This window comes from Rhododendron vialii, chromosome 9a (genome assembly GCF_030253575.1).
Source record: "Rhododendron vialii isolate Sample 1 chromosome 9a, ASM3025357v1".
Classification (NCBI taxonomy): domain Eukaryota; kingdom Viridiplantae; phylum Streptophyta; class Magnoliopsida; order Ericales; family Ericaceae; genus Rhododendron; species Rhododendron vialii.
The window spans coordinates 29685838-29812991 of NC_080565.1; the positions used below are offsets into that span (position 1 = coordinate 29685838).

The 127154-nt window shown below is 38.3% G+C and overlaps 10 protein-coding genes and 2 non-coding genes across 14 annotated transcripts; 4 read left to right on the forward strand and 8 right to left on the reverse strand.

Annotated features, from left to right (window-relative positions):
• Positions 1 to 1606: 1606 nt before the first annotated feature.
• Positions 1607 to 3628, reverse strand: LOC131299773 (uncharacterized). Its single transcript, XM_058325350.1, has 3 exons — positions 2855 to 3628; positions 2530 to 2805; positions 1607 to 2122 (listed from the first exon to the last, which is right to left on the reverse strand). Exons 1-3 carry the CDS (start codon positions 3626 to 3628, stop codon positions 1607 to 1609), a joined length of 1566 nt encoding a protein of 521 aa, XP_058181333.1.
• A 19816-nt stretch (positions 3629 to 23444) lies between these two features.
• On the forward strand, positions 23445 to 27868 carry LOC131299413 (pentatricopeptide repeat-containing protein At5g48910-like). The gene has a single exon (XM_058324947.1). It carries the CDS (start codon positions 23609 to 23611, stop codon positions 25502 to 25504), a length of 1896 nt encoding a protein of 631 aa, XP_058180930.1. The 5' UTR covers positions 23445 to 23608; the 3' UTR covers positions 25505 to 27868.
• On the reverse strand, positions 27363 to 27439 carry LOC131302223 (small nucleolar RNA R160). Its single transcript, XR_009191685.1, has one exon. It is a non-coding gene; the product is annotated as a small nucleolar RNA R160 (small nucleolar RNA).
• Positions 27791 to 27869, reverse strand: LOC131302224 (small nucleolar RNA R160). Its single transcript, XR_009191686.1, has one exon. It is a non-coding gene; the product is annotated as a small nucleolar RNA R160 (small nucleolar RNA).
• A 3008-nt stretch (positions 27870 to 30877) lies between these two features.
• LOC131299414 (WPP domain-interacting tail-anchored protein 2) lies at positions 30878 to 36559 on the reverse strand. Its single transcript, XM_058324948.1, has 5 exons — positions 36314 to 36559; positions 34450 to 35021; positions 32915 to 34044; positions 32390 to 32584; positions 30878 to 31332 (listed from the first exon to the last, which is right to left on the reverse strand). The coding sequence occupies exons 2-5, from the start codon at positions 34994 to 34996 to the stop codon at positions 31096 to 31098; spliced, it is 2109 nt and encodes a 702-aa protein (XP_058180931.1). The 5' UTR covers positions 34997 to 35021; positions 36314 to 36559; the 3' UTR covers positions 30878 to 31095.
• Positions 36560 to 58295: 21736 nt separating this feature from the next.
• On the forward strand, positions 58296 to 64043 carry LOC131301631 (transcription factor bHLH49). Of its 2 annotated transcripts, none has more exons than XM_058328006.1 (9): positions 58296 to 58604; positions 59215 to 60234; positions 60320 to 60547; positions 60872 to 60937; positions 61401 to 61469; positions 61904 to 61975; positions 62075 to 62272; positions 62911 to 63062; positions 63633 to 64043. In XM_058328006.1, exons 2-8 carry the CDS (start codon positions 59368 to 59370, stop codon positions 63013 to 63015), a joined length of 1605 nt encoding a protein of 534 aa, XP_058183989.1. In that variant the 5' UTR covers positions 58296 to 58604; positions 59215 to 59367; the 3' UTR covers positions 63016 to 63062; positions 63633 to 64043. The 2 variants fall into 2 exon arrangements, with proteins under 2 accessions (XP_058183989.1, XP_058183990.1); XM_058328007.1 differs by having other exon boundaries at positions 58320 to 58627.
• Positions 64044 to 64555: 512 nt separating this feature from the next.
• LOC131301636 (putative pentatricopeptide repeat-containing protein At1g68930) lies at positions 64556 to 70007 on the forward strand. Of its 2 annotated transcripts, none has more exons than XM_058328012.1 (2): positions 64556 to 66963; positions 69790 to 70007. In XM_058328012.1, exon 1 carries the CDS (start codon positions 64672 to 64674, stop codon positions 66901 to 66903), a length of 2232 nt encoding a protein of 743 aa, XP_058183995.1. In that variant the 5' UTR covers positions 64556 to 64671; the 3' UTR covers positions 66904 to 66963; positions 69790 to 70007. The 2 variants fall into 2 exon arrangements, with proteins under 2 accessions (XP_058183995.1, XP_058183994.1); XM_058328011.1 differs by having other exon boundaries at positions 64559 to 67289.
• LOC131301632 (putative U-box domain-containing protein 42) lies at positions 68251 to 73307 on the reverse strand. Its single transcript, XM_058328008.1, has 3 exons — positions 71921 to 73307; positions 71138 to 71447; positions 68251 to 70580 (listed from the first exon to the last, which is right to left on the reverse strand). The coding sequence occupies exons 1-3, from the start codon at positions 72884 to 72886 to the stop codon at positions 68956 to 68958; spliced, it is 2901 nt and encodes a 966-aa protein (XP_058183991.1). The 5' UTR covers positions 72887 to 73307; the 3' UTR covers positions 68251 to 68955.
• Positions 73308 to 75814: 2507 nt separating this feature from the next.
• On the reverse strand, positions 75815 to 77968 carry LOC131301637 (GDSL esterase/lipase At2g03980-like). Its single transcript, XM_058328013.1, has 6 exons — positions 77674 to 77968; positions 77326 to 77465; positions 77052 to 77228; positions 76861 to 76914; positions 76509 to 76752; positions 75815 to 76410 (listed from the first exon to the last, which is right to left on the reverse strand). The coding sequence occupies exons 1-6, from the start codon at positions 77966 to 77968 to the stop codon at positions 76229 to 76231; spliced, it is 1092 nt and encodes a 363-aa protein (XP_058183996.1). The 3' UTR covers positions 75815 to 76228.
• Positions 77969 to 78873: 905 nt separating this feature from the next.
• Positions 78874 to 86918, reverse strand: LOC131301635 (heat shock protein 90-5, chloroplastic). Its single transcript, XM_058328010.1, has 19 exons — positions 86443 to 86918; positions 84855 to 84928; positions 84507 to 84632; positions 84332 to 84425; positions 84132 to 84215; positions 83867 to 84010; positions 83258 to 83374; positions 83024 to 83071; positions 82867 to 82947; positions 82650 to 82754; positions 82341 to 82481; positions 81782 to 81874; positions 81547 to 81624; positions 81216 to 81470; positions 80798 to 80900; positions 80503 to 80677; positions 80319 to 80424; positions 79439 to 79528; positions 78874 to 79326 (listed from the first exon to the last, which is right to left on the reverse strand). Exons 1-19 carry the CDS (start codon positions 86719 to 86721, stop codon positions 79117 to 79119), a joined length of 2403 nt encoding a protein of 800 aa, XP_058183993.1. The 5' UTR covers positions 86722 to 86918; the 3' UTR covers positions 78874 to 79116.
• Positions 86919 to 101983: 15065 nt separating this feature from the next.
• Positions 101984 to 113594, reverse strand: LOC131301633 (DNA-directed RNA polymerase 1B, mitochondrial). Its single transcript, XM_058328009.1, has 19 exons — positions 112549 to 113594; positions 111655 to 111864; positions 111421 to 111554; positions 111239 to 111305; positions 111008 to 111066; positions 110575 to 110692; positions 110320 to 110433; positions 110032 to 110163; positions 109521 to 109937; positions 109011 to 109061; positions 107164 to 107234; positions 106177 to 106261; positions 105814 to 105966; positions 105538 to 105612; positions 104239 to 104328; positions 104091 to 104138; positions 103673 to 103787; positions 103453 to 103556; positions 101984 to 102641 (listed from the first exon to the last, which is right to left on the reverse strand). Exons 1-19 carry the CDS (start codon positions 113287 to 113289, stop codon positions 102531 to 102533), a joined length of 2895 nt encoding a protein of 964 aa, XP_058183992.1. The 5' UTR covers positions 113290 to 113594; the 3' UTR covers positions 101984 to 102530.
• Positions 113595 to 117941: 4347 nt separating this feature from the next.
• On the forward strand, positions 117942 to 119002 carry LOC131299774 (GDSL esterase/lipase At1g71691-like). The gene is made up of 4 exons (XM_058325351.1): positions 117942 to 117959; positions 118090 to 118329; positions 118452 to 118707; positions 118812 to 119002. The coding sequence occupies exons 1-4, from the start codon at positions 117942 to 117944 to the stop codon at positions 119000 to 119002; spliced, it is 705 nt and encodes a 234-aa protein (XP_058181334.1).
• The last annotated feature ends 8152 nt before the right edge of the window (positions 119003 to 127154 follow it).

Consider the following 127154-nt stretch of genomic DNA (forward strand, 5'->3'; position numbering starts at 1 on the left):
AATGAAATTCCGAAAACCAAGATTTTAAGCCCGAAGGTTTGAGAACCAAATAACCACCTAAGTCCTCGGGAAAGATTACCCCGAGACTTGGCCTATCAACTACTCACACATAGCTAAAGCATGGAAGAAAGCATAAAAACGAGACATGACTTTTAACCGATAAAAACGAAAACAAACTTGATATTATAAAAGATCTAGTCCGTAGGAACAACTTTAATAAACGAGAAATTAACAAACGAGAATTACTTACTTGAGTTCTTAAGGAAATAACTTGAAAAACTTAAAAGACCATTAATGGGGGAAAAATAAAAGCTATTAAAGACCTACTTACAAAAGGGAGAGAGGAGACCCCTATTTATACACAATGGGTTTCTCTCTCCTCAAATATCTAAAAACATACTATAAAAGGCAAGTATTCCATAAATGAAAAGCCCAAAAAGCAGCAAATAGCTGGCCGAAGGCTCTCCGTATCGATACAGAATAAGCAAAGTATCGATACCACATCGTTAAGCTGAAAAGGCCAATCTCCCGTAACAATTCCGTATCGATACAGATTATGGCCGTATCGATACGGGAAGCTCTGCTTGGAAAGGTAACAAACGCGTATCGATACGCCTTAAATCCGTATCGATACGGAATGCTTATCTCTGGTTCTTCAAGCCAGCCTCCCAATCTTGACACCCGCCGACCGTTGGCTTGCCCGATGCTCCTCGCCTTCGTTCTTTGGTCACTTTGGCACAAGTTCCACCGAGCGATGATTCTTGAATTAACTTGGGGGTTGACTTTGCAATCAAAATACGCCTTTTAAGGGCGTTTTGCCTGAAACACTCAACAAACTATCTTACGTGCAATATCGTTATAAAAGCTAGATAAATGCAAGTTAAAGCAACATAAAACGAGACTAGCCGCACCAAATATCTACAATATTGGGTGCGCATCAGCTAGCGAAGCCCAATTGCTCCCATTTATGATAGACTGATTTTACTGAAAAACAATTGTCAGAAGCCCATTTCCAACTTAACTCATCCCGTTTTGATTGATCCAACTGCACTGCCTGTAATTTCAGAAGCAAGTCTTCTAATTGTTGATCTTCCCAGGGCCGGAGCCTTCTCTGGAAAAGAATATTCCACCTTCCATCACCACTTGCATCTTTTAATTCACTGATCATCCTTTCTTTTTGAGTAGAGATTAGGAAAAGGCAAGGAAACTCCTCCTTAAGAGTTGAGTCCCCTAGCCAAACTTGATTCCAGAAGGATATCTCTTGGCCAGATTGAACCACCAACCTAAACCCCTCCAGAATAATGGAACCGATGCCCGAGGAGGTATCCCCTACCGAACAAATATCTCTCCACAAGTTTGAGACCTTGCCAGAAAATGGCAAGGAAGGTAACCAGGATCGTTGCTCCAAATTGTACTTGCTTTTGACTACCCTCACCCACAAAGAATCTCGATCATTGTTAAAACGCCACCACCACTTGGCCAGAAGAGCAAGGTTTTGGATCATCAAATTCTTTACCCCTAGCCCTCCGAAATCTTTCTTTTTGGGGATCATATCCCATTTCACCAAGTGGATCTTTCTCTTTTCCATCGTATCACCCCAGAAAAATTATCGCTGGATCTTTTCTATCACCTTTGCAACTGATACCGGCATTTTGAATATGGACAAGAAGTAAATAGGCAGGCTGCTAAGAGAAGAATTCGTGAGAGTGAGTCTACCCCCTGTGGTGTTGAATCTCCTACGCCAGACACTAAGCCTTTTCTCCATTCTTTCCACTACTGGATCCCAAGTTTTGATTCTGTTCGGATTAGCACCCAACGATAAGCCTAAATATTTGATTGGCAAATGGTCAACTTTGCATCCCATAATCCTGGCCAGGGATGTTACAATCTGATGATTCACTTTAATACCACACAAAGAACTTTTGGAAAAGTTTATCTTCAGACCCGACTTGAGTTGGAAGCAGCGAAGAATTCTTTTAATGTTCGCCAACTCCTCCCTATCATTCTTGCAAAAAATAATCGTATCATCAGCAAATTGAAGGTGAGAAACAGCAATCCCGTTAGCCCCATTCGATCCAATTCTTGCTCCAACAATGATGTTCAGCTCCCTCGCTCTTTTTAACTAAATATTGAGACCCTCCACCACCATATTGAAAAGAAAAAGGGATAAAGGGTCCCCTTATCTTAGCCCCTTCTGAGTTTGAAATTCCTTTGATGCCGAGCCATTTATCATCACTGACATATACACCGAAGACAAACATTCCTTAATACAATTACACCATTTCTCCCCGAAGCCCATTTTTACACTTAAATCTAGCACAAAGCCCCAGTTCACACAGTCATAGGCTCTTTCGAAGTCAATTTTCAAAATCAAACCACCTTGAGAGCTGTTTTTCCAGCTATGAATAACTTCATTTGCTATGAGAACCCCATCCAATATTTGTTTCCCTTAATAAAGGCTGCTTGGGATTCACCAATAATAGAGGGCAAATGGCATTTGAGTCTATTAGCTAGAACTTTTGATAACACCTTGTAAACCCATCCCACCATACTAATGGGCCTAAACTCTTTGAAAGATCTAGGGCAATCAACATTTGGAATCAGAGTTACAAAGGTTGAATTAATTCCTCTAGCGAGCCTGCAGTTAGCATGGAATTCAGTAAAGAATTGCAATACCAGATCCTTCATAAAACCCCAGCCTTTTTTTACAAACGAAAAATTGAAACCGTCCGGGCCCGAAGCCTTAAGACTACCACAATCCTTTACTGCTGCAAGGATCTCCCCTTCCTCAAAAAAAATTTCAAGCTAATTGGAGATAGCAGGTGATAGTACCTTAGGTAAATCGCCCCCCCACCACTGCTCTGATCCTTCGCTCTTCTTGAAAATTATTGCTAAAATGCTCAACGGCAGCAGCCTTAATTTCCAACGGTTCTTCTAGTACTCTGCCATTCACCAAAACCGAACCCACCATATTCCTCCGAAACCTATTATTTGCAATGGCTTGAAAATACCTCGTATTTTTGTCACCCAATTTCATCCAATTCAGCCTCGATTTTTGTCTCCACATAGTTTCAGCCAGTCGAGAGATTCTCCAGAAATCAGTTTTAGCCTTACATCGCAAGGCTTTCTCCTCAGTGCTAAGTTCCCTTTCCTCCACTACTAGATCAAATTGGTGCAGCTCAGTTTCCTTCTTCTGTAGCGCTGTATTTATATCCCCAAATTCCTCTTTATTCCACACCTTGAGCTTGTTTCTAATAGCTCTGAATTTCTGCAGAATAATATGACCAGCCCAACCTCCCACCTGAGTATTCTCCCATGTTTCCTTGGCTATAGCTATACACCTCGGATTCGATAGCCAGATATCCATGAATTTAAAAGGTCTAGGTCCCCAATCTCTACCATCATCTATCAGTAAAATGGGACAATGGTCAGAGATGGGCCTATGGAGTCCCCACTGAAGAACTTTGAAGCTATCCAACCATTGTTGGGAGAGTAAAAATATGTCCAGACGACTAAGGATAGCGTGGTCTTGGTAGTTTGTCCAGGTATACTTCCTCCCAATCATTGGAATGTCAAATAGCTCCATAGAGTTACAAAAGGCCACAAAATCCCTCATTCCCCTCTCCATCCGACTGCATCATTTCCTCCCATGGACCACTCTAATTTCATTAAAATCACCCCCCATACACCAAGGCAAATTGGAATTCCTTTTTATACTAAGTAATTCATCCCACACCACGCTTCCCCCCCCCCCCATTTGGAGCGTACTCATTAACCACACAATAGGGAAAAGTATGGTTATTCACACCTTGCAAAACAATAAAGGACCTATGGGAAATGATATTATCAGCCACAAAAAAATTACTATTCCAAATGGACAGAATTCCTCCGGAAGGCCCCAACAGCATTAGCAAAAGCAAACTCAAAATCACTATTACCCCACAACTTCTGAACACCCACTCTATCAACGAATTCCAGTTTAGTTTCTTGAATGAAAATCAAGTCAGGCTTCCTCTTTTTGATTAGTTTGTAAACATATCTCTTTTTTTGTAGAACTCCCTAAACCCTTAATGTTCCAAGAAATTATCTGCATTACACAAAACACAACCAAACTACAACCACCATGAGAGAAACAACAGCTACCCGCGAGCTTCTCTCTCCAGAGAGGCAGAGTACTCCTGGGCCTCAATCTCAATCATTTTACCAAGAACCACATCATCATTAGGATGAAAAATAATACCTAACTGACCTCCAATCGCCATGGTATCTCTGACCTCCTGGAGGACCTCTGAATCGCCTAGGTTGTGCTCTTCTGAAGAGAATGGAGAAATTGATTTCCGCTGCTCCGAATCTGGAACCACCTCCTCACTAATACTCATCAGATTTGCTAGCTGTCAGCGTCTCCTTCTCCTGCACCCAGCGTTGTTAAGGTCCACCATCAAGTTGATACCAGGAAATTGGGATACTCTCACCAAATCAGTAGGAGCTCCAGCACCAAATTCCCCCAAATTTCCTTCGGCTTTACCCCCTGGAGAGTTCTCACCTTGATATTTTCCATTACCATCAGTTGGGGAGGGCTCAATTACCAGAGGAGAGCCCAAATCTTTATCCGGATTAAATGGGACCCCGGGCCCATCACCACATGCAAGGTCCACTGCCCCATCTTGGGCCAAATAAAACTCTTTAGATAGGAAATTGGTATGGGCCTTAAGGCCCACCTTAGACTTACCCATTTCCACTGCTTCCACAGACTCCTCAACTCTAGATTCAAACGCCTCCGAGTTGTCCTAGTTGACTGCACTGACTTGCATTAAATGCACGTCTGCTTCTTCTTGCTTTGAGCCCCCGCCTCCTTCATCAGCTTTCCCAATAAAAGAGTCCCATCCATCCTCACCCACTCGAGTTCTCGGGGTCCCAGCTTTGAGAGCCACGTCACCATTTTCTTCCTTGTCTCTGCTGAAACCAGAGGTCCTGGTATCCCTCATCAGAATTCTTCCTCCACCATCTTTTTCCTTAGGCGGTGAGTATAGGGCTTCAACCTCATCTGGAGAGCTTAAAGATGAAATTTTTTGAAATCTTTACATCGTAACACACACCTTGAACCTCAATTTTAATCCATTTATCAATGGTTGTTATCTCCTCCGTGGCTACCAAAATTTTCCCTTCCGCGAACGAAAGGTCTTTGAGAGTGGATTCGTCTACCATAATGAGCGATCCCCACAGCTCCGCAACCAGTTTAAACGAGGCTGCGTTCCAAACGTTTAAAGGGACTCCCTTACAGCTAAGCCATACAAATCTCTCCAAGCAAGCCGGTTCCCCCCTCCATGGTTTAACACTTACAAACCATAGATCCATCCAGTGTTTCTTCATCATCTCGTCTCTAACCTCCGTGCTCTGGAACGTAATCAGAACAAACCTTCCGCCCATGGATCGAAATTGGGCCACTTTATCAGCCTCCATACTGAAGCTGACATTAAGAGTCATCATGGAGACAACTCTGTGCATCATTGCTACTGCACTCCTATGAAGGCACCCATTACCACTCGGTTTGATTTTAAAAAAATTCTTTTGATCAGGCCCTGCTTTTGATGATTCCCCTTTGAGAGCTTGAGCGAAAGATTTATTTATTCCACCGAGACCACCATAGAACTCAGCCTTACTATCCTCCCTCTGCACCTCATTACCATATCTTTGAATTGGATTCATACCTTGCCAGATTCCTTTCTCCTTCTGTAATGGAGGCCTGAGATGTTTCACCGTAGACTTCAATTCATTGATTCCGAAACTGGCTTCTTTAACAAAAAGCCTCTCATTCTCCACCCAAACTCCATTCATTCTTGATATTACCTTGTTGGCTGCCTCATAGCAACCATACCTGACGAAATCAAATTTGTTGCCTGTACTCTTGCTTCTTTTCAGAGGTATAAATACATCCTTAACTTCCCCAAACTTGTTAAAAGCTTGCTTTAACCACATCTGGTCCTTCTGCTCCGGAATATTATCAACAAATAATGTGACAGTTTCCATCCTCCTCTCCCTGTTTATTTTTGCCCCTCTATGGTTTTGATCACCGGGATCCAACCCCCAGCTTTCCCTCTGAGTTGTTCTCTGTTTGGCCCACTTTCTCTCTCACTCTCTCTCTCTCTCTCTAGCTCTCTCTCGCTCCAATTTTGTCTTGCTTTTTAAAAAAAAAAAAAAAAACATATCTAATCTGGGCGTATCATATATCGCTTTGCATACTGTTTTAACAAACTACAATATTATACGTATGAAGCTCTACATTGTTCAATCAATTGGCCAGGGCTAGCTCAATTGGTCAAGATTAGCTTTTGCATCTCACTAGAAGAGATCAGCAGTTTGCATCTCCCACCTGCGTGTAGATGTTCTTCCCCTTTCTTTTTAGGTTTTTCTCTCTGTCTGATGGACTTATTCTTATATTGGTTGAATTGTTAACCTTGGTTATCTCGTGGACATATGTGTGCCGGGTGATTCATACGTGATGTAAATGATCTCATTATTCATTAACACCATCTCATTTATGTCTTTTTCATTTTTCTAGTTGACGTTGTTTAAAGAAATACAACCACACAAGCTTGAAATAACAAAGTCCTAAGTCACTACGTACACAAATCAATCTAGCAACCATAACCCAAAAAATGCAGAAGGTACGTTAAAAAGACCGCACATTTCATCTTCACGCAATGAAATCATTACAAGGTTTTAATTTATTTGCTTTATTGCATACAAAGCATTGTATAGCAGCCTTCAAGCCATTTTTCCAACATCTATGCCCACAGAGGACACCTTGCGGCTTTTTAATGCTTTACTCTCAAAAATACACCTGCAATAGCCTCTAAGGCAAAGAGCAATCTCAACACGATTGCAAACTATTCTGCATTCTATAGAATTTTTGCATGGAATGTCTGATCCTGCCGATGCCTCTGGAAGTAAGCCTGCAAATTTACATGTCAATTAGTCGTGTGTGAAAAAAAAAAAAAAAACCCGTGCCTTCTGTGATTTCATCGTCTCTAGTAGTAATACATGGCAATGCATTTTGGTAAATAAAAGTCTGTCTCAACTCTCAACATGTGTTTTTTTTTCTTTAACGTAAAATGTTCACATTCTGCCACATCATTAATCATGCATTTAAGTTCATACTATAGACGTATTCTCTGTTTTGTAACTTGTAAGTATATCGTCACTCCAGCACGTCTCGTGTGCATGAGATCTGTTAGGAGTGCAGACAACCTTCAGCAGTGGTTTAGCACGGAGATGTGGGGGCAAAGGCCCCACGGCACAAAGTGGGATAGTTCGGAAAGACAATCTTTTCAAGGACTTGGAGTGTAATTTTTGCTATAGGACCCGACCTATATATATATATATATATATATATATATATATATATATATATATATTACAGTCTGTATGTAATTAGGGTAATCAGTTATTAGAGAAAAATAGAGAGATGCGAGAAAAAACGCAAGTCTCAGAAAGATTGTGAGAAGACTACAACTCTTGATTCAATTTCATAGTGGACTAGTGAGGCTCCTGTGATTTTTTCTCGCGTTGAGGTTTTCCACGTATATCTTGGGTTCTTTCTCTTCTTGTTCATTACGCACTATTTTTCTGTTTACTTGCGATTTTTGTGATCCTAATTTTCAAGATCCGTAGGGGCATTGTGAGTTCAACAAGTAGCTAGTTCGATTCCTAACAAGATCGGAGAGAGAGAGAGAGAGAGAGAGAGAGAGAGAGAGAGGACTGACCAGAGACAGTGAGGAGAAGGATGGCCAAGAAAACCATTTTGGAAGAAACTTTCTCCATGTTTTTTGGAACGTTAATTATGCAGCTATGGGGGAAGATCGAGGAGGAATATGGGGTCTAGATGGGATGTGGTGAATTGGGAGCCTTGGCTATGGGCAGTATATATAGGCAAATGAGACGCTTAATTTGAGTATTAAAATTCTAGCTAGACATGGAAACGAAATCGGAATACTATCAAGTTCTTGCAGATTTATTTGGTAATTAAGAAATACACTGTTCGATTTAAAAATGATTGGAACGTAATTTCTCTCCAGCTAATTAATGGACTTAAATTGCTTTCCTTCTTTGTCTGATTTTTTTCTGTTAGTATTGTTTTATTTAATTTGTAGTGCTACTATGTACACACCCACCAACCACACATTTCTCACTTATGTGGGTCCCATTCACACCCTTCTCACATATGTGTAGGCCACATCCACACCCCTCTCACATATGTTGTGCCCCACATACAAAATTGTGGATGGAGCCTATACATATGTGACAGAGGTGTGGTTGGTGGGTGTATACCTATCATTTTCTGTGTTAGAAATCAGTTTCTTTTTTGAACATTTTTCGTTGCTGTATAGTGGATTTTTTTTGGTTCGATGGAAAAAAATTTACCTTTGAAGTTCAAAACTATTCTTTAGGGTTAAAAAAACAATCAAACTTTTCGTAAAAGGTGCCTTCCTTATTTGTTTTGATTAATATTTCTTAACGTTCTGTGATTCAAATTCCTTATTATCGTTTAACTTAATAAAAATCACTGTAATCCTATGAAGACGCTTTAGGCCTCGTTCATCCTGGTCCGTATTTGCTCTGATATTTTTCCGGTATTATTTACTTGTTGTAATTTCTTGTTTAGCTTTCGAGTGAAAAATACATAACAAGAATCGAACAAAATTCAAAAAAAAAAAAAAAACTACAAAATTTAAGTAGAATGGAGCTAGCTAGTCATGCCTGCAGGATAAATACCTGTCATACGTGGGCATTGATAAAAAATAAGACTAATGGCAATGAGATGTGTGCTAGTTGGCAATTTAGGTAAAAGATAACACTTAGCTTCCCGTGGAGTTTTGTTCCGGTCTGGTTTTTCTCAGATCGGGTGACTGATTTCCACAGGTTTAATGTTATCTTTGATATGGAGCTTTGTCATCCCGAGACGTTAGTGTCTGGGTACTAGCTCTATGTTAGCCGATCCATGTTGACAGTGTGAAGAAATGAGCGATGGCTCGTGCATAGGCGCTAGACACTTGTTTCGTCTTTTAATCTTTTCATGTATTGTGTTTCTGTATCTCTGTTTTTTGGTGAAAATCTGTATTTGCCATATGGCTTGATCTGTATTCGGGATTATTTTGTAGATGCCGTATGGCTTGATTAATGAATATGATATTTCGTTGAAAAAAAAAAGAAGGGAAAAATTCATGTAAAGAGAGAGCTTTTAAGAGAATCTGCTGGAGCAATTACACCTCAATAAAGCATTTATCACACATGCAATTCTTGCCAAATACGGTCTCCATTTGATGATTTTTTTTATGATTTTGCCGGACCCATTATGGGTCCTACAAAAATGATTCAAATCGCAAGTTATTCTTAAATATTATTTTATGGGTTCCTGAAAAAATTAGCTCATTCCGATATCGGTAAGAGTTGTTTCAAAATTTGTAGGAAATTTCTAAATTCATAGAGCTAATACGAATGTTAAAAAAGTCCTTACGAATATTGAATTGAGCTAAATTTTTTTAGGAACCCATAAAAAAACATTTTAAGAATATAACTTGTGATTTGCATCACTTTTGTAGGACCTGTAATGGGCCTTGCAAAATCATAAAAAAAATCATCAATAGGAGTTCAGCAAACAGGGACAAAGGCAAAGGCCAAGGCGGTGAAATGGGCACAAAATGGTGTCATTTTGGAGGAGCGGTAATTTCATGCGGTAGGGGTTTTTTTTTTTTATATCTATAAGGAGAAGTGCTAGCCGTACCGACCAACTTCAAACCGAAATCGTACCGACGGCCGCTCCGGGCTGTCTCCGGCCACCGGACGGCCGATCCGAGCCGTTCAAAAATTCTAAAAAAAAAAACCGAGGGGCCCTACGCGAGAATAAACGGCATCCGATATGTGTAGGGTGGTTAGATCGAGTACCCTAGTTTTCGCGTATACATATATACACGAGTATACACGAAAAATAGGGTACTCGATCTAACCACTCTACATACATCGGATGCCGTTTATTCCCGCGCAAGGCCACTCGGTTTTTTTTTTTAGAATTTTTGAACGGCTCGGATCGGCCGTCCGGTGGCCGGAGACAGCCCGAAACGGCCGTCGGTACGGTTTCGGTTTGAAATTGGTCGGTACGGCTAGGATTTCTGATCTATAAGTATGCTAAATAACATCGTTCATCGACTTCGTTAAGTGATTAATCTCAAAATCTTTACCAAACATGTCCTCGGCCCAAGGGCACCGAGACCCCATTCGTATAAGGGTTTTATTATTCTAGATTCTAATCATTATCTTATTTTTCATCAATCATTACTCACATTTTTTTCTATCTATCTTCAATCATTATCTCTATTTTCAATCATTATTCTATTTCTCTCTACACTCTCATTGCCTACAAATCCAAATCCAAATCTAAAATCCTAAAACGAACGGGGCCTAAATGATTTTTCCTTCTAATTTGAAATTTTGGTTGGTCTATCCAAAATATTCTTATTTTCCAAGAAGCGACAAATTTGGGGAATTTTTCATGTTTCTATATTTATCTTTTTGATCGGCATTTTTCATGTTTCTATTGGGGAATTAATATCTCAATTTGGGGAATTACGAAGGTTCTGGAATATTTCAAATTTATTTTGCATACATTTTTTAACGTTCCATATATAAACGTATATTGTCTATAATGCGGATGTACCGTATATCATTTTTTAAGCTGCTTTAACAAACTACTACAATTTTATATGTATGAATCTCTACATCGTTCAACCACCTGGGCTAACTTAGTTGATCAGTGCTCTTAAATATCACTAGTAGATTAGAAGTTCAAATCTCCCATCTGTATGTTGGTGTTCTTTTCTTACAGAAGCTTTTTCTTACTTTCTTATTTCTTCCTTGGAATACGCTTTGTTGACTTGTTGGGCCTGGTTATCACATGTACTCTCACATGCAATTATGTGTGTCCCGTGTTCATGCTGTTGTAATTCATACGTAATATAAATGATATCTCCTACCAATTGATTTTAAAAAAAACCTACATCGTTCCAAACTATATAGAGAATCGTTAATTCATTAATAACATCATCCTTTATGTCTTTTTCTAGTTGACGCTGTTGAAAGAAATAACTTGCAAACAACCGAATTGAAGGATGGTGCTATGCAGTGGTGTGCGTAACACTCTGAGCCGTCGGATAGTGCATCCGACGGCTCAAATCTTACAACCATAACCCAAAAAGAGCCGATCAAGGTTAAAAAGACCATACATTTCATCATTACGCGGTGAATCATTACAAGGTTTTAATTTAATTTGCTTTATTGCATGCATACAACGCATTATATATGTAGCAGCTAGCCTTCAGGTCATTTTTCCAACATCTACGCCCACAGAGAACACCTTGCGATTTTTCAATGCTTTACTCGCATAACAATCGCAAATGCCATTAAGGCAAAGAGGAATGTCGATACGACTGCACACTTTTATGCACTCCCTAGAATTTTTGCATGGAATGCCTGATGAGATCGCCGATGCCTCTGGAAGTAAGCCTACAAATTTACATATAAATTAGTCGTGCGTAAAAAAACAGTACATTTTATGAATTCATGGTCTCTAGCTAGTTGTGTCAGTGTCTCTAGCTAGTTGTGTCAGTGTGTGTGTGTGTGTGAGAGAGAGAGAGAGAGAGAGAGAGAGAGAGAGAGAGAGAGAGAGAGAGAGAGAGACAGAGAGAGAGAGAGTGACCAGAGACTGTGAGGAGAAGGATGGCCAACAAAATCATTTTGGAAGAAACTTTCTCCATGTGTTTTGGATTTTTTCTTAGATAAGGGAGGAGTAGGAAATTGGGGTTTAATTGGGCTGTGGTAGATGGTGAGCCGTGGCTATGGGCAGTTTATATAAGCAGGCACTGAGATGTTTAATTATCTAGTTATTGCATATTTATCTGGTAAGAAATGCACGTTCGAGTGGAATGTGATGTAATTGCTCTATCTCATATCATCATATGTTATAAAGTCAATGATACCATAAATTGGTATATATCCGCATGGTTTGGCGCTAGATCGCGCATTGGTAACTTCGAGAATTTTGGCCGAGTGGGCATGCGAAATCAACCAATTAATTCAATGACTTGTCATCTAAGAGGTCATGCGTTTGAATCTTACGAAAACCAAACTTTCCAAAACCTTGGGTTTGATAGGATTTTGTCCGGGTTAATTTTAGAACTCCGGAATCAGTTGAGGTGCGCACAAGCTGATATGAACATCCAATTATATTAATAAAGGAAAAAGAAAGATCACGCACTGATTTTGAAAATCACATTAAGATTCTTTGTAATCTTTCATTTACTGTTGTTCCACTTATGTAACCAATACTGAATTCAAGCAATCTAATAGAATACTGTTTTTTAGAGCGAAAAAGATTTTATTAATCTTTGAAGGATTTACAAAGATTAAAAGGATGAGAAAGATTATGGCATCACAATGAGAAGGAAGCATCTCAACAACGTCGACACCCAACCTACTCAACAATCATCTAATAAAATACTTCATCTCCCTAAAAATCCAAAATGAAATGAACTTTTTTTGTTTTTGAAACGGCAAAAATATTATTAGAATAACTCGATAATGGGATCGAGCGAGAAAAGGAGAATGGGGGAAGAAAAACTTCCAACAAGATGTTAAGAAAAAAATAATAATAAAAATTGCACGAGGTCGAATGTAAGTCCCGAATCAGATCAGTTCCGAAGCACATCCAAACTGAATGGACATCATCCAATCACAGTCAAACTTCAGCCTTCCATCCAAAGCACATCGATCCATACTGAATGGACATCTTCCTATCACAATCAAACTTCAGTTTTCCCATTTCAGATAGAGACACCAAATGAATGTTATCCCATAAAGAGTGACACAGTAGCATAAGCCCAAAAAACATCAAACCAAACTCAGATCAGGCTTATACTCCAGCAGCCCCCAAACACATCAAATGCCAGCTTCGGCAGACAGCCAAATGGCTTGAGGACAAAACGTCATAACCATTGCTACTTTAGCATCTCTTAGCCTTCTACTGCAGCGATCTTTAATTGTCAGACAAAAGCTCAATCTTAGAAACTCTTTAGCCCTCCCAAACGTTAGGAGTTGAAAAGAGAAAATTGGAGATGCGCCCCAAGAGAAAAAATCCAGCACTCTCACCTCAAAATGGTCACAGCATCGAACACATAAAACACCAGCTTCCAACCATATTCTTTCCAGTTTTGACCAACATGTAAAACCAGAAATGGTAAACAAACAAGCTTAGGCTCCGTTTCGGAAAGAAAAATAAGTACTTATTTTTTAAGAAGGTAATTTCAAGCTCAAAAATCATGTGCTTACGCAAATTATTTTCCTATCAATATAGATCTTGTTTGATAGATCTAATTGAGATCTTTAATACGATGCAAAAAAAATTGAAAATTTATTTTCCATTTACATTATTTTTTGAATTTGAAAATGTAAAATAAGTAATTATTTTTTAAGAAGGTGTTCTGGAACGGGGTAGTCCACTTATATGGCTCTTAGCCCTCCAGGAGTAGGAGTTGATATGAACAAAGCAAAAATCTCCAGAAATTCATGCATGAGGATTAACTCTTACCCTCCAAGTTGCTTCCATATTCCAGCAAAGACCACCAACCATATATGCAAGACCGAGAAACTTTTGTGTATCCCGAGGATACCAAGCTCTTTGGTATCCCTTCGGTCCGTTTCTCATTTTTTCAGCCATTTTTTTTTATCACATTTTGATGATCGACTCCGTTTATTTTGCAGAGTTTGGTGAGAACCTTATTCATACCAAAAATCGCGTTCATTGGACTTTATTTAATACATGATCAGCACACGTGAATATTGAAGAAAACCAAAACTGGGTCTAAAAACACACTGAATCGGAACCTAGTTTTGGTTTTTTTGCCATTTTCACGTGTTCCAATCATGTATCAAATAAAGGCTGATGAACACAATTTTTGGTATGAATAAGGTTCTTACCGAACTCTACAAAATGAACAGAGCCGATTATCAAAATGTGATTGAAAAATGGCCAAAAATCAAGAAATGGACCGGAGGGATATCAAGCGACTTGGTATCCCCGAAATACACAAAAGTTTCTCGGGCAGGACCAGCATCAGGAAAACATCACCAATGCCAAAAGCAGCAGAAAAGCTCGGCCAGCTTGGACTCTACCCAACACACCAAACAGAGACCAGAAAAAAGAAGGAAAGAAAGAGACCCCAAGCCAAAACCAAAAAGGGCCAGACACCACCCAACCACAAGCCCGAAACCCAACAAGAACCAGCACCCCACCACACAACAAAAACAAAAGGAAAGGGAAAAAACCAAGAGAACCACCAAACCAACCCACAAACCCCAAAACAGAACCACAAAAGACCAGACACACAAGGGACCAGACACAAAATGAAATGTACTTGAATTGCTTTCCTTCTTCTGTGATTTTTTTTTCCGGTTTTATTTGAGTAGTTCATCCTTAATTTTGGAACTAATTTAAGGAAAAGTTTGAATCAGCTAGCTTACTGTTTCGTGTGTTTGAAAGATGGACCCATGACGGTGATTCCCTGTAAAATCCTCGTCACTATTTTATTCCATCACAATGGACGATAATGAATTTATTTATTTATTTTTGATCCGCGATAATGAATTTATTTATTAGCAAGTATAAGTTAATTTGTTAAGATTAATTTGCTAATTCTCTTAAGTTGATTCCTTATCAACTTGCAAGCTGAGTAGCAGATAAATATCGTTGGGTAAGGTGTCAATATAGTTGAAATGTTACCTTTTGTGTTGTTATGCTTTTATTCTTAGCCTTTTTCCTTGTAATCTCCTTTCTCTTTTTCTGTAATGACTAGTGTTTTTCTATAACCGCTCACGCCAACTGACTTGCTTACCCTTAGCCTAACCACGTGGCTCAAACGAAGGGGCCGGGACCCCGCTGTGATCTTACTCATGACAGTGTATTATCAAGGGTAATGGAAACCCGTTTGCATTCTCACCCAATTGATCTCTTAAAAGCTTTCTCTATTTTTCAGAATTTTCTCATCAAAAGTGTTTTCTTTTACCTAATATATATATATACACACTAGCACACATCGATCCCACACATATCTTCTTCTTTTTTGAAGAAGTCATTCATTCATCATTAGCCCATCGGGCAATATCTAAGTCATAATTTTGCTCAATTCCGACATACGAAGGTTGATCTGTCGACGTATCAAGGGTAATTGAAACCCGTTTGCATTCTCAGAACAATTAAAAAAGCACATTTATTCGAAATTATTATTTTGTTTTCTATATTTACCTCTTATAGGATTGTTTTCCAGTACGGCCCATATATCTTTTGAACCTCAGGAAACTGAAGATTTAATTAAGAAAGCTTAATACCCTAATGGTTGCGTATACCCCAATCCTTTAACCAGCACGAAATAAAACTAACTTCTATTATGTCTGGAATAAAACTAGCTCACATTACTTACCAAAAAAAAACTAGCTCGTATTTATGTGGAATTATTTCAAATACTCGGAAAATGGTAGGGTATCACAGCTTCTTTCTTTTTTATCTTTTTCTCCTCACATTCAACCTTTGGTTGGATGTTTGCTTGGGTGCTCTAGCTATACTCTCACATTTTTTATCGGCAAGAAAAATTCATTAATCTTTGAAGAGGAATGCAAAGATTAAACGAATCAATGGCACAACGTCATATGTCACCTGATCTATACCCACAAGACAAATGAAGATAAGACGCTAACCAAAATAGCAAGGACCAAAAGATAAGACAAATGCCGCAACCCAAAAACCCAAACATATCTAGCCTCAAAACCTAATCCAAAAAACACCCCGCAGATACAACCAGACTAAACTGATGCAAGACCCAAAAGTTATTAAAAAGACAGTTTTTTTTCCTCTCTCTCTCTCTCTCTCTCTGAATATGGAGTTTACTAATTAATGTTTCAAGAAGTGGACTATGATCAAATAAATGCACTAATTTTTTTTATTCTCCTTCATAACGTTCAATTGAATCGCATGATGTTCCATAGACGTGGTGGATGATTGATACTCCGCAATGTTTTGAGATTAGAGAATATCTTGCTTCTTGAATCAACACAAAAACGTGCATGCATAGCACGGATTTGTTCCCCGTTCATTAATATCATTCTTTATTTCTTTTTAATTTTCTAGTTGAGGTTGTTTACAAAAATAACTCGCAAAACAACCACACAAGCTCAAAATAACAAAGTTCAAAGGCACTACACGTGCATCGATGTAACAACCATTAACCCCAAAAAAAGGTCTTAATTATTTTTCTTTATTGCATTGTTCCAAAGCATGAGATATTGGCCTTTAGGCCATTTTTTCGACGTCTATGCCCACAAGGAATGCCTTGCGGTTTTTCAACTCTTTACTCGCGTCACAATAGCAGAAGCCTCCACGACAATAAGTGGGATTACGACCACAAAGTTGTATGCAGCTCTCGGCATTGGTGCATGGCTGGTTCGATGTGTGTATCATCGATGCCTTTGGAAGTAAGCCTGCAAATTTACATATACGGATATACGTTACTTGTGTGTCGAAAATTAACAACAATAATACTTGGGTGACCATCATTGATCATATGTTTTGGTGACATATCCCAAAATATGGTACTTAAACATGATCACCATAGCATATTGCTCAATTAGCATTTTATCATGTCTCCAGCAGAAATGGTGTGGCAATGCGTTTTGGTGAATAAAAATCGTCTCAACATGTGCATTGTTTTTAAACATACATATAAAATGGTCATATTCTTCCACATCATTATATCCAATTAAGTTTGTACGTGTGTGTGTGTGTGTGAGAGAGAGAGAGAGAGAGAGAGGACTGACCCGAGACAGCGAGGAGAAGGATGGCCAAGAAAACTATTTTAGAAGAAACTTTCTCCATGTGCATTGGATAGTTTTTTAGACAAGGGAAGAGTATGAAAATGAGGTTTAATTGGCTGTGGTTGAAGGTGAGCCTTGGCTATGGGCAGTATATATAGGCAATGGGATGCTTGATTCTTTAATATTGTTCTAGAAATATATATATATATATACACATACATACATACATACACGGAACAAAATTGAATGATATTTATTTATTGAGCCCAACTATTCGCAAAGAAGATTTGCAGAAAATCACGCAAGGAAAAACGTTTTTGGACCCATTTCGGATCCCACAAAAATCTAGAAAAATATCTATAAATTTTTGAATATTATTTTATGGGGTCTTTTAAAAAATCAGCTCCAACGGACATCGATAAGTATTACTTTTGAATTCATATGAGCGAACTAAACAGTTTCGCCCCTACAAATCTAAAAGTAATACTTACCGACGTCAGTTAGAGCTGATTTTTTATAAGGCCTCATAAAATAATATTCAAAAATTTATGAATATTTTTTTAGATTTTTTTGAGACCCGAAATAGGCCAAAACTCATTTTTCTTTGCGTGATTCCCTGCAAATCTTCCTTGCAATTAGAATTTCTGTTATTTTATACACCTACTTTGAGCAGATCCCGTATCATTAAGTAAATCTAGACTGTCGAGTGTTTTTTTTTTTCTAAACAGTTTCCTAGATCGATCCTCTGTCCAACTTTCTTTTCAGGACAATTTCCTAGATCCCTTTCCTATACTGTACCAAGCCTGTTTCCATATTTGTAGGTCATCAATTAATGATAACTATGGTTAAACTTGGTGGACCTCCAAGTTCGAAAGAATCAATTAAAGTGATGGTAATGGCCATCCTTATTTATTACGTTAAAGGTGAACAAAATAGGACTCAAATTCTTGACACATGTCAATTGAAAAAAAAAAAGGAATATTATCAAGTTAATTATGTACTATTTGGTAAGAAATACACGTATATATGAGACGAATCCTGTTATCAATACCGATAGCTTCACCATCGAAATCATATCGACGGTCGCGCCGGGTCGTCTCCGGCCACTGGACGGCCCATCCGAGCTGTCCAGAAATTCTAAAAAAAATTAACAAGGAGCCTATGCAGAAATCAACGGCATCCGATGTGTGTAGGTGTTAGATCAAACACTCTACACACATCAGATGCCGTTGGTTTCCGCGTAGACCCTTCATTTTTTTTTAGAATTTCTGAACGGCTCAGATCGACGGTCCAGTGACCGGAGACGGCCTGGCGCGGCCGTCGGTGTAACGACCCTGATTTTTGGTAAATAAAAATTTCGTTAAATATTTAAATTTTATTTTAACTACTTGGATTTGCTACTAAAAATTTCTTTTTAATTTTAATAATCCGTCATAATTAGATTTGAGACTTATAAAATTATATCTTTCACGCCGGAACAATCTAGTCATTTTCTAAAAACAAGTATGCTTATAAAAGCACTTGTATATTTTCCTAACGAGTTAGATAAAATCTTTAAATTATATTTCTTGGCTAGAAATCCTACTTGGCAAGTAGAATTAGCATTCAACCGATTAGTTAGTGGAACTGGACCACCGATTCACCTAGTTACATTACCCTAACCCTAATTAGACCTTTTTGACCGTCTTGGAGCCTTATGAAACCCTCCGAACCCTATGGAACCATTAGACTATAGGAGTAATCATTATATTCCTATGTTTAGTCATTTCACTTTACCTAGCATCATTACTACCCTACCTATTGGATAATAAAGGCAAGGAAAAACTTTAACCTTTGGTCCATAAATGTTAGGGAAAATATTATCCCTTGGACAATAGATTCCCATGACTAGTCATATCAAATTATTACCAATATCCCTTTACCCCTTGGTCCATAATTGTTAGGGGAATTTTTGTCCCTTGGTTATTAGACCTTTGACTTGCCAAAATGCATGACAAGACAAGTCATACAAGAATCCCATCATTTTGCTTCCAAAAGAAGCAACCTTAGACTTGCCATAATGAGAACCTAGATTTGACTAGTCATTCAAGCCCATACTTACCTTCTTTAACCAATGGTTAATAAATGCTAGGAGAATTTTTGACCATTGGTTAATAGCAATTAAGTTGCCAATGAAGCCTTGATTTGACAATACAAAATCATGGGCTAAGGAATCTCATCATTTTGCTTCCAAGGAAGCAAGGCTAGCTTTGCCATGCATGCACACCTATGTTCTAGTCTTAAAATCCTAGACTTACTTTCCTAGATTTTCTTGGATGTATATAGATACAAGAGAGAGAGAGAGAGAGAGAGAGAGAGAGAGAGAGAAAGGCCGGATGGAGAGAGTGGGGTGGAGTGTGTGCATGAGTATTGATTACTTACACAAGCAACATTTATAGCCTTAAGCCTATTTTTTTGACTACATGCCAACCCATTTCTAGTCTTTCAAAGTACAAAGTTAGCCAATGATTTCATTCTTTCTTGCAAGCAACCTCCCCATAGACTTGACAAGTCCAAAACCCTTCATGATGACCTAAGATTTGGCCTACAAATGAAAGTGACAAGTCATGGAAGACTTGGCATGCTTTCAAGCTTGATTGGACATGACAATGGAGCAAATCCATGGGAGGAAGGAGAGAAGGGGGGGGCCGGCCATAGAGGAGGAAGGAGAAGCTCAAGTGTTGGCTATAAATAGCACCCCATGCCTTCCATTCAATTCACACCATCACTTCTTGCTCTCACTTCTCTCTAGAAACCATTTCTGTTTTTCCAGGCAGCTTACTGCCCTCCATGAATCTCCATTTTTCTCCTGCTTAAAGTAGTTTTTAGAACCAACTCCCTTCGAGAAAGTTGTAGAGCACTTCGAAACCTTCAAGTTAGACCCAAGAACCATCCCAATCGGTGAAGAAATGACAAAGATATTGGCATCCGAAGTTCAATAAAAATCTCGGATTTCCATTTCCAGACAGCATACTGTCTCTGCCTTTATCACCATTTTTCTCCTACCTAAAGTAGTTTCTAGGATCAACTTCCTTCACGAAAGTCGTAGAGCACTTCGAGAGCTTCAACTTTGACCCAAGAACGATCGTATTCGGCCAAATATTGACCGAGTTACTGCCATCCAAAGTTTGGTCCAGATTTGCAAGTTTCACCGCCCGTAGAAATCTTCCAACTAGCTTATTCGGCCCCGACTAAGTTTCGGATCAAGGTAGATTAATCTCTACTCATTTTTCCTAGTATAACTTTAGTTATTTTGCTTATGATAAGGCAAGTTAAAGTATTAGGAATAAATAGCAAGCTCGTTTTACAAAATCTTGAAATGACATTACGATCATGTAGATTAATCTCTACTCATTTTTCCTAGTATAACTTTAGTTATTTTGCTTATGATAAGGCAAGTTAAAGTATTAGGAATAAATAGCAAGCTCGTTTTACAAAATCTTGAAATGACATTACGATCATGTAGATTTTCTCTACTCACTTCCCTAAGTATACGTAGAACCCTAATCCAATAACTCTACGTATAGTATAAAATCTACGTTAGAGAGTAGCATGTTCTTGATTCAAAGTATCAATATCGTAGATAAGATTATCTATTGTTTGGTTTCAAGTAAATAAGCTTATCGTTTAAAATGCATGATTGTCAATAAGTTTATCTCACTAATGGAGGTAGGAACATGTTGGATAAATGACTTTGTCTTGAATAAACATATGTTGTATTGAATTTCTCAAAAAGTAAGATATAACGATTTTCGAAAGATAAGATTTTAACGCTTGAATTGAAGTATTCATATTTTGATCTTTTCGAGCATGCTTAACAATATAGAATTGGATGATCTTGTTAGATTACAATGAATGATTTATGGTTGCGTATGTGAAAGGTCCTACCGCGGAGTCTATGCATGAGAACGAGACACGAAAATCGAGAAAATAGAAACATGACACCTAGGGTGTGGTTAACAAGAAAAATGTGTTTCGAAGGAGGAAATATTTTTGAAACTACATAATGACCGATTTTGATGGCATTATGTGAGATGTGTGTGTGTGAATGTGTGCCAATGGGAACCCGGGACGGCGGAACCATTGTGAGGATACTCGGGAGACCGGAACGGCGGAACCGAGGTTGGGTGTGTGGCTTGGTTATCCGCGGAGAGGAGCCAATGCAAATGTGTGCCAATGGGAACCCGGGACGGCGGAACCATTGTGAGGATACTCGGGAACCGGGAACGGCGGAACCGAGGTTGGGTGTGTTAAAAACGGATTTTGAAAATGTTAATTTGGTGATGAAAAGTGAAAATAGAGACACGGTCTACGATGAGTTGCGTAGGAGAAACACAGAAAAAAAAAAACAAGGACACCAACGATACTTGAATAGTGAATGTGGATGTGTGATTGTTACTATTCGTCGTATATGATTTACTGTTTGTAAGTTATGAGTTAGTGGGTAGGGTTTACTCTATTGAGCGTTGTAGCTCACGGTGTTGCCTTTTTGGTGACCCTGACATATTATATGGGTGGCGACGCCGGTATAATGTGTCAGATTTCTTAGATGAACAGGATAAGATGTACACCGTGGAAGCTTTTGGAGCAGAGGAGCTTGCTAGGATGGAAGAGCAAGCAGAGTAGTATTAGGAACCCTAGTTTCCTTCCTTGTTGAATAAATGTACCTTTTCCTTATGATGTATTTATGATGTAATAATGAGCCAGACTCTCTTTATTATATAATAAATGCCTCATTTAACGTACCCAAAATTGGGGGCGTTACAGTCGGTACCTATAGGTTTTCTAATACGAGACTGTTAAACCTCCTGGGACGTAATTGCCCCAGCCACTGGGCTTAAATTCCTGTCCTTTGTCTGTTTCTTTTGTTATTGTTTTATCTGACTAGTTTAGTTTATCCCAGTGGAAATAAATATAGGGGAAAAGAACGAGTTTGCTAGGTAGCTTAGCCTAAATTCACACATAAAAACACTCACTCACTCGGTGCCCCAAATTTGGACCGGCAGTTGTTTTTTGTTTCCTCTGTATTAATTGGTTATCAGTTGCCGGTCGTATAGTTGTATGACTTGCTCTGTAATTGGATTATCTGTAGATATCATAAGGCAGATATATATTAATGAACTAATTTGGTCTTCCGATTGACAAAAAGAAAAAACTCAGTGCCCCAATTATAGTTGGGCCAGTAGGTTTGGGTGTGTAAGTTAGAGTGTGAATGTAGCATTGTTTTTTTTTTTTGAAAGGCGTGAATGTAGCATTGTTAGTGGAGTAAGACTTTTTCATGTGAAGGCGATTCCATGTAAGGATGTGGAGCTCACTATTTTATCCCATCACAAGGGGTACTACATGGTCTAATATATTAGCACTTGATTATAAGTTAATTTAACATGTTTATTTACTTTTAAAAAATACTCTAAAACATTGATAAATGTTGGTTGATAGCAATTGTACATAATACTAACTTATTTAACCTTGTAAGCTTATTTGACCAAAAATATTAAGATTATTTTAACACTCGATTCGCATTTTTTATTTGCTTATTTGGAGTTACAAGAAAAAAAAATTATTTAATTCGAGATTACTACTTTAGCTTATTTGACCAAATTGTATGATTACTACTTATTTAATCAAACAACTTGGACTTTTCGCTAATGGATGGTGGCATTTGGTCCCCAAAGATTAGTCAATATGTGCGTAAATTGACCCAAACACCCATCGTAGATAAAAAAAAAAAATTTAAAAAGACAGTTTGAACTTTTTAAAAAACAATTTTCTTTTTTTCTTTTTTAAAAAAAAAAAAAGACAATACAATAACCATAAAATATTTTTCAAATTTTAAATTATCAAAATTCCATTTTCTCTAGCAGGCATATTATATTGTCATTGACGCCTCTACATTTAAAAATCCCAATGGGCATTCTGTTACATTTTCAGTTATTGAATCATACGAAAATCCTCACTTGTCTTGCGATTTTTGACCTGATCCAATGATCAAAGCACCACCACCTCTACCCCTAGATTTAGGTAGAGATGAATTTTTTTTTTTTTGAGAGATGCTAGATACACTACCATCCATTCACTACATCATCCACTACATCTTTTGTGGAGCTCATTCTGGGTTCCAAAAAAATACAGAAAAATGTCCATAAATTTTAGAATAATATTTTATGGGGTCCTGTAAAAAATCAGCTCAAACGGATATCGGTAATCATTATTTCTTGATTTGTAGGGGCGAAACTGTACAGCGTTCAACTGTACAGTTTCGCCCTTACGAATCAAGAAATAATGCTTACCCATATCCATTAGAGCTGATTTTTTACAGGACCCCATAATATATTAGTTTAAAATTTATGAACATTTTTCTGTATTTTTTTGGGACCCGAGGTGAGCCTTACAAAAAATGTAGTGTAGTGGTTGAAGATAGTGTACCTAGACTTATTGATTATTTTTTTTTCTATCTTTCGTTAAACGTAATCTATGCTATCTTAGGAGATTGTGGGAGGAAAATGGGACTTACGAAAATTGAATCTTGTCCAGGCGCATAGGGGCATAAGGTTTTGCCACTGAGGCAACCAACCACTTGCAGGTGGAGAGAATTTGAGTGTGGTAAAAACTCCCAAATGCTCCATTTCCATTGCCCCCTTCTTCATCAAATACTCCAATGACGCCACCAACAATTGCAATTTCCCACTCTCCACCACCAATAACAAACCCACAAAAGAAACCAACTCCACCCACAGCCACCACCCTCTCCCTCTTACAACTCTGCAACCACCTCCATGAAGCCAACCAAGTGCATGCCCTCATGATCAAAACCTCCCAAATCTCCGACACTTACTCCGCCAGCCGCCTAGCCGAATTCTACGCCGTTTCAGACAACGGCAACCTTAAGTATGCCGAAACCGTGACCAACTCCATTCAAGTGCCTTACCGTTACGCTTGGAACACCCTCATTAGGGGAAACTTGAAAAAGAAAAACACCCACAAAGCCATCTCATTATATGACCAAATGATGCGAAAATCCGTCGAACCGGACAGGTTTACTTTTACATTGGTACTGAAAGCGTGCACTTTGTTGGGGTTGAGAGAGAGTGTGAAGCAATTCCATTGCCAAATCATCAAGCGTGGGGTTGAAAACAGTGTGTCTATTCGGAACAAGTTGATTCATGTTTATGCTGCGAATGGGTCTATGGTTGATGCACGTAAGGTGTTTGATAAAAGTACTGAGTTGGACATTGTCACGTGGAATAGCTTGCTTGAAGGGTATGCTGGTAATGGAGACAGTGGATTGGTGCGTCAGGTGTTTGATGAAATGCCGCAAAGGGATGTTGTATCTTGGAATACCTTTATTGCTTATAATGTCCGGGTGAGTAAGTTTAGTGAAGCAATTGAGGTATTCCAGCGGATGCAAGAGGAAGGGGAACAACCTGATGGGGTGACATTGGTAAGTATGTTAACCGCGATTGCCCATTTGGGTGCACTTGCGCAAGGGAAATGGGTTCATGCTTATATTAGGAAGCATGGAATCGAGCTAGACGAGAACCTTGGATCCGCGCTTGTGAATATGTACTCCAAGTGTGGATGCTTGGACCGAGCGATGGAGGCATTCGATGAAACCAACAGGAAGAGTATAGATACATGGAATGCCATGATTGGTGGTCTAGCTTCTAATGGCCGGAGTCTGGAAGCAATTGATCTCTTCTCTAGTATGGAGAATTCGAGAACTCAACCTGATGTTATAACCTTCTCTTGCATTTTAAATGCATGCAGCCATGGGGGATTGGTAGAGGAAGGACTCGCGTATTTTGGAAAGATGAAAACCGTTTATGGGATTGAACCAGATGTAGCACATTATGGTTGCATGATTGATCTTTTGGGTCGAGCAGGTTTGTTTGATAAGGTGGAAGAAACCATGAAATCCATGCCTATGGAACCTGATGCTATTATGTGGAAATCATTGTTGAGTGCTTGTAAAATCCACAATAACTTTGATTTGGGTGAAAAGGCCGGTCTCGAACTCATCAAACTAGCCCCAGACGACCACGCGAGCTATATTTTGTTGTCGAACATTTATGCATTGGCTAATAAGTGGGATGGAGTTCATAAGCTACGGAAAAACATGATCAAGAAAGGAATAAAGAAACCACCCGGATGTAGTTCTATCGAAGTCGATGGACTCGTTCATGAGTTTATTGTTGGCGACACAAAGCATTGCAAAAGTACAGAAATCTATGACATGGTGGAGGAGATGGAGGCCAAATTGAAGGTTGTTGGGTATGAACCAGACACTAAGCACGTTTTGCTGGATATTGAGGAGGAGGAAGTGAAGCAAACTTCATTGGGTCACCACAGTGAAAAACTGGCAGTTGCCTTCGGCTTTATCAGCACAAAGCCTGGAACAACCATCAGAGTGTTTAATAACATAAGGATGTGTGGCGATTGCCATTCTACAATGAAGTTGCTGTCAATGGCTTATAGCCGTGATATGGTTATTCGGGATTCAAACCGATTCCACCATTTTAGAGGAGGATCGTGTTCTTGTATGGATTACTGGTAGTCTTTCTTTAGGCTTCCTATTTCATCTTCTTGATATCCCCGTTAGCCAAATGTAACATAACAAAAGGTTGTCTAAAACAGTAAATTTGAGTGGAAGGAATACCATGTTGCAATGTGCACTGTGTCAGCAAGGAACTCCCATTGCAATGTCCGTTGTAAACATGAATTCCCAAATCACCCTTACTATTAATGTTGAGAAGTACGATAGACAATCAATTCAAGAATGACTACCACTACATGAACATGCACGTAGCATCACAATTGAAATAGGACATCTTCAGAATAAGGATAAAAGTAAGAGAAGAAATGCAAACTTCTTTATATACAAGTCAGAAGGTTTACCAAAACCAGTTACAAGGATGCTATATCATGTTTATGAGCAGAGTCAATGACTACTATTATCTCGGTTGACAAATCCACTACCATATTTTTGGATGGTGCACCAGACACAAGCAGTCCCATCTCTCAACTCTGACAGTCCACTGGCGGTTTCTGATGTTTTTTAGTGCCCGTGCCTTGAACACTGGACACATGTTTGTGGTTGTTTGTTTGTGGTCAATCCTGCATTTGCAGATGGCATTTACAGAAAAAGGAAGCATCCATGGAAACATGTTCACAGTGAGGGGGGCAAACAGTTGGCTGCACCCTCGCTTATACTCCAGGCAATGCAGCAACATAGTCATGCCTACCCAAGAGAAATGCTGTTAAGCCATTTCTTAGTTCATGAGAAGCAGAGAGAGGCCAAATGAGGAGAGACCTCAAACATAGCCTTCTCTGTAATTTTGAAGTTCAAGCACAATTCTGTATCTAGCTATGTGAGAGAACAAAGCTCCTCCAGGCATATTGGTAACTCTCGGGGGAGAAAATAACTTCTCAGAATATCTACAGAGTTACAGATACTCAATACGCATGATTCCACCAGTAGGCACTCAATGCTGGCAACCTAGCATTCCTTCAATAGTTTGAGATAACTATCTTAGCCTAAAAAATAAGCAACAGCCACATGACCAAAAAAAGGAACTACTAAGAACTTGTCTCATAAGCAATAAACAGGAAAAAAAAAAAAAAAACAATAGCCACATGACCAAAATAGAACTACTAATAACTTGTCTTAGAAGCAATAAACAGGATATTACATGAATAGGATTCCAACTTTAGGTATTCTGATTCGCAAGTTGAATTTAGGTCATCTACATCAATGATAGTACGACTTGAACATGAAAATTAAGAAGAGAATGAAGCCAAATGTTCTTTCTTCAGTTCTCAAGAAGCATTTGGCATAGATTGGCCAAGCAACAACGAGTTAAGAAAGTTATTGCTATTGCACCATGCTCGTAAAGCCTGAAACAAGTATATTAACAACAGACTATGTATTTTGGTGCACAAAATTCTCATTCCTTTCTCTCATATAGATGAAGACTGACCACTAAGAACCCCTATCAGTAGCTTAAATGCTGCACCATGAACATGAGTCATGCGCGAGTAAAGGACTCCCTGTAAACAGCTTTATGGTTGTTACATGAAAACCATCAATGGACCAGAATGCTAAACAGCAGTCTCATATAGCAACTAATCTATCTCCCCCAAAAGATTAGGAATGAACAAGAGTTAAACAAACTAGAACGATAATATATGTGCTTCACCCATTCAGGTTCTGCACATGTGAACTGCCATCATACATTCTGCGCATTGTACCACAACGACTAAGATGTCACATTTTGTATGCTATATCAGGGTTTAAGACTACATAATTTGTTGTAACCAGAGGATCGTCTCTATCCTACGCACCATGAAAGAGACTCAGAACTCGTGAACCAACAAATTCAAATGTGCTTAGTTACACGCTTAATAAGTAGCAAAGCAATCAGAGAACTTTGAAGACCATTAACATGATTCCACATTGGAGTTCAGATCAATAAAACTTCATCATTTTGCTTTGCTTTTCCTAGGCAACCCGTGAGCAACTTTCAAGTAGCAAGCAAGTTTCATTCCAACAATCAAATCCGTAGTAGTCCAAGAAAGTCAGAAAGAAGAGAATTGCAAAGAGTCCCAAGAGTCATAGATAAGCAACAACAAAGGAGCAACGCTTTAGAACAACAATTAACCAACAAGCCAAAGGATTCCACTGACCAGGAAATCAAAAAACCCAACATTAAGAGAAAACAGAAAAACAAGAAGAAAAGCCTATGCTTCAAAATCAGAACTGGGATTTTACCAACTCGCAACAAAATCATAAAAACACTAGTCAATCAGTTATTACTATATAGTAGTAATACAACTAAAGCAAAGCAATCAGAGAACTTTGAAGACCATTGATATATGTTCTCCGCATCAAACTTCGGAGTAAAGAACTTCATCATTTTGCTTTGCTTTTTTCCAAAGCATGCCCTTCCACTATCCCAAACGCAATAGAACACCACGAATTAAGAAGATAAAAAAAGGGCAAAATTAGTGACACCGCATTTTTTACTCCAGGCGGCCACCAACACTTGTGTCTATGGAGTAAAAAAATGCAGTATCAGTAGCAATTGCTCATATAAAAAATTAAAAACAAAAAAGTGGTTCTATACCAAAAATTGGAAGATAAAAGATATCAAATCTGAAGTAGTATATGTTTTTGGCAAAACTGGACTGAACAAAAAAAGTGTGATTCGATGCACAGGTGAAAAAGGGTTGCGCCAAAACAGGAGTGTTAGTTTAGCACCGAAAATACCCTTTACTCGATGTTTCCCTGCGGCTATGGACTTGAAGCTGCAAGGGGCTATGGGGTGCGCATAATTTTGCGAAACTATTTCAAAAACTCAAACGTGTATAATAAACAAATAAAAGATAATCGAGAATTCGGAATTCGAATACACTCTGAGGAGAAAGATTAAAGCTTTCAGTCTTGAAGTGGTATCAGAGAGTACTGAAACTACTTCTCTCTGCTCTGCCTTTCTCATGGCGGCTTCTCTTTCTTTCAGTTTATTTGTACCTTTGTAGGGTTTCATGCGGGAAGATTACGTTTGTTAGGGTTTTGGTTTGGGCGTGTATCGAGGTGGGTGAAAAACATTTCGACGTCGTATTGGTGGGAGCAACTCAGGATGGGCTTTTCAAACTGGGCTTTCCTTGTGGTCGGCCTTGTTATGTACGCTTTGGGCTTCTTCTGATGTCTCGACTAATTTATTTTTTATTTAGAAGTAGAAGAGTACAAGTATTACAACCACGCCAAAATAGAAACAAGCCCACACGAGATGAAAATAACACTCACACATAGATGAGTAGATTCAAGCCCACTAGTAGGCCCATTCGAGCATCTCCAACGATCGGCCATCCCTCCTAGTAACAAATCTTTCCTTGGGAGATCTGAACCATAAACTTAGTTGGATAGAAATAGGATTACTGATTAGAATTATGACAAAATTTTCTCCATTGACTGCAATGAAAGGTCCCCAAACATTGGCTCCCATGTCATTTTTCAGCCCTCCAACGCCATGCCAAACCTCTGGCCAAAAATGGCCTTGGTCATTTGTGCCACATAGACTTCCCCTCCTATCTTAAACAACCAAATCCCCCTCCCATTTGATCAACTACCAAATCATGGATACCGATTCTTGATTTCTAAGAAAAGAGTATCAGAGATATTGTCTTTGTCTCCCATGGGAGCCCATGCCTCCGCCCATGGAGATGTTGGATTTGTTAAAAAAAAATTCAGATTTGCATTAACTTGCCCATTGTTTTGTGTGTTGTTTATCCAACAAATGAATTATTTATTTATAGAGTTTTAAAAATTAGGTAGGGAAGGATAGATAAATAAAATTTAGGTACGGACATGAGGTAGATAAAAAAGTAGGTAGAAGAGGTAGATAAAAAAGTACTCCAGTACAACCAACAATATTAGGTTGGGAAAGGTAGATAAAAAAAATTAGGTAGAACCCTAAAACCGTGGTTAGAAGGTGGTTAAACAATAGAAAATAGTTAAAGTATATAAAAAATTATTTGATATTTCAAAAGTTAGCTAAAAAAAAAGGTTGTTGGAAGGTTTTTGAGGAAGGGTGCCAAATTTTTGCTCCCCCACCACTGGAGCAGTTTGGCCAAAAGTGTGCCAAAACCATTGGAGCAGTTTGGCCAAATGTGTGTGCCAAAACCATTGTAGCATGCCAAATTTGGCTTTGGACCTATCTTTGGAGATGCTCTTAGGTCCCGTTTTGATAACAGTGATAGATGGGTGGGATTCATAAGGAGATGGGATTAGGATTGGGATTGATAATGAGAAGGGATTAGTAATGAGTATGTTTGTTTGATATAAGATTGGATTGGATGATGAGATTATTAATATCATATTTGTTTGAGATGGGATTAGATTGATAGAAGGAATTGGTAATGAGAATGTGTTGGGATTGGTAATACCATCTCCCCCAGGGTCCTAAAACCCACCTTACTAGTCCCAAGGGACTAATAGTCCTAACCCATTTTGGGTTACCAAACAAAGAATTGGTAGTCCCTTGGGATTGGTAGTCCAATCCTAAGGTCTAATAAGTTTATCAAACGGGGCCTTATAGTAAAGATGACACTCACTAGATTCGAAATTCTGACTTTATAGTGAGATGCAAGAATCATAAGCAGCTAAGTTAGTCTCAGTTGATTCACCTCGGCCAATCTCTAGGAACTGAACATATTGAACTTCGCAAGCCTGAAAGTGTTCAAACTATGGTTCGAAAACAGGTGAAATCCATCCACACTTTTATTGGATATTTTGAAAAATCAATCAAGCTTGTTTTGGAGCCGAAGTAGGTAATCAAACATTCTTTCGATTTATTTTTATTTTTTTGATCCGATTCTTTCGATTTTGGTATTCAAAATTTCCAGCAAAGAAAAAGAAACGAAAAAACAAAAAAGACTTGTTCTTTTTCATTAACCTGTTGTTAAGTTCCTTACCATAAAAAATAAAAATAAAAAAACCTGTTGTTAAGTTAGAAGCTTGTGTCCACAAGCAAATTGAGTTTTTCCCCTTTTTTGACTCTTTTGTGCACAAGCTTGGCTGGTTTCACCACCCAATTCTTTCAGACCAATATATGAAGCCAGAAGCTCGTCATTTACTAAACTTGACAGTTAACAAAATATAAGCCCCAATCACTCTTTTAAAGTAGAGGTCATCATTTCTTCTCCAGAGGGCAATCTTTGGATCTTAGATTTCAAGACGGTTTTGAGCGGATAAAAAAGAAAGCAAAGGAAAAATAGACGAAAATTAGCTTCGCGAAATCCAAGATTCAACTATGGCCTCTACTGTTTTATATCCCAAATAAACATCCACGCATTTGACTAAAAACCTCACTAAAATAAGGTAAATCCCGAGCTCTCAAAAGCTAAGACCGAACTAGATCATCTGATATAGGTAAACACGTTTTTTGATATCAACACATAAATAAATGATAAAATGTCCTTACAATTATTCACAATGTGCCTAATTTTTGCTTAGTTACAATCCTGAAAGAACACAACTCAAATTGTGGGCAAGATAAGGGACTTATCAAGGCCACACCAACCAATCTGAAAGTGGTTCAAACTTCAAACAATTTACGCCCAACTTGTGCACTGAAATCAAGCGTACTGCTAAGTATCAACACCAGAAAGAATGAATTTCTTGTTAAATATGTACGATGCTAGCGACGAAAGCAATAAAACAATGATTGCCAAATAAACTAAAAATCGGTTAGTGACATTGGGCTCCCTTGCCTCTAACTCACTCTCAGGCTCAAGCTTCAGAACCGCGTCAGTGGCACCATTTGTTGTACCGGAAGATCCCACTTCAGACTCGTATACTGGTGCATCTTTCGGGGATTCATGCGCCTGATCATTTAGAAATTCAGTAAGGAATATTGAACATAAATCACCAAAAGTAGAAAATTCACCAAAATTGTGATTCGCAAGTGTCAGAGATGCTTGTATCAAAATTCTAAATCTTTCCAGGCATACTAACATCCATATATTTATGTTCTATCAAGATTCAAGAATACAGGTACATATACATCTTAACTCCAACATAAATCTTTCTCAACCGAAAAGTGAAATGAATGGATAGAACCTTTGCTGCCGACACCAATTAAAACATCAAAAGAAACAATGAGGCATTTTTTTGTTGGAGTTTTGTCTCACATTGGTTAATTATCTTCTCCAAAACTAGTATATGAGCCTAGGCGGCCTCTCTACTCATTGCCAATTCGTTTTGAGTTGGATGCTTTAACATGGTATCAGAGCTAGGCTTTCGGAGGCTTTTGGACAAGATTCTATGTTGTTGATGGTTGGTTCCCCTTCGGTTGTCATTGATAGTTGATTGTTGTCGTATGTGATGAATCATTAGTTTACCTCTCCACGTGCGGGTGGGGGGGTCACACGTGGGGGGGAGTGTTGGAGTTTGTCCCACATTGGTTAATTATCTCCTCTAAAACTAGTATATGAGCCTGAGCGGACTCTTCAGTCATTGCCAATTGGTTTTGAGTTGGATGCTTTAACATTTTTTTCACGTAATTAAGAGGGAGGAAACAATGGGTTGCAGAGACTTCAACAGCAAATAGAACAATATTCTATCGTATCATCTACAATTTGCTGGAACTATGGTAGTTAGTAAAACGGACATCATCAAGCTTGAGCCCAGGGCCAGGGCCTCTCAGAGTGCAACTCAAAACAAACCAGTTCCAATTTAACTACTTTAGAATGATGCTTATCTTTGTATACTGATATCAGGTAGTTGCCTAATGCCCAACTCACGGAGAATATTGATGGACGTGACTTGCGAGGCCCTCAGTGGCACACAAAAAAAAAATATTGAAATGCATTTGCCCCACTTTCCGTTTCTATTTTTACATGCCACAAAACATAAGGAGAACTCGGTCATATGGCACCTAACCTCAAAATTTCTAGAAGATGATTCCCTCACTGCCTCAGAAGCTTCTCCGCAAGAACCATTAGTTGCACCGGTCTTTGAAGAAAGACACGATACATCATCACCGATCCCCTCTTCATGTAAACTGTCAGAAGTACTCCTTTCTGATTTCTTCAACTTAGCCACCAGAATTCTATTCGCGTCTGCTAAAGAAGACAACTGCACCAAACATAAACCAACAAAACTATTAGTCTGTTAAGGTGCACTTGTTTTAGTTGATATAAAATCAAGTACTAAAAGTTATAGGAACCTTTCAGTAACAACTGCATTGGAGGGAGAGGACAGAAAATGGGCAAGTAAAAGCTACATATGGCATGGAAATTAAGGCCTTGTTTGGATCTGGGATATGAGGAGGGATTCGGTAATCGAAAAGAAAGCGAACTAAAGATAGAAAAAATTGGAATAGTTTGACATTCTTTCCCATCCATTTTCAATTTCGTCCACAAAATTCAAGATCCAAACACAGCCTACGGATCGCAAAGTAAGTACCTGCTTCTGAATGCGCTCCCTTTCCATGGCTAGTTGCACCACCATGTCCATAATAACATTCGTCTTAACATTAATATCTTTTGCACTCGCTACTTTAATATCACTAGCTTGCTCCAAAGCCGTCTCCAACCTTTCTATTTCCGTTCTCATAAATGTTACTTCTTTGGTCAGTTCAATGTTGTTTTCCGATAATATGATACACTGCTCCTCGGCATTTTCAGTCTTAACTTCGGCTTTGGAGACCTTGGATTTCAGTTCCTCAATCAAAATCTCCATATCCCAAATAGCGGAATACAACATGTTCTGCTGCTCCTGACTTGCTTCAGATGATGCTTTGGTGTGCTGTTGCTGGATTTCCAATTCCCTCAACTGTTTCTCAACTAAACTCAGCTTCTTTGCGTTTGATTGATTAGTGCTTCTATGAAAACTCAGGTCTTCATTAAGTTCCATGTTTGTTTCTGTCAATTGTGTTATCTTGGCCTCTGCACTTTCTGCCCTACTTTCCAAAATATCAATAGACTCAATGATGCTTTCCATATGTCTAAGCTGTTCTTCTTTTTCTTCATTGGATTTATTTGCACTTTTAATCCGGGAATCAGATTCTTTCAGCTTTTCTTCGAGCAACTTTACTTTTTCCCTTAAAGCCCCTACTTCAAAATTGTCTGTAATAAGCTCTCCAATTCTCATTTCAAGCTCTCTCATTGCATTTTCTCTGCCTTTTAGCTGTTCCATGCAATCTAGAAGTTTCCATTTCGCCTCATCTTCTTGTTTCATTGAACCATTTTGATTGAACTGATTTATTTGAAGACGACCAACCATTTCCTTTGATATACCCATTAGGACCTCAGATGTGTTTTCTGCCTCTAGAAACCTTCCCCAAACAACCTCTGCTGCTTCCTCCATGCAGAAAGCTACTTGTTCCGTTAAATGCAACTTTAGTTTCAGATCTTCTTCATTTTGTTTGAATTCAGATAACTTCTTCTCAAGATATAGCTCCCTTCCAAGAGATTTCTCCAGCATTCTCAAAATATGCCTTTTTTGTTCCACTGTATCAGTATGTAGCTTTGGTTGCTCATCCATGCTTGAGAATCCACCATTTCCTGATAAACCTGTACCCTCGTCATATTTCCCTGTTAACATGCATGTGTCAGGAAACCGACCACCACAATATTATAATCCTACCATCGTCTCTACTTTTTATGTACAAAATCTTCGTTCACCAAATTTGATAAATAAAAAAACTTGTTTCTTCTTTAATTTGATACTGTTATGGTATATTGATTGGCACTCACCTTGTGGGGTTCTCTATCAAATTTAAATTTCATCAAAACTCTGTGAATGTTTGAGATACCCCAAGGAAGAATAAACAGGTCGATTGGCCTGGGTTTGGCTCTTGGATTTGTGGAGGGAAAATGAAAGAAAAAAGTGGGAGAAGCATTGCCAATTTCTTCACTATCTTTTTCCCTTCCTTTTGTCTTCCCTCCTCAAATCCAAGATGGAAGTACATCCTTATTAAACATGATACTATTACTTACAATCATTATGTTTAAAAGCGAACAAGGTTCTCTGCAACTTGACTGACTGCATACTGATTTCTAAGACTTGCTCTTGTGACTGCTTCAACAATTCTTCTGAATCGTTCAACTTGTCTTCCATTACAATGAACTCTTCCCTCATGTAACAAAATGCATCTACCTTCTCACGGGTATCAACAACCACTCTGTGGAGCGCAACCATGAAATCGTCCAGCACTTCCACCTCAGAATCCAAAAAACCAGATAGGAAATCAAACACCAGGGCTTTCTCTATAAGATTTACAGAGGAATGGCCATTGCTCAAGGACATTGCTTCAAGGTCATTCTCGCATGCCAAAACATGCATCAAGAGTTTGTCCAAATTAACCAACTTTTCAGAAGAATATGCCAAGTCCAAGTCCACTCTAGTCAAAACTTCAATGGCATATTTGTCAAAACTTTCTGTTTCTCCCATGTCCTTGGAATCAAAAGTAACACCTTCGTGTGCATGTATTTCTCCCAACTCTGCGTAACTGGCATCTGCATTCTGAGCAGCATATTCGTCCATTCCTATTAATCTTCCAACAAGTAACCTGCCAACAGAGAAGCAAAATCAAAAAGAAAATTAGTATCTAATTACTCGATCTGATATTCTTAGTTTGATTAGATTGGATGGACCAAGTCCCAAGGCATTCTTTAGGGTTGGCCTTAAACTATCTTGTCAAATAGTGCTCACACTCAGTTCAATACAACAAAGTTAACCACATGAAGGCATTCATGCAATAAAGATTCCAAGAACCTAGTTTGGACCAATCCCAGATAGGGAAATATGAAGGGACAGGATTGATGGAATGGATAAAAAAAATCAAGAAATTATAAATGAGAATACAAGTGACCTTCAAAATGGGAAAAAAATTCTCATCTTTTTCCGGGTGTAGTGTAATGCTGCAAAATAACTAGAATAACATTTAAACCAAAACTGGACACTAAGCTCCCTGAACACAGTCTCTCCGTACTGGAACAAGAATATTCTGGTTCATATTTCATACTATCAAACGTGATTGTGATTCTATATGCAATACGAACTATGAAGCAAGTTAAGCAACCTATATTCCACTAAACTAATTAAAATTTCAAAATTTTTACTACTTCAGAAACATTAACTGTACTATAACTTCATTATAGTCCCAAATTATTCGTCTTCTTCTTCTCGAATTAATATTTCTCTCCCCCATTTAACCCTGGAACCATAGTGCAAAATATCATTGCAGATTGAACTCTAAAGTTCCATAGCTTGATAGCTTCATTAAGAGAAATTGACAGTCATTTCATCTTCTCATTAACCAGTTACCAATATCAATCACATTTAATTCCAGCATTAACTCATTCAACTTTTAACCCAAACATGGCCCAACAATTCGGGACCGGCCTTGATTTTTCAAGGGCCGAAAGCAACAATTAAAGACGGGCCTTTTTTTGTTGTACTTTCTTTTTTATCGGTTTTTTTGTTGTACTATTATAAGGTATAAGGGGTATCAAAGTTGAGTGGACCCTAAAATTCGTAAATTTTGTAGAGCCTAAGGCGGTTGCACCTCGAACTTCAGCTCAGGGGCCGGCTCTGAACAATTATACAAGCACCCAAGTCTTTTCCACATACTAACAAGAGAGCTTGAAAGCAAGAAGAACACGAAGAGACAACTACTGAACTAAACCAAATTCATGAAGTCAAATTTCAATTCACAATCACAAACCAAGAGTATATCTCTTCATAACAGCCCAAAGGGTATCAAAATTCAGATACAAGCGACACAATTAAGGAAACAAACATAACAGAGAAAAATTTCCGCGAAAATCTTCCATATTTGAAGAAAGAAAATTGTGGTACCTTGGCCTTGAGAAACCCTTTCTGGGTCGGCTTCAATTGTCAACGCTATCGAGAAGTAATTATTGAGTAGAATGAGTATTGTGCTGAACTGGGTTTCGTTCTGTTTCCCGTTCAACCGATGACAGGGTGGCTGACGTTTGGTGGTCTGGCGATCAGAGAGAGAGGGGACGTGTCTAACTTGAGCCGCGTGGGTATGGTACGCTCCCCGGGTGGTCCAAACTTTTACAACAAAAAAAAAAAAGAAAAGAAGAAGAAGTGATTTTCTGCTTTTCTTTTTTTACTTTTGTTTGAGGTTGCTTTATTTTGGCTCCTCCCCACTCATCTTTAGGATAGAAATTGAAAGACGAATGATCTTTTCGTTATTTTATAATTCAGGGTGTCTTGGCCGTATATGGACATTTTGAGTAATTTCAGTAACCAATTTAATTATTTATTGACAAGAGTCTATTTTAAATTGGAGAAAAATTAAGCATAATTTTATACTAATCCTAATGGAGTTCATAGTACCGTAAAAAAGGTTTCTAATGTAAGACTATAGAGAAAACAACCGCATAAGATTAAAGTATTAACCTTTGAGTCCTTGAAATTTAGATAGTAAAAGAGATAATTCATACTCCGTACTAATAAAACGAGATAAGATTGTTCAGGTATTTATATTATACACAGTTACAAATTAGCTGTATATCTCTCATAACTTGATTTTGTTAAGAATAATGGCGAGATAACTCAAGTGTTTATTTTAAATTTGAAAAAACAGGAAACAAAATTTTAACAAGGGGAGCCGGCATGGGGGACACGTTTGGTGACGCGCACATTAGCCATCAGCAGAATCCCAAGTCAATAATTGAAGACGAAGAAACCGAAAAAACACAACGTGACGACAAGAGCGTAAAGTCCAAGCGGATGGAGAACTCATCTACTGTTCAATTACTCCTATTTTAGTATGGAGTGTTGCTACAGGTACCGAAATTGGGGGACCGAAATCGGACCGACGGCCGCCGGCGGGCCGTCTCCGGCCACCGGACGGCCGATCCGAGCCGTCCAAAAATTCTAAAAAAAAAAACCGAGGGGCCCCACGCGGGAATCAACGTCATCCGAGGTGTGTAGGGTGCTTGATCGGAGCACCCCTTTTCGTGTGTATATGTAAAATTTACATATACACACGAAAAGGGGTGCTCCGATCAAGCACCCTACACACCTCGGATGACGTTGATTCCCGCGTGGGGCCCCTCGGTTTTTTTTTTTAGAATTTTTGGACGGCTCGGATCGGCCGTCCGGTGGCCGGAGACGGCCCGCCGGCGGCCGTCGGTCCGATTTCGGTCCCCCAATTTCGGTACCTGTAGCATTTTTGTTTAGTATGAACTACTACTCCTACTTCGAAGAGGAGTAGTTGGGGGACCTGTTTTTCCTCTTCAAAAAATACTATAAAAGTGCACATATTAACCCGTCAATCCGTCACACTACACCACCATTTGTAAAACACCTCATTGTAGTTTACGTCGGGACTGAAGCTAAGATTGGTATTAGGAGTATTTTCGAGAATCGAACATGTCCCGTGTTTAACTAACTCTGAGTTTCTACGACTATAACAAGGATCCTTGCTATTGGTACTGACCAAGGGGTACCGACGGAAACACGGGGCTTACTTCGGATCCCGTAAGGATGATACGAGCTGTTCAGTAATTTACAAAAAAAAAATCTAGTTGGCTCTAGAAAAATTAGCTCAATTCGATATGTATGAGTGTTCGATTCAATCTTCTTCTTTTTTATTCAAATTTCGAATTCTGAAATCTGAATGAAAAAATAGAAGATTGGATCGAGCATATACGCACATCGGATTGAGTTGATTTTTCACTTGCTCACTCGATTTTCTTTTTAAATTATTAAATAGCTCGGATTGTCCGTACAAGGTCTGGAATGGGCCCATGTGCCAGTTGGTACAGGGGTGGTCGGTCCCCTTAGCTTTACATAGTTGAGGCCCACTTTTGGTCTCTAAAACAGTCTGTTTGTTTTAGAAACTTTTTTTCTTTTTATCTTTTTTTTTTGCTTTTGTTAAAAAAACTGGAGTACCTTTTTGGCTTTGCTTTGGACGGACGAATTGAAAATTAGGAGTAACTAAAGTAAATCATTTCTAATAAAGACAATTAAAAAAAACAGATTTTACGAGTTCTTTTTGGCAATTTTTTCTTTAATGTACGTTTTTAAAAAGATAATTATAGTTATGTTTGTTTTATTTTTCACTTCGGGTAGATGATGTGGAACACATCACTAGCAGGCATGGATATATCAATGAAAACCCTGCTACAGGTTGAGTCACATTAGGGCTTGCTGTGACCTCATATAGGTTCTATTTTGGACTTCAAAACATTATTCGCACTATTCATTTTGTTCTCAAATCTAGGTACCTACCGAATTGGAGGATAGTGTTTTGCAGTAGTGTGTTGTGCACCTCCGAACTGTTGGATGCACGATTCGACGACTCGGATGTGCGCAGCACGCACCTCACTGCACGGCACCAATTCGAAGTCCGTACCTATATGAACCAAGTATGTTTATTTCAAAGCTTATTCTTAAATCACGCTAACCGTTACTCTTGTAGTCAAAATAAACATGTTTCGTTCATATTGCTACCGATGTCTGATCCATCTTAAAGACTTTACCTACTCAACAGGTTGAAAACACTGGAAAGCCTAAATCATGTTTTTGGGCTTGCGATTGGGCCTGTATAAAGGTTACAGCCTTCACTCTTTTTTTTGGTGTGCAGAAATTATATGAAAGGAAATCTTTCCTCTTTGATTTTGCTAAGGTTTCGGAGCGATCAGACAAAGCACAAGAGTAACTGAGCGTTCCCAAACCAGTTGAAAGAGAAGTTCGGTAACTTCATGGTAAGAGCCGATCGAGAGGCAATCAATCACCCAGTTGGAAAACAGAGCCAGGCGTTGCTTTCGGAAAACCTGTGGAATCTAAGTTCCTCGTGGTTTTTTTTTTTTTAAGATTTCATATTCGAAACTTCTGAAGTGCTATCAACTTCTTTGAGAACAGTTTATCCATGCATAGCTTTACTCCGGTTTTAATTAGGCTCCCTGCTAGTGACGGTGGAATTGAAGTCTCATAATTAGTCAAGGTGCTCATATGCTAGCCGGGACATCTGAATTATAGAGAATGAAAAGTAGTTCCCAAAAACGTGCTAAATTGGACTTCCAAAATCAAGATTCTAATGGGAACACAAAACAATCGAGTCCGGATCCCCTGTCCGACTTTCCCTATTCAATCCGTCTGTCCCACCCCTTTCGGCCGTTGATCTCGTAAATCAACAATTGAAATGGGTCGAGCACTTTTTTCTCAAAACGACATCGTTTTGGAGCAAAACAAGCTCGGCCCATCTCAGCCGTTGATTTACGAGATCAACGGCTGAGAGGAATGGGACAGGCGGGTCGGACAGGGGATCTCAAGGCAAAACAATCTAACTCAAAAGTTTTGTCTCCGACAAAATGGGAGAGTTGTCACCCACCCTATCCCCAAAGCTTTTTTCATAGGCCTATAGCAACTGATAAATCAACAAACTTGAGAGTGATTGATGGAGAAATTTTTCAGTGCCGAGTGGTTACCACGTGGTGCTCGCTCGGTACATTCGGATAGTTCATTTCGATTTTAGACGGCTCGAATTTGGAGAGAGAAAAATGAGAAAGAAAGAGGAGAGAGTGCATGGGTAAGAAGAGAGAGAGTGTTTAAATCTAGGCCGTCTAATACATTTTTGGACGGTTCACATGTGCCCGTTCGGGCACCACGTCAGTCAGGTAACGTGATACCCACCTGACACTGGAAAACTTCTCGTGATTGATGAGCCTTCTTCAATGACCGAAATTATGGCTTAAAAAGGAAAACTTATTCAATATACCGAAAGTATACTCTAATGACTATATCCTCTCACATAACACGTGGGACTCATACAAGCGCAACATAAAAGCCCCACATGTTAATACGAGAGGAGGGAATATACTCTCGGAAGACTGACTAATTACCACCCCCCCCCCCCCACCGGGAAAGGCATGGAAATTATGGAAATCGCCATAAAGTAGAGCTTACTTCTTATACCATGGACGCTCATAAGCAGCCAAGCCATGTCCCCATCTCAAAATTGATCGATCACAGCCTCTCTTTTTTCCTTTTTTTCTTTTTTTGAAGAATTCTGAATGACCAGAATAGCTGTGAATCATATGGGCTAATCATCGAAATGGGAAAGCGACACCATCATAGAAGCCTAATCCACATATGCGCATCTAGGATTGGTATTATGGTACGGTACATTTGTCCATTTGCGATCCGAACAATTCCAACTTTTATTAGGGCCGCAACCAAGAACGTTTTTTTGTGTACATGATCGATCAAACATAAGTTGGCCACATGATCTAATAAGATTTGTCTTTAAGAAACGGACAATTTCTCTTCTATAGGGGTAATATTGTTGTCTACGAAAGGAGTTTTCATCATTCGGTCGTAGAGAATTAGAGATCATGTTAATAGCACAATTGATCGTTCCTCCGGGGAGGTGTTGTGCCCATTCGGGCCGTCCGTTCGGCAATTTCCTATCAAAGCGCACATTCACATGTATCCCTATTTATTAAGTTGTAATTTTTTTTTCCTTATTATTTTAGAGTGTCCGTTTAGGGATGTGAAATGGAATCAATGTGTCTTTGTATTGAGTAGATGAGTATTTGACGCAATTCAAGGGTTTCGAAATTTACAGCGGAATTCGCACTTGTTCACAAAACTGCTTGAGCAACTGTCAGGCTCTTTTTCCTACAGATCTTACCAGACAGAAAAGTGCTCGAGCTAGCGTCTTTCAAAGTGCTCTAGCAACTCGGGCGATTTATAGCTGCTCAAAAATAATTATCTGTTAGGTTTTGGACATGACCCAAGCACACCACAGCCGCTCAAAACACCTTTGAAGCTTAGAAAACATTAAAAAGGGGTTCCTTGGTTTGATTCTTGGAGTACGAATGAGATCTACGGATCATTGAGTAACGAATACAACTCCAAGAATTTAGTACCTAAATCTTAGATTCAACTATTTGAGTCATCGTCCGGTGGATCAGAGACGGATCTAGGTGTGGTCGTATGGGGCCACGGCCCCCGCGTTGTTTCGGGTTTTAAAAAAAAATTAATATTAATACTAGTTTTTTTTTTTTTTTTGTTAAGAACACCTAGATATTGTATTTTGTATTGAGTGTTATTTAGGCATTTAAATTCTTTAAAAATGTTTTTATTTTAGGGCCCAAAACCCAATTTCTCTCTCTGCGCCATGGTCTTCCATAAGTTTTTCCTTCAATTATTTATCTCATTCCTCTTTTTATCTCTCTCCACTTACTACCCAAAAAATCTCTCTCAAAATCTAAACCAAACAACCCAACTATAAAGAAAGATTTCTGAATCTTGAAATTTCGAAATCTTGTCCATAGTTTGACCCCCGCATTTACGAAATTCTGGTTCCGTCCTTGCGGTAGATTTCTGGAAGGATATTGGAAGGACTTGTTGATTCAAGACAGTGGCAATCAAATATTTAATATGGCCTCAGGTCAATTGTTGAGGAGTGTACTATTGAGTAATAAGAGAGGTCGTTTTGTAGTCTGACCACAATTTTTGTAGTGATTATTGATTCATTCCCGTAATTTTTACCTAATTATTAGGAGTTTTTCACGTATATCTTGGCGTTCATTGTTTGGTTGCTTTTCTTTCGTTCGATTTGGTTTATTTATCAGTTGATGCGTGATCAATTTAAAAAATCAAACATAACAAATCTATAAACCTAAGCGATCTAGAACGGAATTAACATGGCCTTTGAGAGCAGAGGAGGTTAAAGAGGCGGTATTCCAAATGGACCCGGCAAAATCACCGGGGCCAGATGGATTCACTGCATCTTTCTTTCAAAATTATTGGGATGTTCTGGCGAGGGATATTATTGACGCAGTCAGAAGTTTTATGTTTTCAGGTAGACTCCTGAGGGGCATTAATCATACTCATTTAGTCTTAATCCCTAAGGTTAAGTGTCCAATGTCCATGGGGCAGCTCCGCCCTATTAGTTTATGCAATATTGTGTATAAAGTGGTGGCAAAGGTGTTAACTAATCGCTTGAGTGAGTGTCTTCCGCACATTATTTCGGGAAATCAAAGTGCCCTTGTGGCAGGGAGGATTATCTCGGATAATGTGTTGATTGGGCAAGAGGTGATTCATCATTTGAAGTCAAAGAGAAAGGGAAAGCAGTGTGGAATGGCGATCAAGTTAGATATGAGCAAGGCTTATGATAGGGTGGAATGGAGTTTTGTTAACGCTATAATGCGAAGGTTGGGTTTTAATGAGAGATGGATTGGATGGATTATGGAATGCATCACCACTCCATCGTATTCAGTTTTAATTAATGGATCAAGCCACGGGTATGTTCTCCCATCGAGAGGTATTCGGCAGGGAGACCCTCTTTCCCCGTATCTGTTTGTACTTTGTGAGGAGGGCTTATCTGCTATGCTTCATGAGGGTGAAAGAAGGGGATTAATTCATGGGATTAGAGTCTGCAGGGGGGCTCCATCTGTAAGCCACTTATTTTTCGCGGATGACACACTAATCTTTGCTAGGGCTGATGGTGCGGAAACTGCTACTATTAAGGGTATTCTGAATTCGTATGGTCGGGCGTCGGGTCAGTTGATCAATTACTCTAAATCAGCAATGTTCTTTAGTACAAACACACCGCATCAGATTCGGGATAATCTATGTCATGTTATGGAGGTCAGGAGAGATGCTACATTGGGAAATTATTTGGGGCTACCGGCTCATATAGGTCGGTCTAAACGTGCTATGTTTGCATTTTTAAAGGATAAAATGATAACTAGAATTGATGATTGGAGTGGTATTATTCTTAATCAGGCGGGCCGTGAGGTAAAACTCAAATCGGTGGCAATGGCTCTTCCGACTTATGTGATGTCTTGTGTTAAAATTCCAGAGAGTCTTTGTTCAGAGATTTCCGCTATAATGGCATCTTTTTGGTGGGGGGAGAGTGCGGGAAAAAGGAAGATGCATTGGATGACGTGGGATAAACTTTGCGAGAAGAAGTCAGGAGGGGGATTGGGTTTTCGGGACCTTTCATGCTTTAATCTTGCTCTTTTGGCTAAGCAAGGTTGGAGACTATTATTGGATGAGAACTCTCTACTTTCACAGGTACTTAGAGCTAAATATTTTCCGAACTCTTCGTTCTTTGAAGCGAAGGCTGGGTCGAATCCCTCGTGGACGTGGCGCAGTATTTTGGAAGGGAGGAAAGTGCTAATGGAAGGCATGCGTTGGAGGATTGGGAATGGAAGGAGGGTAAGGGCGGGACAAGATCCGTGGCTGCCAAAAACTAGTGGTTTTCGGCCTAGAGGAATTAATGCAATGGGGATGAATATGAGAGTGAGTGAACTTATCAACCCGGCGACTCACGAATGGAAGATGGATGTGGTGAGGGCAGTTTTTGTAGACGATGATGCAATGGCGATTGAGGCAATTCCATTGTCGAGATCGGATATGGGGGATAAATTAGTATGGCACTACACGAGTAACGGGTTGTATACGGTGAGTTCGGGGTATGAATCTGCATTAATGCTTAAACATAGAAGAGCCGGCGGTGGGGAATCTAGCACGAGAGAGGCGAACAAAAAGGTGTGGAATAAGGTATGGGCTCTTCCAATCCCTAATAAACTGAAGCATTTTGTGTGGAAATGTATTCATGGAGTTCTTCCAATTAGGGAGAACTTGTTTCGGAGGAGAGTCACGGAGGAATTGTTGTGCGTTAACTGTGAGGGTGATTGTGAAACTTTTCCCCATATTTTTGTTGAATGCCGGTTTGCTCAGATTATGTGGCGAACATCGCCGATTGGTTGTGTTCCAGTAATGCCCGATCAGGAATCAATTTTGATGTGGTTTGATAAATTGATCGAAAGATGGAAAGGTGAGGAAAACTGGAAGCAGATGATTACTTTGGCGATTTTTATTTTATGGAGAATTTGGAAGTGCCGTAACGAAAAGATGCATAAAGGGCAGATGTATGAACCTCAATTTGCCATTTATAAGGCTGTGCATGATGCGGTGGAGTATTGTCAAGCAACTGAATCAGGGGAACAGGTGGATATTCGACATCAAGCTATGAGTTCGGAGCGAAGTAGAGGCTATTGGGAACGGCCATGTCATGGGTGTGTCAAGATCAATGTGGATGGAGCATGGCTAGGAAATTCGTCAGGAGAAGGTCCAGCTGGTGCAGGAATCGTGGTGCGCACGGCATCTGGCAGATTTGTTGCTGCTCGAGCAGTTAATTTGGGGGTGATGGGTTCTGCTTTGTGCGCGGAGGCTGGGGCTTGGCGAGCGGCTATGGAATTTGGGCACACATTGGGCTTAGGTACTATTGTGGTCGAGGGAGATTCACAACAGGTTGTTCGGATTTTGAACAGGGATATACTCTGCCCGATTGATGTGGACGTGATAATCGAAGATATCCGTGGATTGACGAGACAGTTTGTGAGTTGCTTATTCCAATTTGTGAGAAGATCAGCTAATGTGGTGGCTGATACATTAGCAAGTCATGGTGTGCGAGGTTCTGGTTCCAAGACTTGGGAGGCTAGACCTCCTTCGTGGTTATTGCGCTCTTTAGGACGAGATGATCATCTTTTTTGATGTTTTGTTTAATTTGGTATCAATATATGGCTGTTATAATTTTGAAAAAAAAAAACAATACTGTATTGCTACTATTTTAAGGAAGACACTACTGTTTCATAGGAAGCTTATCAAAGCTATTCTCGAGATCAGTTGCGCGTAAAATGCCAACAAAATGATGACCACCGTATCCACTTAAACAATAATTCTCTGTACCCATAAAAGTACCTAGCATTGCTCAGGAGTTGTTCATAAACTGTTACAATCACAAACTTGAAAACTACACATGCATGCACTTTGATGGAAAGCCACGCGATGTGTATATAGCCGTGATGCCCACTGGGCTGGTGGTCCGATTCGGACCTGGGGGCTCTGCTGCCCCGCGGGCACAGTAGCGCCTGCGCCTACCCAGGGGGCAAAACGGCAACGTTTTGTTTAAAAACAAATTTTCAACCATCAATTTGCAATTCTATAGAGTAGAAACTCGATTATGAGAGTTTTAGAAACAAAATTTGATTATGTCTCTTTAAAATAATATGATCAGAATAATAAGATCTTCACACCCATTCAAACGGATTAAAATTTGAGCACTTAATTTTTTAACTATATTTTTTAATGTATGCAATCTTGTGGAGTAGAAACATGATTATGAGAGCCTTAGAGACAAAATTTGATTATGTCTCTTTAGAATAATATGATCAGAATAATAAGATCTTCATACCCATTCAAACGGATTAAAATTTGAGCACTTAATTTTTTAATTATATTTTTTAATGTATAAACCGTCTCAAAAAATTAAGTGCTCAAATTTTAATCCGTTTAAATGGGTGTGAAGATCTTATTATTTTGATCATATTATTCTAAAGAGACATAATCAAATTTTGTCTCTAAGGCTCTCATAATCACGTTTCTACTTCATAGGATTGTAAATTGGTGGTTGGAAATTTGTTTTTAAACAAAACGTTGTCGTTTTGCCCCTGGGTACTGTGCCCATGGGGCAGCAGAGCCCCCGGGTCCGGTCCGATCCACAGCATCCGGCTGGTTCATGTAGTGCATCGGTGTCTCATATAGGCGTTCCTTGGTAGGGTTCATGAAGAGCTCATAAATACGATTCAAATCATTCACTTTATATATAAAGTCAGTTGTGTACGTCATATGTTTGAAATCAAGATAATTAGACAATTGTAGCCATGTTATTACTCCTAAGATATATAGGTCTTCAAGTTTATTTTCTCAATCGTTATCTCATTTAATTCTTCTCAAATAAATATCCTTTGATCACGTGGCTCGATGTCTAATCAATTTGGGTCGTTTGTATTTTTTTAGGAATAATCCACTTGGAAGGTCATATAAATGGTTAAGATCATGCTGCTAAACTCTCGATGGACTCTACCCAGGTGCACTATAAGGACATCGGATTAGTGGTTCACAACCCCTGAATAATTTTTTCGTTGGGACAAATTTTTCTGGGGGAAATCATGTTCTCCCTTGCTGTGATCTCGATTGAAGGTTGTGGATCTCTTTTGCTGTGACCTTGTTTGGTGTCTGTGGACTGTGGTTATCAGAGAATGTGGTGTTGAGGCTTTGAAGATGGGATTACTAGAAGGTGGCTTCTTATGTCAGATCTGGGCTCCATTGGATTACTAAAAGGTGGCTTCTTATGTCAGATCTGGGCTCCATTGGAAATCCTTTTGTTACATTTGGTGGCTGATCATCAGATCTGTGTCATGGTACTAAGTTTGGTTCTATGGTGTGGGGTTCTGTTTTGCTATTTTTGCTTTGGTTGATTATTTATCAACCTTTTGGGCTCTTTGGCATATGATTGATGCTAGGATAGGTGTCAATCTCATTGGGATATATCCCTAACGTTGTGATGCCGTCTTTTGCTTGTTGTACTCTTTTCTTCTCTTAATAAAATTTTCTTCTTCGCCGTTCAAAAAAAGAGAAGGCATAATACATTCTTTGCTCAATTTCCTATCAAAAATTTGGGAAAATAACTCATCAAACTTTTACTCATATCCGACTGAGCAAATTTTTTTGCAAGATTCCTTAAACAACGTTTTAAACAAATTGAGCTCCGATCATTTTTGTGAGACCTCGATGTGCATTTGGTGTACCCATAGTCGGACTCTATTTTCATTGCAAATAAGTTTAAGATTAAGGAAAAGAAATTAACAAAGAGAATTACTTTTTACCAATGACCGTAGATAATGTGTAGGGATATTTTTTTTTCCCAGTCGGTAGGAGATATCATTACATCATGTATGAAGTACAAAGTACAAATCACGGGACACTATATCCATTGTGTGAGAGTCCACAAAATAACCAAACATAACAACTGGATAAATAAGCCTATTAAAGGGACCACAATTATTATAAGCTCAACTTAACTACAAGCTCCATTAAGGGGAGAAATAACTTTAACAAATGCAAAAGAAAAAACACTTTTATGCAGGTGAAAATACTCGAACTCTTGATCTTCTAGTGAGACGAATTGAGCTAGCCCAGTTGGTTAATACTGATCTTTGACTAAATCTCAGATTCCATTTGGTAGCCTAAACACAAATCAGTAAAAGGACCAACTCAAAAAACCTATTTTGTTGGTGAAGTTATCGAGAAAAACGCAATGCTGAAAATAAAGAATGAAAATCTACAACCTGAAAGCACATTAGCACATTTACATTTTTCAAGACCTGAAATTGACAAGTCTGTTTTTTTGTAATGCAAAGTGTCTCATATACATTTTTCCAGACCCTGAAATTGGTAAGTCTATTTTTTTGGTAATGCAAAGTGTCTCGGGCTTCTTTGTGCACACATTGAACTGATCTCTATCTACAATCCTTCCGACAACTGTTTCACACGTTGACGCATGGGGTGAGGTGGCCTTAAAAGTTGCTAACAAGAAGAATCGAATTTGAGATCTCATAATAAAGCAACTACGTAAGTCCCAAGCTAAGACTACCAGACCAACTCCATGGAATTGAATTTTGTAAGATTTCAATTAATTTTCTAGAAAAAATTTAATTTGTTAACTTAGAGAGCGAGCAATGGACGTGTTTGCGATAGCTGTGCATACAAATTTTAGATTCTGCTACAAATTTCAGATTTCAAATTTTAGTAGAAGTTGAGAAATCTGTTTGTTGCAGCTGCGAGATTATGAGAATTTCATTGATTTTTTGAGAATTCGTGTTGCAGAATCCCAAAAGCTACCCAAACCCAGCTTTGAAATTTTGAGAATTTCTTTCAATTTTCAAGTTCTCAGAATTTATAGATTTTAAAAATCAATTATATAGAATTTTTGACAAACATTCTAAACTGATTTTTAGAAGCTAGAATTCAAAAATCTGTCAAAATAGTTTTTCGCGTACACTCACAATGTGGCCCTCCATGGATTCGTTAAGGACAAACAGACATTGGCAATCTTATGATTTGTCTCAATCACAAATGTCCTGGTCAAACAAGCAATTAGAAAGTACAGTCACCCCAACAATGGCAAGAAGCTAATTAGCAAAATCCAGCATACAGTAGCGAAACATCAATTTCTGCAATTTAAGTGGGAAAATGAATTATTGATAACTCTCTCTATCTGATCACCCGTGAATAGTTGAGTTTAGCTAAATTAGTAATTTTTGTCGGTTTTTAATCAAAAAAATTCAAATTAATCATTCGTTTAAAAATTTATGTACAATTTTGAAGCTCTAACGCAATTTTGTAGTTGAAAATACACGAGATTGAGGTATATCTGTGCTCATATTAGCTTATAATAGCTGCATGTGAATCTTGTGTACGTAAAGGAACATATGCACATCGATCCCAGCAAAAAAAAAAAAATTAAGCAAAAAATGTGCGATTTATTAAGTAACAATACGACAATACAACCCATTAAATCCTCTTTCTTTTTTTTTGCGAACTTTAGAAGTGTTTTCATTGATACGAAAATTATACATCGGGAACGAGTAACCAAGGAGAGAGAAAAGCAGCCACAAAGGAGGCCTAAACTCACAAACGAATATTTATGACCTTACAGAGACAAGACTTGTCTCTGACCTGGAAAAGCCATCAAGACGACGTAAAAAAACCCACCACAGCAACACCCACAAGGAGTGAGAGAAAGTCCCACGCAGGGGAAGAAAACCAACAAAAAATAAATAAAATTAGCAAACAAAAAGTAAAGCAAAACCTACGAGCAAACAACAGATCCACAAACGCCAATCAAGGCACCGTCCAAAAACGCCAATCAAGACCCTCACTATCGCCACCACTGCTGCTACCAAGGTGGCCAAATCACAACAAAGACCATGGAACAAAACCTTGATCACCACATGCAGCAACCACACCCCACTGTACAGCACTACCAACTGCTACATCCGTTCCAAGAAACTACGCCCTCGTCAGTGTAACGATCCGGATTTTTGACCTAATTTTTTTTTCCTAAATATAATATTATTTAGAATTATTTTCCTTAATGCAATTCTTTTTTTTAAATACAATTATGCATGTAATATATACATGTATTCTTTTTAAAATTTTCCTACACACAAATTACATGCATGCACAAATACAAACTCCTTCCGTCTCTCCGTCTCCTACTCAGTCTCTACTTTCTCCCTAACCCTAAAATCAAGCCAAATTCGTCCATTCTAAATCTCATGAACCCAGCCCCATTAAATTCACTCTTATCCTCTTCCACCAAAATTCTCCTATAAATACCCCACCCCATTGACCCACGAAATTTACATCACAATATTCCCCACGCCCCACCAGTCCAAAAGAGAGACAAAAGTGAGTTTCGTACCAAGACCCAACCAAAACTCAATCCGACCATTCCAATCTCTTCCTTCTACTCTTAGCATCACCAAGTATCGTTCAATTTGGTTCCAAAGTCTCCCGATCAAAAAAATCCAAAGTCTTCTTCCCCAAAATTCAAGATTCGTTTTTAAATCAATTCGATCCGATTAAAGGTATTATAATTCATTCCAACCTCTTCTCCAAGTATATTAATATGCTAAGATGTTAGTTTTTATGACTAGAACAAAAAAGAATCGAGATTGGAATTCAACGAACGAAACCCAAATTTTCCAAAAAACAAAAAAAAACACTGCGCACTGTTTGTCGCCGCACTTGCTGATCATGTTTTTTTTTTCTTTTCCTTTGGAACTGTTCACCGCTGGAAGTTTTAGAAAAATTGACGCTATAATTACACTTATCCCCCTGCTCTTTTTAAATGTAACGTTTCAGCCCAGATCATTAAATGTAATTGGTTATCTTATTGCAGTTACACCCTTGAGGCTGTTTAGTATAGATATTTGGCCCAATTGAGTTATAGACTTAAAACAATTAGGCCCTTAGGTTACTTAATTGTCCAGTTCGACCCCATCGTTATATTATCACTAATATGTTAATTTAAATTCATAAAAAAATAAGCCTAGAGTTACTAGTAATTGTACAAAATTATTTTTCTTTATTAATAAAGATTTCTGTTAATAATATTTACTTCTTGACCATACAAGATTAAGGGCAACGGCCCGTTCATAATAAGTTGCGTGATTACATTGTTTATTAATTGTTTTAATTATTATTGATTTGTTGTATATTGCATCGATACTTGATTTGAGTGCTAGATTAGACCCTAGAGACATAGGGTGGTATGCGAATAGAATTCACTTAGACGGTCCTAAGTAATGGATGAATTGAAAAATTTTATTTCTAGATTGCCTGCAGGCGTGATGTTGAGATTTGTGATGAGATTGAAACTGACGAGTGTCCAGTGATGAATTGATAAACTGGTGTGTGTCCAGTGATGATGGTGAAGTGGTATATAAGATAGGCGAACCCTAGTTGTGATTCAGGCATGATAAGCTTTCCCCTTGTTATAGTTATTGGGATGCACACTCGGTACATAAGGTGTATCTGCGACAGCAAAGGGAAGTGATCTCATGGGACCGAGCATGACTAGCGGTTGGGGAGGAAAGATCTCGCGGAGGGATCTTAGATTTCACATTAGAATAATGAATAATAATAAACTGATGTTTGTGAATCTCTGTTCTACTTTTCATATCTTTATTATCCTGTTACTTGCTAACTGTAAGGTAAGAGGGGTAGTTGGGTTGTATTATTCTATTGGGTGATTTATCACTCACGGATACGTCTGTATCCTGGCAAATCGTTTGCTTCGGCGATCAATTTGCCAAAGGAGGCAGGATTCACTGGAGAGGATTCAAAGATAGTGCAGTTCGACACGGAAAAAATATCAGGAACGAAGATCGAGTGTGCTTCGAATTTGTATCAAGCCTAGAGTCAGCTCTGAAGTTAAATGTATTTTGAATCAGTAAATTTATCTTGTGACTGTAATAGCTAAACTTTATTTTGAAAAATTATATTTATTTAGCAAATTTTCTTAAGATTTTATTTTATATTGCTTCCGAAAAGTCGGGGCGTTACAGTCAGGGTACGAACCTATGTGACGCCCACAATGACAAGAATGAGGCCGCCCTAATAACGTTGATGGAACTACAGAACCATTGGAAAGAATAGCATACAGTGAGGAAGATCGGACAAAGGAGCACATAAAGCAGGCTGCTCTAGCGACGATCGGCTTCGTTTATGCCGGGCAACTGGGTGGCCAAATCACAACAAAGACCATGGAACAAAACCTTGATCACCACATGCAACAGCCACAACCCACTGTACAGCACTACCAACTGCTACATCCGTCCCAAGAAACTACGCCCTCGTCAGGGCGCAAACCTATGCGATGCCCACAATGACAATAATGGGGCCGGCCTAATAACGTCGATGGAACTACCAAACCATTGGAAAGAATAGCATACAGTGAGAAAGATCGGACAAACTGCTCTAGCGACGATTGGCTTCGTTGACGTTGGAGCTCGCTGAAATCAAAAGGGATATATCTGAAGGAGAAAGAGAGGAAGAATGGGGGGGGGGGGGCGGTTGGCTTCCCACAAGAAAACCCTAAGCGTCAAAATTCAGATATATATATATATATATATATATATATATATTAAATCCTGTTAACTAAGCTCCCTCGATTGAATTTGCAAACCGGCCTAGTTAGTTGGGTGTTCGTTTCAATTTCACCAAGGTCTTGAGTTCGAGATCACTTGGAGTCTATTAACTTATTAACCTTAGGAGTTATACTAACACATAGTATATTGTATTTATATCTTGTCATTTCTAAACCCTAAAAATTTATAAATAACACAAACAACGTACCTTTGACGAATATAGATCATAGTATATAGTTCTCAAATTATTAATGCTTGGAAACAGTCGGTTTGACTTTTAAAAGTGTCCCCCAAGTTTATTAATCTTATATTTGTACTCGTCATCAGTTTATAAAACTCGATCGATGTTCATTTAATCCGTAATGTATAATTTATAGTAATAATTATTAAGAGTACTTTAATAGCTAGCTAGATTGACATAATGTAAAGTCTCAAACGTGCTTTCTTTTAATTGATTAAAGTTCAAGACCGAGCCAACTTTACTACTAGCAATTAGCATCACCATGAGAGAGAGAGAGAGAGAGAGAGAGAGAGAGAGAGAGAGAGAGAGAGAGAGAGAGAGAGAGAGCTAGGGAGAATCAATGAGACAGTGTCTTTGAATCATGGTAATCAAAAGAATTCTCTAATTAATTCTAAAGCTCTCTAGTTAAGATAAGAGATCTGGAATCCCCAAGTCCCATACCATGGATTTGGTTTTAGCTTTTTCCCAAAAGGAGAGCCCATGCCAGCAATGAACCAGACCTGCACTCTTGTACATTTATGCATTTTACTACTCCAAATAGGAGTGGCAATTTTCATCATTTTTCCTTGTACGACGCCTTACTTCAAAAGAGCAAACAATTACACGGGGCAGTGCCCCTTTTGCCAAGTTCTTTGCTGTCACATATACTATATAGTATATTCTAATTGGTGGCAAAAGGTACCAGGGAATCTCATCTCTTTTCTTTTAAATTAGTTTGGGTCGTGGTAGGTTATTATTCATCATCTTCTCCTTTGGAGTATTCTCTCAAAGATTTTGGGTACATATATATGTGTTTTTCTTTTTTAATGACTTAGATGTCCGGATAAACATGCGCGCACCTCAAACCAGTTCATTTGTCCAATAGCTAGCTAGACCCAATTCAAATTGGAGCAAATCTCTGTGCGTATGGACTGACCTCATAGGAGTTAATAGCTTCTGAGATGTTTCAACATGAGACTTTAGAAGATCGAAGAAATTTCTAAGTTTCACGCCTTAACCAACAAGCCAACCCCTTGGAATCTTGATACATGGTTTCTTAACTAAGGGCTTAGAACAATTCTAGCTTTTTGAGCATTATCTTTGATATTTTCAAAAATATTTGGGTAAAATTTATATTATTTTTTTTACTTTTTCGATTCTTCTTGACTCGAGACGAATCAATAATGCACACAAGTTAGACGCGAAACTGACAAACGCGATATTTTTTGAATATGAACAAAATAAGAATAAATCCAAAAATCTTAGCGGAACTCAGCCTGATACAAAATTTAAAGTTTTCAAGTATACTTTTTTTGTAAAACAAATCCAAATTGGTACATAGCTAGGTTTCCCATATTTAGGCCTACCCCATTAACATAATCTTTGGTTAGATAAAAAGTACCAAAGCAAACGGATGGTTTTTGTTGTCTCCTGGTCATGATTATCACCATATGTTTATTTCTTTACCTATCTCTTGAAACAATACCTAGTGAAATCAACCCAATCAATACATATGTATGCTTTTACATATACGACCGATTTTCTAAGGCCTTGCTCGGCTAATGTTCTTATTTTTTGTTTTCTGAAACAAATTATTCTTTCACAATATATTATTTTTAATTCAAAAAATAAAAGTACTTATTTTCTAAACGAAACGACGCCTAAAGCTCATAGTAAGCGTGAATTAAAAATTCACAAAAGTGAGGTAAGGGGACTGCATTAATATTTTATAAGCATGGGTTTTTGTGCTAATTTCAAGTTCCAATGCCAACTAATAATGACACAAGAGAAAGAGAAAATGAACTGTCTAGTAGCAGTATATAAGATAGTAAAAATATATATATATTTGCATTAATTTTGCACAGATAAAACTAATATTATTCTTTTGATTTTTAAATAAATCCACGGATGACCTGAATTAAAATAATTAATCAAAATATGTCCTGATACGCACGTATTTTTATGCATCGTTTTATAGCCTCGACGTGGTCGGTCAACTATGAGAATGTAAGTGATAGGAGACAGACCATTAGATACGATTACATTTAAAGTACTGGAATTTCTTTTTCATCTTTTTATTAGGAGTAATTTAATTTATGCAAACGAAAAGTAGAAATACAGTTAAGAGACATATTCATCCAAGTACAACTGCAAGAAAGCATTAAAGTATGGCGGTTTGACCATTCAAGGGCTATAGAGGTTAGTCAGCTAAGATCGACGAAGTGGAATGGAGCGTAGTCGGTGACTCTTTTATATTTTCATGTACGTAGACAGGATACGATTTCCGTAAGCACTCATTTTTAGTGGCGGACTCAGAATTTGTCTCACATACGGGCACATTATACTAATAACCTTAAGCAAAAATTGAAATTAAGCGCAAAGGCACAAACTATGAAAAATTGAATTGTAAATTTCATTCATTGGGTAAAAACCAAACAAAGAAATGAAGGCCTAATTTTCCCACACAATCAAGATATATATTAAAAACTTAAAAGAAAATAATAAAAAGTCCTAAATTATGTATTCCCAAATTAAAATTTATTTCAATAAAATGTAACTTTCGCTGTGTAGCTCCAAATTTAATTGATGATTGGTGAGGAAAATGGTGAGGTGACGAGCGACGACCACATAGACGAGCGACCGGCAACGACAAAATAAATCAAGCGTCAAACGAGTTTTTCCTGTTAAGTTTTTTGTGTGGGTTTCTCATTCTCCCACTCATTTTTGTCAAAAAAAATACTCATTTTTACATAAAAAAATAAACTATAAAAAAAAGGGATGGGGTGGGGTGGGGTGACCCCACGTGCCCCTTACTCGGTCCGCTCCTGCCCATCCCCTCCTCAAGTTCCTTAGGATATAATAGATTATAACTAACGAATTAGAAAAATAAATAAATAAATTCTGCTACGAGACTTTTGGGCTTTTTGGACGGTTTGACCATTCAAAAATATAGTCTATTTGTATCAAGAGTCATGCTATCTGTACCGACGAGATTTGTATGTACATATACATGAAAAAATGGTGTTTAGATCAAGCACTATACACACATCGGATGCTGTTGATTATCGCGTAGGCCCCTCGGTTTTTTTTTTATAGAATTTTTGCAGCTCGGATCGGCCGTCCAGTGGCCGGAGACGGCCCGGCGCGGCCGATCTGTACGATTTTCCTACACACGGTCGGTACGTATATCATTTTCGCTATGTAAAAATGCATTTTCCTTTCCAAATTCCTAAACCAAAATCCGTAGCTCCGTCCTGTTGCTCCTATTTGCATTATGTCTCCAAGACCCTCTAGCGATGAAATACCCAGACTTTGATTCCACAATGCGCGCGCGTACACATATATATATATGCTTGGTTAACCAAGAAAAACTGGAATCTCTGTAGTAGATATTTACTTCGATTGAAATTTCAAGCATGTATTTCTTTTCTTTTTTTCCTCATATTTCTTTTCTTTTTTCCCTCATGCAACCACACGGTTTACGTAAATCAACCAGCAAAACAATCAACTTAGTACAATCTTGACGGATGAGATGTGCAATCTAACTCCCCGTACCCGTAAATTTGTAATTGCACTTCTGTACGGGGATATGAATGCCATCTCAAGATGTATTCCCTTCCCAACTTGTAGCACTAAACTCTAATTTATGGACCTCATGATCATGAATCTATATCTCCTCTTCTGTCTCCAAATCTTCAAACAGAGGAGACCTAAATTTCAAAGTAATCTTAGGATACCGCCACGCGATACTTCTTCAAACCATTACAACAAAAAAAAAAAAAACACTTATAACTTTTTCTGTTTTGTTTTTTATGAAGAAACTTTTTCTGTTGACATTTTATAAACAATGACAAAAGCTTTGTACGAAATTTTAGTTATAGCTGTGACAACACCTATTTAACCTTAATGGGTGTCTCTGAGTATTGACCTAAGCTCTCTTCCCAAAGTATAATGAACCAAAAAAAGTACTTCGTACCAAGCTCAGGTCGGTCTCAATCCCTCCATTCGGTTCAGTTTTAGACGTCTACTTGGATTCTTGGAATTATGGTGGTAAACGAGTCGAGCCGAAAATTTGCTGAACGCGAAAAATTTGAGTTCGGACTTGGCTCGAGCCTTAATGAGCCGAGTTCGATCATTTACTAAACAAACCTTTTCAATCTATCCAAGCTGAATTTTTGTTGAATGAGAACTCGAAAACGAGCCGAAAACTCAAGCTCGACTTGATTACTAAACGAGTCGAGTCAAGTCGAGCTGAGCCAAGCTTACGAGCCGTTCGATTCATTTATAACCCTACTTCGAACGTAGTTTTGAAAAGCTAACTTAATCAATGAATGGTAGTTATATCAACAGTTCACACTTGTAGTAGACAAAATGCATTATGAAAGTTTTGAACAATTCATGTCGTCTTCATCAAACGTAAACTATGCGTCTGAGAAGCTATTTTTTTTTACAAAGTCGTATTTTTTGCAGGATCGATATAAAATATCAACGATTTCGATTATCTGTTATGAATCTAAAGTATGCCCGTGAAAACTAAAAACTGGGCCAAAGTGGAGGATGGAGGCTGGACCAGAGTGAAAAATAATCTGAAAATGAGAGTTGGCAATGTCAGTTCCTAGCTGAAGATACTATTATAATTGAAACATAGAGCGGATAAAAAATAAATAAATTGAAACATAGACATTAAAGTAAAGTTAGGTAAGAAAAAATAAATTACTACACCACATAATAGTACTCCCTCCGTTTCAAAATTTTTGAACTTTTTCGATATTTGTGTCGTTCTTTAAACTCTTATACGGAGTATCTTTCAATACGAATCTTCAAAAATATGCAATATGGATTTTGTTTGATGATTTTCGATTAGATTTATAATACAAAATTATAAAAAACATGATAACTTGAAAGATATAAAATTTTTAAGGACGATGCAAATATCAAAAAAGATCAAAAATTTTGAGAATGAGGGAATATTAAATTGGTATTATTAAGTTGGTAAAGCGAAGCTTAGAGTAGCTTTAGGCCCCATTTCGGTACTCAAAAAAAGCCTTTATTTTTTAAGAAGGCAATTTCAATTTCAAAAATGAAGGGCTTATTCAAATCTAAAAATATGCACTATGGATCTTGTTTGAAAGATCTCATTGAGATCTTTTATACGATGCAAAAAAAATTAAAAAATTATTTTTCATTTACATTATTTTTGAGTTTAAAAATGTGAAATAAGCTGCTTATTTTTTAAGAAGGTTTCTGAAACGGGGCCTTAGACATGCCCGGGTAAATAAATTAAGCAGTAGATACAGTTTAATGGGGCGTAAAATATACTACTAGGTTTAGATTATCAAAAAAAATAAAAATATAGTACTAGGTTTCCACAGTAGCAGAGGCGGTGGTTAATCATCGAGATCTCTCTTTTTTATGTAGGCGTGGGTGTATATGCAGGACCTTTGCAATTAAGCTTCCCTTCCCTTTCACTTTCTTTAACGGTACCCGTTTTTCTAATGGTTAAAACTAGGGGTACCCATTTTTCTAATGGTTAAAACTAGGGGCTACGTGCGTACACCAAATGCATACTGCTTTGTGTGAGATTCTATTTGGGTTCGCACACAAATATCGTAGCCGCTTAATTTATTAACAATAAATTGAGCAAAAAAAGGGTCAAGCAAGAAAATTGACCGAAGAATTAATCAAGCCTAGAGGTACGGGCATACACCAAATGCATACTACGTCGTGTGAGACCCTACTCAGAGTCGGGGTTGCACACAAATATCGTAGCCGCTCAATTTATTTACAAAAAATTGAGCAAAAAAAGGGTAAAGCTAGAAAATTGACTCGAGAATTAATCAAACCCTTATCGATATCTGATTGAGTTAATTTTATAATGAGATTATTAAAAATATTTTAAGCGAATTAAATTGCTTTAATCATTTGCGTGGAATCTTGAAACGGATTTCACAAAAAGCGGTGTGGGAATGGTGTACCCATTTTTTTTTTTTTTTTAACAGAATGGTGTACCCATTTTAAGCAGTCTTTTCTACTATTACCCCCCCTTTCTCTCTCTCTTCTGTATTTAAGCACCAAGCAGTCTTTTCCGTTGCCTCTCTCTCTCTCTCTCTCTCTCTCTCTCTCTTCTGTACTGTGCTTCTGAAGCTCTTTCTGATCTGTTTCTCTCTCCATCTTTACTTCGAGCAGCTTAAAAAAAAGAAGGTTTTTCTCTTGGAGGGCATGAAACATTGACAGTACACATCAGCTGGCTGTAACTGAGAAAGAGGAGAAGGGTTTGAACAAGAACCCCCCCAAATTCAAGAAAAGTTCTCCTCAGTGAAAAAAGCTTCAAAATTGTTGACAGAGAGTACCAAAAGTTGCGCAGATTCTGAAATGGGTATCTTTCTCTTCCTACTTTTGGTTCTCTTTCTCTTTCTTTTTCTCTCTGAGCGGGGGGGTCCGTTGCTCTGACTAGGGTTTTGTTGCAGGGTTTGAATGGGCATTTATGATGCTGAAATCAATGATTTTCCCTTAATTAAATGCTTGTGGACACTTTATGAGATCTTTTCTGTACTGGGTTTGTATTATCCTTGTCATTTGGGGGGGTTTACCCTTATGTAATTTCTAAGGGTGCTACATGGATGACTGCAAAATTTTGTAAATATTAGTGGTCACATTCATCCTTCTGATAGTTGGCACATATGTTGGCACTTGGTATAGGTTTGATACTTTCAATTTTGGGTCATTTTCCCTGAGGACTTCTTCCTTGCTGTTTCACTGTGTCTAGTGATGAATACAACTTGCTAAGGCATTTTTCAATGGTATTTTGAGCTTAGTAGGAAATGAAACTTTTGTCCACAGACACCTAACTTTCCACTTTGCAATGAATCTTTCTTTGTGAATCTGTAAGTTCTGGATTTCTTGATTGAAGTTGGGTATGAAGTTATTGCTTTCGTTGGGTGTTGATATGTTGCTTATGATGTCTCTTTCACTTATTTTTTCCCTAGGTCTTTGATCATCTTTGGTGAGGCAATTAGGCAGTTGGGCAATTAGGATTTGGAGGTCTCCAGTTTTGCTGTCTCAATTTTCATAGGTCTTCAGTTGTTCAAAGATAACTGTAAGATATTGTATCTGTTATTGGCTATTCTTGTTGAAAAGAAATGGATGTTGAGGGTAATGATGAATTTGAGCAAGAAAAGGGGGATGAAGATCTCATGAGCTACCATTCACCCAATGTATCATCGGACTGGCGATTTGGTGGGCCGAATCTCACAAACCCATTGATGGGATCGATTCCTACGGCGAAACCCATGACAGTTTGTAGTAAAGGAGGTCTAATGGAGTCTTCTTCCTCTTCCTCTGCCCCCTTAATGGACTCATTTTGCCACACGGTTTGGGACCACCCCACCAGTACTTCCCAAAACCTGGGCTTCTGTGACATTAATTTGCAAAACAGTGCAACCACCTCAAACAACACACTGGGTATTAGAAAAGGTCCTCTTGCCCCATTGAGTGTTGATAGAACAGTTGATATAGGTTGGGCTCCACCAAATCCAATGGTGAAAGGAGGGGGTGTGTTTTTACCAAATGCTCATGGAATGCTTCTTCCTCAGAGCTTATCCCAGTTCCCAGCAGATTCCGGGTTCATAGAGCGAGCCGCAAGGTTTTCGTGCTTCGGTAGGGGCAATTTCAGCAATATGGTCAACTCTTTTAGTGTATCTGAATCTATGAACCCTTTTGCTAGGAGTGGACCGGTGATGATGCAGCAAGCACAAGAGGTATTTGGAGGAAATGGGTTGAATTCGGATGTGAAGATGAATGAAGCTTCAAGGGGTGTTTCTTTGTCTGCTGAACAAGGGGCTCCTACTGAAGGGAGCCCACTGAAAAATGAGAGAAGGAGCAATAGCTTTGGTATGTCTGCTAATGGGTCGGATGAGGCCGAAAATAGTGGTGGTGATGGTCAAGATAATCCATCTTCTTCTCAACCAATTGTATTGAATAAAAGGAAAAGAGGTGGTGGTGGTCAGGTAAAGGAAATAGACCGATGAACCACTTTTGCTATATGTTTTATTTTTTGTCTTGTATATGTAAATGATTGTTTTTGCATGGTAGGATAATGAACTTGGTCAAAATGACGCCTTACAACCAACTGGTGAAGCTACGAACGATAATACTGAGATTGAACCAAAGGGAGATCTAACCCCAACTTCAACTAGCAATAAGCCTAGTGGAAAGCATGGTAAACAGGGGCCTCAACCTTCAGATTCGCAGAAGGAGGAGTACATACATATTAGAGCTCGAAGAGGCCAGGCAACAAACAGCCACAGTCTTGCAGAAAGAGTAAGACACTTTTGATTACTGTTATGAAGTGTGGTGTTGCATTGTACTTTAGAGAGTGTATTTGAAACAAAATCATCCATGGTTTTCATATTGTGTCCATTTTCAAGTGGATTTTTTTTAAGGTTGAACTTTTAGACAAAAGTTTGGTTCTTTTCAAAGAAACTCCTGAAAAATAGGTTTGATAATTGAGGCAGATGATAACGAAAAACAGAAACAGAAACAATACAAAATAATACCTTGCAGACTCTCTTGTATTGTGCTACTTTCGGCCAAAGTGAACATTTTATGTTAGTCTTTGGTTGAGATTATTAATTTGGATGGCAGGTTAGAAGGGAAAAGATCAGTGAAAGGATGAAGTTTCTTCAGGACCTTGTACCTGGGTGCAGCAAGGTTGGTTTGTTGGAACTAAATAGCTTAGGCTCCTTTTGGGTTGATGTGGACTTCAAATGGAAAGATTAAGCACTATTATTCAACGGCAATGGCTCAAATTTAGATTTGATAACTTGCACATGGATTTCGACATTGAGGTTGGGAGCTTTATGAATATAAATTTGTTATTACAAATTTATAAATTTGTAATAACAAATTTATATGAGTTTTTTGAAAACATTCGTGTTAAGGATTGCAGTGATAGAAAGATCCCAAGAAAAATGCATCCCTTCTACAGTTAATCCATCTTCCTCTGCTGTTTCACAGGTCATCTACAACTAAATCTCTTACATGTTTTCTATTGAATTTGAACCGGAAAATCCACATCTATCCCAACGGACCCTTAGCAGTACAACTAAGTGGAATTCATTCTCATTGCGGTATTGCTGATAGTTATTTCATGAGAATTTGTTTGTTTTTTCAGGTCACTGGCAAGGCAGTTATGCTTGACGAAATCATTAACTATGTGCAATCACTGCAAAGACAAGTTGAGGTAAGCTAGTTGAATCTGATTTTCAACCATAGTAGTTCTTAATTTCATAAGTAGCTCAGTAGCTGTTTTTTAAACTCAGAAACTTTATTGAAGTGCAGATTGAGATACTTGAACTTCTTGACTTTATGGTATTCGTGTATGTTTTTACATGGTTAAGTTAGAATAGAACAGCTAAATAGGTTACATTTTATCATCTCAAGAAAGGTCTTTTTATTTTCCATTTCAGTTGGTTTTCTCGAATGAAGATAAATCCCACAATGACCCCTTATGAAATTTGCTACGTCAAGCTTCTTAGGCACCCACTATACACTGCTTGTCTAAAAGATTTAGGGAAACTTAATTCCTGTAATGGTTATACAGTACTCATGTTAATGAGATTTTATGTCCAGATGAGCTATTGATTAACATGTGAAGTTTTTTTTTTTTTTTTTCAGTTTCTCTCAATGAAGCTTGCAACTGTTAATCCACGCCTGGACTTTAATCTAGAAGGGCTCCTCACAAAAGAGGTACGTAAATGTAACCCTGTACCGGCACACTGTGGGATTAAGATCGAATTTTGAGATTTTGTTTTTTTGGTGCCTAAGAAAAATTGTTCTTCACTACAGATCCTTCAGTCGCGAGCTGGCCCTTCATCTACGTTAGGGTATTCCCACGATATGACCCATATGACTATGCCTTTTGCTCCATTGCATCCTTCTCAACCTGGTGTCCCTGTTATGGCGAACTCTTCAGATGCACTTCGGAGATCCATTAATACCCAATTGGCTGCCATGAGTGAAGGATACAAGGAGCCTAGTTCTCAGGTACATTTGCTAGACCTTTTTGTCTTTGCTATTTATTCTCAAAACTTCTGTTGTGCTCTTGCATATAATCAAATGTGATTGTTCTCATGTATACCTATTCCCTTTCTTCTAAGACGATTAAGTGAGTCTGCCTCGTAAAATGAATGCGCAAATATTGGTGCTCTTATGATGGTTGATAGAGAGAATTCAATAGAAAATTGGAACCAAACCAAGTATCATGTCTCAATCATTTGGAATTGGCTATATGAATCCTCTTCGCCATTCCGTCAAAGGCTACTTGTTCCATTTAAAGTTTAGTACATCAATGCTGTTTCCCCTCAGTATCCAAATCAAATTAGGTCTTTTCCTTCCCACTAGAGTGATCTTATCGCATTTTTACTAGTTGCAAACCCCCTTAGTCTATTTTAAACACCTCATCTTCAACTTGTGCTACAACCAATTGACTAATGTTTATTCGTTTCTAATTCCCTCTTTCCTATTTCACCACACATACATCTCAAAATTCAGTGCGTCAATGGAGAAACAGAAAATTTGGCCCTTCCCATCATAAAATCTTCTGCTCTGGCAGTGTGGGTTGGCCCCTATATTTGTGTTCTTGTCAAGTCTCCAATTCAAATTTTTGATACTATTTTCTGCAGGTACCCAATATGTGGGGGGAGGACGAGCTTCACAATGTTGTACAGATGGGCTTCAATTCTAGTGCTCCCCTTGACAGCCAAGAGTTAAATGGTATGACAGATTAGTTTTTCCCACTATAAGCCTCTTCACAGAAGCAGTCCAACAGCTATAGGTAAGCAGTCATGTAAATACGCTTGTCTTTGCCTCCGGGCCACATGGAAGTTGATTTTGAGAAGTTTTTTAGTTCTGAATCTTCTGATGCCATGCTATATAGCATTCCTGTATTATGGTCCTATAAAATGGATAGCCAAATTTGACAGATTTCCTAAAAGGCATTTAGGTTATGTTTTGTACGATTATTTAATGGGAGGGGTTTTAGTACTTTTGAACTAGTCACTACTTACCCACGTTTGTGTGCAATTTTAGTGCTGGAATTGTGACCCCATCACCCCTTTTACTCCCTTATTGGGACTTTTCGCATCCTGATTAAGCTTTTGCCTGGAAAAAAAATGCTAGGCACACATAGTTCACATCTCCCCACCAGTGATGGTGGTTCCCCTTAGGCCCTAGGTCCTACCATTACTTGTGAGAGAGGATGTAAGACAATACGAATGGACGGAAGCTTGGATGTGTCCTTGCTCCTTAGCATTGCTCTTCATCATCCATTGTCAGACTGTTAGTTTAAGATCAGCTTGCTTTTTTATTTGGGTAAAAGATCAACTTGTTAATCGACATTTTGCAGGGTCATTGCTGGGGCTTGGGTGGTCAACTGTGACACGGCAAATTTGTATCTGATGCTGCGCCAGTGTCCGTCATTCGAAAATCCTGTAGTGAATTTAATATACTGCTCTGCCAGAAAAGCTAAAATTTGCGACTACCGCAATGGAATTGTTTTGTCGACAAGAGAAAATATGGATCAAAGTCGTATTACTTGACAAAACCAAGATGCATGCGTGTTGTAAAGGATTCTGAAATGAAGGACTTGGTTTTGTTCTTAAATTTACTTTCGGCTGGCTTGGGCTTCAAAGGAGGTTGAAGTTCAAGCCATAGAGCTGTACTTGTTGAATTTAAGGTGGAAGAAGTTTGAAGCTATGTATGTTAACTATACATGTTGACCAATGAAGATGAAATGCTATTCCTGTTAAATTCACTACTCCTTTCTTGGATTATCACGATTTTGATCATTTTTTTTTGGTTAGATTCCTTGTGGGAATCACATGATGTGTTAATTCTTGTGGTACTCCTACTCCTTACTTTTGCGCGTTAAAAAGAAGAAGAAAAAAGTACAGCAAACAAATCATAACCACATAGCTTAGCAATGGAGTACTAAAGTGATGAGATTCTCTCATTGTCTTCCAGAATGTGAATGATGAATCCATTTGCAGAACAAGAAGCATACCTTGTTTTCCAGTATTAACCAAAGAATAGAAGGGGGATTATTGGGGTCCATCCAAGTTCCCACCAAGGTCTTCTTGGCATTTTTGGTTGTCAAATTTTTTTCGTGTTTGTTAGCTTTACGTTTAACTTTTATAGATTATTAATTTGTTTTGATGAGACAAATTGAAAAAAATAAAAAATTATGACTTTTAGTCAAATATTTTTGAAAATATTCAAGATAAAACCAAAAAAAACAAAAAAACCCCGGCCTTTTGCCGGTTAAAAATCCCTTTGATTATATTTTACTATTATTGTTAAATTTGTGGAGTATCAATTATCTAGCCTCACACATTCTAAAAAAGTCTATGTTCCCTTAACATGTTCCCACGTTACTCTTTCGCGCCATGTCTACTGCATCTAACTACTACTGTTCGTTACTCAAACTCTGCTGCGAAACCCACAACCAAATCCAAGCAAAGAAGCTTCATTGCCTTATACTCAAAACCGTCTCCCACCCAGAGACTTTCCTCTTGAACAATCTCACCAACGCATACAGTAAACTAGGCAATTTAACGTATGCACGTCATGTGTTCGATAAAATACCTCAACCAACCCTCTACTCATGGAACACCATCCTCTCTGCTTACTCCAAGTCCGGACATCTTTTCGAAATGCAGGAGATCTTTAATCGAATGCCGCAGCGTGATGGAGTTTCCTGGAACTCGGTTATTTCGGGTTTGGCACGGTTCAGGTCGTTTGATGAGTCGTTCAAGGTTTTTAGATGGATGTTTAGGGATGGACGAATGAATTTGAGTCGGGTTATATTCACGACAATGCTTATACTGTCTTCGAATGAGGCTTGTATCAATTTTGGTAGGCAAGTTCATGGGCAGATAGTTAAATTCGGTTTTTTGTCGAGTGTGTTTGTGGGTAGTCCTTTGATTGATATGTATTCAAAAGCGGGGTTAATTTGTAGTGCGAAGAGGGTTTTTGATGAATTGGTTGAGAGGAATCTGGTTATTGATAATACCATGATCATGGGTCTTTTGAGGTGTGGAATGGTTGAAGAATCAAAGCAGTTATTTGGTTGTATGCCTGAAAGAGATTCGATTTCTTGGACAACAATGATTACGGGACTTAGCCAGAACGGAGTGGAGAGAGAAGCTGTTGACATGTTCAGGAAAATGAGATCCGAAGGCTTGGCTATTGATCAGTTTACTTTTGGAAGCATTTTGACAGCTTGTGGGATTCTTCTAGCCTTAAAAGAAGGCAAACAGATCCATGCTTATGTGATTAGGACCAATTTTATGAACAACATTTTTGTTGGTAGTGCCCTTGTTGACTTGTATTCCAAGTGTAGAAGCATAAAATATGCAGAAGCCGTTTTTAAGAGAATGACCTGCAAAAATGTTGTATCTTGGACTGCAATGGTGGTTGGCTATGGTCAAAATGGCTATTGTGAAGAAGCCATTCAGATCTTTCGCGAAATGCAGAGAAATGGGATTGAGCCGGATGAATTTACTCTGGGAAGTGTAGTTAGCTCATGTGCAAATCTTGCAAGCGTAGAAGAGGGTACCCAATTCCATGGTCGAGCACTGGTGTCCGGCTTGATTCTCTTTGTTACAGTTTCAAATGCACTTCTCACACTTTATGGTAAATGTGGAAGCATAAAAGAGTCCCATTCTTTGTTCCATGAGATGCATTGTAGGGATGAAGTCACTTGGACTGCACTTGTTTCCGGTTATGCCCAGTTTGGAAAAGCCCATGAAACACTTGACTTATTTGAAAAAATGCTGGCCCATGGTCTTCAACCTGATCAGGTCACTTTTTTGGGGGTTCTTTCAGCTTGCAGCAGGGCAGGCCTAGTTAAGAAAGGACTTAAGTATTTTGATTTAATGGTAGAAGAACATGGCATTAGGCCAATTCAAGGTCACTACACTTGTATGATTGATCTTTTTGGGCGGTCCGGGAGGTTAGAAGAGGCTAAAAGTTTTGTATTGAACATGCCTTTTAGTCCTGATGCGATTGGTTGGGGTACCTTATTGAGTTCATGTAGAGTTCATGGTGACATGGAAATTGGGAAATGGGCAGCAGAGTCTCTACTGGAACTAGAACCCCACAACCCTGCAAGCTATGTCTTGCTTTCCAGTATGTATGCTTCTAAAGGGAAATGGGATGAAGTGGCCAAGTTAAGGAGAGGGATGAGAAATTTGGGCATAAAAAAAGAACCTGGATGTAGTTGGATTAGATATAAGAGTAGAGTACATGTTTTTTCTGCCAATGACAGATCAAGTCCGTATTCGAGTCAGATATATGCTGAGCTGGCAAATCTGTATTGCAAAATGATAGAGGAGGGTTATGTGCCTGACATGAGTTCTGTTTTGCATGATGTTGAACAGTCTGAGAAGATAAAGATGCTTAAGCATCACAGTGAGAAGCTTGCTATTGCCTTTGGCTTGATATTTATTCCTCTTGGCCTACCCATAAGAGTGGTAAAAAACCTCAGAGTATGTGGGGATTGCCACAATGCAACTAAATACATTTCAAAGATTACGCGGAGAGAGATTCTTGTCAGAGATGCTGTTCGGTACCATTTGTTCAAAGATGGAACATGTTCATGTGGTGATTTCTGGTGATGGCTTTACGTGGTTTCCAAAGCTGCTGACAGACAACCCTTGAAAAAACTTTTGAATCAGGTAAGAGTAAAAATGTCGGGATATCCTCTTTATCATTCAATGGACCGGGCGTTGTCAATTGAAAAATGGGTTTTAGATGAAGTTGCAGCTCGAGGGTCTAATATTTTTGCAAAACTTTTAAGGAGCCATTCCAAAAGATTAAAGGCCATTACTGCAGACGACTTTTTCTGTCCAAACATGACCTGCGTGTTGAAGGAGCACCTATGGGCAATTGATCCCATGAGAAAGAATTTCATTATGTTAATCAGCTAACCAGATTGGGGGCTTGGATACTATGAATATGCATTATTCTATGCTCAGGGTTAGATAGATTACTTTTGGATATGGTAAGAATTTAATTCCTGCAAACTAGTACACTTTTTTGTGTTGGATTTGTGCCTGCTGTTTCCTGGAGCTATTAGAACCATAAATTCTGTTGTTGAGGGGTTTGTGCATTTAGCAGACATGATTCTCTTGATTAGTTTGAGCCTTTGAGGGTATACAAGTAGCTAGTCGTAAAATTCAGAAATTTGACATTAGAGTGGATGTTGTAAAGGAATTGAGTATTCCCTGATGTTTATCAATGGAATGGGCAGATTCTAAACTTGATACACTTCCCAAAACGTGAAAAAGACGGGTTATACTTTCAGGGGGAAAACATATATTGTTATTTCTGACTCTTTCATCAGATAATTATATATGTGTAGTTCATTGATGACCAAATATTTAAAACTCAAGAAACGATATAAAAGAATTAAGCACCAACACATGCGAGGGTTACTAGAAATGTGACTTGTCTGAATATTTGACAGCTAGGAGGCTGGTACAGATGTTGAGTAATCAGAAGTCCATACTTAGAATGGTTGTGATTTCATGCAAGACTCCCCTTTACTTCGCTGCTGGTTTTGCACATGGATGAACAAAAGAGTTTAGTAAGGTAGAGAAACTGTTAAAGAGGATTATGGAAGTCTTCAAGCATTACTTAAGCTAGAGGATTGCAGTCTCTGGAATGCTATGCCGCAGCGATATAATCCTGATAAAAAAATCCGATACCTCAAATGACATAAAATATCGAAGCTTGGAGCTGATTTGGACAAGAACAAATTGATTGTATTCTACACATTCTACTTTTAATATTGTGGATGGCATCTTCTTGATGGTGCTCGTTAGTTTGATGCTCTGGACCATGAATGAAGGAAGTATGCTTTTTGGCTTTGATTTGGGGGCATGGTTCTGTAGCAAAACGTCCCTGTAGCTCCTCAGTTCTTGGAGGTTTAGGGGGGCCACTGTTTCAGTGGTATTTTGAGAGCAACCACTTTGTACATATATTGCCGAAGGTTAGGCTGTCTCCAATCATCGCCGACCCATACCCCCAACGATTGGGGACTAGATGGGTTCTGTTATTGTTGTTGTTGTTGTTGTTGATGGTATCTTCTTGATGAGAGTTGTGGATTTAGTCAACAGCAACCTAATTATAGAAGTTTCTGGATAGTTGTTTTTTTTGGATCAGCAGAAGTCAGTATTGTTAGAATAGTTACATTAGCACCTTAGAAGAGGAGTTGAACTCCGAACCTCCTTTCTTCTTGCACCTAAGTGCACCCCTAATGCCGTTGGGCCAAAGTCCTCTTGGCATAGTTGGTTTTACTGTTATTTAACTTATTTAGTAATCTTGTATACTGTTAGTTAACAGGGACTCTTGGAAGATAATGTTATCTAATTGCCAATAAAAATAAAAAGAGATACTGTTATTTACTTGAATTGAGTTTTTTTTTAAACTAAACAGGCTCCAAAGTTTTACACGACCAAAACGTTATTTACTTGAACTGAAATTTAACGTATGGTGCACATCATTTGTTTATGTCTGTGTTTTCAATCAAAGAAATTTGAGTAAGCCAACACTGCATTTACATCCATGATCTGGCAATTAGCAAAAAAATGTTATAACCGAAAGTAAATAAGTTAGGGCAAGTCTGTGGAAAACATTGATCACTTGTACTGCTATCAATTGTATTGCTACAACATAATGACAGCCATCTGCCTTGTGCTTCCCGTGGCATAGTTGGTACTGGAATTTGGCATCTTGTTCAAGTACCCCAAGATGTTCTCAGCCATCTGCCTTGTGCTTCCATCCCCATGATGGAAAGCACTGACCAATGCAGCATGAAGTGACCCATCTTGTGATATATCTGAAACAGTTCTTTCCCCACCCTGCATCAAAAACCTCTCAATCACCCAAAATGATTTCTGCAACAGATCTTTGTGTTTGTGCTCCCTGACCGCATTCAACACAAACTGAATTGTATTTAATCCGTTCAAAATGTTCACACTCTTTTCTACATCAACATTGTTATCCAGCAATGTACATATAGCTGATAAAGCTGCCCTAACAACTTCAACATTCTCATGGTCCAAACATGCTGAAAGCCTCTCAACTGCATTTGCATCCAGCAAACAGAAGGTATCTTGTGAAGAGCATGCCCCTCTGTGAACTGGGCATAATGGTGTGCTTTTATGCTTTGATGAAACAGATGATCCACATTTTGGTAAAAAGGACCATTTAATGTAATTTGGTTTCTTTACTTTTGGTGGCTTTGACAGGCTAATGGATTGTGTGGAGAGATTCTCCAACCCAATTGCTGATAACATCTGAACTTCATCACTTGATGTTTTTGTGAGCAATTCTGTGAATAATGATGTGAAGTTGTTGTTTCTTGCAAGAAGTAATACCTGATGGTCGTATAGCGTAGCTGTGAATCTGACAAGTATACCCACTAGTCCTTCAAAGTAATAATTTGCATACCTGCTTGTTCTTACTCCACTTCGTTGCATTTGAATTATTATTTCCAGGACTGCAGGGACAAGGTTTTTGTTGAGAAGAGCCAAGTTGAGTGTAAGGCTTTTGTGAGGGAGATTTGCAAGGAAATTTGTTGAAACTGCTTGCTTCTCTGTTATTCGGGTTGTTTCAGTTGGACTTTGGATTAGGCTCTCAGGTTGGCCTCTGGTTTTGCATAATCTCTCTACTAAGGTATGACCTATGTACGGTGAGAGTTTTATGAGCAGTTTAACTGCTGAAACTTCAAGTTCTTCATTTGCGTTATTGATCAGTTCCATCAGGTTGTAGCTCGCTTCGGTCTCTTTAACCACAGAGACGATTGTAGCTGATACTTCTTGGGACTTGGTTAAACATAAGAGTGCCCTGATGAGATTGATGTTGAGTTCATCCAGGGTGGACTTCTTGAGCAAGTAGATGATGTTGTACACAATGTAATCTGAAGCTATTGTGTGGCCACGCAAGTTTACTTGAATGGACTCTAGGTCTAGGCCAGACTCAAGTACATTTGCAAGTATTGCGGCAGCTTCCTTCTTTGAGTTCATTTGCTCATTGTAGATTTTCCTAGTGAACAACTCTTCAGTCATGACTTCTACCATTCCAGCTTCAACTAGTACCTTGCTATTTGGGTAGTGAGAAGAAATCTTCTTTAGAGCTTTGAATGCCGCTTTCGTGGTCAGCGAATTTCCATCTTGCACCATTTTGATTAGAGAAGGAGAAGCCCTTTCAGCCACTTGGATTTGACTGTCATCCCCTAGAGAAATTTCCCCAAGGTAGCTTGCCATCTCCATCTTTATCTCTTCACTACCTGTTTGTGATTTACATTACTGAGTTGTGATGATATAAACTAAAATGGCTTATTTTTTTCTTTTCTAAACTTTTTACAGGTTTTGGAAAAAAATTATACCTAATCGATTTGTCTCCATGGGAGAAATTTTAAAAGTAAAAAACTTGACCGAAGTTTAAAAAAACTTTTATAAAGATGAAAATAAGCCAAAAGGCCAGCTTTATTTATTTATTCTCATTTCTGATATTTTATAAATTGGGTTATGTTTTTTGAACTTTTCTGGTTCATGTTGTCAAGAAGAATCCAAAAAGTAAAATTTTGGTGAAAAGTTAAAAAAATAAGTAAAGACCAAAACACTCCAAATACAAAAAAGATAAGCTAAGACTGTCCAAGTACTTATCTACCAAAGCATCTAGTGATTGTTTACAGTTCCATGATGTTATAGTAAGTTTTATTGTTAAAGGACCTCTGATTTTGTCTCAAGAGTTCAGATATTGTTACTTCAATATTTTTTATGCCTGCCTATAGAAATTAAACAACAGTATTCAACATGATGGATTTTGAAAATCAGAAGTCACCTTCAATAAGATGATTCAGAAGGGGTTCCATGAGGCCATTATCTGCCATGCGCTTGATGTTATCTGGAGATCCCTCCAAGTTCCTTAAGATTTCATCTGCTTTATCTGAAGCAAAGGCATCAGAAGTCTCTCTGTACTTCATTGCTATTAGAATGAGGATTCCTCCAGTAACAGATCCTATTTTCTCGCACAAAGATTGGGATCTTGAAAGCTCAAGCAAGAGTAGCAGTGATGTGTGCTTTACTGGTTGGTGATTATTTGACAGCATCCTGATTATGATTGGCATGTTAACTGACATTGCCACCATCTCCTGTAGAAATAAACACCACAGTAGAACATGTCAGATGGTAGTTGGCTATAGTCTTCAAGCATTCAGTTAGCCTATTCATGTGACCATCCAAGCATTTTAGGTAAGCGTTTAAATACCAATGCGCTTGTGCACATATTAGGTATGAACTGTAATATCTGTAAAAGAGATAAAATCATATTTCAAGCTGAAAAATACAAGAAAGCCTAGGTTTTTAGTAGCACTGGACATGTTAGTGTTTGAAAGTGTCTTTCTAATTTGGAGGTCGTGTACTGATTAACTATAAAATTTATTCCGCTGATAGTAGTAGTTAGAAAAGAGGGGAAAAAGAAACTTATCAGTTCTAAAACCAATGGGATCCTGCAAAGCTAACAATGGCATTGTGCCATTGCGGCTACCCAGAATTTTGCAAAACAACAAACAGGAAATTTAACTATGGTTTATTGAATTTTGAATGTAGAGAAAATTTAATTGACCTTGCCCTCGTCATCATCTTCAGCCAGTAGGAGTAGTAATTCAAGTGTTGCACATCTCACATTTCTGTCTTTATACTCCAGGAACTTCCCTATCAATGGCAACATATCCATGCTTCGAATCAGTAATTTATTGTTATGCTTCTTGTGACAGATGATCTGTAAATCCTTAAGTGCTTCAAAGACCATACTCTCTGAACTAGCCTGTGACAGAGCTGCCCTATCAACCTTGATTCTTGCCATTTCATTTCTTTCTTTCCACTCCTCTATTGTGGCCTTCAGTGCTGTATTAGTGCTCGAAGCTCTCTTCTCTAGCTTCTGTCCTGTTTGGGGGCAAACAGCATCAACTGGACTTTCAAACTTTTCATACCACTCAGTAATCGCTTTCCTCTCATAAGTTACCCCACTTTCTATGGTGACTGGGTCATCCATAATGCTTTTCGTCAAGGGACAGAAGAAAGTCTCATACTGAGGTTCCATGTACTGAGTCACTTGTGGAAAGTTTGTCGAGGATCTGGAGCTTCCATGCCTTTGGCTCCATTTGCCTTTTCTATTTATGCTTCCAAATTGTTCAACCTGATTGAGACGTGCAATACCAGATGACTGCACACTCTCTATGTAATCTTCAGAACTGATGGAGTAGAGATCTGTTTCAGTTTGGGGTTCAAGTTCGTTCTTCTCTGGTAGTTGAGTTTGACTTATTTGAGTAACTTTAATGTGAACACTTTTCATCTCCTTTGAAAGGGAGGTAACTGCAATTTCCAGCGATTCTTGGTTTCCATACGTTGATGGTGGTATTGAACCTAGGTCTTCTCCTATGTGTTTTATCACCCCCTCAAGCTGCTCTATAGCGCTCCTTACTTCGGCACGCTTTTGGCATCTTGAGACAAGTTCTTTAGCCAAATCAATGGTTTTGGATAGAGACTGGAAAATATTTGCTGCATCGGTTGAGGAGTTCTGTAACTCCATTACAACTGCAGAAACCCGGTAAAAATAGCTCCCGATTTTTACTAAGTTCTGGTTTTCTGCTTCTTCCACTGATGCTATGATCTCTGAAATAGTCTCTAACAAGGATACTGCTACACTTGAAATTGGAACCTTGTCTTCCTCAAGCTGAAGGAAAGAGGAGGTTAGTGTAGCACTGTAGCTACTTTTAGGGATACCATTTCGAGTTAAACTCTGCTCATCTATCTACAAGTAAAAGTGCTTATATCATGAGTTTTGCTCTCTTGGACACTAATTAAGCTCTATTTGGGTCTCAGAAAGAATGACAGAAATATCTGTAAAATGCCTATCATCACTCGTACATCAGATCGTTATTCTATCATGTTTTATGGGAACCAAATGAAATCTCAATATTTGTTGCCCAAGAGAAACAATATACTAGGAGAATCATTGAAAAGTAATGATATTATATCCTCCGAAGTCTAAAGAGGTTGAGGAAGAGGTAAGGAGGACAAAATCTTAATCAGCAGAAAATAGAATGATTTCTTGATATCGTAAAGATATGTCAATCTATGGTATGCATCATTTGAACGCAATAGGAAGGTATTTCTCTTTTATCCAGTTTTGACACACAATTATATTTCAGTCTTCCAGATTAGTCACTTTTAAGTTCGTGTATTCGCTAATGTTTGTACCACATTGGTGGGTTAGAAGAAGTTCGGATGGAATATAAGGGACCAACCCTTACTACTAGCTTTGGCTTGGGCTTTTTGGGTTATGTTGTTAGGCTCCAACAAGTTATTGAGCCAGTAAAGGGTGGATCATTACAGTTTGATTCCTTTTTGCAGGGTGCTGAAGACAGGGATGAGTGCCCATGGATGAAATTTGGGTTGCTTTACACAACAGAAGAACCTATGCCCTGCCCCGAAGACGAATCTATATTTAAATATAGTTGCTGTTATGATTAGTTTTGGTGCGGTGTGTGCCTCGTGACGGTATACGATCTCTGCCTTAGCTTGTATGTGATTTTACGTAGTTCTATCTCTCATGACATGAAATTTGTACCTTTCCCATTGAAAAACAATAAGAAGAGGAAACAAACCTTATAAACTAGGAGAAGATAAAGAATGAAATTTTTGCAGAAGAATAATCGAAGTCACATTTAGTTAGGCTAATATTCTCAAGGTAATTCTTTTCTATGCGATCCCCCTCCCTACTGGCATTGATTACAAGCTTGTCTATGTATGTACAAGTTTGATCATGGTAGAAGTTTGTTCAGGTCAAAATAGATCACCGATAGGCGACAGGTGATCATGTTTTGATTTTGAGACTCATTAAATAAGAACAGGTGCGTACCAACATCGTGATCATGTTTTGATTACGAGACTCATAAAATGAGGGCAGATGCATACCAACATCCAATCGGAGCCGCTGCTTGACATGACTGTCCCTAGGAGTATGAATCCAACCTTGTTTCTGAACTGCTGCTCACCCTGAAGAAACTAACATTTTCTGGGTTGACCCTTGAATCACTTTGTATTTGTAGATATTTTATTACTGTGCGGGAAAAGTGATCTTATTTCCTCTGGGTTTATGATATCTCATGCTGAAATTTTGATGCAGAAGCAACCTGTGCAGTACTTGGACTTTGTCAGCTCCACCTTGGCAATGGAAAACTGTGTCTGAATGATTCAAGTTCAAGGTTTCTCCCAATCCATATTGTTTATGAGAGTTAACACAAGGAACCATACCTAGATACCGTATCACTTAAACTGTTTGTTTTTTTTAAAGTGTATCGCTTAAACTATATGAGTATATTTCTTAATTAGAGGTCAGGAAACATTTCAGGATTTGACTGCCTAGACTGTCTCCTTCTCTGTAGTCCTACAAGGCATATGATGTTTATAGTAATGGTAGTTCTTATCCAGTTGACTAATTCTAGTGCCTTAGGTTGAGTGGGTTCATGAAACATTAATTGCTTCTTTCTTTTTAGAACATGTACTATGGATTCTCAAGACTACTTATTAAACTTTTCCAGACTACTCATTCTTGACCTCTGTTCTTTAAGACTGATGCCTCGAGGCAACCCGATGTCCAACAACAAAGCTTGATCAACTTGCAGAATGATGGCCTCAGAAGTGAGAAGCCTTCAACAAACTTGTCACCAACAAGAGACTTGGTAAGAGAGATTAGCTTAGTATTGACTTATTTTTTGGTGTTACAACCGTGATGGGGATTGTGAGTGAGTAAGATATTTGCATCTATTTGCTTTCCAGAATCATTTTTTATCATTAAGGTAGTGTCATTGACTGCAATCAATCATAGTCAATCAGAAAGGCAATCCAGAAAACTTGAATTATTTGTTTCTCTTCCATGCCCAGGTGAAGTTTCATTTTGGGCCATATTGCATGAACTCCCCAGCCTAATCCAAGGCTCACTCCAGGATTTTCAGAACTTTATATAGTTCGCGTACAAACTAGATCCAATTTCTAAGGATAGGTACCATTGTTTGTTTACGGTACGTTTTTCCTGGGAGTATTTTGGTTTTCACCATTTCATGAAATACTCCCCTGTCTTGAGAATTAGTTTACACCACGCATGTAAGTCCTGCCTTCCGGATAAAGTTGCCTTCTTATTCCACGGTAAAAATTGACCCTCATTTATCCCACCCAAACCAAATAGGATTCATTATCCTGTTGGACCCCAGATGTCTCTTTTAACCCATAATCCTGTCCTTCAGTCTTCTCTTTTCAGGTGGTAGAAAGTTATCACAAGATTCTACTGTCCCATCCCTATATCATATTAGATCCTTGTGTTCACTCCCATTTATCATACAATGCTTCTACCACGGGTAAAACCTGTAGAAATTCCTTGAATTCTCAGTAGTTGGAAGATTATCCAAAGTGAAATAAACAATACAGCTATGGAAACACCACGAATGTTTTTGTGGCTAGATAAATTGTGCCCCTTCTCTCCCAAGAATCTTTCCTTGCATCTAGGATTCACAGATTTATAATATTTTACAACGAAAACCCCCCAAAACTGATGCTTAGAATCAAACTTTTGCACGTCAAGTAATCAGAAAAGAGAAGATTTTACTAGTTTCACAAATTACGCTACTGTTAACGTCCGTACTTTTTTTTTTTTGATCAGCTGTTAATGTCCATACTTAATTGCAGGTAGTCGTTGTCTTCTTCTGCTTCTTTTTTTTTTGGCAGTCAAGAGTGTTTGGGCTAGCTTATGCACATCGTGACTGATCTCCTCCCGGCCATCCGGGCTACGCGCACCTCGACTATATCCTTGGAGTTGAACTAGAGATTTGTGCATGCAAGACCATCCTTTCTGCCACTTGAAACAACCCTTGTGTTAATTGCAGATAGTCCTATTGATGCATAAATGGGCAAATGCAAAATTCGCGGCTTGGGTAACATGTTCGCCATCAAAGAAGAGATATTCATCTCTATTGCTGCATGGAGTGGAGCCAGGGAGACAAACCGATTGCCCATGGTAATCTTCTCCACAACACGGGTCTTTTACATTCATAAACCCTACATGGCAAAAGAAAATGGATATTATGGACACAACTTCATGTTGACAAGAATGGGGACACAGTACTTGTCCATTGAAAAATAAAATCACTTCGTACCATATTGTCCAGGGTACCAAATCATTTGATTAAAAAGGCTGTGGCTATCTGCTAAGAAAAACTCGGCATCATAGTCACTCATCAAGTTTTTCAACAGAGCAGCAAGCCGATTGTTGTAGGGAACGAGAGGTTCGTTCACCTCTTCGTTACACCGGCCAGTGGCCTTGTTCCTCATTCCTGGCAAACATCCTAGAGGGGCAATGTTGTTCACTATGAATCGTCTTGCTCCTATTTGAAACAGTCTCTGCAGTGCTTCTTTAGTTAAGAAAACAAGGTTTTAATCACATTGAACAGTATATACCACTCTCTTACTCTTAGATACGGGTCTAATCAAAGAAGGTTGTACTTATACCCCTATTTGGTTCCTCAGCTCCCGTATAAGGAAAAATGCAAATTCTTCAGGGTCCTGCATTAGTCAAAAAGCATCTAGCTCTCACTGTAATTGCGATACACTTGGGAGAAAAAATAGACGAAGGACGAAACAAATAGAGAAACACGGGAATTGCGTTAGTACGAGGTAATGCTATAATTATATGGCATTACCTTCGGGTATACAGTTGGGTAGGTGAAAACAAAGTCATTCACGCCAATTGATATAAAGAACACGGCATCCGAAAGATAACTTTTGAGTGCTGATGGTTTGCCAAGAGTAGGGGACAAATCTTGGTTCACTGTCAAGTTGAAGAAGTCTATCTGCTTTTGTAAGTTAGAGCATTCCACCTTAGAAAGAAAGGAAAGGAAAATATGATCAATATCATAGACATGACAAGTGAAAAAAAATGACCAAAAAAATAAAACAGAGAGAATTGCTTTCTACCATTGGTGGTTTGGTATAGGGTAGTATGCCACATCCAGAAGATGCGTAATTGATGCCTGTTATACTCAGGATGCTCGTTCTGGTATCGTCTAAAAAGTTCGTGTAAGCTAGAGGAACTGAAGATTGACTTCCGAGGAACCCTGCAACTACCCACAATTAGATCACAATGTGAAATGTATTTACACAAGTACGTATACGGTTTACCCAATATCTGTATATATAAGTACGTTGATCAAGCATTCTGGACGTGCGTGTGTGTGTGAAGGTTTATATGCATATGTGAGCAAGCAATCAGAGAGAACTAGTTAAGGGATGTCGAGTGTTGTGCATTTGCAGGTGGCTCCTTACCCAAGCAATCTGCGGCTGTTTTTCCGTTTGTAAAACGGCCTGTGGCCGTGGACTTCTTGTCAAAGTCGATGCCATATGGAGGAAAATCTGCGGTCAGACCAACTTTGGTGATGTGCTTGGTGTTGGGATCGACAACTTTCATGGTGTTTCCAGGGTCAACGTTCGAGTCTCCAAACACATACAACCTATTAATCAACAGTCGAGCGTGATGAGCAACCGGCTCGACTCCATCATCTCGTGCATTAACAGACCACAAGAAAAGAAAGAGTGACACGAGTTTATGTGATGATGCCATGGAGGTTTGGGAAAAGGAGGAATATGAGGAAAAAGCAGTACAGAATGAACTATAGTAGTACTATTTATCACAAGAAAGTGGGGGGTCTCTATTCCTAGAAGAACCCCGTTAGCTTCTCCCAAATTACTAGTTTTGAAATTCTGCACATACTAATTTGATTATCGTGTGTGATTATTCCCCCTAAAATGTTTCGATGAATTCCATAATCTGATCGACAGTTTTTTTAATGGATTTGAGTTTGGGGTATCTACTAACGATGCTGCTCTAGTGCACAAATCACCTTTTGCTGGTCAATGGATTTTTTTCCAGGCAACAGAGGAGCAGTAATCCAGCAGCATTAAAACATCAGTTAGCTTTTCGAAAAACTCCATCAGTTATGGTAGAACGAAAGAGCGCATGGGGGTGATTTTTCGACGTGGTCATGCTTTTTTATTTATTTTTATACATTTTCTAAATACAAAAACGAATTCTAACTGCTTTAATTGTACTGTATTATACAAGGCCTTAATGACCACATTAATGCAATATATATATATATGAATGGTAATACGGTAAGAGTTTGGTTAATGAGTGCCCACATGTATTGTTCGTCCACTGTGTGTACCATTTTGTGTAGTTTTTATCAGTACTTATCCATTTCATGAAATCTGTAAGAACATAAAGTTTGAAAATTTACAAAATTAAAACAAAACTCCGGACACTACTGCACTTGGAATTGTTTTCGATTCTTACAACTTTAAAACAACTCCGGATACAACTATGAACGGAGCTATTCAATGCATGCGGACTGATGTGCATCAAGTTGTTCCGAACCCAATTTTGTCCGGAGTAGTGTTTGCTGCTTTGCTCAACCACACACAAAATCCACGACTTCCATTCGCCGGGTCGGCGCAGGAATGGCACCATTTATAAAGGGAGAACTTCCAACCCAATTTACTTCCATGCTGTGAGTTCTATGATGTCCTTAACAACAATAGGTCCAACAACAATAACAGGATAATCTCAGAAAGAAATAAGAATGTCCAAATGGAGTAATATTTTTGCCTTCCGTAAAACGTTTTCCCTCTCCTCGCCTGCATTTCCTTGACCTATGTCACAAAAATTGCCCCAACAAAACTGAAAATACTAGAAGTTAATTGAAAAAATGCTCAGTCCTTCCACGGGTCGTTCTCTGCTCTCACTTCTGAGGGCTCAATCACTTCCGTCTCTGAGGCACCATCAGGACTCCCATCTGATTCTGAAGCGCTACTGTCTACTACGGGCTCAGCCTCTTCGCTCTCCAGCCGGCCCCACCTTCCACCAACAGCCATTGCCATCATGTCATATATCTTGTTACCCAAATCAGCTGGATTATCCGGCTGCATCGAAAAACCAAAGGTATGAATAATGGGAGCAAAGGTACTTTTGAACCCTTAAGAAAGAAGGGGAAAAAATATGAATGTTTGAGTTATTATATTCGGTAGGACTTACAGAGAATCCGCTGGAGATCAGTGCTGTGTCGTACAGGAGGTCTACAGTTCTCTTGGCCTCGGTACTCTCGGGTGCATTTTTGCATGCAGCCTGCAAGTGAAAATAGCTGATGGTTAGAAAGACACAAGACCACATAAACGAGCAATCATGCTCCCCAGAGCCCATTACATTACACCAGACCCAGTAGCAAACCAGTGCAGGAAGGACTTGCTTTTGATAAAATGGTTGAAAGATCACTCATCAAAAGAAAAAAAGAAGTCATTTTCTGACTAGCCTTTCCAAACCTATCGGCTATCAGTGTGCTAGGTTGGTGTTTGTTGCAGCCGAAACACACAAGCAGAAGCCTATAGGGTTGAAAAGAAGCTTCTCGAAAATCAGGTTTTTCAGGTGTCTTAAAGTTGTGAGTCCTTAACTAGAAAGCAAATGACAAGCAGGAGCCAATAGGGTTCGAAAGAAGCTTCTCGAAAATCATAATTTCCAGGGTTTTTAAAGTTGTTTTTAGCCCTTAACTAGGAAGCAAAAGTAGGGTTGCAACAGATTTAGTAAGGAAAAAATTCATAAGCAGCAACTGGAACCACTTCAAGGGCAGCAAGCACCCCTCTGAATAGAACATGCCATATCAAAACGAGATTACAGTGATATATCAACAAAGATTATAAAATGTTCGTTATGATCTCATCTTAACCGAAGTTTCGGTCTGGTAATTACGTACCACCTTTCATTTACAAAATGATACCAAAACCTTTAGGTCCATACATTTTGCCTGGCATCTTTAACTTTCTACAACTGTTAAAGTGGGCTTTCTTTATCTATATTACCCTTTTGGTTTCAATTGACAAAACAATAAAAGTTAATCAGCATCAATTAGAAAAAATCTTACGTTCAAGTCTTTGATGATGGGATGATCAGGATTAATCTCCAATATTCTCCTTCCTCTCATGAACTCCAAGCTTGCTGTGTCCCCAAGAGTTTGTGCTTTCATCAACCTGCAAACAACGAGAAGGGAATTTCTTACCTCCATGCAAACAACATATGACTATAGACACCTCGTATTTATAACATACCTTTCCATATTAGCAGACCATCCAAACTTGCCAGAAACAAGCACACATGGGGATGTGCTCAGACGTTTTGAGACTTGGACCTTGGCAACCTTATCGCCAAGTTGCTGTTTTACCCAATCACAAAGAAGATTGTACTCTTGCTTAGTTTCATTCTCTTTGACCTCATCCTCGTCACCTGTTACAAGGTCTTACATCAAGCGAGAATATGGAAGCCAAAAGTCCCATAAAAAGAGTGAAAGTGAATAAAACAGAACGACAGGCATAAACAACCACACCGAGGATAAAAATCACTAACCAAGATCCAAATCTTCCTTGCTGATGTCAACAAATTTCTTCTCTTTATAGGTTTGTAGATTCTGGATGGCAACTTCGTCAATAGGCTCAACAAGATATAAGACCTATAAACAAAAATGGATCCGACCAACAATTAGATACAGATCCTATAAGCAATCACGGAAAAAAGGAATCATGCACTCACCTTCTACCCCAAAAGAAAACACAAAAAAAGAGACTATCATCCATGGCAGGAAAAATACCATTTGACGTACATGAACTAGAACAAAAGGAGTAGGTTATTTATTTAATTTACAAAAACACCCATGGATGGGTTTGCGCCATTTTGTCCCACCACAAAATGGCCAAATGTGTGCTCTACCCAAGGTGCAACGTCCTCTTATGCTAACTAGTGTCAGATATCAGGATGAAGTGCTTACCTCAATATCTTTTTGAACCAGCTTCTCCAAGAATGGAGCAGTCTTGGCACTTTGCACACTGTCAGTTGCCAAGTAATAGATAGCTTTCTGGTTTTCACCCATATTTTCAACGTAATCATCCAAGCTTATCAAGTCCTCCTCGCTTTTGGAAGAGAAGAATCGCAAAAGTGGAGTGATGCGCTTGTGGTTACCAGAATCCTCAATGCAACCTAACTTAATAAACTTTCCAAAGTTCTCCCAGAATTTTTTGTAATCCTGCAATAACATATATCAATTTCCAAGTCCGAAATCTGAACTTTGGAGTGAAAATTATGCTTTAAGTTTTCCGAACCTCTTTATTTTCACTTTCAGCGATATCTTGAATCATGTCAAAAGTTTTCCGGACAAGCCTCTTTCTCATTATTCTCACCTGCAAATTTAAGGAAGAATAGAGCCAACAAATATTAAATTACTAATATTTTTGAACACGATTACCAAAGTTTAATATCAAAGAGATTCATAAAAGATGGATAAACACTTTTGAAATATCATAAATTTATTCATACAAAATACAGAAATAGCCTTACAATTCGACTTTCTTGAAGGATTTCTCGGGACACATTAAGGGGAAGGTCATTTGAATCCACCACACCCTTCACAAAGCCCAAGTAGCGTGGAAACTGCAAATTCACAAGAAAAAAAAATGAACCAATTTCCAGCAGGAAACTGGTAACTATATACATGCTCAATTGAAAATTCAATTTGGTGGTACTCAAATTTGAATTTAACTACAACCTCTGAGAAAACTAATTTCAAAAATCATAACTTTGTCAAGCGACCTACTAAGTAAGCAGAGAACAAACATAATTTGCTTAGACAAGAAAAAACAAAGTACCATTCCAAGTCAAGGAACCCCATGAACTAATAAAGTTCACAAAACGACACAATGATAAGAGGCACCAAGCCCTACAATATAATAAGTGACATGCAGTCTCATGAACATGCAATTCAGGAAGTGAAGTAAATGGAATTCTTTGTTTGACAATAATTACTATCTATTTTCGAGCTGACAACTTCTTTCATTCCTAACCATTCTTCTATTGACAAAGATAACACAATGGTTATTAACCAATTATCAAAACTTACCAGTTCACCATCAAAATCATCAGAAATAAATACTCGTTTCACATACAAACGTATGTTCTTTGTCTTCGGATTTGTAATGTCTTCATTATTGAGAGGTGCCATGCCAGGAAGATAGAGGACACTTCTAAACTCCACCTCACCCTGCAGATACATTTCAGAAAGGTAAACTACCATAAGTGGTAAGTAAAAACATGTCTAAAGTTATTCTAAACTCCACCTCACCTGCAAGAATATTTTGGAAATATAAACTACCATGCCTAGCAAGCGAAACCATATATAAAATGATTCCCGTAACTATAACCACAGTACCTCAGTGGTGAAGTGAGTGTATCCAAGCGGATCCAAAAATTCATTAAAGGTCTTCTTGTAGAACTCATTGTACTCCTCCTTTTGAACTTCCTTTGAATTCCGCATCTATGATTGAAAAACATAAAGTAAGAGAGCATATAATTTACTCAAAATTGTAACACAATCAGATCATAAAGTATCAGAGGAAATACAGGAAGGTATCATTCAACAAACTCACCCATATAGGTTTTGTCTCGTTGGTCAACTCCCAGTCCCAATACTTCTCAGTTTTAGTTTTCTTGGCCTTTTTCTTATCGGCCTGTAAATACATGTAAACTGAGTACCGTCCAAAATTGAAACTACAAACAGCAGAATTCATAATTTCAAGTAGTTACCTCTGGTTTGGTTTCTTCCCCCTCTTTTGGTTCTTCCTCTTCTTCCACCTGCCCAATGTCACTTATAACTATTAAAGGCTTGGAAATTGACGAAGACAAATGCTCAAAAGCTACAACTCGTTGCAACCACATCTAAATTGACAATTCATAACATATGCAATGTTCCAAAACCACCCCAATATATTCAACTCCAACAAACAGTTCAAAAAAGTGTCTCAAAACCAATTTACTCACCTCAATAGTTCTCGATTTCTCTTGCCATGTATAGATAGGGAACGAAATGAATTGTGAGTAATTCTTCACCAAATTTTGAATCCTGGTTGGCTCAGAGAATTCATATTTGTCATCGGGCTGCAAAAAAAGTTCTCAGTCATGGGTTGCATACATGCATAATTGCATATAACATTTAAAAAAGAGATGTCTGGGAAATACATATCAAAACCCTTGATACTAGTTTATTTTGCATTTGCAAACCTAAGCCTCCTAACCTCTAGGTTGTGGGTACAAGTTTGGGACAGTTACTTTCTGCCTTTAATGCTGAAGGTTAAGTCTGTATCCCATCTACCTATCTTAGACAATCATTAATAGGTACTAACTGAGTGTACTTAGTACCTCCTCTTCTTAACAAGAAAATGATATCAGCTTCACTACAATCTACAGATGCACAGTTTTCTCAGAATTTTCCTGGATTATTCTCATCCCTCAACATTAATGCACCTCAAACAAATAAGACATAAGACACACCACTACCTTTTATCAAAACACCAACATCTTGGTAACTTCCATACAAGGTAAAACATTTAAGTGAAGACTCCAATGGAGCAAAATAGAGAAGTATATTACCCTTAAATAGAGTGTGATTTGAGTTCCACGGGGAAGCAGCTTTTCAGGATCAGTTTCCTCCCTAATCATGTACGAGCTACTGTCAGCTACGGACTCCCAGACATATTGCTTATCTGAAAGTGGACTCTTAGTAGAAACTTCCACCTGATCGTAAACAAAAACAATATGAAGTTATGAACCATCTCATTAACATGTCAGACATTAAAACAAGGCCCTCTATCTACAAACTGTAGTGGGACCATAAATACATCAATCCATCCTGCACCTTTTCTGCAACCAAAAATGCTGAATAGAACCCTACACCAAATTGACCTATTAAACCGTTGTCTGCTCCCAGATCTTTATTTTCCTACAAAGAAGACTCAAATTACTTAGTTCCAGCAGTAATGAACATATTCATATTCTCATTCATTTGAAGTCAGAAAATAGTAATAAAAAATAGATCAAGGAAAGCGAAATAAGTACCTTGAGGGCCTTGAGGAATTTTGAAGTACCACTCTGAGCAATAGTTCCAAGACAGTTTATGAGCTCCTCTTTTGTCATTCCTATACCAGTATCCCTACAGTAGCACATAAATCCATGAGAGTGGGCCATTTCCGATTAACCAAAAAGGTGTGACATAGACATAGATGCACCATACGTTATAGTGATGGTCCCATTGTCTGGGTCAGGTTTGATGCGAATCTCTAGTTCCCCAGCATCGCCAAGTAAAGAAGGGTCGGTCACACTTGAAAATCTCAACTTATCGAGAGCATCACTCGCATTACTGGCACGGAAGAACAAGATCAAGTCAATGAATAGATTTGAACCAAAAAAAACCTTAAAATGTCTGCAGGAAAGTATTCGCATGAAAATGCAAACAAAGACATCTAGGCTTCCTAATTGACAAATTGTAAATCCAAATTATACAGGGAAAAGTTGTAAGCAGAAACGGAATACAGATGCATCATGAAACTGAACAGTATAAGGAGAGAGGACGTATTGTCACCTAACAAGCTCTCGAAGAAACACCTCTTTGTGACTGTATAAGCTATGAACTATCAAATCCAGTAGGCGGCTGACCTGCAGTTCATTCCAAGTTTCAAGGACTTAGATAATTTAGGGAAAACCCCACAAGTAGATAGAAAACAAAAAGAACTTCAATACCATGGAAGACCCAAAAAACTCACTAACTACGCTACCAATACACCCCGGTTTCCAAAAATAAGAGGGGGAAAATGAAAAAGAAAAGCAAAAACAACTCTCACAGGGTACACAAGATGCCGCCTCATCCTATATCTGTCACCTAAGCATTTGAATGAACAATTCATAAGTTCTTTTGCTAAGCAAAAAAGAATTACTTCTTGTCACCAAGCATTCACAAGTTCAAACAACTTATAGCAACCAAGCTCAGAAGCTCCTACTCCAAATTCCACAGCAAATTCATCTGGATGCTATGTCATTCTGAATGAAAAATAACCACGAAATCAAAAGGCAAACCCCATAGTCTCTCTTACGAGGAGAAAAGGTTATAAATTGCCGTCTTATCCATTATCTGCAACCCTAAGCTCCCAAATGGACACTCTTTTCAAACTAGCATTAACAAGTCCATAACAACTTATAGTAGCAGAGTTTCTTATTCAAATTCTACACGAAATTCATGCTAGGTGTTGTGTCATCCACTCATTCTGAATGCAAAGTGAACTAATTTGCACCAAACTAATCGCCAGTTTGCAAGATTTTAAGTTATAATCAACTTCCTACTTGAATTCAACAACGCATTGATTTCAGAGATCATCTAAAGCTTCCTTAGGATTTACGGGGGTCGTGTCGTTCCGAATGCTAAATTCTAAACACAAACACCAAAGCTTCCTTAGGATTTTGAAACTACAGTTTGCAAACCCAAGATTCAAACTCCATATTCTTCCACTTATTCCCTTCCATCACCAATCAGACATACATACTCACATAAAACCCACATAACTCAAAAGCATAAAAACATCCAAACTAAAAGCAACTGGGAAAACCCCAAGATTCAAACTTCATATTCTTCCACTTATTCCCTTCCATTCAGCAACCAGACATACATATATACACAAACCCAAATGACCCCAAAGCATAAAAACCTCCAAACTATAAGTAACTGGGAAACTCAATAACTTCTGAAATTGAACGGTATATTCAAATTAGGTCCCAAGTAGTAAACAAAAACCCAAGATTCAAACTCCATATTCTTCCACGGATTCCCTTCCAATCACAATCAGACATACATACTCACATCAACTCGTTTAGTAAACGAGCTCCTTTACTATACTAAACGAGACAAGCTCCACACTCAAAAGGCTCCGCTCGGCTCGCAAAAGCTCGACTTGTTCTTATAGGCTTGGCTCGTTTAAAGAGGCTCGTTAAGTAAATTAGCCACGCTCGGCTGAGCTCAAGTTTTAGGCTTGTTCAGTAAACGAGCCCAGCTCGAACTCGTTTGCAAATTGCACCCCTTGAATCAGTAATCAGACACACATACACAAACCCAAATAGCCCAAGACCATAAAAATAGTCAAACCAAAAGGAACTGGGAAAAAAGAGAGGTTAAAACCCACCTCGGCTTGGTACTCGTGGCGCTCGCCGGAGGCCTCGGGGACTTCTTTCTCCGCAACGGCGGCCCCGCCGGCGGCCTCACAACGGACCGCCAGCCCCGTCTCTCTCCTCTCAACCTTCCACTTCAGACCGGATTTAGAGAAGCTGTTTCTTAGACCGTTTTGAGGGATAAACGCGCTCCGCCTGGAGGCGAAGACTCTGTTCACCGCGTTGGTCGATGAAAACGAGGGGAGAGAAGCGACGGAAGCGGAGGCCAGGCTTCTGCTTAGAGCAGGCACCATTGATTGGAATTGTGAAGGTTTTTTCGAGGAGATTTTTGTTGGGTGAGGAGAGAGAGAGAGAGAGAGTGAAGCGTGCAGAGAAACCCTGATTGGGGAGGATGGGGTTTAAGGAGAGAGAGAAGAGGGTTCTAGAGAGAGACGGGGTTGGTTTTGTTTGGGAGGTTGTGGCCTTGTGCGGGTGAGATTGTAAGGTGGAGATACTGCCATTTCAGCGACCTTTATTATCCTCCTATTTTATAATTGCCCCTTCATTTTTTAAATTGCATATTCCGAATTTTCTAACCAATAATTCTAACACCACACTCAACTACACACCTATACTCATAATAGGGGTAGAGCCCGCATATACTATAGACCTAATATGTGTAGGACCCACCCCTATTATGAGTGTGAGTGTGTGATGGTGTGTGTAGTTGGGTGTGGTGATAGAATAATTGTTTTTCGAGAACAAAAAAGAAGAAATTAAATAGTTATCTGGTTTTGTAGACTTATTTAGGTACTTATCCTACTAGGTTTGAATATTTAAGTCGACATCCTAAAATTTAAATAATACCAAAAACACCCTTAATCATGACAAATACAGGAATTATGGCAAAGTCATCCGAAATCATGACAAAACCATCTAGTAGGGCTGCCCGCGGATCGGTTTTGTGCGGATTGGTCTGGTTCCTAATCCGATCTTCTCTTTGCGGATTGTCGTTTTCTCTATTTGCCAACCGTCCGTGATGTTCTACGGATGGTTCGGTTTGGATGCGGTTTAGACGGATCGATTGCGATGGTTTCAGCGGATTTGAGTATGCAATTTTTTATTATATACACCTAAAAATTGAAAATTAAAGCCCCAAAAATTTAAGTCCAATCAAGTTCGCCACAAATTCAAACAAGTCTAAACCAACATTACATAGAATTAAGTTATATTCATCCATCCTAAAGTTTAAAGATAAACTATTACATCATCCAATTAAGTAACATTCGTCCATAAAAATTTTAAAAGTAAAAAATGACATCATAATAGAGAAGGTTATTAACATTTTCAACATAAAAACACTATAGAAAACATGTTTTTTATTTTATTATCTGTGAAATTTTGTTCCAAGTCTTCCGGAGAGAAATAGGAACATTGCGGATTGATGGATTGGGCGAATTGAAACCGGAACCTATCCGGATCCGTCAGAATTAGTATTTTTAGATCCGTATCCGTCTGTAGCATGTCTCGGTTTGGTTTGGTTTGTTGCTGATTGGCCTGATTGGGCAGTTCAGTTCATCCGTTAAACAGCCCTACCATATAGGATGTAAAACTAACATAAAAAGTTAGTTTAAGGTTCTAAAATTCTTTACTTACCTATATAGTAAAGAATTTTAGAACCTTAAACTAACTTTTTATGTTAGTTTTACATCCCAGATGATTTTGTCGTGATTCCGGATGATTTTGTCCTGATTTCTGTATATGTTATGATTTTGTCATGATTCTAGATAATTTTAAGAGAGCTGCTGCCTTATTTAATTTGGTCTGCGCAGCGGCTCTCTTAAAATGTAAAAAATTATTAAGGGCTAAATGGGTATTATTTAAATTTTATGATGAAAACATAAGTTTTCAAACCTACAAGAATTATGACTTAAGTACCAATGTAGGATAAGACTCCTATTTAAGTTCCCAGAAAAAATAATTTTGTTTGTTTACAACAGAAATTCTTTATTTTATTGACTAAAAATGTTTGGATTCAAAAGTCTTTAAATTTTTACAAATACCCTTGTGCCCGATTTTGTGTTTAACTTAGTAGTACCATTTACTTCACAGGTATAAAATAAACGGGATAAAATTGGACTTTGGCGTTTTGGTGGTTGCTAATTTTGAAAAATAGCAAATAATTTGGGACGGCTCAAAAAAGAAATGTGAGCAAACAAAACGGGACGGATGGAGTAAAGAGATTAGGTAATATAGTGTGTTCTGAGTCAGTTTACACGCAGCTCAGACCAATATTTAAAGCCGTTTCACACGCTTATAGTGCATGGTGCGTGCAAAGGCAGCAAAACGACTGTGTTTTGAGAAGTGGGTAGGGGCTGCTGCATCATCCGCACAGCAGAGCCCCGCCTTCGAGAGGATGTGTCCAATTAGTTTCATTTCACCAAAAAAAATGCATGCAAGTTAAACCTTTTTTTTTCAATGAGAACACATATTAAACGTAAAAAAGTGTTGCCAAATTCAATTTGAGCTTGATTTTTCGAGCTATCCCTTAAGATTTTTTTTTTAAATACTTATTTTTCACTTTACGAGACATATCATTCTCTTGTAATACATTATCTTTAAAAAATTTAAAAAATAAGTACTTATCTACATTAGTACTTATTTTCTTTAACGGAACGGGAATGTCTCTGGATCGCTATTCCTAACTAGAGGTGGTTAAAGATTTGTTTATTTTACTTAAAAAGTTGTTATCATTGAACTTTTTTAAGCTTTAATTCATCAATGATACTCCGTATTTTACTTGCAATTGATTAAAAAAATTAAATTAAATGAATCCACAGAGAACAAAAAGAAATCAAAAAGTCCCCAAACTTTTGTTCTGTCTTTAGGGAAGTTTTCTATCTAGATCTTTTTCAAATCCACTGATAACACAAACCAAAATAAAAATATCGAAACCCAAAAAATCAGGACTTTTTTAAAAATCCAATATATATTTAGTCAAAACACCCCATCGCATTAGTTTTAGTTTTTGAATCCAGCTTATTAGGCATCCAAACACAACTTTTTATGAGGAACATTAATTCACAATAGAAAACGAAGATCAAAGACTAGTTTTTTTAGGGAGGGCAAAAGGATAATTTCACCTACCAAACTCACTTAGGCAATTGCTGACTAGGAAGAAGTAGAGTGAACCATTTAAGCACACACACACAAACTCAAACTCCCGATGTGGGAGCCAACCCATCTGACACAGAAGAGCAAAGACTAGTTATTCAGTGGCATTACGCGGTAGGTTAACATGCTCTTTTAGTGCAAATTCTTATCGCCCGATATATTCAGGAAATTGAAAAGTGATTTTAGCATTTTACATTTAGCTATTGGCACTCCACTTGTTGTCTTTATACTATGTGAAATTACCAAATTACCCTTTATTTTGTTAATGTCTATCCACTATAAAGAGTATTGTTGCAATTTCAAATAAAAAAGACAAAAAATAGAGTGCCAAAATCACTTTCCATATAGTTTTTTCATGAATTTCAAATGAATCATGGAGTAGAAAAGAGTGTCAAGACACCATGCAAGAATTAGGGCTGCAAACGAGCCGAGCCGAGCCAAGTTTTAGAGTGTTCGAGCTCGGCTCGCCAAAAATTTAGTTGGCTCGAGCTCAGCTCGAGCTCGTGACGAGCTGCAGGACTCGAGCTCGAGCTCGGCTCGAGATGTATTTACGGAGCTCGAGCTCGGCTCGCTCGGCTCGTTTATGAAACAAATATATATAAATATATATAATATAATCGAGCTCGCGAGCCAATTCGAGCCGAGTTTCGACTAGCTCGAGCTCGGCTCGTTTATGAAACGAGCCCAGGACTCGAGCTCGAGCTCGTTCGTTTGTGTCTCGAACCGAGCCGTTATCGAACCGAGCTCCGATCGTTTGCAGGCCTAGCAAGAATACATAATTATGGTTCCGCGTGATGTTTGACAAAGCATTTCAATTTTCACATTGGGCAGCTTTTCAGCGTCCAAAGAGCTGTGTTTCACCAGTTGGTTATGCTGACATACATCTGAATACAAAACAAAGCATAGAGTCAAGAGGCTTTAACCATGAGTCAACTCGCACTAATAGCGGCACTGAGCGGCCGGAGATTGATTGAAAAGGCAGCCCAGCTGCCCCTCTCCTTGATGCTGCCTGCTTACTTGTGCTCCTAGCACGATCGGAGATCAAGACTGAGATCCGACGGAAAAACAGAATCGATCAAGTCGTCCGTATGAAGTGATACTACATGAATATCTCTTCACCACCAGGCCCACCACCACCGTAGCTGGCGGAAATAGCTTATCAGTTGGATATGCTGACATATCTGAATATACAAAACAAAGCCCAGAGTCAAGAGGCTTTAACCACGAGTCCACAAACAAAGCCCAGAGTTAAAAAGGCCTTAACTACGAGACTCCCCTGCATCTTTTGAGTTGGGCCTGTTTTCACATTAGTTCTTGGGAAAATGAATGCCAATAACGTATTTTGATAATTAATACATGCTAAGGACATTTTTAGCATTAACTAATGTTTTCAGCATGTCCTTGACAGATATTATTAATTATCAAAACACGTTGCTAATCGATCTGCCTACGGGGGAAGCCTTTTCCCTGGACCGTCATTTTCCCTTAGTTCTTCCCAACTACACATGGTAGCTAGGCCGGCCTAGTGGATGGGCCACTCTACTTCTATTTTTACGTGCAGGGTTCAAACCGCAAGTCAGATATTTGGGTAAGTACGCGCCAACGAGTGTGAAAGCGACTTTTAAAACCAATCTAAACTACTAAAATTTATGAGTGTGAGGATTAAGAGTGCGAGCGCAAAACGATAGATTAAGAGTGAGATTGACAGATCCTACTGAAGGATTACGTGTCTTGGGTAACTGGGTTCAATCTCGCATTTTGTTCCCAATTCCCCTTTTTTTTTTGTTTGGGAAAATGACGGTCCAGGAAGTGTTTTGATAATTAATACCTGTTAAGGACATGTTAAGAATAATTGTTAATGCTGAAAATGTCCTTAGCGGGTATTAATTATCAAAACACGTCATTGGCTGTCATTTTCCCTTTTTTTTTGTGTGCTGACATAATAATGTCATGTTTGATTGAGTAATAATTTCAAAGGACAATACTTTGTTACCTCCCTAGGGAGAAGTCACAAATGATACATTTTCTAAGGATGTGGAATTGCTTATCTTGCAGAGCAATCTTTCACTAACCGTTTCATTGAGACGTACAAATATAGTCTCCCAATTTCACAAGACAGTCTCATATTTCCTCCAATCAAGGATGGGACCACGGAGAGTCTAGTGGCGGCGACCGCCACGACAAGAATTTTATAAAATGCAATTATTATATGTAAAAAAAAAATTATGCCCAACTTGTATAGTCTCGCCACCACTAGATTTTTTAGTATACACTTCGCTACTGCTAAGGTAAAATCTTGGTTCCGTCCTTGCCTCCAACAAATAATTCTAACTTTGACAATTATACGAAGTGGTTTTATTTGCTATTTTTTTTTACCCAAAAAAAAGATAAAATTAGCAGTCGTTGCATTTCTTTAATTTCTGTCATCCATCGACTTGTTATATTTTTATGTTTAGCTATACGACTGTAATAATATATGGTCTAATATGATGCTCTCTGTATCATGTGATATGTAACATTCAACTAATGATGTAAGAGCATCTCTAGTGGTTCGGTTAAAAATTGTGTATTATATGACATAAAGTATATAAAGTGGGTTCCATTTATTGTTTGTTAAGAGTGTATAAATTTAAAAAGTAAATTTATGTTATAGTGGTACAGTGAAGATGTGTGGTAGTTTGAGTTAAAAATAAATTAAAAAAATATTAATATATGTGTGCATGTGGACCTATCATCTTCTCTCTCTTCGCTCTCATCCCTCCCTTTCTCTCTCTTCTCTCTCGGCATGCAACATGATGATAGCGACATCTCCTACAAAAAAAAGTTGTCACATGCCGCGCGCTCTCTCTCTCTCTCTTCTTCTCTCTCTTTCTCTCTCCTCTCTTTGTATGAAAGAGGTTTTATTTGATGTTGTGTTTAAATTGTTGTGCAAGAGGATTATTTTTTAACCACATGGTTAGTAATTGTTAAAGTTAGCAAAGTGCCAACAATATCACTAGGAAGCCCAAACTAGACTTAGGGTGCGTTCCAGAATTCAAAATAAGCCCTTATTTTTTAAGAAGGCAATTTCAAGTTCAAAAAGAGGAGCTTATTGAAATCTAAAAATATGCACTGTAGATCTTGTTTAAAAGATCTCGTTGAGATCTTTTATACGATGCAAAAAAAATTGAAAAATTATTTTTCATTTACATTATTTTTTAGTTTAAAAATGTGAAATAAGCTATTTATTTTTTAAGAAGGTTTCTGGAACGGGGCCTTAGTTAACTAAGTCAGAAAAATCTGACCCGAATAATGGGTTAACATCACCCACTAGATATGCTCTAGGCCACGTTCCAAAAACCTTCTTAAAAAATAAGCAGTTTATTTCACATTTTTAAATTAAAAAATAAAATAAATGAAAAATAATTTTTTAATTTTTTTTGCATTGTATAAAAGATCTCATCGAGATCTTTCGAACAAAATCTATATTGCATATTTTTAGATTTTAATAAACTCATAATTTTTTAGCTTGAAATTGCCTTCTTAAAAAATAAAGACTTTTTTTAAGTTCCGGAACAGAGCCTAAGAATCTCTATTATGTGCGCCGGCCGCTTGTGTGAGCCAAGAGGTGACACCATAGTATCCCTTCCGTCCTAATTTATTTGTCTCAGTTTTATTCTAACTGGATAAAAAAACTAGTTATATCTTTAAATTGGTAATGAATTTTATATCCAATATGAATTTTGTTTGATAGATCTCGATTTGTTCTATAATACAATGTTTTCAAAATCACCTAAAATATTATAAATTACAAGATATAATAAATTGAAAAGTGACATGAACTCCCAAAAGTGACAATTAAATTGGAATGGAGGTAGTATATGTTGCAGACTTGCAGGTACTAGTTGGAAATTAATGTTGGGTTTATGAAACCTAATTATATTTGCCTTGTTTGGATTAAAACTTGAATTTTTTTTCCAAACTTAAAAAATACTCATTATCCCTATTTCTTATCATTACTCTCATTATCTTCAATCATTACTTTTATTTTTCTCTCTGTGTAACGACCCTGATTTTTGGTAAATAAAAATTTCGTTAAATATTTAAATTTTATTTTAATTACTTGAATTTGTTACTACAAATTTCTTTTTAATTTTAATAATCCGTCATAATTAAATTTGAGATTTATAAAATTATATCTTTTCACACCGGACAATCTAGTCATTTTCTAAAGACAAGTATGCTTGTAGAAGCACTTGTACTTTTTCCTAGTGAGTTATATAAAATCTTTAAATCATATTTCTTGGCTGGAAATCCTACTTGGCAAGTAAGGTTAGTTTCTAACCGATTAGTTGGAGAAACCGAACTACCAATCCACCTAGTTACAATTTTCTAACCCTAGATGGACCTTTTTGACCGTCTTTGAGACTTATGGACACCTCTCAACCCTAGTTGGACATTTTAGACATAGAGAGGTAATCATTATTACTTCATGTTTAGTCATTTCAACTTTACCTAGCATCATTACTTACCCTGCCCATTGCATAATAATTGCTAGGAAAAACTTTACCCATTGGTTAGTAAAATCTAGACTTGCCAAGGTTGACAAGACTATTCAAGCCTGTACCTACCTCTTTTATTCTTTATCCATTGAGTAATAGGAACTAGAAAAATTATGGTCCATTGGATAATAGCATGACTTGACTACCTATCATTGTACTTTAGACTTGTCATGTCATGAATAGTGTGACATGATTACGTATCCAGTGGATAATAAAACCTAGGAGAGTTAGTGACCATTAGTTAAAACCATGACATCATAGTACCCTTGACTTGTCATGTCATGAATAGTATGACATGATTGTTTATCCATTGGGTAATAGAAAGTAGGGAAACTATTACCCATTAGTTCATGAGGTAATTAGAAGTATATGTCTCACTGTACTTATCCCAACCCATGTGCCAGTGTACTTTCCCCAACTTATAGGACTGTATGCTTTCCCAAATCTATGTGTTGTCCTATCTAGAATAATCTTGACGTCACCATCATCGTTTACCCCTTTGGTTAATAATTTGGGGGGTAGTTATTGCCCGTTGGTCCATAGAATTACCTTTGGAAGCTTATCTTCATCATTACCTCTCCCTAGTCTTAAAAGTCTATTTGGACCCAACCATGTTTAGTCATTTCGAACCCTAATCATACCCAATATTCCTTTGACCATTGGTCAATAAAAGTTAGGGAGAATATTGTCCATTGGACAATAAATATTTGGCTTAGCCAATGAAGGTGTGTATATGACAAGTCAAGTCGTACAGAGAATCCCATCATTTTGCTTCCAAAAGAAGCAAGACTAGCCATGCATGCATGCACACCTATGTCCTAGCCTTAAGCCTAACTATCTTAAGTTTTACTTTCTTAGATGAATATATACATGTACTTATATATATGTATGTATATATATATATATATATATATATATATATATATATATATATATACCTATATATGTCTATACAGAGAGAGAGAGAGAGAGAGAGAGAGAGAGAGAGAGAGAGAGAAGGCCGAATGGGAGAGGGAGGTGGAGTGTGTGATTGTGTTTTGGACACTTACACAAGCAACCTTAATAGCCCTAAGCCTATTTACTACATGCCAACCCATTCTAGTCTTCCAAAGTACAAAATTAGCCCATGATTATGTTCTTTCTTACAAGCAACCTCATTCTAGGATTTGACAAGCCTTAAAACCCTTCATGATAACCTAGATTTGGCCTAGAATGGAAATGACTAGCAAACCCCATCACCGACAGCAGCACCTGGACGAACCTCAACCCACCAACAACCACAAACAACCCTAATTTCGGACGATCCTCAATAGGCGCCGAATTATTCGCCCACCCCCTCTTCCACACCAGATTTGGGGAAGCCAAACTGGACTGATTTGGGAGAAACCCAAATCAGCCGGTAGAAACCGAGCCAAGCGGTCGGAAAAAAAGGACAAAGAAAGAAAGAAAAAAAACCTAACCTCAACGCCGCCTCCCAACCCACCACCTACGCCCTCTGAACCGTCAGCCCCGCCACCAGATCTTGAGGTCGAGGAGGAGCCCAGACCAAACCAGACTCACAGGTCGCCGATCGGAGTCAAGAAGTGAACTTAGCAACACTCGAACCAAAACCAAAATCGGAGGAAAATTTGAAAACAAACCCAGAGAAGAGAGTGGGAGAGAAAAGAGGGAGAGGAGGGGAAAGGGGAGGTGGAGCTCCGGGGGGAGGGGAGAGAGGAGGCGGCGGCCCCCTCCCCCAGAGAAACCAGATCTGGAAAAGGGAGGTGGGTTTTCTCGAGGAAAAGTTTTCTCTCCATCATTACCCAAAAATTCTTTTCAAAATTTTCAAAGTTGTCATCCAAACACAACAATTATATTTGTGCTACTATTCAGGTTGAAGGGTTCAACCTGCTTCGTCAGGTTGTAGAGGTTTAGCGGGCAGGACCCATATAGGGGGGACTTGATGGAAATGCCATTGAAACCTAGACAAGTATATTACGGTAATTGGTGATAGAAACTCTAGGCTATAAATATTTATTAGGTATACGTAGCAGATAATATAACTCTGGATTAAACTCTCTTCATTCAATAACGTTGCAAAAATTGATGTGAGCCGTGGATGTCCTCAAATAGTATAATATTGGATAACCACGTAAAAATCTCGCTATCTTGCCTTCCTTCATATCATTGCTCGATTATTTTCCGCGTTTTGTGTATTAATTTATTGATTTGGTTGATTTCTCAACTAGAAACACCCAAGCAGTACCAAAGACTATTAGCCCTAAGTACTATGTGCACGTGGTCTTGGCACAAACCACACTTATTTCAATGCTCTCCCATTGCAAATGAGTTGAACCCAAGGTAACTTTGGCATTTCAATACCTAGAATCCAACTCAATCCCCATTTCCTATTGTTTAAATAGCTACCTACTGGGGATACCGGGGTTAGTGATTTTAATGCACTATCAACTTGCTCATGTTCTTCAATCTCTTCAATAGATGTTGCTGTCTCCTTTATGAATTACTATATATATGTTGCCTCATCACAGTACCATTGCATGCCCCAAACATTTTTGTTTTTGATATATAACTCAAGAAGTTCAAACTTACTACGCACACCTCAACTAATCTATAAATTATAAAAATGTTGGATGCGTGTGTATGTATTAGTGTATCTTTTGGTGTATCAAAGCTCTTGTGAGTTTTGAGTCTTCCCTCGATCCTTCGAGTAATATAAAAATGTTTCGTTTGCCGAGCAAAAAAAAAAATCTATAAATTAAGAGACACATTCCACTGTCTGCTAATATGAGCAAAATTCTGTATGAACCCAACCCATATGAGTAGATAGCGAATAGTCGAATAGAAGGTTTCGAGTATGAGATTTAAGAAGTAGAAAACTCTTGGGCTAAGTTCCGCTAAGATTTTTGGATTTTTTTCTTGTTTTGTCTTTATTCCTATTTTTGTCGTGTTTGTTAGTTTTGTGTTTAATTTTTGTGAATTATTGATTCGTCTCATCAAGACAGATAGAAAAAGTAAAAATTATGACTTTTACCCAAATGTTTTTTGAAATATCAAAGATAAAGCCCAAAAAGCCCCAAAACCAATTTTTTGGACTTTACCTTGGATATTTTCAATAATGTATGTTGCTTTTTTGGACAAAAAACATAACGGGATGGATCGGGTTCATGGGAATTGGAAGATTTAACTTGAAATCAACCTAGACCGCCTTCACACATTTTATCACCCGCCCTACCCAATCGGTTCTCCTCAGGGCCAGCCCAATCTCATTGGAGGCCTTAGGCAAAATATGAGTGTGAGGCCTTTAAGAGTTGAGTATTAAGGTTAAACAATGTGTATTGGAAATTATATTTCTTTCTTTTTGAGATGTCAATTATCACTCAAGAATGTCTCTAGTACATACAATTCTAGTATTTTACGTAAAATGTAACATATGAGAGAGATTAGTATTATGGAACGATCGATCCTGATAAAAAGATACGAGTATTTTTTCCGGAGGCATTTTACCTAAAGTAAGGCTTTTTTTTTATCAATTGAAATGGTATTTGAACAGAAACAGAGACATCCATTCTTATGTCAAAAATGATTTGTGCGCGCGCTTTTCTGTTGGATTCTGGGTGTTCTAGTTAATTAGCTAGCTAGGTAACCGAGATCCTACGGCTAGTAAAATGCATCGAGATCCTTGTAATTATTGGATGCTGTCTATAAAAATTGCCAATTAATATTCAACCAGCTACATGTGTGAAACTTGGAACTGAAGGCAAATATTGGGACCCCAACTTGACTAGCTAGGGAATGTAAAACCTTCACAACTTTTAGTAGTAGGAGTAATTTCTAACGAGGATATCAATGTTTGTTCAAAGGAAAAACAATAAACGAGGCTATCAAGACTTCTCCACTTCCGATCTTCCGGTACGTGTGTAATGTAATTAATCTCGCACCTCAGAAATTACCAGACAAATATTTTTGAAATTGCCTAGACAAGATTTAAGGAATTCAATAAAATCGAAATGATGGTCCCCTTTTTGAGGTTCCCATGAAAAAAAAGTCGTAGACTCATGCAAGTTTTGGTCGTCCCAGTTGATTTGGATATTCAAATATACAAATTTTTTTTTTATGTGCGTACATGTGCATGTTGTAGGAATTCTAGACATTGGACAACACCTTTGACTCATTTTCATGACTCTTCATAAATATGAAGTCCAAAATTGCATTTTCTCTCTGATTAATTCCTCCTTTACATTTTCGAACAACACAAATACACAAGGAATTAAGGAAAGGATAGAAGGAAGTCAAAGAATGATTTCAATGAAGTTACTAACCTTGTTACTAATCCTCCTTTTGGTCACTGGAAGCTGGTTCTCTACTGCAGATCTCCACCAAGGTACATCATTCATATGCACAAAGTTTACAGTACTGTCAACCACCCAGGGGCTTGCCATGGCCGGCGGAAAGCACTTGGCTTAATTTGCTCCAAAGTGGACCAACAGGGTTTAATTTGAGTCTTACCAGGACCGGGTACCTACTGAACCTGGTGGCCGTGCAGCCATGGTGGCTCTACAGTGGAGTCCAATTAGTGGCCCCACTGTGAGATACTTCCTTTGTCATTTTTGTCACATTCTTTCTCTTCCATTCTTACGATCACTAAAAAATACGTATCGATATGTTTATAGATGGAAATCTAGCTAGAGGAGTAAAAGTTGTTTCGACTGGAGAGGTAAGAGCACCTATTATTCTCGTCTTTCACGTATTAGTCAAATAACACAAATTACATAAAAGGCGAAATTTCTCAAAGTCTTGTTGTGAGAGAAGCTATATATGGCACCTGTGTATAGTTTTGTCATTTGCGTGTGATCTAGAGCTGCTCTCACAACTGAACTCCAATGACGAGGAAAGTGATCAACTCCTAGCTATCTGATTAATTACCTCTCGTTTATTACCAGGAAATTTTAGACGACGTGCTTGCTTTCAGATTTGGTGGACGGAAAAGTATGGCCATGAACCATTTCAAGAGGCCAAAGACAGTGGAAACAAAAGGTACTGCTGCAGGCACAAGTACAGATCTTGAAGGAAAGGGGTGCTTAAAGTCAGATAACCAAAAGAGTAATACCGGTAGGATTCTTCTATCTGATTACGGAGTGGAAGCGTCTTACTACGTATCTTACGATGCTGATTACCATGCTGCGATGCACCACCCGCCTAAGAACAACTAATTATAATTAAGCAAAAAGGAGCCAAGCTTTTTGACCTTGGTAGCTTTGAGCTTTTTGTTTACTTTGACTAACTTTTTGTTTTTTCAGAATTGATTTTCACGCTTTCTTTTTTTTATAGCACGCACTCCTTTGTTTGTCAAATTTGTAAGAATTTGCAACATTATCCTTGGATGTATGAAAAAATAAACCAATCAAAGGGTAATGTTGTAAACTTATTGCAACAACCGCAACAAAGGTAGTCGGGATATAAAAAAAGGTGTATGAAAATCACTGGGTTATTTTTTTTTCACCCTTGGTTTGCGAGATCTTGAGTTTACTGAGAAGTTAATGTGTTTTGTGTATATTATATGGAGTATGTGCTTCTGAGGAAACCAATTTTGGATCTTCAAAATGTAATGGAACAGTCATTCCCTGGTGCAGAAGCTAATTGCTCGGCTGTTTTATTTGGTTTTTTCTTTCTCATTTTTTTTCGCTAATTCCTCATTTTGAGAGGATGGGTACAGACTTATATGTTACTTAATAATTAATACACATAAGTGAATTCTTTCATTCACACAACCATACTGGAATTTTGCCACGTAAGTCATTTGACGGTCTCGGATGAAAATTGTTTTCCCTGAATATTTTTAAGCAGCCAAACAACGGAAAATGGACAAAATATTTTCCTCAAACATATATTACGTCCAAACACACAGAGTCTAGATCCAGATGTACACGGATTTGTTTGTAGACTTGTGCGTTTTGTATTTTAGAGTTAAAGCTGTGTGGCTTTAATTAGGTCGTTAATTGAAAACTTCATACATGCAAGGCCATATAGGGGTTGGAATTAAGTGTGAGTGTCTAGATGTTGAAGCTTTTTTAATTTTTGATCTTAATATTTGACTTTTTCAGTTAGCCTAACTTCTGAATAAAAATTTAGAAGATTGAATCAAGTACGTACTTACACATATTCAATTGAGCAGATTTTTTATCGGTCCACTTAAAAAAATATTTTAAATTGATCAACGTATCGATTCGTTCATGTGGGACCCGCAGTGGACCCCATAAGGCGATGTACACAGTATGTACGCACCCTGGCCGGTACTCTTATCATGCTCGTTTAGTGAATTGGGGTGGTAGATTAGTTTAGGCCTTCTGCATTGAAATAGAAAATTCTAAGATGGTGGATCAATGAAACTATAGGGTCGTTTATTCGACGGCAAATATATGTGTTCCACTTTTAGAAACAGACATTTTCATACTAACCAACTCGAATTTCATTTGAGGAACGGAATTGCTCTTTGCTGATATAAGAAGCAAATCATTAAAACTGATAACTGGACTGATGTACTCTTTCGTAAGCTTATTTTCCTAATAAAAATAGAGGCCGGTTCTACTTCTTAGCTTCGGTTTCATCTCAACCTCAAATATCAGGCTGTTGTGGCAGAGAGAAGTGATAAAATTCTTGCGAAATTTAGGAACGCGACTATTCTAAATTTCAACCTGTTCTAAACTTAAGAATCATACATCACGTTGTCATTCCCATCTCTGCCATCCACATCGATGCAATGAAAGTGAAGGACCAACGACAATGACGGAACGCCCCGAATAAACGACAATGCTGGAGAAAGACTATTGGGATCAGTTGAGGAATGTAATGGGCCAGCTGGGGCATGTTTGGTCGGTTGGGCCGCTTAATTTACTTGGAGGGGAAAGAACCTTGGGCCGGGTCAACCTGGACGTGGATTCGAGTGGAGGTGTGATGGGTTGGCTTGACGGGTGCCCGGATGGGTCTGTCTTGTATGTGTGTTTTGGGAGTCAGAAATTGCAGGAAAGCAACCAAATGAAGGCGCAAGCGGGCTTGAATGGAGTCGGGTCCGGTTTATTTGGGTAGTTAAGTTGCCCGTGACCCAACATGGGGAACATGGGCGTGGAGTTGTTCCGGACGAGTTTGAGGACTGGGTGTCCAGAAAAGGTTTGGTAATAAAGGTTGGGCCCCACAAGTGTAAATATTGACACACCGAGTTGTGGGCGGGTTTTTAAGTCATTGCGGGTGGAATTCGGTGTTGGAGGAAACAACAGCTAGGTTTGTGATACTATCTTGGCCCATGGAGGGTGACCAAATTGTGAATGCTAGGCTGCTGGTGGAGGATTTGGGAGCGGCGGTCGGATGCGATGCCTGACTCGGAAGAGTTGGCTCAGACTATTGTTAACTCAATGAGTAGGGACATACCTCAGAGGTTTAGGGTGGAGGAGTTGAGAGTTAAGGCGTTGGAACTTGGAAGCAGTAGAAGTAGGTGGGACAAGGGATTTGGATGGGCTTGTGAGAGAGTTGGCCCAAGATCAAGAGAAGCACTCTGGATAAAAATGTATGTTGGCCAAAAATAACAAGAGTTTATCTCTTTCTCGAAAGATTTTATTTTAAATCTGAACCGTTGAAAACACTCGTGGACAGCTTGGATTTGTCCTGCAGAGTGCACTACAGGAAGTGCCTTGCGAGTTTCTGATTCCCTTTCTAGAAATGATAAGATTACACAAATATCACTCGTCAACAAACAAAGAAATATAAGTTCTTTGATGCCAAAAATAACAAAACAAAAGAGAAGGTTCACATCCAAGGGAAAATAAATAAACGAATAAGGTTCTTACAACTTGTAGTACAAACACATTCATAGTCACGAGACATAAAATAGAATTAGCACTGCCTTGTGTTACCTTTAACAAACACTACAAAATAAGTACTCCACTTGAATTCTTTCTTATTGGATACAAAAACTCTGAAAAAATAGAGACTCCGAAAAAGAAGAATAAATGGAGCCATGGAGGTGAATCATATGAATAAAAAGTTCACAATTTCCTTCTACATTCCTGGAGCTTTGATTTCCTCAACAGCTTCCCTGGCTTGTACCGAAACCATGTTTAAAAATTATTCGAATCCGATATCTCTTGTCCTTTCATTTCAAGAAACCGTCAACATGTAGTGGTTGATGACATATTTTCTGTTTTATGTACAACATAGCGGCCCCTGGTTCATGGATGAAGCACGGCACAACCCTCGAGCCATGTTCCCTTCTTCCTTTCCCTTGCGGAATAAGGTAAGTGCTTACCTCTCAATTTGATGTGACGGTAAACTAGAAGAGTACTACGTGCCATCACTTGTCAACGTAAGATGGAGGCCAATAAAAAATGCAACTGCTGGATGTGAAGCACTTGATTCGGTCAATTGAAGAAATAAGGAGATTTCAATACCTCTCTCAGATCAAAGTCTCCCCGCTCTGGTAAGGGAGGGAAATTCAACGTAGGGAACCTTTTTTGAAAGCTCTCCAGCAACTGTCCAGAGGAGAATTTGTCAGTATTTCATAAGCGAATTTCTAATAGCTTCTTTCTTCAATCTCAAAATTCAATACGTAAACTTCATTTTGTTCAATGATCCTTCAAGGAGATAGACATCAATGGACACCACTTAACATTTCTAAAAGATGTAAAAACATTGTAGTTCAGATAACTAACACCAGATAAAGGACGATTTTCTCAAACAGAGAGACAAATTCTGGACAAAAAGAGGCCTCATCAATCTCTGGGATTTCAAACCCCGGAGGTCGTGCTCATTATCGGGCCAAATCCCTGTTTTCCATATCCTCGGGGAGCAATGATTAGATTCAAATATAACATTGAAGGGGCTTCACAATTGGAATTCAATCTCTATATTTGTATGTTGCGCAACTTCTGACCAGGCTAAACAAATGCCAAGAGGAAAACTACTTCCAGGATTCTTCAAGAAAGCATTAATCTAAATTTCCATAAAAAGAAATGCAAATTTTGGAAGGTAGGTAGTATCCAACAAGTTGAATACATGCCACCAAGACCAAGTCAAGTCAATTCAAGAAAGAAATCATGTAGTTCAACAAACCAAGTGCTCTTAGAAGTGCAGGGAAATGAATTTCCTTCTTTCTTATGAAAATCAACATCTCAATCGCTATTTCTTTCATAGCATTCAGTTTTACATAAGTTGGTTTCAACAAGTTATTACGAAATATGGCAAGATAGAAAGTGACATAATTACCTAAATGTAGGCTGAATCAAAAAATGAAATAAACGAGGGGAGCTTATTAAGTTGCATAAATATAGTACACATACTTACATCTTCCAGAATTGGTGCATCATAAAGTTCAACAAACTTTTCTCTGAGTATTCTGTTCATTTTGTCAACATCACATGCATGTGTCCAATATGAATCATGGACTCCTGTGACCATGTATTTGTATAAAGTAGTCAGAGTTACTAACACAAACAAGGCACGCATAACCCACAGATATACCCAATAGAAGATGATGAAGAGGAGGATCACTAAAAAAAAACACCTGCAAAATTTAAGCCTGCTTCTTTACAGGCAACAGCAGTCATCATCATGTGGGACCCATCAAGAGAGTGAACGAAATTTGGAGGGAAAGCGGTTCTCTGCCTCTTACCCAAGACCTATGTCAATCAGGTAAATAACAGCGTCAATATTTTAATCCTTGGAATTCTTTGTATTAAAGCCCAACAAGTACGGTCCCACAAAAGAAGGTTATGAAAGGGAAAGAGTATGATTCCACAGAGTAGCTTCAAAACCTCGGCGGTCAATGAATGTTTCATACTTGCGTTTCTTCAACGCAAAGTTATAGGATCATCATCAGCGGACATAAGTACAGCAAGTAAGAACTAATTGAACAAAAGGCCCGACCCTGATGTCAAGTACGATTAGAAAAGCAAAAAAAGCGATGAAAGCATAGAAGTTACCTTGTCAGTTTCACGTTGTAGCGTCAAGACCTGGAGAGAAGTCTTAATCTGCATTAAGTTCAAAACTTATGTTTTAGTGACATATCAAAAGGAAACTGACATAGAAATGAAGATCATGTCTTCTCAAGTTTAATTATAAGAATATTACAAGGTGTCTTCCTAATTTGCGGTATGGTTGCACAACGGGAAGCCCGAGAGGAGTTGTCCATCGTACTGGCTGATTTTCTAAAGCTATAATCTGTTTATATCCACAGAAAGCAATAAGTCAATGCAAATAATACTGCTAGACACATCTCTCTCACAAAAAGAAAAACAAAATGTATGAAACAAATCAGACTTCAAGGCCCTAATTAAATTAACCTTCTTGATCAAACTAGAACCTAAAACACATCAAAGAGCTGAATATGCCATCATGCAACAAGCTAAACACAAAACAAAATTATGAATGTTTGTGACCAATAAACAGATGCAATGAAGTAAAGTTGAGTGAGCAACACAAAAATGTGATACGGATGCATATGGCTCCGCTTTAGATTTATCAACTTATTCTGAGTTAAATATCCCAGATTCCTGCAAAACCACATTTATGCAATGAGGCTAACATCATTATCCGAAACAATGATAATCCATTAAGCTCCAAATTTTCCTAAAGGAGTAAACAAGAATCTTCTCTCCATGAAAATCTGTGTAAGGAAAAGAGCAGAGTGTAGCATAAACATCAGCACAAAAGATTCGGTTCTTGTAAAGAAAGAACAGGATGACTTACCTTATCACTAGGAATTACAAAATCCACCAAACAAGAAGACAAATAAAAGTTAAATGTGGTGTCTCAAGACCAGGAAATCCACTCAAGCCATGCCCCCAGTTTTTGGGAAATGTGCTCCATGTCAATTTACAATTCCTAGTTAAAAAATATTGTGTTTGTTTAAAGTTTAAACCTAGACAAGTAATCTCTACAAGTAGAAAGAGAAAACCGATATTATAAAAAGTGGAAAATATATTTCATAGACTACTAAGTACTAAGCACGTAATTTGTTGGAGCAGGCATGTCACAGCAGAATGGGTAGGAGACGGGGCACATGAAATTGGTTTCTCACAGCAGTACAATATTTCAGTATATTTGAGTTTTCAGCTCTAGATTGGATTTTTGTAATGGGATATATAATTGCTTCACTAATTATGCGACAGGTGAATCCAATCCAGACATACAAAAAATTGCCAAGTACTGACCCTGGTACTTGGAAACCTTTTTATTTTTATTTTTTATCACCCTCCACATTTTGTTAATTTAAAGCTAAGCTAAATTGGATTAATTCAAATCTCAGGACCAAAAATGCATGGGGAAATTGGAAAATCATACTGGAGATTGAAATATGTGATTCTACATCCAATGTCAAAAGATCAAAATACTAGATAAAACAAAACTAGCAAACTCAGTTCTACTTACCTTCGCACAGTCACCTAGCCAACTCATTATACTTCGTGCAGCTTCAAACATCTCCCCCAAGGCAATCAAGGTTGTCTGCTCATACAGTGAAATACAATTAGCATAAAACTTATCTAATTACGCGTGTTACAGGGGAAGAGATTCTCAGTTTGGCACTGCATACTTCCTACACTAAGGAGGCTTACATGCACTACTGAACACAAAATAGAGTACTATCTAACTTGACAAGATTCCATCTCCAATAATGCTTTAGTTTTACTGTAGTGGTGTGCTTACTTTTGCCGCATAACAAGATGCTGCAAACAACTCTGCATCATCTTCAATCGCACAACGTTCTTTTAGCCTCCTTTTGATCTGATCTCGGGCACCAATATAAGTCACACCATATACTGATGTCATCACTGTTTGCTTAACCAATTTCCTATCTACCTGAGGATTTCAAGTTACAAAGGTAGTGTATCAGCCTCAAAGCATTATTTCCTTCAAGCGTAGGCAAGAATGAAAGTTGTGAAGAAAACAATTGAATTGCCAAAAAAAAAGGTTGCTTAGTGAATCAGTGGCCTAATACATTAAGTGTATCTAACTGAGGCAAGCTATCTAATGCACAACGAACTGAATGAACAGAAGAAACAATGGAACCTGATTAATTAAAAGCCTAGCACGCAATGCATTCGGATCAGTTGCAGGATCTTTCTCTGCATCTCTCCGCATAATGTCAAGAACTCTGCATCACAGGAAAAATTCTAATAATGTGTAAAAGATAATATGTATCTATGGGATATGTGAAATTAAAATAATGTGGAAAGTTCTATCAGTTCTGTTTGCAATTATCATAAAAAAAATACTATATTGGTTTCGTCATATCCAGATTTGAACGCTGGCTAAGTATAGCAGAAATTCCTGCTTCTAACCAAAACCCACTTCCACAATCTGGCATTGCCCGAACTGCTGTACTTTATGCACTTCCAAAAAGTGAATCGTATACAATTTATTTATTTTTGATAAGCAATCGTATACAACTACACGTATACAAAGGCACCAATTTCAATCTCAAAGTTCCGCAACTACGGTCAAACTCAAAGAGGGTCTTAGAGACCAAGGCATCTTATTAGCATTACCCAAGCACCTCGGCTTGGCCAAACAAATGGACAACTTGATTACAAATTTCCATTCATGAGCACCAGGCACAAGGACCATGAGGTAGCCGTTGATGAGGCGAGGTACTACCTCGAAGCTAGTAATCCATTAGATACATGTCCTTGTGGAAACAATCTCAAGGCCGACTGCTCAGGGTTTGGCAGAACTGATCAACACCACATTATAAGTCTGTTCCAAGAAGTGAGATTACTTGCCCATAAAGCTAGTCTTTCCCAGAACGTTTCCCTTACATACCTGTATAATTCAACTAAGATGGTTTCACCTCGATTACCACTACTCGCTACAATAAGTAAGGTGCCTCTCAAATATCCTAATGGTAGCTAGGTGCTTCTTGTACATGTCAGTTACAAATTCCTTCTACTATTTCCAACACATAATAGTTGCAAACTTCCCCTCCCACATCAAAAGAAAGAACAAAGGGCAATAAATGAAGAAAATTAACGAGGAATGCAGAACAAAATAGTTTACCTGGTAGCAATTCCTGAGTAAACATCTGCCGGCTTCTCGCCTATGACAAGGTTGACTGCAGCTGCTCCTAACTGAACAATTAAGCAATTTTGATGAGAAACTTCAATAAATAAAAGCCATTCAGCTAGATGATATATTACTAAAGATGGAAAAACCGTTTCCAAACAACCATAAGAGCTTGTCCAACGGTGTGCAATACGGGTTGTTATAATTGGATTTAGCATCAAGTTCCAATTTTTCTTCTCCAATGGGGAGGCAAAACAAATATTGTGTGTTGCAAGGAATCTTCTAACTATGTATAAGTACTTGTATCGGACACTCGAAGCTAGGCTAAGGGTTTGAGATAAGTGCCCGACATGTGTAATTGGACAATTTCCATCTTGCATATCTACAAGGTAAAAATGCGTAAAATATAATATTGCACATGAATGCTTATTTAGTTTTACAAATGTCACTATGCGCTGCATGGAATCTTCTAAATATAAGTACTCATGTCGGGCACTCGACGCTTGGGTAAGTCTACGGGATATGTGCCCGACAAGTGTAATTGGACACATTCATCTACCATATCTACATGCGTGAGTTTACCAGGTAAAAATGCGTAAAATATGCTACAGACAATGCTCATTTTCTTTTGTAAACAGCAGTTAATTTGAAATACATAAAACTGATATCAAGAACATGAATGTTCTCCCCTGCCACCATGTCCTTGGACATGGGAATGAAATGAATCTGACCGTTGGATATGTAACAGCTTAGTTGCAGGGAGCTCCTAAAGTGGTGCCGCTCCCACCTTAGGAGCCCGCTTTTGCACTCCCAACTAAGGAGCTTGACGGGAGCCCGCTCCTGTTGAGATGGGAGCTTGCTCCTTACAAAGATGGGAGATTTTGTATGATCTTTGTATAGAAAAACAGGGATTTATCACTTGGCTTTATTAATTGGTCTTTGATGAACTCATATATCTAGCCCAAGTCATGATATCTTGAAAAGAAAACCATACGGTATTGTAACACTAGCCCATTTCTTACACTTAGAGGACTAATTCGCCCATATTTTTACTTCTAAAAATGATTTTACTTTTAAAGTGAATACTCTATTCTACATTATTTTCATAATATATGTACACGCTCCTCTCATGCTCCCAACCTTGGAAGCTTATGTATTCCCTCGCTCCCACGCTCCGCCCCCGCTTCCGCTCCCACATCCACTCCCGCTTCGTGCAACTAAGTGTAACAGTACCCGATACCAAGTCCTCATAACATACCATGCTCAATTTACATATAGCAACACCTTGAACCAAATATGGCACAAGATTTAGTAAATAGTCTTGAGACATGCATACCTTACCCCCGTGCTGTCTGCATGCTCTGAACCTGTGAAGAATGGGCCACGAAGCAACCTTACAATTGATCCAAGGCCCACCCAGGTCGCAATGTAACACGAATACACAGATGTAAGTTTGTACAATACAATTCAGTCGGTAACTGTAACTTCTGTTGAGTTTATTGGTTAACGTAAGAAACATCATAAGTTCCATATTCCCTCTGTACCATATTTACAAAGATATCTCGGTTGAAGGTATAGGGTAAATATTCTAGAACTGCAACAGGTTCAAATTATGTAAACCCTATGAATCCATAAGAACAGAAACAGCACTAGCCAACTCAGAAAGCCACAGCACAACCAGTAATTCCCTACACCAATATTAGTAGGTTATTGATTGTAGTTACTTAACGACAAGAACATGAGGAAAATTGTGGCAAGAAGTCACCAATTTGCTGATCCCAAAAAAAAAATAAAATCGGTCACCAACTCGTGTGAACTAAGGATAGAGAGAGGTTAATTACCTTGTCCCTTCCAAGGGCAGCATAGTGCTGTAAGCCATTACATGATCCATCCTTGAAAAAGAGTCAAAAATGAAAAAATCTTAGATTCAGTTCTCTATAGTGAAGTCCAAGAAATTAATATAACTAGAACAATGAAATCTGACTTATGCTTAGAGTCTTATGATTTCAAAAAAGCAAGATTAGGAAATAAGTGGCAAGTGTAGAACTCCAGTCCACCTTAGGAAAGTATAGATGAGGGGATGAGTTCGACCCTTAGACACATACCCAAGCCAGACACCCACCTGAGTAATGTAACATATGTACACTTTCCAGTTTCCACACATATTTTGTTTCTTGTCTTCGTGACCATTCCCAATGCAAATAAGAAGTAAGGTCTCATAAAAATTTTCAAATCAAGGAATTTCTGTATAAGTTTATAGAATTTTCTTCATATACATAGCTGACGTACAAATCCATCAAATAGGTTCCCCCTTTTCCAGATCAAGATTAGTAAGAGTCACTCTATAGTACCTGGTGGACAGGCATGTGAGAGATACTGGTCTCTGGAGAGGAGCTTCTTAATGCTTCAGCAAGATTAATACATGCCGCCAAGCATTGAAATGGATCCTCTGAACCCAACCACCAACGCCTCCCTTCCAGAGGCCGGTCTGCAGAGTCAAAGATATCATCCACATGATTTTCAGTAAATGCTATCCGACCATCGTATGACAACTTGTCCACACCACCACCGTACAGATTCGCCAGATGTATCTTGAGCCAACGTAATCCAGACTTTCCAAGAGGACGCCCCTCAGAAAACTCCAATATGCCTCGGCAGAGATCAGAGCCAAGATGATTCAAATATGGGTGCATGGGGTATGCACGACCGCGGAAATCAAGGTTGTGTGGATAGAAGAAGCCATCCTCATCCTTCATCTTTCGTGCAACCTACACAACAATTTATAAGTACGAAAATTGCTCCTATCAAAACACCTGAGACAGGCGATTAGTGCTACAGGAATTCAAAATGGAAGCTACTCACAGAAAGTTTTAGTTCTATATCACATCGCTGTGAATGCCGCTCACTGTTCTCCTTTTTCAAAGCTTTAACTTTCCACTTCCATTTCTTGATTTCAGCCTCATCATCTGTGTCTGGTTCCTCTGGTAAAGGAATCTGCAATAGCAACAATTGGAAGTGATTCACGGTCAAACCGATATGCACTGCTACAGCCAAAACAACAAGTGAAAATTAACTCCCTCCCCAAAGGCAGTGGAAAAGCAAGCCCTGACACGCAACAAAAACAAGTATTTGTACACAAAGTTAACCTACATCTTCTCGCTCAACCAAGTCTGCAAGATTGCCTCCATTCGCCCATATCCTGTCTATGACACCAAGAACCCTCTTATTTACTCTCCATTTGGTATTGCCAAGGGTATTAAGGGCCTGACAAAAACAAAGAGAATTGTTGAGACAACAAAATGAAGTACTAATTTTGTTAGACTAGCTCCCTAATCCTATTTGACATGAGAAATGATCATTCAGTAATCAACTAACACTGAAATGGAAGAACCAATGTTCCCAAACCTCAAAAACAGAATCTAATTGCTTCTTTGGAGTCCTTTTCACTGCATCCCGTTGCTGTTTTGCTCCATGAGTGCGCATCACAGACGATGGTAAGAATATATATGCTCCTTTGTCATACCTGCTCAAATCAACAAAATTAAACCAAGCACAGCCAACAACAATCTCAGCATACACTCCTGTATAAATAAGAGCAAGCTAGAGGTTTGTCTCTGCCTTAAAGATTTAGGCAAACATCTTTAGCAGTTGCAATTACTAAGTAGTAAGTACCGCCAATTCATAGCTCAAATAAACATTGTCTTTTATGTTCACGATTTTGTTATTATCGAGGAGGAAAAAGAACTCGAAAAGACAGTACTCAGTCTTTTAACCAGACAAAAACCAATAGTATATTGTGGAAACAAATTACAACATCCAAGATAAAATATTACCATACCCTGTCCAGTTTACAGGAGGTACCAACATTGGCATGTATGGAATCACCATGTGCCTAGCCTGGTTGAAAAATAGAAATAGATGTATAAGGCCGCAAAAAAATAAAATAAAAAATTAATGAAAGAACTGCTACATTCTTAAAAATATGACAACTTTTTTAAAGGGCTGGAAACGTGCTATTACTAGCCATCAGGGTAAGTGAAGTGTTGCAAGAACTTCATGAGATACTTACAGTTCTTTCAAGGCCTTTGCGAACTAAAGGGTCACATTCAATAACTCCATATCTCCTGCTAAATTTCCTATTCAAACAGCAAACATAAATATATTATTTTGATATAGAAAAACAAATATATACATAGATATATGTAGGGGGAGAGAGGAAGAGGGAATCAAGAAGGATGAAATTTTACTCACTGTGTTTCCTTCGTGACAGTTTTCAGAGAGTGGATAAATGCAGGCCGAATATCTGGTGGACCATCTCCTAATTGCTCGACTGGAGGTTGTATGTAGGCAGATTCCATCAACAACTGAATCAAACGGCAACCAACCTGGAAGGTGCATTAACAGGGATAAAACATCTTGACTATTACCATTCTTAGTAGGTGACAAGAACAACCTGGAATGTTCTCAGCTGTAAAGTGAACAAACCTTGACTTGAGCATCTTGGCCCCAAGGTTTTACATCATCGTGTTCTTTCACAATTGCCCTCACTTGCTTCACTTTTTGCTTTTTCATCAAGACGTTAACCTTTTTCCTTAATTTCTGTTCATCTTTAACTACAGAATCAGATTCTTCTTCAGGATTCTTGTTCTCTGTGTTCTTTTTCTTTGTCCTCTCCAAAAATCGGTATATCCTAGCCTGGTACACAAAGAAGATAATAATCGAAAAGCAATTTTCATTGAAGACCACAATGGTTAGACTGTAACCTAACCTAAATTGAAGATAGTAGATAAACATAACCTAAATTGACAACACTATGCCAAAAAGGAAAAGGCACATAATCTCAGTCCGGAAACATATCCATGTCTAAAATTCCAAAACGTCACTCTGGACACAATTATTTATTATTGGACATTAGAGCGAAGAGTATGAGATCATGCTAAAAGGTGGCACATTTTAGGCATTACAACAATGGGTGAATAAACACAGGTTTCTATGGCTAAGCCACTGAAAGTAAACAGACAGTCAGCAGAATAATATGGCCAGAGATATAATCTCGGGAACAAGAACCTAGTGTCCAATGGCAAAAATATAATCTTGTAAATAAGCACCTAGCACAATCTCTAAACAGGCAAACAGGTAGACATAACTCAAAGGGAGTACCGCATGGAAACTATTTCTGTAGAGTATAGAACATTAGGCTCGACTGCAGTTAAGCATACTGAAGATTTGGCAATAAATAGCTTCACAGGAAGGACAAAAACCACAGCTTCAAAGCATGAAACAGCTTGAACACACAAAAGCATTGCCACTCTACGCGGTGCAAATACGGTTGAACTATGTGAAAATCGAAACGAACAGAGAGGAATGAAGCTGACTCACCTCATGCTCAATGGCTTCACCTATTTGGCAAGCAGCTTGGACCACCCTGGCACCACCATGTCCTCCCCCAGTCATCAACAAACCCATCAACTTATGCATGGTAATAACCGCCATCATATCTGCGGGCAGCTGGTCAAACCACGGGGCGTAAGCCGTCCTGTTCTTCCCTTCCTTGCACAAGTCCTGCTCTTTAGCAATAACATCCCGCAGCGGTTCGAACCAACCCAAGAACAACGACTTGATGTAAGGCAAATTGGGTGCCAGCTTCTGTTCACACATGTCCACTAACAGTTCCTGGTACTCCTTGGCAGCCTCTTCCCATGCCTCTGTCTCAGTCTTTATCTGCCTCCTCCTAAGCATTAGGTACTTCCCTTGCCCTATCCCACCCACCAATTTCGGCTGCTTTGGTTTCTTAGTAGACGCCTCAATCAATTCTTGATTTTCATCACTATCTTCTTCTTCTGTTGAAACGAGGGCCTGGGCCACACTTCCATAACCCCTCCCCCTCATATAACTTGAAAAACTAGCAAAAGGGTTTGGTAAAAATGAGATCTTGGAAAGTCCCATCTGGTCTTTTGTAGAGAATGATACACCCGTGTGGTCTTTTGGCCTAATTTTGTCAGGAAAATTCGATGGTTTGGAGAAGTTTATGGGGTTAGATAGTAACGGTACGATAGAGTAGGGCTCGGTGGAGGACTTGGGCTTCTTCAAGGAAGCCTGTTTCAACAAGTTTCTCCACATTTCAAGAAAATGTGGTGGTGGATTTTAGTGGGGAATTAAGGGTTGATGATCGGAATTGGGGTGAACATGATAAAAATTCATGGGATTTTCCCACAAAGCAGAGGCCAAGTGAAGGCGACAATTGGATAGATTGGTAAGTGTAAACAAGATGAGAAATCATATAGAATGGAAGTGAGATCAGAGAGAGAGAGAGAGAGAGGATATGGTGTGTAGCCGCCTTAAACCCCCCTAAAACCTATGTTCTTTCTCCTGCTGCGATCTTCTGTAATTTTTCGCAGACCTGACCCGTTAGAACAACAGGGTTAACCGTCGGGTTCAGAGTACTTGGATAGTGATATGGGCCGAACCGATAAACGAATCTATAGGGAGTACTAAATTTCTCTCTCTCTCTCTCCAAATATTGTATAGTTAGCGAGAGTTAATGGATTGCTGCTCAGTGGGAGATTAAGAGGCTGTCTATAGTCCTGAAATTCCAAACTTCGCTCTCATTGGGCTTGAATACTGGCCTCCACGAAGGGGCAACAATAACCTACCACTAGTGCTAGCTGGTGCATAGTTCTTCTAAATTTATCTCTTCAGAGCATCCTCATTGTAATAAGCAAATCGGTGTAAATAAACAAATTTAACAATAATGCTAAAAAAATACCCCACGTTGTAATAAGCAAAATTAGAAGTCTTTTGGTAAATAACCAAATTTCACCAATTTCGTAACCAAACTTAACAATTTTTACTAATAACCAAAACTCAATAATCAAACTCAATAACCAAACTTAATAACTCAATAACTCAAAAATACCCCACATTAGAATCGTCTCATCGAGACAAATAATTTGGTGTGGTCGGGTGCGTGATTGGAACTCGTTTACGATTGGACAAATGTGTATTGTATATTGTGAGGGTTTTTTTTGTTAGAGATGCAAAGATAACCAATGTGGAGATAGATGTTGTTAAGTTTGACTATGGACTAAATGGATAATTAAATACTAATGTGTCACATTTTGATTATTGTTTTTAATTATTACCATTGCGGATGCTCTTGCATCATGGTTATTCGTACCTAATTTTTGTAGGAGGAATCTCTATTATAAAACAGAAGGGTGTGGGGACAAGTTATTGGAATGACTAGGATTAATTTGATCCAAGGGCTGAGAGGCATTCTCCTCATCTCATTAAAGAGCCCACATTTTAAAGCTAATTACACAACTGCCATACATGCCTCACCAACACATTCCAAAATGACGTATTCCCCATACTTCGTCTTTTGAAACCCCCATGCCAGAATTCCTCTCTCTCTCTCAAGGCACCACCTCCATCACCATCGTCCTCTCTCCCTCCTTTGTAAGTTCAATGTTTTATTCGTTTAGTACTCTTTTCTGTTTTGAAGTTTGCAATTATTGCTGGGTTTTCGGTTTCTTATTAATCACCCATGGCATACGTTTGCTTTCAAGGTGTTTGTTAAAATGCATGGTAGAAATAGAATGAACTCCATTCAGACATCTTAAAAAAGCCAAGGAAACAAAAGCAAAAAAAATTTATGGGCTCTTCAAATTCCAAACATCATTCAAAACTCCCCAACTTATAAGCTCTTTTTCCCCATTCAGGCATTTTTTCCCATCCCTTTTGAAAAAAAACAAAATGAAATGAAATAAACAGCAAATTGTAGACGAAAAGCAGAACTCAAAGAAAAAAAGACCTACCGGCATTATTTTTTTGATCAGTACTTACTGGCAATTCTGGTGAAAGAGAAGTATTCTTAAGCCAATTAAGCAGAATAGGCCCCGAGGAAAAACAGAAAATAGTTTTCGAAAGAAATCGCGGGAAGTGTAGGATCCTAGAGGCTCGGATTCACTTGATCCAATAGTCTTTTTCCTTTTGTTCCCTTAAATTGTGGTCAAAAAGCCTATTTTTGCATATACAAGTTGACAGGTCAGCTGTTTCGAGTAATAATCTTCACACCTTTCTCATACATTATAACTTTTGATTGATGCTGTGGAACTATACATTGTTGCATGGGGACCAATTTTGCTTTAATGATTACCAATAATCCTTCTTCCTTGATGGTTTTAGCGCTCTTACATTCTTGGCTTGAGTCGATAAGAAAGATTGACAAATTCTATTTATTTCAGTGGGTTGCTTATGTGGTGGTTTAGTGAGTTTTTTTTCTTATAATTTTTTGGTCTTTTGTTTGGAGACCGTAGCTCAATGATTCCCTTTTTGAGGTGATTTCTTTTGGAGGCCGACACTTGAACTGTCATATTTATTGTAGCTTCTCATTTCGGTGTACCTTAGACTCTTATGAACTTTTCTTATCTCTAGGACACCTTATGGTGTTTACATGATTCAGTACCAAAATGCTTGGTTGATATGGCTTATGGACAATACCCTGATAGCTTGGATCAATACTGATTTTGGTTGCTGCACTAATTTCTAGGTGGTGCTCGGCATTTTCATGCTTCAAGACAGGGGCTCATTTTGGATCAATACTTCAAGTTGGTTTGTGCTCTCCTATCTCGACTCTGCAACATGACAATGAGGACAATGCACGAAGACTTCAGGAGCTTTTTCTTACTTTTTTCAAAACAACTGCAAAATAATAGGACAATAAAAGATAGGAAATCTCAAGATTTAGGTGAACATGACCTAAAAGCACGATGTCTCTTGGTAGTTCTTATTACAATTTTGATCCTGATGCGATGCCTGTCTAAAAGAGTAGTTAAATTTGCAGGGCAAAAAGAATTTGGAATTGAGTTCAACAGTCAACCATCAATCCATGTTTTCATGGAAAATTTAACCAGAAAGTGCAACATTGAGGGGTCATCGATGCTCCAATCCTTTGATCATAATCTCCCTTTTTGATAAGATCAAAACAATGACTTCAACAGGAATACCAAGAAACTATGACGTCCTCTTGAAAGGCAATGTAAACTTGTTCAAATGTAAACCGCCATTTTCAACTCTTCGTAAACTCAAATGTTTTACATATTTATTATTGTATGGCTCAAGTTTTGAGAACTTGGTACATATTTTAGAATTTTGTAAAATCGGTGAACCATATCCAAGTGCACGTTATCACCTTAATATAATGACATTTCAACAGAATACAGACCCATTCAAAACAAACTCAAATACTCACATAAGATAAAATCGGCACAAAAATCACAAAAAGAGCCCCCATTTTACACATCTGAACACCATTTCTTCTTTGAAACCGTATGACAGAGACTGGGGGTGCCATGCTTAGTGTGCACAATTTTTTTATCGTAGTGTGATTGAATAACAATGGGCTAAATGTAACTGCATTGAGAATAGAGGGTGCCATGACCCCCAACTTCTACGCAAACCCCTCTCTACATGGTCCATATTGTTTTCTTTGTTATCAAAATATATGTTATTGGCTCCGTACTTTTAACTTTTAATCTATTTACTGATATAGATTTTGACAACAAGACGTGTTTTTGAAGTCCAAATCATTTGTTTTTAAGGTCATAACTGTTTATATGTTCGTTTTGATACCGTTTTGTTCGTCAAATAGTTTGCACACACAATCTTGACAACTCCCCAACTGTATTAATTGACCGGTCAAAGAGGCATTTCTACAAATATCTTATGTGCGAAACCACTACTAAAGGGAAAACAACGAAACAGGAGAAGGAATCAGGTCAGTTCATAGTAAAATAGAGATATGTAATGATTCCCTATTGCCGGTCTCAGATTTGCAAGATACTATTGTACACCACTTGCAAGTAACAAATACTGTCTGTAGAGGAATTAATTTCAAACTTCGAATATTGGGGGCTGAGGGAAGACACAGTTTAAGATTGAACTTACAAAGCACTTTTTTTTCGGCAGCGGGAACATAGGCAGTGAGTACGGTTCCCGGGTCAGTGCTGGGGAATATCGATTGGCGGGTTAGTGTTCGCTGGATGTCAGCAGGTTAGGTCTTTGTAATAGTCGGACATCGAAGGTTGGAGATGAAGATGGAAGGGAGTCAGAGGGAATGTGCATTGAAGCGGTTGGAGAGAATCAGAGAAATAGTTTGGGGGAGCCGTTTGTTTGTAGAAGACAAACATCTTTAGCTTTTCGCTAGAAGAAACGGCCCGTGGGCCACTGCTTTCCATTAGCAGGAAACTCTTACAGTTATAGTTGCAAGTGCTGGGTTGTATTGTGTTGGTCGGGAAGAGGTGTAGGACACGACTGATATTAGTTGCAACTGCTGGGGGTAATTGTGAAAAGAAAAAAAGAGGAAACATCTTCGTACATTTAAAAGAAGTAGTATATATCTGAGACGTATGGTCTTGGAATATTTTTCAACTTCCCTAGTACATATATACAAACAATTCTATAATTTGGAAGACAGAAATTGTGGCTCAACAAAGCTAAATGCCGAATAAATAAAAGTTCGTATTGATCATATGAAAAAACAAAAGATTTCAACTTCCCTATGTAGCTAATAACTGTTTTATAATGTCTTCGTTTGGTGTTTTGAACAAAAAATTTCTGTTAGTTGCAGCCTCCTATCAGGGGATACCACAGGTGCAACCCTACCCAAACACGATGGACTCCGCCGCAAATGAGACGACAACAGGAATGAACTATGCTTTCGCAGGAGCAGGAATATATCCTTCCGGAAACTCATAGTCTGTTGTTGGAAAATGGAAGGAACAGAGAATGTATATGAAATATTTCCGTCCCCTTAATTTGCCAACCACTTACTCCTGCTAATTACTAGTCTGCTACTACATTTTATTTAAATTAATACTGTATTATTCAGCTGATCATGTATGAACTTTTGATTTACAGACAACATACTGGAGCTTCGATCGCCGAATCGGGCTTTTCAACGAGACCGTCAAGACCTACTTGCCCAATCTGCTTGCTGAACGTCTCATGGACCATCTGGCTCATTCTACATTCCTAATCTCATTTGGAATCGAGGATTATGTCTGGAATTATCTTCCTCCGAGTAATGGAACCCTGAGCCACTTGACCCCTGACATTTTCGCTGAACTACTGATAGATGGGTTGGCTGTTCGTCTCGCGGTATCAAGAAAAGGAAAAAAAAAAGAAAGAAAGAGTTTGCCTAGAAATTTGTCAATTAATTAAGGACATGAAGTAACGCTCATTAGTTTTTGTTTTGTTTTGTTGGAATGTTGCATTTGCAGGCATTGTACAAACTCGGAGCCAGAAAGATGGTTCTCAATAACCTATGGCCAATGGGATGCACTCCGGCTTTTGCAAACCCATCAGACCCCACAGTGTTATGCTGTAACGAAAGCATCAACAAAATGGTTCGTCCATTCAGTGAGGGCCTTCCATCGATACTGAATCAGTTGAAATCCAATCTGAGCGAGGCCAATTTCTCTGTGTTGAATGACTTGCAGTTTGTGGCCAACCTGAAATCCAACCCCAACAAATATGGTGAGTACCTAGAATTGATGTTGAAATGTTTTCCATCTTCGAATATTGAAACTTGCTTCATTGATTTTTTGTTGTTGTTGTTGTGTGTGTTTTTGCTTTTGAAGGAATCACAAACACCGTGGATCCATGCTTCAAGAATGATACCAGTCGTTGCGACAGTCCAGACCAGTACCTCTACTGGGACTGGGTTCAAACCACGGAAGCGGCTAACCATGTATTGGCGATTAATTGTTTCAATGGTACAATTTGCTCCCCAAAGAACATCATAGAGCTTGTTGGAGCTTCCAGTTCTTAGTGTGTCAAGTGGCTTGTTGGGGGTGTTATTGGAGTGCTAGCTAGTAATAAGTCCTTTGGCCCCAGCTGGTTGTGTGTGAGTTAGTATTAGTAAGGTGGGTTTGTTTGCAGGACGACTGGGGTGTGACTATGAGGTGCTAGGATGTGAGTGGGGCAGGGGTGTTTGTTAGTGTTAATTTCTTGCTGCTGAAGATCCAATGTAAGAAATGTAGTGCTGTCTAATTTATCATTCCAAAGTGGTTCTAGAAAATTGGAAACCAAAGCGTAAGTAAACGTGGTACGTAGAGTATATATGGTGCTTAATCTTCTGGTAACATCAAGTCCTTATGTATTGGGTCGTCTAACTCTATCATATCATACCGATCATTTCCATCTTTTTTCAAAAAAACAATGAAAGAGAAGGTACTATGGATTTGGACTTCCTTTTATTTCCAAGAAAGTCCATGCTACGAATCAACTACCGTCTATAGAGTGTGCAGTGGGATATATCAGTAGAAACAAAGCAAATGCGAAGATAGTTAACAAAAAAAAAAAATGCGAAGATAGTTGTAGAAGCCAGTGATTATTCAGAGAGAGTTTTGGAGCACCACTTGACCCTTTTTAATCATACATTAGTCAATAGTCAGTAGTGTAGGAGTCACACTTTTGGAGATGAAACTCACACCAAATGTGTATAAGCAAAGCCGCCAATCGGCACAAAAGAAACATCCCACTCGGACAAAAGGTATTTTAAACCAATGCCACATTCATTATTTGAAGAAAAATCCTTTCAAAATCAGAACTGAAAGAATATAGTTGAATTTCGGGATCGAAATCGTTTTCCATTACGTCAAAAACGATCGAGGGAAAACAAACAATTTGTATTGGACCCACGAAGGGTCTCACCTCTGATTCACTAGTTGATTGATGCTATATGGCGCACAAATGCCATTCGAATTAGCATTAACACATTTATCTACTATGATTCCATTAGCTGCTTTGGTCAGGTGAAGTTCATCCCAATAGAGAAATGATCCTCTGTCCTCGCATAGATCTCCGGTAGGTTTCCCAGTCGAGCTCTCTGGTTGCACCGTCAATGCCGGAGGAGGAGGAGGAGGGCTCTCTATGCAAAGATAGTCCCTTTTATATCCTTCAAATCGATCTTTGGGTTGATTTTCCGCCATCTCCTTGGGTGAAAGTAAATGTATCTTAGTCGGTTCGCATAGCCCTGTTCCGTTTTCTTGAGTTGCACAACATGGAAATCTAGTTTCTCTCAACCCTGGAGATCGAGGACATAGAGACGATGGTTGAGCAAAGTGCAAACTATAGGACAACAAATAATGGGAAAGTGTTTGTGTCCCAGTGCTACAGTTTGCACCAAATATTTATAAATAACTCACCGTAATCACCAGGTTTTTCAACCATGCTCTTAATGAGATTGAACATTCTCGCTGTCACGAAAATTGAACCGTCTGGCTTCTTGCCCAACTCTTTGAGCTTAACTTTAAGATTTTCATTGAAAATTGAGGCCAACGTGTTAACATCCTCATCACATCTGGTTCTTGGTTTTCTCTGGTTTATTATGTACGGCAAGCAACCGAGTGGGCCAATTTCAAAAACTACCATCTTCCTTGCCCCGAGGTTGTACAGTTCCTACACAAACCATACAAATTTACATGAAAAAAACAAAAAACAAAAGAACAATCTTTCTTTGCACCCAGGGCAATTTACAAGTTATCATCGTCATTTCAGATTTAATTAGCATACAAAACAACAACCATGTAGCATAAATAGTAAAGACAGACTACTAGCTCGAGCGATATCAAGATGATAGAAGGCTACAAGTAGTTTGATGGAAACTAATTAAATAGGATCGTAATTTGAAGATCATCGAGGGATCGACTGGTTATATACCTTTAAATGGTCTCCAAGTTTGGTTGTAAGGAGTTGAGCAAAATCTTCACCGTTGTATTGCCGGCTACTATTATAGTCATGTGGCTGGAGATAGTTGTGAATATAGTCGCTGCTGCCGATATTGATGAGAAAGATTGAATCCGACAAGTATTTGGAGAGCTTCTCGGCGGATTGATACTTGGGTCGCAGGAATTTTTCCAAAGTTTCCTTGAAAAATCCAATTTGTTCCTCAAAACAATAGTTCGTTCCCTTTCCAATTAAGTAGTATCAACTAATTAGTTCTACAGAAATATGGTTATTGTATACAACACACAAAAAAAATTAACAATATAAAACAATTTCAACATTAATTTGGTTCGAATTAATTATGTCTACAAATTGAAAGCTAGTACCATGCTTTTGTCCACTACATTTGTTTTATGCATATTTTTTGTTGTTGTTTAACCTGTATAAATAAACTTACGAATGTACTCCCTGTGTCTGGAAGAATGCCTGCTGATGCAGATGCGTAAGTAACTCCATGTTCGGGATAGAATGCCGATTCATCAAATGATGTTGGCAACTTCAATTTGAGTGAGACGGCTGTAAAACGCGTGAATATATATCTTTAGTTCATAACATTTTGTACAAATCACAGCATTGTTATAATTAAATTGTAAAAGAAAAACTAGCCTCCTGAAGACGACGATGTAATGACGACATATATTTATTTGATGTTAGTTTTGCTACATTTCACCCAAAAAAAAAAAAAAAACAAAGACAATTCCGAAAACCTCGATTATCTAGCACAAGTGACATTGGTTTCCATTATATTAGCTAACGTTGTAGCATACCTCCAAATTCAGAAATTAAGCAAATAAGTAAATGAGATGGCCATATCCAAGTAAACCCTAAGGAAATTAAATAGTGAAATGTATTTGCTTTTGAGTACTACCTATCATTTCTGGAATTGTCCTTCCATTCGTGAACCTGAATTTGTCATACCAATGACACTCAATGCCATAAGGCGAGTAGCCTGTTCGCATTCCTGAGACATGACTACGCTTGATGCCATTATCAAATATGGAGTCTCCAAACACATATAAATTCGGGAATTCTTCTGCCAGACATTTCTTTGTGAAGGACATAAGATACAAATGAAGAAGAAGATAACAAAAGCGAACGGAAACTGGTAACGTACTCGTCATCTTTGCTTTGAAGTAAACCTACAATCGCAACACAAGATTTGAAGTTAATTCGATTTTGGTAACAATGGTATAATAGACTTCACTTACAACCAAAATACACACTCTGTTTTTTTGCGGGGAAAATGTGTAATTTCAAATTAATAAGATAAAGTATATACCAAATAGTCAATTACCCGGCCAATTACGTATTATTATTATTTTTTTGAAAAACAGACAATTTCATTGTTCAAGAAAGAACAAAAAACTGCCCGCGTGAGGCTACAGACTCCCAAGCACCAGAGCCCGTCGTTGGGTACACAGACCTCAACGACCGGGTTATCCAAGGACGAATCCCCAAGGCGAAGGAAAGACACTCACGAATGCACATGAAAATAAGCTCCACACAGAGATAATACGCTAAAGGTAACGAGGACAGTAGCGGTAATTTGACCAGCCTCACCATCCTCCCCGTCGCGCACCTCACTAAGGGAATAAAAACACCCACAGAGGGTGGAGAAGGTTCCACGCAGGGAACAGACCGCTCCGAAGCCGGAGGGAAACCGAAAACAACAGAAAATAAAAGCTCCGGTCGCCTGCATTGTCACCGGAAGCGCCGCCACGGGTCCAGCAACTTATTCGCAGGAGAAGCCAAGCCACCACAGCTACTTCACAGCACCTCAACCAACCCAGACCTAACCCGCAGCAGACAAGAAGGACAGGCAGAGCGGGGGGTTGAGAGGGGAAGGCGGAAAGGGATCTGAGAGGAGCGGCGGTAGAGGACGGCGGAGGAGCGGCGGAAGAAGGCGGCGGAGGAGGAGCAGCAGAGGGTTCAGAGCAAGAGGGAAGAAGGGAGGTAGATCTGTGGCGGGGATGAAAAGCGGGGCTGAGGGAAGGGATAGAGGAGGCGGCATGGAGTAGGAGAGTGGCTGACTGGAGGAGAGAAGGGAAGGTGGAGATGGGAGGCGGCAGCCCCACCCCCCAGCAGAAACCCTAAGAGGAGAAAAGATAGAGAGAGAGAAAGAAGAGAGAAGGCAGAGCGTGGGCAACGCTATATTGTTTCGGTCAATTGCTTTTCATTTTTTTTAGCTTTTTAATTACGTATTATTTGATAATTACTGAAACAAACCTACATACATACGATTCAGGGTCGTTAAGGGATCATTATCCAGGCGAACAAAAAGGAATATCTAACGCACAAAAAAAAAAAAAGATGGAAGAAAAGTAATGAAAATAAAATATAAACAAATTTTTTGAGTGATTGAGAGACAAAAAAAAAATGTAAGAAACAAATTGAGAAAGGAAATCTACCTGAAATGTTAGTAGAAAGATAAGAGGTAACCCTTATTGTCCTCTTACAGCTAGATATAGGCTACAGGCAGAGGTTCCTTAATTATGTATTAACCTTGTGCTTATGCAAATTAAACTGCCACATCAATTTCAGATTAATAAAATTGATTAGATCCAATCCAACGATTAATTAAATATAAGAAGGAACCCTAAGAGACATTCATGGTGATTAATAGAGATAGCGGCAGGGATTCCAAATGTCTTCCAATTAACAAAACATATTGCGGCAGTTTCCATCACATAGTAAAAGCTCAATGGATTATCTATCTAGTTTTCTCACTTACTAATTTATAGCATCCTAGTGACTCTGCTAATTAAAGAGTAACGGAAAGTATTACGGAAATGAAAATACCCGGATAGCAATTAAAATTTGAAAATGACGGATTAATTACATCTTGAACAATCACACTTTTTCAAATTATCCCATAAACTACAAAACTCCTTACTTGACAACCATAAACTATCTAAATCTTCCAACTAGGCCCCTTGTTAATTAGCTGCGTAATAGACATTAAAGTCCTTAAGACAAGGAACAATAATGAAATTCAATCCCTGGATGGGTAAAGGTGTAAACCACTGAGATGTTGTTATGTATTTACCATTATTTAAACTAACTAATAATTATTATACCTTTAAAATGGAGGCCTTATTTTGGGCCGAAAAATTGTGGGCCCAATCTGGTGGGCCAATCCCAATGTACTATAAAAAAAATACTAAAATTCAAGTTTATAGTACTTTTAAAAGTTCATACATGTACAAGTTACAAAATTATAATGTAAATGTAAAAGTTTATAGATATTCAATGTTTTACGTAAAATTTTATGAGATATATACACATGCTTCGGGTTCGCGAGCTTAATCAAACCGAATACTGTTTGGTTTAGGTTATGCTCATTTATTAAATGAGTCTAAAATTGAGGTTCAGGTTCAGCTTGTTTAGCACCCGAATCGAATTCAAACGAGTCTTTGTCGAGTCAAGCATCAAACAGTTCACGAACGGCTCAACTCATTTGCAGCCCTTTGATAACAAAGTAAAACTTTTACGTGCAGTGAGATTGGTCCAACATTCCTGAACCAAGTCTGCAATCCGGTATATTACTAAATTTGGGCCTTCTAGATGGGCTATTGCTCTACCTTGTAACCTGTAAAGCCTGCCGAGAAAAGAGGCCCACAACATCTAGGAGTAGAACTTCCGATTTTTCATATCTTTTTATCCAGAAATATGTGACATAATAACTAATTAAGAACTATTTCATACGCGTATTAAGATTTTGCAATTCATGATTTATATCTGTTTTAAAATATTTACCTATAGAATTCCGAAGTCTTGACATCTACTAATTTCTTACTTCGTAAATGCTCATCGCGAACTTAAAAACTTTCGCTTTCGAAAAATTCCTTAAGGAATATCTGGCTGTTAATTTTGAGCTCCAATTAAAACAACGGACGATACATTGTATCCTTTGGATGGCATAGACGTTTTCATTTTCATTTTTCATGTTGCTCCTCTCACAGTATTTGGAGTTCTTTGCAATTTTTATTAGCTGAGGAATTAGAATGCTATAAAGACCAGGTGAGAATTTTTCAATATTAAAACTATAGTTACGTGAAGTTAATTCTAAGTATGTAACAGAAGAAGTCGATTTGAATAGAACCAATACCACTAGGAATTCTCCTTAATTGCATTTAATCTCAGAATTAAATTAATTAAATCTCTAAAATTGAAGATGACAGTTTTAACTAAGCACAATGGCAGGAACTTAGCTTATAGTAACTATTTATGAGATAGGTTTCCCACATTCATTTTAGAGATTGTACGGGAACAACCAGGTTAAATTTCATCTTCTATCATTCTTTTCAGTTAAATTTTCTTCTGAAGTTTTCTGCATTCAGTTCTTCTTTTCGCCAGAGATATCTTACCATTTGTAACTACAACTCTCTCTATTTAAATTGGGCACAACAGCGAAAAAGTGTGGAGTGAATGCATTTTGCAGTTTCCTCTCAAATCTTTATGAGGTTTTTGAATGTCTACAACATGTCATTGACCTTGGGTTCCTGTAGTGCCCTTAATTGTGCGCCCTCTATAATTTCTGTTTGTGATCTAAATCGTTCATCTTTTTAGGAACGTTGGGTATACTATGAGGTCGCATGTTCGAATCTCAGAGATGCCAATTATTCCAAACCTTGGGGCCGGCCAGTGGGAGTAATGCCCGATCACTACCTTCAGGGCCCCGAAATTAGTTGATGTGCATGCAAGCAGGTCCGGACATCCGATTATCCAAAAAAATTAAAAAAAATCCTTTTTTTGTGTGTTTTAGTTGCACTAATTTTCCTGATTACTCCCCAGGAGAGGGTTATGAGGCTTTCATCCATGCGTGACTTTTGGTTAATTTGCTATGTCAGTATGTCTTCTATTTTTTTATCAGCAAAAAAAGGTTTCTCTATCATTAATAATAATGATACAAAAAAAAAAAAAAAAAACTCTGTAGTAATACCCTAGGGAGCGTTACATAAAGGAAACAAGCTCAACCTATCACTACCGATAACCTCACAATTTTTGAAAACTGGAAAAACAGCAAAACCCGTTAGCAATAAGTATGTCTTCTATTCAATTGCCTTCGTAACATTTATCTTGGCCTGTGTGATTTAATTTTGATTTGCTATCTTCTTTTCATTCGCCTTCATAACGTACATTTATCTTCTGCACGTGTGACATTTCGGTTCCTGTCAAGTTTTACGGGAAAAAACTGAATGAGCCGATCAAAGCCTTACTGGTATTAGAATGAGCTTCTTTTTTGTTGGGAGCCTTTAAAAACATGTTTTAAACACATTGAACGTCCCTGATCATTTCCTAAGACTCTAAAAACAAAAGGTGTCAAAATTGGTGTTAGCAGATCTGCAAATATATATTCCATTGCCTTCATGACATTTATCTTCCGATTGGCTTCCTATAGCTAGCTAGGTAGCTAGGATAGGTTTCTTGCATGTGTGATGTTGGTTTCCCAAATTGCATAAAATATAACAGACACATGTGCAATTTGATGGTTTAGCAGTTACGACTCTACAAACCAAAAGCATATATCATAGAAAAATTCCTAGAATTGCATTAAACTTTACTATGGGCTTCCATATATAGTAACATACAATGATGACCAGCAAGGCTATTTTTAGTGGGCCAAAGAAATGTATCTTAATAAAGGTTAACGGATTGATTATTAATTTGCTTTTGCATGAAGGCAGTGGCTCTTTTTACAGTTATATATATATATATATATATATATATATATATATATATGTAATAATTTCTCTTATGATAGTGCTTATGAAAGATTTGTCGAATTTAATTACCTCTTTTTGTAATGAATTGGATCCTCTTCAATTCTTAATTTGGACTTGTCGAGACAGTCCAAATCCATAATTGTCTATTTTTTTTTTATTTGTAAATTATAGGTACTCATGTGCAATTAATGAAATATGCTTTCAATTTTTATTTTTATTTTTACAATTATAGATAGTTATGAATATCTAATAGTATATCGTTCGTAGCTTGCTGCTGGCTGCTGAGAAGCGTAATGAAATTTGAAGTCAACAAGTTAAGACTTTTTTTTATTATTTAATTTTGGGAAGAGGGGTGACGTGGGTTTTTGGTTCAGTTTTTTAATTTCTTATAAACATTTAAAAGGTACTACGTTGAGCACTCTTACTTAATTCAGAGATGCTATCCACATAGATTTTATGCACAGATCA

Coding starts and splice junctions, on each gene's coding strand:
- LOC131299774 (XM_058325351.1), top strand. Junction 118,330..118,451: donor GGTTGGCTGTTCGTCTCGCG/GTATCAAGAAAA, acceptor TTGCATTTGCAG/GCATTGTACAAACTCGGAGC. Junction 118,708..118,811: donor ATCCAACCCCAACAAATATG/GTGAGTACCTAG, acceptor TTGCTTTTGAAG/GAATCACAAACACCGTGGAT.
- LOC131301631 (XM_058328006.1), top strand. CDS start 59,368: ATGGATGTTGAGGGTAATGATGAATTTGAGCAAGAAAAGGGGGATGAA. Junction 61,976..62,074: donor AAGGGCTCCTCACAAAAGAG/GTACGTAAATGT, acceptor TCTTCACTACAG/ATCCTTCAGTCGCGAGCTGG. Junction 62,273..62,910: donor ACAAGGAGCCTAGTTCTCAG/GTACATTTGCTA, acceptor TATTTTCTGCAG/GTACCCAATATGTGGGGGGA.
- LOC131301635 (XM_058328010.1), bottom strand. CDS start 86,721: ATGGTGCCTGCTCTAAGCAGAAGCCTGGCCTCCGCTTCCGTCGCTTCT. Junction 84,633..84,854: donor TTTCTTCGAGAGCTTGTTAG/GTGACAATACGT, acceptor CTTCCGTGCCAG/TAATGCGAGTGATGCTCTCG. Junction 80,901..81,215: donor TGGTTCAAAAAGATATTGAG/GTAAGCACTTCA, acceptor TTTTGTTTATAG/GTCTTATATCTTGTTGAGCC.
- LOC131299413 (XM_058324947.1), top strand. CDS start 23,609: ATGACGCCACCAACAATTGCAATTTCCCACTCTCCACCACCAATAACA.
- LOC131301633 (XM_058328009.1), bottom strand. CDS start 113,289: ATGTGGAGAAACTTGTTGAAACAGGCTTCCTTGAAGAAGCCCAAGTCC. Junction 111,067..111,238: donor GCAAAGGCCTTGAAAGAACT/GTAAGTATCTCA, acceptor TTTTTCAACCAG/GCTAGGCACATGGTGATTCC. Junction 103,788..104,090: donor TACAACGTGAAACTGACAAG/GTAACTTCTATG, acceptor TGATTGACATAG/GTCTTGGGTAAGAGGCAGAG.
- LOC131299773 (XM_058325350.1), bottom strand. CDS start 3,628: ATGGAGAGGGGAATGAGGGATTTTGTGGCCTTTTGTAACTCTATGGAG. Junction 2,806..2,854: donor AGCGAAGGATCAGAGCAGTG/GTGGGGGGGCGA, acceptor ATCTCCAATTAG/CTTGAAATTTTTTTTGAGGA. Junction 2,123..2,529: donor TGGTGGGATGGGTTTACAAG/GTGTTATCAAAA, acceptor CTCAATATTTAG/TTAAAAAGAGCGAGGGAGCT.
- LOC131301632 (XM_058328008.1), bottom strand. CDS start 72,886: ATGGAGTTACAGAACTCCTCAACCGATGCAGCAAATATTTTCCAGTCT. Junction 71,448..71,920: donor AAGATGATGACGAGGGCAAG/GTCAATTAAATT, acceptor TTATTTCTACAG/GAGATGGTGGCAATGTCAGT. Junction 70,581..71,137: donor TCTGAATCATCTTATTGAAG/GTGACTTCTGAT, acceptor AATCACAAACAG/GTAGTGAAGAGATAAAGATG.
- LOC131301637 (XM_058328013.1), bottom strand. CDS start 77,968: ATGGCATCATCACATAAACTCGTGTCACTCTTTCTTTTCTTGTGGTCT. Junction 76,915..77,051: donor ACCCAACTGTATACCCGAAG/GTAATGCCATAT, acceptor TGACTAATGCAG/GACCCTGAAGAATTTGCATT. Junction 76,753..76,860: donor AGCTGAGGAACCAAATAGGG/GTATAAGTACAA, acceptor GAAGCACTGCAG/AGACTGTTTCAAATAGGAGC.
- LOC131299414 (XM_058324948.1), bottom strand. CDS start 34,996: ATGGACGAATATGCTGCTCAGAATGCAGATGCCAGTTACGCAGAGTTG. Junction 34,045..34,449: donor CGCTTTTAAACATAATGATT/GTAAGTAATAGT, acceptor GCATGTTAACAG/GGAAATATGACGAGGGTACA. Junction 31,333..32,389: donor CATCTTCTAGAAATTTTGAG/GTTAGGTGCCAT, acceptor CTAAATGATCAG/GCGCATGAATCCCCGAAAGA.
- LOC131301636 (XM_058328012.1), top strand. CDS start 64,672: ATGTCTACTGCATCTAACTACTACTGTTCGTTACTCAAACTCTGCTGC.